Raw genomic sequence first — 114,124 nt, forward strand, 5'->3', positions numbered from 1 at the left:
AAGTAAGTCAGAAAGACAAAGACAAATACCAAATAATATCACTTATATGTGGAATCTAAAACATGGCACAAATGAACATATCTACAAAACAGAAACAGACTCATAGACACAGAGATCAGACTTGTAGCTGCCGGGGGAGAGGGGAGGGAGAGGGATGCACTGGAGTTTGGGCTTGGTAGATGCAAACTATTACATTTAGAAGGGATAAACAACAAGGTCCTACCGTATAGCACAGGGAACTATATCCAATCTCCTGGGATAAACCTAATGGAAAAGAACATAAATATATGTGTAACTGACTCACTTTGCTACACAGCAGAGATCTGCACAGCACTGTAAATCAACATTACTTCAATTTTAAAAATTTATAAAATTTGCATAGCGCAGCCCACTAGTTTGCCACCTCTAAAGCTATACTCACCAGTCTTTGTTCCACAAGAGGCATTTTTTGAGTACTAGCCATATATGCCCAGCCCTGTGCTAAAGGGGTCACGAAACAAGGTAAGGTCCCTGCCCTGAGAAGCCCCCACTCCAGGGCACGTGTAAAACAGCTGTCATGCTGTCACGCCAGGTGCCTGCACATCCACCTCCACTCTCGCCTTCATAACCTGCTAAGGCCAAGGTGTTACAGCCATTTCCCAGATGCAAAACTGAACCCAGAGAGGGAGCGTGCCTTGCCTAAGATTACACAGCTGGAGCTGGTCGGTAGAAGGGTTGGGATTCAAACCTGAGTCTGCCAGCTTCCAAACCAGGGCTCCTTGGCCCAGCCTCACTGTCTTACTGAAATGAGAAAGGCTGCCCCATGGAGCTCCTTCCAGAAGCAGCAGGTCCCAGTGACTGAACCAGTTGTCAGAAGTATACACAACACTGCCTGTCCCTCCGGCCTGGTGCAAACACCAGTGCACCGGGACTGCCAGGCTGAGAAACCCCAAACTCCAAGGAGCCAAGGCAACTCCCCAGAGCTGCTCCATCCCCCAGGCAAAGCCCCCAGAGCAGAGCTGTGGGTGGCCAGGACATGCACAAGTGTGCATGTGTGTGCACGTGTGCGTGCACGCGCACACACACACACACACACACACACACACACACCATGGAGCCTTTCACCCCCAGATGCCAACCTGCCCTTCCAGGCACACAAAGCCGGGCTGAGCCAGGCATGGAGAGAGAGGGATTAGTTGGAAGATTCCGCGAGTCTTGGGAACTCAGGCCTGGTAAACACTCCTCCTGGGGATCTAATTAGGCCACTTCCTGGGCAACGGCAGGCGGGAGAGGAGGCAGACAACGGGCAGTACTGGGCATGGAGACTAGGCCCCCCAGGGACCCCGTCCAGCTCCGGCAGAACGAGGCAGGGCTGGGAGGAAGGGCCGCACTTCTCCCTCCTGCAGACAACCCAGCACCGAGAGGCACCCGCACAGGCCAGCTCCTCTCCAGGAGGAGACCCAGAGGCCCCTCTGTCAGGGCAGCTTTCAAGGCCCCTCTGTCCAATCTCCAGTTCTTCTGCCAGTTGCCAACTCAGCTGATAACTGGGAGGGCCCCTATGAGGCCCTGGATGAGCCCCTCTGCCAGGTCTCCAACAAGTGTTGCCGCAAGCTCAGCTCCCAGGCCTCGGTGATGGGAAGCTCATCCCCTTTCGGGGCAGTCTTCTCCAGCACTGGGCGCTGCTCGGGCTGTAAGGCCGACCTGAGGTCAAGCCAGGCCCTGCCTCCCTGTCACTCCCTCACCCACACCCCGCGGGTCCTCTGTGAACTCCAAAGACACCAAGAGCAGAGACATCGAGGCTGGATTCCCAGGGCTCCCTCACCGTCACTCACACCTCACAATAACTCTGGCAGGGGAGCAGTCCCATCTCACGGAGGAGGGGGACCCCAAGGGTCCAGCTGGGAGGGTGTTTCCCGCTTCTGCTGGACACGGTCCTCTCCCCCTCTCTCAGCCCTGGTTCAGGGGCCACATGACCCAGGTCTGGCTCATCAGCGCAGTCTCTCCGAAGCCGCAGTGACTGGTTGAAAGATGCACGTGTGACCAAAACCATGTCAGTGAGATTACTCTTTGGGATGTTTGCTGGCCCACGAGGAAAAGATGCTCCCTTTGCCCGCGGCCTGGAGCCGCTGGCAGCCACCTGAGCGACCACAGTAGACAGCCCACCTGAGAAGGAAGCCCACCCGGAGAAATGGTGAGAGACAGAGCCCTGAACATACCCGCTGGGGCCGCCAGATGCAGCTCTGTCTGAGGCTCAGGCAACCCCCAGATATTTCCTCCAAGGGACAGTCAATACCCCTCCCAGCTGAAGCCAGGGGAGCTTCCGGCACTTGCAACCAAGAGTCCCAAGGCCCATGTTGGGCCTCCTGCCCAGTCTGCTGTGTCCAGAAAGCCCTCGTGGCCCCTTGATGAGTCCCAGTCGGGAGAAGTTAGCGCAAAGGTGAGAGCGGGCCCCTGCAGACGCAGCCAGTCCTGGCTAAGACCTCCTCTGGAGGGACGCCGGCCAGGGAGGGGAACCCTTCACCATCCCCACCCCAGCTCATACCTCTGTCACCGTGTCCCCAACTAAGCAGGGCAGCAGGGGGCCCAAGGCTGCGGGAGGAATTAGGGAGCGGAGGGATGTACTTCGGTAGAAACTGATACCGGCGGAATCCATCTCTTCCCCCAAGCGATCCTGGTGGACTCAGTTCCCCGCAGCCGCAGGGCCTGTGACTGAGCAGGACAGACCATCACAAAATCTACTGACTGCTTGCTGTGTACCCAGCACTGTAGTCTCTCTAAATCTGCACCCCTGCCCTGTAGGTGAGACTGCTGTGTCTGTTTTATGGATGTGGCAGCTGAGGCAAAGAGAGATTCAGTTACTTGCCTGAGGTCACAAAGCTAGTAAAAGAGAGCTGAGATTTGAATACAGGGCACTCAGGGTCCTGCCCGTCACCCTCCCAATGCTGACATTCAAAGAGCCCATAACATCTCAAAATGTCAGCCCCTTTCTGCCCTCCCCCTTCAAGGCCTCAGACAGAGGGTGGGGGGCAAAGTGGACTCCATCAAGGTACCTCCCTCTGCCTTCCAGGGGCAAGATGAGGCAGTCATGCCAGGGAGCCTTCTTGAAGCCAGCAAGATCCAGGAGGGCCTCTTCCTCCAGGAAGCCCTCTGAACTACCCCATACACACCATCTTCTCCCTTCCCTGCAACAAGACAGGACTGGGGTCTTCTTGCCAAATACTGACAGGCGGGGTCCAGGTTCCTCAGCTAGAAGAGCTGCTGGAGATAGGGCGCTGGGACCTCGAATTATGACTGCAGGACGGGGCCCTCAGGGGTGCTCAGGAAATCCTTCCCCAGCGGAACTGGCTGATCTGGCAGCACCCCCAGCCCTACCACACCCCTGGGGGAGTTCTAGCCCACCCCAGCTTTCACAGACACAGACAGGATACCCACTTCCTCACCCAAGCAATACTGGCAGGAACCCAGCCCGGCTTCCTCTGGCCCTGCCCTGGCAGGCCCCAGAGCTGTACAGGGCCTGGTGGCCCCAGAAAGGGGAAGTGGGGCCTCGGGGTGTGAAGTGGGGCAGGCAGGCAGGCCTGAGGAGAGGAGAGGGCCCACTCGAGCCCCTCAGGCCGGACCCTGTACCCACGCCCTGCCCAGGTGACCGTACAGCTGCAGCCAGGAACCCACCAGCACTGCCTTGCCCCCTAGGCCAGCCCAGTGCCTGGTGGGCTGGGTCACTGGTAGACATTCTGTTTGCTGAGGGACTCATGTTAATGCCACCTCCCTCAGGAGACCCAGAGCTCTGTGAAGGAGAGCCACCAGCCCTGGCCTGGCACCTAGGGGCACCCAGAAAACCTCACGGGACTAAGGGCCTCCCCAAGCCTTAGCTCGTGCCGAGGCCTAACCTCCCTCCCCATACCATTCTCTCCTGGACATCTGCGCCCCTCGGGAGGCCTTCCGAGACGTCTATCAAACATCCCCGCACCTGCCTCACCAAATTGCGGTGGGATTTACGTCTGTGTCCTGCAGCGAGGCCCTGGCAGAGGCTTGTGGGATGACAGATGGATGAGCCAACCAACTCGAGTCCTGAGTCAGGCAGAAAGGTGCAGAGAGCAGGCAGGGCGGCTTTGGTGAGGGGGCTGGGGGGCGGGCATTAGGGCGGAAGATGATGAAAACAGACAAAAGGGTCTCCCCCAGAACCGGAAGTAGCTGCTGCATCACACCTTTCCGCAGGTGAGCTGTACTGGAGGGAGGAGGCCTGGGTTCAAATTCCAGCTCTGCTACCCTTGGCCATAGGAGTGGGCCTCAGTTTTCTCATCAGTGAACTGAGGTGCTGATACCCAAGTTCGGGGGAAAGCGAGGCGCAGGTCCCCACGGCCAACAGGCCAAGTCTGTGAGGACAAAAGAGCAAATGCACCCAGAAGGAAGGCCCAATTCCTAGAGCTGAGGAAGCCCAACCATGAGGCCCAAACAGGAGAGACAGAGGTGCGCAGGGGCAGAGCCCTAACAACCCTCCACTTTATCTCCCCACCTCCTGGCGACAGTCTGCAAAGCCACCAGGCAGGAGCAGAAGCCGAAGCCCCCAGTAGCATGTGCCCCCAGGCAGCCCTGCTGCCCAAGAACTCCCAGGCTGACTCTACCCCAGCCTCCGGGGACCACAAGCTGTCACTCAGTCTTGGGGTCTAGAGACCTGTGTTCCAGTCCCAGCTCTGCCACTAACGTGTTCTGTGACCCCTACCTGATCCGGGCCTCGGTTTTCCCTCTGCCAAAGGAGATGGTTATGTCAAACCTGTGAGGCCCAGCTCTGGGCTGGGCTAGGAACGGAGGTTAAATCATAAAACAAAGAGAACTGAGGAAAAGCTGAAAAGCCTGCAGTGTTGCCATCTGGCCCCAGAGGGCTAATTCCAGGGGTGGGGTAGGGAATTGTTCTTTGCTCCTGAAATCCTCCCTTCCACTCTTCCTCTGGATTAGGCATTACCCTAGTCAATCTCTCCTCTAAAACACAAATACCTTGTCACCCCTCCCCCGCAAGGCTCCAGCCGCCAAGGATAATAAATCCAGTTTGCCATCTCCTGTGCCAATTCTAATGATGGTTAGTAATTGCCTAGGAAGAGTTCATCTATTCATTCACGCATCTTGACAGAGAGTCACGCATTCACTCCTTCAGCAGATGTGCACTAACACCTTCTATGTGTCAAGAGGAAACTCAGCTCCAGGCACAAGTTTTCAGAAGGCAGAGACCTTGGTGCCCCCTTCCCCCAGGTGTCTGCAAATGGCTCTGCACACAGGAGGTGTTCAGGCAACAATGTTTACTAACTGACCAACTAAACAACCAGGTTCCCATATTGGAAAGAACAGCTATATCTTCCCCCAACTCTTGCCTGAAATTCCACCATTAGTTATTCATTCCTTTAAGCACTATCTTCACTAGGCTCCCCCTTTAGAATGAAAACTTTCATGCCCATGTTTCATTCCTGATCCCTTTCCCCTCGATAAAAAAGAACAGAAAGGGGAAGTCTAGCTGGCCTTCAGGGACCTCATGTGGTGCTACTTCTGCCCAAGATGGCAGAACACTGGGCTTCCCACGGCCCACCCAGACAGTGGTTATGCTGGTGACAGAAGATTTAACCCAGAGTAGCCACTGTCCTGGAAAGAGCAAGAAAGATTTAGGTTTAAGTCTTAACTTCTGCACTGCTAAGTTGCCTATTTAAAAAGTCAGCAGAGCCCAGAGGAGGGAGAGAAAGCTGGAGGCATAATTTATACCAGGATGATTTCCAAAGAGCAAGAAACCATGAAAGAATTCTCATGTAATGCTGTAGTGAGTAAGTCCTTTCTAACCTGACACAAAACCTAAAAGCCACAATGAAAAGACTGATAAATTCGATTACAATTAAAAATTCTTTTTCTACATAGTAAAAACTATCAAAAGCAAAATCAAAAGATGAGCAAGAGATTATGGAGACATTTGCAATTTTTATCTCCCTAAAGAGCTAATCTCCCTAATATGTAAAGAGTTCCTACAAATCAAAAAGAACAATAACCCGGTAGAAAAATGGGAGAAGAGGATGAACAGAAAGTTCACAGAAAGACAATACAAATCTCTTAAATATTTGGAAAGAAGCTGACCTCACCCATAACAAGAGAAATGCAAATTAAAACTACTATGGAAAACCATTTCTACCTACCCAATTGGCAAAGATCAGAGCATTTCATAAATATGTGTTGGCTAGGCTGGGGGGGAAACAGACACTCACGCTCACCCCTGGTGGGCGTGTGATTCAGCACAACGTCTGGGGCAGGCAGTTTCATCATATCTAACAGACTCACTAATACACACACACACCTTTTGACCTAGCAAACCTACATCAAGTAATTTATCCTATAAACACTTTCACATGTGTGAAATTTGACATATGTACAAAATTATTCATTGCAGCACTATTTGTAACTGCAAAACACTGAAAACAATATGTGTATCAGTCTGGGGAAGATAAATCACAATACATTCTTACACTGGAATACAACGCAGCTATCAAAAAGATGCAGCAGCCTGAACCATACTGTGGAAGGGCATCCTGTGAAAAATCCACGTGGTGAAGGTCACGCCTAGGATGGATTAGGACTGAACCAGGACACAGAAACACCAAAACTGCTGCTTTGTCAGAGTGAACGAATCTTACTCCTCCTCATTTTCAGTTTCTATTTCTATTGTTATAATGTAGCTTATGCAATTTTTTTTAAGTTTTCAGTAGAAAAAACAAGATCGACCATATACATAGTGCCTATCTTTAACAACACTGTATTGTATACTTAAAATTTTTTCAAGAGACTTCCCTGGTGGCGCAGTGGTTGAGAATCCGCCTGCCAATGCAGGGGACATGGGTTCAATCCCTGGTCCGGGAAGATCCCACATGCTGCAGTGCAACTAAGCCCGTGCGCCACAACTACTGAGCCTGCAAGCCACAACTACTGAAGCCCACGTGCCACAACTACTGAAGCCCATGCGCCTAGAGCCTGTGCTCTGCAACAAGAGAAGCCACTGCGATGAAAAGCCCACTCACCGCAACAAAGAGTAGCCCCAGCTCGCCGCAACTAGAGAAAGCCCACATGCAGCAACAAAAACCCAAGGCAACCAAAACTAAATAAAAATATATTTAAAAAAATTTTTTTCAAGACGGTAGATTTTATGTGTTCTTATCTTAAAAATAATAATGATAAACTAAAAGGGGGGAGGAAAATTTAGGCTGTGAGGGACAGGTTTATGGCATGGATTGCGGTGATGGTTTCACGGGTGTATACTTACCTCCACACTTATGAAGTTGTATACAATAAAAATGCACAGCTTTTTGTATGTCACTCATACCTCAATAAAGGGTTTTTTAAATAAATACATAAAGTAAAAAATAACGACCCTAACAGAAAAACTCAAAGGGCAATATAAAGCGACTGATCATTGAAGTGACGCTCTAAGTTTATTAACATGGAAAGATGTGTTCCTGGCATGTTTGTCGGTGTGTGTGTGTGTGTGTGTGTGTGTGTGTGTACATATATAAATAGGTATGTGGGGACTTCCCTGGTGGCACAGTGGTTAAGAATCCAACTGCCAATGCAGGGGACACGAGTTCGAGCCCTGGTCCGGGAAGATCCCACATGCCACAGAGCAACTAAGCCTGTGAGCCACAACTACTGAGCCTGCGCTCTAGAGCCCGCGTGCCTAGAGCCCGTGCTCTGCAACAAGAGAGGCCACCGCAATGGGACGCCCGCGCACCTCAAGCAGCCCCCGCTCGCCACAACTAGAGAAAGCCCACGCACAGCAACAAACACCCACCGCAGCCAAAAATAAATAAATAATCTTTTTTTAAAAAACTTATAAAATATGTATGTGAACACACAAAAAATAAATAGAGCCTATAAACGAAAGAAGAAGAAAAGGAAAACGAGCCCCAGGTCCATCAGGTCTAAGACGCATGACCCTGAAAAAGTTACTTATCCTCCTTGAGCCGCACTTTCCTCATTTGAAAGAAAGGGAGAATAACGTTCAGACCACCCAGGGCTTTGAGGGGATTCAGTGGAGGTGATGCAAGCAGAGCACGGTGGCGGGGGGCGGGGAGGGGGCTGCACCTGGCACAACACGCCAGGTCAAGACGACAAGTACTACCAAGTTGGCAGAAAGGGCCTCAAGGGCTGTGGGTGGGCCCAGAACCTGCCCCTTCCCCTTCAGCCCACTCTGGCATGAGCCTCAGCACCGAGGTCAAGGCACCCCGGCCCCCTCCCTGCTCTGGAAGTGGCCTCGCCTCTGGGGTGGATACAGCAGTGTCAGCACCTTGGGACTGCTTTCTGGGGTACAAGCAGCATCAGCATCGCGTGGGCTCACACGCCCACGCAGAGCCTAGCTGGACCTCAAGGGAGCAGCTGTCCACCGGGTCAAGGAAAGCGGGAAGGTGGGCCTGAGCCAGAGAGAGCTTCCAGGCAGCACGGGGTCCTCACCCCAAGGCCTCTAGGGTTGTGGTGAGGAGAGGAGAGGAAACACAACGCCCGGCCCTCCAGACACGCTCTGCACACCCTGAACCCAACTGGGAGACAGAGGGCAGGAAACCCGACGGGAGGCGCCCCTGCCATCAGCCTCCAAGCACCTGCAGGGAAGAGGCAAGGTCCTTGCATCCAGACCCCCAGGGCGGGTTAGGGGTGCTCTCCCTCTGTTTCCAGCCAGGAGAACCAACTCTGGGATCCTAAGCTCCTCGTCCAAAGCCTCCTGGCTGGAATTCAAACTCAGAGCTGCCCACTCCAAGGCCCAGACTCCTTCCTAACCCTGCGTCTGCATTTCCTGAGGTGTGCCCTGCCCAACAGCAGGGCTGTGAAAAGCCACACGCACGCCAGTTTCTGGTCACAGGCAGTGCTGGGCTTCGCATTCTCTTCCTCCTTCTCTAAAGATACCCTGTGCACATTAGCAAATTCAAGGTTCTGAGAAGTCCTGCAGGAAAGCAAGCTGCTGAATTAGTGAACACAGCTAAGCATTTCCCAGTCTTTTTGGCTCACGAGGCCCTTTTTGCATTAAATCTCTAAGGGATCCTCTTGGGGAAATGCTGACTTTGGCATCTCCAAGACTCGGCTCAGGGATCCTCCCCCAAGAAGACTCCCTGGGCAACTGTGGCCCACAGAGGCCACGATCTGCCCCTTTTCTGAGAGCCTGGCAGCTCCCTCAAGCTGGGCCCCGACTCCCCCGCCTCCACCTTCCCCTGGGCTGGGCTGCGTGGGCGCACAGGGACCAGCCCTGACCTTGGCCTTCAGGGTAGCATTCGGGGAAGACTGGAGGAGGCCCTGCCCTAGGGCAGTTTTCAGCTGGGGAAGCAATCTGCCCTGGGGAAGAGAAAGTGGGAAAAGGCACTGAATACCAACCAGGAAAGACCCTCCTGTTGTACTTCCTGCCTCTCCCACGCAGGGCTGCGAAGCGCCCCCTGCCTCAGTCTCCCCACCTGCCATAAGCAAAGCAGCGCGGGGGACAGAGACCTAAGGTCCAGCCCCGCTCCGCCTCTCGCCCTCTCTGGGCCTGATTCCCCCAGGGGCAGGGAAGGCCCCCAGGGTGTGCGAGGTCCCTTCTCACTGAGACTACCAGAGAAGCTAGCCACAGAGAGGGCAGCGGGAAAGGCACGTGGAGAGGCACCTCCACGCAGAGCTCAGCCGGCCCTGTTGGGGCCGTGGCCTCCCCAGCACCCGTGAGGCATCACCGTCTATCTAGTCTGGCTCCCAAAGCCAGTGCCTCCCCAAGAGGTCCTCCCTCGGACTCCCGCCACACCAGCCACCAAGAGTGCCCGGCCCTAACCCAAGATGCTAAGACCCCCCTTCCCCAAGGCTTCCTGGGGACTGTGCGAGGTCAAAGGGGCACATGGGGGACAGGGGCGGGAGGGCTGCCTGGTAAAGCCCAGCCCAGAGCCCGGAAGAGCCCTTCTGCGGGGGAAGCAGCCCCAGCTGACCTCCCCTGCACCCCTAGAAGCCCGGCTTCCGGAGCCACAAACACAGGGGCTCGGGAGCCCCTCCCCATGGCTGTGCTTGGGCTCCCCTTCCTTCCAGGCTCCGCCGGGCACAGGAAGTCGCCGTGATGGAGGCGCAGTCTCCGGCAGCCACATGCCCCCCAAACCCAAGCCTCCCCTGGGATTTTCCACCAGGGCTCCCCACGCCTGTCCGCGACCCCAAAGACAATGAGCCCCGTCCTGCTCACCGCCAGCCAACCAACTCCTCCAGGGCTTCCTGAGACCTTCTTCTCGGCTGTGTGATTTGACTTATTTCGGTTCCCCAAACAAGCCCCACCCTTTTGTCTCCAGGCTCAGACAGTCTAAAAGCACTGCCTACCTCCCCACCCCCAAACCCCCTCTGCCTGGCAAACTCCTACCGGCCCTTGAGAGCCAGGCTGAGCTGCCACCTCCTCCAGGAGGGCTGCCCAGCCTTGACTCAGTGCCTGCACTTCCCACCACAGAACAGGGCCCCTGGCCTGTCGCTGCCCGATCACGTGATGCCTCTACCAAGGCCGATGTCTGGCCTCGCGCCGCCCTGCTTTCAGGACCCAACAGTGCCTGGCACATAGCGGACACTCAAACCCCAAATTCACGAAATGAGTCAAATACAGCCCGCCCTGAACTGCAGGGTCTGGCCCCCAACCCTGGGGTCCCTAGTCCCATCCGCTTTGGCACGTCACCTGCCTCTCAGGCCTCGATTTCTCACCTGAGCGATGGGGACGAAAACACTCCCCCACTCCCCGGCCTGTTCTGGCAGTGAAATGACCTCGTGGCTAAAAAACTCCTTACAAATCCAGGAACTTCGCACATGGAAGGGGGCCAACCTTGCTGTGTTGTTTCTACCACAGGAAAACAGGCCCCAGCCTAAGGCTCCCGCGCTGCCATCCAACAGGTGCCCACTGGGCTCCTGCCCGTGCCAGGTACCAGGTGAAGTGCTGAAGCAAACAAGATGGACGCAGGGTCCCTTGGGAGCCCATGTTGCGGGGAGGGAAGACACGTGTGCCAAAGAAGCCACACGAGGCAAAGAAATGCCAGGGTGGGAGAGGGCCCAGCCTCTGGCCGGGCAGCCTAGTGGTTGTGAGCACAGGCTCTGAGAACAAACAGGCGAGAACCCCAGCTCCACATCAGAGGAGCTGTGTGACCTGAGGCACGTTAATTAACCTCTCTGGGCCTCGGTTTTCTCATTTGTAGAATGGACTGGTGATGGTACCGAATGCCCAAGGGCCTCACACAGAGGCTGGCACACAGAGAGTGCTGTTACGTGGGTCCGCCCCAACTGGCTCCAAACAGGAGGGGTGGGCCTGGGAAACTCTGACATCACTCCCACCCCATCATCTCCAGCCGGGCCCAGGAGAGACAGAGAGAGAGGAGGTGGGCCTTGGGGGGCAGGAACACGGCCGAGGACTAGGGCACCCACAACAAAGACCTCAACAACAAAGACCTGAGGGACACACTGCGAGTCCCAGGGGCCTCAGCCTCACTTCCTGTCAGCCCCCAAAAGGCAGCTCTTCTCTTCTCTTGGTCCCCTGCTCAGAAAGCGGGGTCTGACAAAGGGATGCCGGGGTGCCAGCCCCTGTCCCAGGCCTTGCCTGGCACTAAGGCACCCCTTCCAGGGAGTCTGAATATTTCAAAAGAGGACACTTCCCCATTAGCCCAGGACCCCATTAAAGCAACGCCTCCAGACGACTTATTCAAAGGGCACCTCCTCCCCCAGGCGGATGGGGCCCGAAGGAGAGGCCAGGGAGTAGGGCTTGGGCAGCAGGGGTGGGCGGGCCCGGGAGGTCCCTGGCCCGCACAGCAGGGAGGTGCGCAGGGATAGGGTCAGCCTGACTACTGCAGAGATGAGGAGAGAGGCCAGGAGGAGAGGACGACCACCCCAAATCCACGTCCCCCACTGAGCGAGGCCAGGGAAATGTGCCTCCAAACAGCCCTGACCAGGAAAACACACTCGCCCCGGGGCTGTGGAGCCCTCTGGGCCTCAGTTTCCCCATCTGTGCAGAGAAAGGCGCAGCCCTGGATCCTGGGCCTCCCCCTGCTCGGCCAGTGACGCCAGGAACCGTCGACCCAAGTCAGCGGCACCTGAGGTAGTGAACTAAGCCACTTCCAAGGGCAAGAAGGCCTGGATTCCTGGAAGACAAAGAGGCCTCCGGCAGGTACTCTGGGTCCTGAAGGCGGGTAGTGGCACCACTGACGGTGTCACCCCCGGGGGCCTCACGACGCCCCAAAGCCAGGCCTCCCACGCTGCCACCCCCAAGTGGGCACGAGTCCCCCCTGGGTCATCCACCCCATCACCTCCAGCCCAGCTCAGAAGAAAGCAAGAGAAGGTGGGCCTTGAGGGCCAGGATCACGCCTGAGGACCAGGGCACCCACAACAAAGGCCTCAGTTTGTTTCTTTTTCCTCAGGCACAGCTGCAGGGTAACTCCTTTCAGAGCTCAAGGCGGGTGGGCTGACAGAGACACAAAGAGGAGGGTGTTCCTGGTGCCCCCAGCAGAGACCAGGGGGAAGGGGGAGGCTGCCGAGTAGAGCAGACACACTTGCACCCCGTCTTCTCCTGAGCCCGAGGACCCCTGAGGGGGTGACACGAGGCAAAAGGGGGCTCGAGGTGGGGAAGCACTCTAAGCAGAGGGGATGCATGGCAAAGGGCAGAGGGGGCAAGCCGACCTGCTGCCCAAGCCTGGGGGTGGGCCCAGAGTGCCTGAGACATAGAATTGGGGCGGGCGGGTGGTTCGCCAACACGGCGAGGGGGGCAAAAGCCAGGAGAAGGGGTTCAAACGTGACACCAGACAGGAGGAACTCACTGACATGTGTGTAAGAGGAACCCAGGAACCCCACGGGCCTCCTCTCCAGGGCTGTCCCACCCCATCTTCACAACAGGGTGGGCTCAGGTCTATCCCCCAGCACAGCATTTAGTGCCCCAGAGAACGCCTGTGAAATACACTCATCAGAGATCAGCACTTGCAGGGAGAAACGACCATCCCAGGCATCACGGCGAGAAGGGTAACCGAAGAGGGAATGAGGCCACCTCTGCCCAGGGCTCACGCCCCGCCCCATCCCGACACCTTGTCCTCCTCCGAAGGCTTGGGGTGGGTGTGAGCATGGGGAAAGGGGAGCCCAGGGAACAGAGGTGCTTCAGCCCAGCAGGTCTGCGCCCGGGACTGGGCAATGCCCCAGCCATGACGCAGCCCCTTGTGAAATGCGTGGGCAGCGGCAGGTTGAGCCAGATGCCAGCGGCTGTCAGGTGGGCACCGTGCCACCCTCCTTGGGGGGTGTTGGCAGGAGCCACAGGTGGGCAAGTGGAGACTCCGCAAGCAGGCTCAGCTGCGAGGGTGGGGGCAGAGCTGGAGGACCCCTGGAGGGCCTGGCAGGATTCCACACACACAGGCTCGGGGGCTCGCCACTGCCAGGGACCTCTAGGCCTCGGCTTGCTGGTCTCAGATGCCTGGGAAGCATTTTTCACGCATTTAACTTTCCCAGCAACCTGCCTGGGCACCGCCATTGTACAGATGAGGAAACTGAGGAATAGAGAGTCAGTGATTACCCCCAGGGCCACCGCTACCAGGGAGGCCTCTCAGTGACACCCCTCAGCTGGCCCTGCCCATCCTCACCTCCGAGGCGCCCTTCCCTAGGGAGGTCCACCCTCCCACCCAAGGCAGGACGGGGCAGTAATGACAAACACCTCCACTTGGGTAGTGGCTTCTCTGTGCCAGCCGTACCACGTACGTCCCTTCGTTTAATCCTACAACTACCTGGCACGCTGGGTGGCACGAGCAGCCCATTTTATAGATGCAAGAAACTAGCTCAGCCCCTTGCTCATCTCGCACGCTGCTGGGAAGAGGCACAGTGCGGCTGAACCCAGGCCATCACCCAGCTCTACCTGGAGACGGGCTGGACGTGGTGACCTCCGGAAGACCCAGCTCCTCTGGCGACTGTTCAGATGCCAAGGCCTCATTCACTGAGCCAAACTAACTCCCAGCTCCTTATACATAGGCCTTTTTAAAGACAGTAAACGCCCCAAAGGTCCACCATCAGCACTTCCCTCTCATCCCTAAGACCCGACCCCACAAAAGGCTGGAATCGGCCACTCAGACTCAGGTGCCCAGTGTGACCCACTCTGCCTGCTCCCTCAGGGGGCCCTGGAACTTTCCCGGGCGAGTTAAGCACTGCCCTTGGCCTGGGCAATGGGATGTGGAAAGCTGCCTTCTGCTCAGTGCAATGTGCCCAGGACAGGAGGAGAGAGGTGAGGGACAGGCCACCGGCCACCCCTTCATGACCCCTGGTAATGGTGGGATGGCAAGTCATGGAAAATGCAAAGGGCTGGGTCATCCACCTCCCCGCTGAGGCAGGACTCGAGCACGGGTCCAAGAACACACGGCCCAGCTGGGGTGCGAGCCCTGACTCAGCCCAGCCACCCCGCAGCGGGGACAGGCAAGACCCTCCGCCAGGAAGGCTCCCCCACACCAGCCCTCCCGAGCCACCCAGAGCCCCTGTTCAGCTGTGCTGCCCCCCACCAGCCTCCCCAAAGGCAAAGTGTCCCTACCCAGCCCCAGGCCTCGAACGCGGCGGCTCTCCGTGAGAGGTGGTGTGTGCAAGTGGACGCCCCCAGGGACCGACTCCCTGTGTGGCCCAGGACGAGACGGTGCCCTGCTGGCCTTGGGCTTCTCCTCTGTCAACTGGGGACAGACGACACTACCACACAGGGTGGCGGGGAGGCAGGGAATGGGTTAGACCAATAGTTACAAACTGTAAAGGAGGGTGCACATGCCCAGAGTGATGTCAAGTTGGGCCTCTATCTCCTCTTGAGAAGCACCTCTGGCTTGTGTGGAAGCCCCACTCCTGCCCCGTTCCCCACCCCCTACCCCCGGCTCACTGCGCCAGCCCCCAGCCCCATAGGGCCCATAGGAAGACTGCCTCTCCCCAGACCCACTCCTGGCAAAGAGGCCCCGTGAGACCACCCTCACCCCCGACCCCTGGGAAAACGGCCGCCAGTAAACAGTCACTTCTTTTCGATGAATGACCATTGGCGACTTCCCCGCCAAAGCTCACACCTTCCCCACTGAGGGCAGAGAATGTGCACAACCTGAGCGTCCCCTCCCCTACACCAGGAGCCACAGGAAAACTCCAGGGAGCCCAGGGCCCACCTGGAGCGGGGAGGCCCGCAGCCTGGTCAGAACGGAGGGCGCTCGGACGGGCCTTCCAGACTCCGCGCCCCGCTGGACGCCCACACTTCCTGTGGAGCCAGTCCCACTATACTTCCTCTTAAGTCTACCCGTTTCATTTCTGTGTCTTCTTCGGCCTTGTCCAAGGCAAAAATACGTGCATGAAGTCACAGATCCAATGTCCTATTTCCAAATTTTTTTTCTGAAATGTATGAAAACGAATACCTACATGTGAAGCATGTTCACCCACGTCCAGGCTAAACCGTCCGAGGAGCAGGGTCCCCACCCCGAGAAACGCTGGTCTGGTCACCCCCTCACATCGTCCACCTGCACGTCTGTGGCAGAGAGCCGGTGACAGCCCACAGTCACACAGCCATTCCAGGCATCCGTCCAGGCCTTGCGGACCGGGGTTCTGTCTCCCAGAGGCCCAGCCCAGGCCTCTGCTTTCCCAACCCCCTCCCCTCCCCCTCCCCTCAGGGCTGGCCAGGAAGGAAGCCCCCAGGGCCAGCTGTCCTGAACCCCATGTGATGACACGGACAGGAGATGCCTGCTTCGCCCTGTGTCTGTGCACGTGTGTCTGGATGAGTGGGCAGAAAGATCCAGAAAGACCCACTCCCCATGGTCCACACTGGTGGTCCCGGGGCCTCGGGCTAGGAGGACTTGGAGGGAAAGAGAGGCGGTTCCATTTTCTCGAGGCATCTTGGTTCTTTGCCTCATGGGCACGCATCACTTTCAGGGTTTGGTTTTTGCTTATTCTTTTTCAATCTAACAACATAAATTCAGTTGCACTTCCCCAGTGAACTTTTACTTTCATTGAGAAAAGCAGTGTACTTGTAAATGTAAAATTACAACCCTGTAAAGAAACTCGGGCACCTGAGAGACAGTCACGGCAGTCTAGGTGGACCAAGCCAAACAAACACCACCACAGTCATAACAGCACCTTCCGGTCAAGCCGGGAAAAGCCGGTGACAAGGCATCTCCTTCTCGTCCAGAAGCCCCCCCACCTTGCCGTCTGCCCAGCAGCCTCCAAAGCCTCCCCTACCTCCAGTCCCGACCCTGTCCATCCGCTCCCAGGCTAGGCCCGCCTGGGAAGGAGGGGCGCTGCCCAGCGGTCCCCTCAGGCCCAGGCCACTAGGACACATGGTGCCCCAGCTCCCCTCCCCACATTACCTGGCTCTCCTCCAGGGCCCCTCGGCAGCTGGGCCAGGGGCAGAGCCAGCGTGGAAGTGGCCGCCGCCTGCCCCTCCTAGGCCAGTGTCCAAGGCTCACACGTGTGAAGGTTCGTTCCACCAGCTACCTAATGAGAATGAGTCACATCTGGGACCCACAGCTTCCTGCTCTGGCGGTGGGAGCAGCAGAAACCCTCACGTTCAGCCCTCAGCTCAGGGCCTCTCGGGTGTGCAGTGGGGCTCTCCCAGCCACACAGAGCCCTCAACAGGAGGGGCAGAGCTGTCAGGCCAGGCTCCTGACTCCAGTGACTTCATGGAAATTGGAAGCTTTAAGCTGGAACCATTTTCAAGAAGTAACAAACAAAACAAGGACCAAAAGCCTGCATGAGAAGCCCGGCGACAGCTTATGAAGGCAGGGAGTAAACGCCTCCCTAATGAGCAATTAGAAGCAAGAGCGGCCGGGCAGGGAGCCGTATCCTGGCTCCGCCACTCACACGAGGCTCTGAGCCTCAGTTTCCCCACTGGGATCATGGGGTGCTCAGTGGTGAGGCAGGAGACTAGGAGGGACTGGGAAGCAGGGCGCACAGACCTCCCAAAACAGAGGGGGAGAGCACCTCCTGGTCCTCAGGGAGCCCTCTGAGCACGAGACACGGGGACCTGGGATCATCTTCTACCTTTTATCCTGACAGTAAACCCTACTGTTCAGTAACAAAGTAGGGAACGGTGTCCAATTTTCCCAGCTGACACGTGCTGCCCTCCCCAGGTCTCCCTTCCAGCTCTTTCCTCAGAGGAAGCAGACTCTTCTCTGCTGACCTGCTGCACCCCGAGGCCCAGCCCCCCGGCACTTGACACCTCACCCCCATAACAACTGCGAGGTCCCAGCAGGCAGGACCTGTGCACACAGGCTAACCACCCAGGATCACTAGTTAAACACTGACTGTGTGCTGGGCACCATGCACAGCCTCACGAGGAGGTCCTGCTATTGTGCCCATTCTACAGAAGAGGAAACTGAGACTCAGGCTACTCACTTGCCCAAGCACACACAGCTTAAAAAAAAAAAAGGCAGAGCCAGAATTCAAACTCAGGTCTGTCTGACTCTACGGCCTAGGCTCTCTCAACCACTCACAGCACGACCCTCCCCAGGAGCAAAGAAGGGCTTCCCTGGAGACAGGCTGATCCAGATCCCACTACGCCCTCCTTGGCAGGTGCCCTCGCCCAAGGTCTCCAAGCCCTGGCACTCGGTGCTCCCAAACCTGCCAGCGAAACTTCCCCAAAGGAGGGGCAACCGCGGGCTTTCTCAGCACCAGGCAGGGAAGACTGGTTTCTGTTCGCTAAGGTGCCAGGCGCAAAGCACAGCCCCACCCTCTCCTGTCCCACTCAGCAGCACCCGCCCTCCTCCCCGTGGGCAGGACTCCTCTCTGGGCTGGGGACACAAGCGTGGCGTGGACACAGCGTGCCCACCACCCATGACATGGCACAAAGATCTGGGAGAAGCGTCCGTGAAGGCAAGATATGTGGTCCAGAGCTCAGGGGAGAAAGACCTCACCCACCTGGGGGAGGTTCAGGGCCTCCCTGAAGAAGGGGACCCAAGAGAGGGTGCCCCAGGCCCGGGAGATGGCCCAGCCAATCCCTGACTGGTGCGTGGGAGCAATGGGCTGTAGAGAGTGGCAAGGCCGCCAAATAGTGGGCAAGAAAGAATAAAACTGCAGCAAAAACAAGGCAGACACAGTTGGCAGTCGACCAAGAGACAAATAACACGGAGCTCTGAGCACACAGTTTGGCCCCATTTGACAAACCCGATGTCAATCCCTTTCCCCTTGGGGAGAGACCCCACAGCACCCCAGCGCGTTTCAAACTCCAGGCAGATTTACGAGCGGGAGTGTGGGCGCAGAAACCATCAACACTACAGGCGCCACACCCCAGAGAGGGGTCTGAGCAAGCAGGTCTGGCGATTCACCCCCAGCCCAGTCCCTTGCCCCATGAATGTGGGATGAAGAGGCTGAGAGCTCTGCAATCAGAGTCCCCACCAAGTGGCCTTGGCCAAGTTACACGATCTTGGCCGCTCAAGGAGCCCATCTGTAAAGTCAGGACGTCATCCAGCTCCTTGGGAGGCCGTGAGGGTTAGTGAGAAATGTGTATAAGGCACACGGTAAGCGCTCAGTTACAGCTGAAGACAAGGGAGGCTGGACAGAGGGTGCTCTCTCAGTTTTAAACCCTAGATCCTGGGCTTCCCTGGTGGCGCAGTGGTTGGGAGTCCACCTGCCGACTCAGGGGACACAGGTTCGTGCCCCGGTCCGGGAAGACCCCACGTGCCGCAGAGCGGCTAGGCCCGTGAGCCATGGCCACTGAGTCTGCAAGTCCGGAGCCTGTGCTCCGCAACGGGAGAGGCCACAGCAGTGAGAGGCCCGCGTACCGCAACAAAAAAACAAACAACAAAAAAGTAATAAACCCTAGATCCTGGCTCTACTGTACACCTGTCCTGTTCAAAGAACTTCCATGGCTTCACAGTACCTCCTGAGTCAAGTCCTGGCTCCTCCTCTCGGGCCTCCACACCTGGCCCAATTTGTCTTTCCATCCTGATCTCCTTTGACCCCATGATCCAGCTGCCTCACCCTGCTATACCTTGGCTCAAGCCTTTCTGCAACCAGGAATGGTCAAAATGCTACTCAACCTGCCAAGACAAGTACAAACGCCACCTCTTTCAGGAAGCAACGCCCCATCGTCACCTCCGCTGGGCCACAGTGCCACAGGCCTCTCCTTAGAGGACATACACCGTTCCCTTCCTCCTGTAGCATCCATTTTCACTTCTAGTAACAGCTCCCTATTCCTATGGAGAACCAGCCCTTCAGGGGTGGGCTCCTGATCAGTGTTCACTGAGGAACGGGCATGTGACTCAAAATGTTGAATTCTGGGACTTTTGTTGGAACTAACTGGAAAAAGAAGATGCTCTCATTTCACTAGGCTGGGAGGATATGAACTGGAAGCTGCTGGGCTCATCTATGCCACAGTGGTAGTCAGCCTCCAGTGACCCTTGCCTCCTGGTGTTCACGCCCTTGTATGGTGTCCTCCCACATTACCTGGGCGACCAACAAAATACTGCAGAAATCACATGTTTGACTTCTGAAGTCATGAAAAATACTTTGGCTTCCACCTTGCTGCCTCTTGGATTACTTCCTCTGGGGAGAAGCTAGCCAACGTGTCGTGAGACACTCAAGTAGCCCTGTGGTGAGGAACTGAGGCCTCCTGCCCACAGCCAGCACCAACCTGCCATCCATGTGACCGAGTCACCTCGGAAGCAGATCCTCCAGTCCCCGTCAAGACTGGACTGATACACTCTCACTGTAGCATCCCAACCTGATCAGGAGAGACAGGGGGGCACCTCTGCTCTTCCAGCAGACCCACCCATCCCCAGTACCAGGCACTTAGGAGGCCTTCACGACATCTCTGCCAAACTGATCTGCACCCAGAATGTCCTAACAAGAACATAAAGCAGAAACACAGAACCCACTCTGTGCAGACAGCAGCACTCCCCCTGCCTGGGAGGACAGAGCAGTCTGGCTCAGTAGCGGTGTCAGGTCTGCTGGCCCCACTCCTCCAGGCCCCCAGTTCTTCCACGCTCTGGGCCAGGAGATCCCCAAGGAGACAGCCTCACCGAGGCAGGCACAGCCTTGTGGTCCCATCACTCACCCTCCTCCCAGAATGATTTTTCACACTGGGGGGGTGGGGTGCATTCCAATGCAGTGACTCACCTCTGGCCCCTCTGTCATCATCTCTTCCCAGTCGACTGCAAACTCAGGGATGTGCTAGGATCCCTTCCTTCCCCAGGCTGGGAACATATGGAGATGCTCTGGCTCCCTCCTTCAGTCCAGAGAAGGGGCCGACTGAGGTCATGCAACCAGTTACAAGTTATAGGATGGAACAAAGGCCTTCACTCCTAATCAGTGGTGGTCCTAAGGGGTGAGATACAAAGCCACTCCAAAGAAACACATGTGTTAATAAGTAAACAGCACCTTTGCAACCAAACTCAGCTCCCTTAGCCACTGCCCCTCCTATGCAGAAATCTAAATAGCTGCTGCTTGTCTCAGTTAGAATGCCAAACAAGGAAAAATGAACCACCCTGCATCATGTTGGTGGTACAGCCTGCCAGAGGGCAGGGGGCTGGCTCCCATGACCCCCATGGCCCCAGCCTCTGCCAGGCCTCGGGGACAGGGCTTTGGAGAAGGAAAGGGGCAGCCCAGGTCACAGTGTGTTGAGTAACTGCAGAGAATCCTAAAAGAACAGATGTGAAAGCAACTGCCCTGCCAACCAAAAGTCCTTATTTCCTTTGAAAAACTTGGCAGCTGGGCTACACCAGCGGCCGCCTGTCTTCCCCACACCCCGTCTGGTGTGAACTACTGATGGACAGGGAGGAAGACCATGACCCTCCCTACAGATCCTGGGAAGGAGGTTATGGAGGTGCCACGAGGTGAAAACAGACCTTTCATTCAACAATATCACAGATTTACGTATATTTTTTAACACAGAGGAAAATCCAGAAAAATATACTCCAAATCTTAGGAGTTATCGCTAGGTGATAAAATTTAGCACAGTTTTAATTGCATATTTTCTTATTTATGCCTGTTTTCCAATTTTCTCTAATGAAAATATACCTCCCATGTAATTAAAAGATAACAGGGAAAAGCAACTACTATGAAGAAAAAGCAGGAATAAGGAAAAACAATGGCCTGAGACTGGAAGGTCTCCACCCAATGCCAAACTCAGCACCACCTGTAACCAAGTGAAAATGGAAAGTTTTTATGATAATTTAAAATATTACTACCTTAGGGACTTCCCTGGTGATCCAGTGGTAAAGAATCCGCCTTCCAGTGCAGGGGACACAGGTTCGATCCCTGGTCAGGGAACTAAGATTCCACATGCCGGAGGGCAACTAAGCCAGCATGCCACAACTAGAGAGAGAAAACCCGCATGCCACAACTAGAGAGAAGCCCGCATGCCACAACGAAGAGCCCGTGCCGCAACGGAAACATCCTGCATGCCGCAACTAAAAATCCGACGCAGACAAAAAAAATAAAGAAAATAAATTTTAAAAAAAGCCACTGAAGATCACAAAAAGAGATTGAACCAGACAATGTGAGCCTCCCAGTAGAAGTTTGCAACCCCATTTCCAATGTGCTCTTGTGTGGAGAAAAAGTCAAAAGTAAATTAGATCAAGGCTCCAGATACAACTACCAATCTATAGGAGGTTCGGTGGATAAAAAACACATTAAGCATTATAGGAAGCAAAAAAAAAAAAACATGGCATGAGAGAGAGTGAATGAATATCAATCATACAGATGAAAGAAGACTTGAGAAATATATCAACCAATCTCATTACATAGACCTCATTTGGACGCTGATTTTAAAAAACTAAAATAATATATATATTTGTTTGACATTTACGAAACAATTGGAAATTTGAACACAATACACTGCATGGATAGCTATGATCTTAAAGAATATTGCTAAGTTTTAGGTGTGGTAATAATACTCTGGGGTTTTTTTGTTTTGTTTTGTCTTTCTACTCCTTCTCCTTTAGGAATAGTTCCTCGGTATTGCAGGTTCAGTTCCAGATCACTGCAATAAAGCAAATATTGCAATAAAGTGAGTCACACGAATTTTTTTGGTTTCCTAATGCATATAAATGTTATGTTGACACTGTCCTGCAGTCTGTTAAGTGTGCAATACCATTATGTCTAAACAATGTACATATCTTAATTTTAAAAGACTTTATTGCTAAAAAATGCTAAAGATCATCTGACAAGGCAAGGTGGCCACAAGCCTCCAATTTATAATAAAAAAGAAACACGATACCTGCAAAGCACAATAAAACGACGTATGCCTGTACTACAATTTTTACAGATGAAGTGATACGAGGTCTGAAGGAGGGAAGTGTGTGGGAGGAGAGATGACTACAGGTTAGCCAAGAGGTGGAAACCGTGGCATCTAGGGGATGAGTATATGGGGGTGGACATGCTATTCTGTCTTCCTTTGTGGGTGTTTAATCTTTCTATAATGGAATGTTGAAACACTGTCACTGTAAGAGCTCTGGCGTCTGTTGTCTCATTTGAGTCTCACTTGGTGAAGGCGACATGTTCAGCCCCTTCCTACAGATGAGGAATGCCCCCCACCCTGCCCCCAGGGAGTCTCAGAGCCAGTAACACAGAATCAGCCTCAGCCCTGCTCCCGACTGGGAGGGGTGGATGCACTCTCAGCCTGAAGCCTGAGCAGGGCAGAGACGCCCCCAGGCCCCTCTGCGGAAGCACAGGAGGCTGCAGGGCTGCAGGCTCCACCGTCATGTACTAGCCTGGAGCAGTGGCCACCTTCTCCTTCGCCTCCACCTCCACCCAACTCCCCGCACAGGAGCTTAAAGGCTTCCAGTACCAGCCTGGACGGCGGCATCTTAACCCCTTTTCTGGCAAAGCCCTCCGGTGGGAGCCCCTCCCCGTCGCATCCTCTGACCACAAAGCAGTTTACCGGGGGAGTGGGGCGCCCAGGACCTCCACGCCTGCAGACACGGCGCAACCACAAACCTGCATCCAGTCTGCAGTGCCACAAACCCTACAGAAAATAATCCCCAGTGTGTACGAAGACTTAACTTACGGACTACTTAGCGCAGTGAGCTAACTGCAAAAATACTGGAAAAAACCCTAAATGTCCAGCAATAGGGTACAGAGAAAATCAACCAGGGTTCCTAGTATACCAAATGTTGGAGCGGACCTGATATGTGTCTGAGAACTCCAGCAACTCCACTCCCAAAGCCTGGGGGCAAGCAGGACAGACACAGTAAAAAATGTTGTAATGCTTTTTTTTTTCTTGTCACATGCTTAAAAAAAAAAAAAAAACCCAAAACAAGAAATCGTCTGGAAAGACGTACACCAATACACTAATAGGTTACATTAATGGGTACAGATTCTGGCTTTGCTCCCCACTTTTTTTTTTTTTGCAGTACGCGGGCCTCTCACTGTTGTGGCCTCTCCCGTTGCGGAGCACAGGCTCCGGACGCGCAGGCTCAGCGGCCATGACTCACGGGCCCAGCCGCTCTGCGGCATGTGGGATCTTCCCGGACCGGGGTACGAACCCGTGTCCCCTGCCTCGGCAGGCGGACTCCCAACCACTGCGCCACCAGGGAAGCCCATCCCCACTTTACTGCTTAGGTTTTATGATTTTTTAGTAATAAGTGTGAATTATTTGGGTAATTAACACAAAATTCAAGCCATTTGAAAATAAAAAATGAGCTGACCTTCTCCTCCTCCCCAGGAATGCTGCTCAGTCTTGGCCCAGGAGGCAGAAGTTGCCTGGCTGTGGGACTTCTCAAGGCCACACGGCCTCTCTGAGCCTCAGCTTCCCCATCTGTCAGACACCAAATCCACCAAGTGAGCTCTTCCCACCTCCTCACAGAGCCTGTTCCCTCCTGTGTGAGATGGGTACAGTAAGGCACACCCACAAGGCCACATAAACACCACCTGCCTAGCCTCCCCTCCCCCACTGCCCATGGACTGGTGCCCTCATTTCCAGCCTTTGCTCATTCCTCTGCCTCTTGGGCACCTGCTGACTCTACACCCAGCGTGGTGGGGAACCAGGGGCATCAGAGGCCGAACGTGGAATGAAACAATCCCCACGACCACACCCCCAGATCTCCAGCTGCTCGAGGCTGACAGGCTAGCCCCTCCAGCCCTCTGACCACCCTCCAGGAAGGCGGTATAGCCCCGATTTACAGAGAAAGAACCAGAAACTCAGAGAAAAGGAATAACCACCCATCTACATATACCAAACCAAGATGAAGACTGCAGCCTGGGGGCCCTTCTGTGAGCTCCTCCTACACCCTCCTCATGGGGTATCAGCAAACCACCCTGTACCCTTTCTGAAGAGCCAGGCGCACTGCTTAGGGCCACGGGCAGGACCGAGGGAAGACGAGGAACGTCGTAGGACACACCAGGCTGGAGCCACAAAACTTCCGGCACCTCCTCCTATCCGGCCCCCTAGCCCCTCTCCACACAGCTGATAGGCGCTCAAGTGTAGGTTGAGCAAAGGACGTACAATGCTGCACCCTCTGGCTGGAGGAGCAGGTGGGCGGAGGGGAGAACCCAAGGTGGGGCATCAGGAGGGAAGGGAAGAACCCAAGCCTTGGCCTGGCGCCCTGGGATCAGGTGTACAATGGCACTCTCCCAGAGGCGCAAACTCAGAGCCCCCAGAGATCAGACGGGACATCAACCAGTGATGCCGGCTGGCTGGCTGGCTGGCTGGGGACTAGGGTAAACTGGAGGCCCAAGCTCTGTGTAAAGAGAAGCTGTGTAAAGAGCTTGAGCCAGTAGCTGCCACAAAGGAATGTGGCCAGTGTTGCAAGCCTTCTGAGTTATCAAAGGAAATCAGAAATCTGGGTTTTTACAGAAACAGACTCACAGACATAGAAAACAAACTCACTGGTTACCAAAGAGGAAAGGGTGGGGTGGGGGGGTGGATAAACTAGGGGTATGCGACTAACAGATACACACTACTGTACATAAAATAAACAACAAGGATTTACTGCATAGCACAAGGAACTATATTCAATACTTTATAATCATCTATAATGAAAATAATCTGAAAAATATGTATTTTTAAAAATTATATATATATAATTACATATATATAACAATATATATACATTACATATATATAACTGAAAAAAAAGAAATTGGGTTTTTTTTTACATAAAATCTCATGGTTGCAGATGCTGGCAATGAATCCAAAATAAATTTTAAGCAGTTCTCCTACCAGTGCTCTGGACTCACTGCTGTGTGGCCCTGAGCAAACCACTTAACCTCTTTGGGCTTCAACTGTCATCTGTAAAGTGGAAAAACAACACAGGGTATATTGTGACAATGAAGTAAGACAAAGACAAAGATGTATACTTTGTCCATATTAATGAAACAAAAAGCAACACTAACAATGACAGCTAATGTTCAGGGAGTGCGAGGCACTGTTCTAAGTAACATCAGTTAATGTCATTTCATTCATACTATTAGATAGGCATTTTTTTGACTGTGTATTTTGAAACAGTTTCAAACTTTCAGAAAAGTTAGATGAAAACTGCAAAGAACTCTCCTATACTTTAATTCATATTTGCCTATTTGTACCATTTTGTCTCACTTTCTTTACTATCTGTCTATACATATGTTTCTCTTTAATATTTGAGAGTGGTTTGCCTATACCATGAGCCTCTACCCCTAAATACTTCAGTGCATGTTTCTTAAGAACAAGGACCAATATAGTTATCAGGTCATTTAATATTGACACACTACTTTAGTCTACAGTCCATATCCAGTTTCATCAGCTGTCCTAATAATGTCCTTTATGTAATTCTTTTCAGCCCAGGTTCACATAACTGCATTTGGTTGTCACATCACTTTGGTCTCTTTTAATCTGGAACTGTTCCTGGCTTTGGAGATAAATAGTCTTATTCTGTCTCCATGTTATACATAAGAAACTGAAGCTCAGAGAGGTTGAAGCCCCTGCCCAAAGTCACACAGCTAGGAAATGTTGAGCTTGGACTCAAGCCCAAGAGGTTCCCTCCAGAGCCTGTGTTCTTGTCCTCCAAGCATAAACGCTTGCAAATAGTAGCCTTTGTTGTTAATAACTGAAAACAGTGGTTCCCTCTGCAAACAGGTGAGTGGCTGATCACAGCCACCTCACTCAGCAGGTGGTCATTAACTGAAGGGGTGGCCTCCTGTGCACACACTGGCTGGACCTCCTGCTGCCAGCTCCCCACACTTGGCAATGGCCCTGGCCCAAGGCCCACCACCCCACCCTGTGGGGCCCCATTTAGCTCCCTCTACACAAGCTGGGCGGTGGAGAGCTGGAGGGGCCCACAGCTCCTACCTTGCCTTTTCCCCCTCTTAAAGTGACAGTCCAGGTACAAATGCCCATGTCCCAAAATCAGAGCAAGGCAAATACCCCAGGGACAGAGCCTGAAGTCAAAAGGGCCCTCAGGCCATGTCCCTGACCCACAGAGCACCAGACTGAAGGGGACCCCTGAGGTCAGTTGTCCAAGAGGGGGCTGAGCACATCCTAAGACACATGACGGAGTTGCACTGGAGAGGAGGGTTTATAGGAAGAAGGAACAGCAAAAGAAGGGCTGGAGGTGGGAGCGGAGCTCTCGCAGCAAGGACTCAGGACTCCAGGGCATCACGCAGCCTGTGTTGTGTGCAAAGAGGACCAGGAGGCTGTGGGCTGATCCCACAAACTCAGCTTCCTCAGGGAGGACCCACGTGGATGTGGACTTGTCCACTCTTCTCTGGCCAAAGTCCCCACCCCCAATTCCAACCTAGGCCGGGCAGCATCAGCTTAAAAAACCACTCTCTTTGGTTCCCAGATGGGTGTGGCTCAGGGCCTGGAAGCTGCCACCAACCTTGCCTCCATCACCTCTAGCTCTTGCCCACCCACCAGCTAGGCCCCATCAGATAGCTCTCCAACAGTTGGTCGTGAGCCACAAATACCAGCAGACTCGCAGTGGGAGAGGCAACACTGTCAACAAGAAGTTTGCAACTTCTGCCTGAGCTCCAGGCCATTCTGTAGACTAATTTGTGATGAAATATCTCAAAATCCTGGGACCTTCCCTTTGGATGCCCTATTAAATTCGGAAGTTTACCGACCTCACCTGCAAACCCAATTCCAAGTTTCAGAAGCAGAACAGCTCTTGAAAATTTTCCAGAACAAACAAAAAACGGAATAGTTTTGCTTTTCTTCTTCATTGTAGACAATTTTGAAAATACAGAAGGCATGAAGAAATAAGAAAATGACCTATCGACAAACTCTCCCAAAGATATCACAATGAAGACCCCTCCGCCCATCCTTCTAGTGCACAGACCGGCCTGCCTGCTCTGTGAGCCTCTCTCTACAGAGGTGTTTGGGGTCAAGGTGTCGCCCCTATTGGCAGGGGGCAGGGACCACGCCTAACTCGCTTTTCTGCCTCCTACCAGGGCAGGCCAGTCGAGGCTCCCTTGCTGGAGTTAGCCACAGAGGCAACATAAGCCGTTAACCCCCCATTATCAGTCCCTTTGAGCCCAGCTGCAGAGGAAGGGGATCCAAGAGGTGAGGTCAGCAGCGAAGTCCAGAGCATCTCCTGGTAAGCAGTAGGAACAGGAGGAAGAGAGGTGGGCAGGTAGGTGGGCAGGCAATGTGCTCTACCCTTGAGGGAGATTTAATGGGTTCACTTAAGACTGCCTGCTGGGATGGGATCAGGCTCCCAATGGGTACTTAGTCAGACTCCACCAGAACCAGGCCAAAACAGGATGGGAAGACCAGAAGGCCAGGCCCTAGTCCCCACTCCAGGCCTAACTTGCTACAAGACCTTCAAGGACTTCAGCTTTCCCACCCATAAATGGTGCTCGTCATTCTGTTCCGAACAGGATCAAACGGTACAAGGGACATGCCATGGCTTTGTAAGCCATCTGGCCTGAGAAATTGGGACTCCCCCACCTCTTTCAGCCTTCCTCCATAAAAGGCCCAAGAGCAACCGCTCTCGAAAGCCCAAGGGCATCGAGGGCTGAGGAAGAAGACCCAGCCTCTGAGGACCCCAAACATTCAGCACTGGGGGAGGCAGCTCCAAAGGCCACCCTGTGCACCCAACTCCATGCCCCAGACCCAGCTGGCCACCCCTGTGGGGCTTCCTCACTACACTGGGGATCTGCCCCTATAGCTCCAGGTCCACAGCGGGACACGCTCACCTCTCCTAGGAGGGCACCTGCCCACATGTGAGAGTGGTGACTGATTGAATGCCAGAGGCCCTCATCTCTGAGCCCAAAGCCCCAACCTGCCAAGTGCCCTCAGCCTCACGCCCGGAGACCATTGCAGTCCTGCTGGTCATTCATTCGTTCATTCATTCATTCATGCTTCTGTTGACCATCATCCTGGACCAGGTCTGAGGAGGCTTCAGCAAGCAATGAGGGCCCTGAACCTAAGGCCAGTCCAGATCTGGCCATTCCAGGCACAGCCTAACCACCAAGGGCACCAGTGGTCCTCACCTTAAAGGCTCCACTTCTAGTGAAAGGGCCCAAACTCTCATTTTCCAGCTCTGGCTCTGGGACTCAGAAAGAACACGAATTCTTCGCCTTTGAGGAAGGGGACCCAAGATATACACCAGGAGAGAGAACAACTCCAGCCCACACTGAGAAAGGCTCCATCATCTCACCCCCAAGCAGGGATGGTTACCATGCCGTTCGCGTAAAAGGGTAGGTTTCGGGAGTGTCCCAGTGGGGACGCAAGCCAGAGCAAATACCTCACCAGTTCTCCCATCTACACACCGCCCCCCTTAACTGGTGAGGCGTCCTGCTCACTGTGGCTGTGACTGGGCTGCTTCCAACCCCAGGCCGTAGTCTTGCCCTTACCTGAGCCTTCTCCCTTTGAGTTATTTTTTACTTTAAACAGACCATATTGACCCTCCTGGGGCCCCTGCCTTGCCTGAGTCTGAGAAACCTGAAAAACCAGCCCCTCTTTTTACCATCACAAGCCAATAGGCGTTCCAACAGAGTGGTCGGAGCGTGCCAGACCCAGGGGGGACGCAGAGCCATGTCCCTCAGTGAGGTCTCAGTCTTGTCATCCGGAAAGTGGGGTTGGACCCCAGTTCCTGCGCTGAGGTCCTATGTAGGAAACGTCTCCCCGCAGTGCCTGAGCGAGGGGGCATCTGAGGAGACCCACCCCAAGCTTGGGCCAGAGAAAGAGCAAGGCCGGAGAACGGGGCGGGGGCGGTTCCGCGGGGCGGGGGAAGGGGGCAGTCGGCCGACCCCGTGCCTCTCCCCGGCTCCCGAGGCCCGGGAAGGCAGGCCGAGCGAGGGGCCCGGCTGCAGCCGCCCACGCCCACCCCTCCGCTCGGGTGCTGCCTGGCGGGCGAGCAACGAAACAGCCGCAGACGCCCCCACGCCGAGGCCCTGCCACGCGGGGGTCCAAGGACCTGGCCGGCGGGCGCCTCCCCAGGCCCCGAGCCGCGGCGCGCGCCCCCTCGGTCCGGCCCGCCCGCCGCGCCTTTCCCCGCCACGGCCGTCCGGACCGCGCTCACCTGCCGCCGTCGTCGCCGCCGCCGCCGCCGCCGCCGCCGCCGCCGCCCCGCTCCTGCGCCGGCCGCCGCCGCCGCCGCCGCCGCCGCCGCCCGAGTGGGCGCGCCGCCGCGGGCGGGATCGGGCTGTGCGGGCGGGGGCGGCGGAGAGGCCGCAGGCGCCCCCCGCTGGCCGCCCGGCCCAGCCCGGAGCTCCGGGCCCCGGGCCCCGCAGCCGGGAGGGAGGGCGGCCACAACGCCCCGGCCCCCATTCGGGCGCCGCGTGCCGCCACCCTACTCGGTTTTCACCAGAAACGCGGAAAACGCACAAGCATCCCACAGCCGCCGCCCGCCTTCCCACGCGGGTGTGGGAGCGAGCGGCCAGGCACCCTCGGAACGTGAGCAGAAAACAAAACCTTTTCAAAACACATTCTCTAACTCAAGGCCACGCACGTGTTTGGACGCGCCAGGTGCAGCCCCAGCCCCAGAGGAAAACACTTTCTAGCAAATTCTTTCAGCTGTTTCTGCTCCAGATTACCATCCCACCCCCACCAGTAACGCCGTTTCTAGAAGGACCCATGGACTGTGTCCTCCTGCCAAGATGAGGGAAACTAGTCGAAACCTACTGTCTTACTCAGGCCTTAAACTCCTAGGGGTCCGGAGGCGGGAGCTGCCCCAGCACCCGCGAGATTCAGCCCTTTATTGACCTTCTTCTTGGGCACCAGGAAGACCAAGCTCGCTTCAGAAAGTAGTTGTCCTCAGAAAGCAGGTACCGAACCTCGTCGTGATCCCACTCACCGCTGCCTACAACCCGGGTGAGGCCCCAGAGCTGGCAGCAAAAAAATCTGTCCTGTTTCCGAGGAACCCAGGCTGGGAGAACAAGAAATCCCTCCTCTGAGTCACCACTGGGAGGGACAAAGGAGGCTGACTGAAGGGGTAATCAAGAGGAGGAGGCATTTAACTCATACACCTGCATGAGTTTCTCCCTTCCCACTTGTCCAGAGCGCCCTTATGCCCACCGTGGAATCCCGAGGCTCCCACTTTGCTGAGAGGAATCACGTGAGCATCTGTTATACCCATTTCTCAGGTCCAACCTCAGAGGCCAGAGCCCCACAGGAAAGATTACTGGGAATCTGCAGTTTAACGAGCCCCCAGGTGATCCTATGAGAAGCAGGTTCATGAACTCTGGTCTACTTGGGACCCTGTGGTGGAATCCTGGAGCAAGGTACCACAGCTTACTCCAGGGGGAAGAGACCCTGGATGTGTCACAGCCTTGACCCTGCAGTGGGCCTAGAACCCAGCCCAGAGCCCACCTACTTTGGAACTATTATGAGGAATCAGATGATGGGATGCTGGAAGGTGAACATCTGATTTCCATTCCAGATGGCAGGTGGGAAGATCCCAGCTGAAACGTCTGTCCGCAGCAGCAAGCCCTCCCTGGTTCCCTGGAGACTGGTCAGGCACCTCCTTGGGCTCCCACAGCCTCTGGGTGTCCAGACAGTGGCCCTTGGCCCTCTAGGCTGGAGCCCTGGTGCGGTCACTGCTGCTTCCCGAGGGCTCACAGGGGAAGGGCTTCCCAGCTGCTGGGACTTCCCCCCGCAGGAAATGGAAAGCCCTGCAGTGTGCAAGATGGTGGGCACATCTCATGCTCAGCAGAGCTGACTTGGGAGCTGTGCCTGCCTACCTGCAGCCCTTCCTCCTCAACCACCCAGGAAGTCAGGGAACCCACCTGTTTAACCCCAAGGCCTCAAGAACAGTGCGTGTCTCAGCCCCGCAGCAGTGCGTTCTGCTGCATGAGGTCAGCCCTGGAGAGTGAGGTGGAGCCTTGGGCATGGGATGGCCCAGTTGGGGCTTGCTCTCAGCTGTCTCCCTCCATTGGCCTCTCCATGCAGAGTGCTAGAAGCCTTCTGCCCCTCGTGATGTTGCGGGGTGGGGGGGCGGGGAGCTATGCTATGATTTCCCACCCTGTTGTGTGTGTCATCTTTATGCGACTCTGTGACCAACTCTCTTGACAGCGAACAGAAAAGCAGAGCCAGAGAAAGTGAGTTAAGCATGATGCCTGCAAAAGCGTTCGCCATGAACTGCCAGGATAGCTCCATCACCCCATCAGTGCTGTGGTCACCTCAGTGGCAGTCACCTCCTTGCATACTCAGTCCTCAGTCAGTGATTCTCAAACTATAGCCAGCATGAGAATCGCCCAGAGGCCTGGTGAAAACACACCCTGCCGGGCCCCGCTTCGAGTTTCTGATGCAGCAGGTCTGGCAATGGCTACCAAGAGTTTTACCTTCTACCCAGCTCCCAGGTGATTCCAATGCTGCTGGCCCTCAGGCCAGCCTGTGTAGCAAGGTTCTAAGGCACTGGTCTCCAAATACGGTTGGATCCTATTCCCAGAGATTCTGATCCTGGGGTAGGTCTGCAAATATGCATTATTGAAAAGCCCAGAGTGAGTTTAGTTCATGACGAAGACAGCACTTGAAATCAGAAAGGGAAGGAAGAGCTCCTTCAATCCAGTGCTGAATTGGCTACCGTGGAGGCAAAACTATTAGAAAGCACCTCAGTAACAACAACGGTCAACCAATAGAATCAGATCTTTGTGTATGAAAACAAACCTTATAAAAGAAGATATTTTAGTAACTTTGGAGTGGACAAGTCTGCACAGGAAATCAAATGCACACTGAAGGGCTGCAGTTAAAAGTTGAACGTCTCTCTCCAGGTGAGGGGTCTCCAAATGTCCACATCGAGTATGTTTGTGATTTTAATTATCCACTGTGTTGAAAACCTCCAGAGCACGTTTGTCTGAAGAGTCCCTCATTAACTGCCCCAGGGACAGAGTCCCCCGTGGAGGGCCAGCATCTGCCGCTAGAAAACCGTCAGCATTTGTTGCCTGAATGAATTTCTGTGGTAGGCAACAGTTCAGGGGCCTTGATTCACTTGTGTAGGGAGAAGATTCAAAAACCTAAAATCACTACAATGGAAGCTATGATTTGCTTGTCTCAGTAAACTCAACCCTTCTCTTTATCAGGCCAAACAGGAGAGCATGCCAAGTTGGTGCTTTTGTCATTGCAGTCCTGGTACAACTTCTTCACTCGTCACTACGTGAAGCCGCGTTAGCCTTCCCAGCCGGATGGTCCTTGTCACTTACCGCTAAGGAAGAAGGAGCTTTCTTCTTGCCCTCACTCCCCCGAGTAGTACTTGTCGTGGACAGGTGTTCTTTGAGTACCTGTGGAATGGGCTATGCAGCTATCGATTTTTAATTAGAAAGGGGATATGTACTTCACAGTAGAAAAATGAAACAATCCAAAGGTATGAAGGATTGGAAATCTGTCCTCTCCTTCATGCCACTCCCTGAGAGAATTGACTCTCAAGGCTTGGGATATATTCTTTCTACACCCTTCTCCTTGGCAACCCAATTTTACGTTAGAAAACTCACCAGATTAAATCATTAGGCTGTATACCTTAAACTTATACAGTGCTGTAGGTCAGTTGTATCTCAATAAAATTGGGGGGGAACAATGGTCAGAAAAGATGGTGGACTGAACCCGTTATCTACTCCTGCTGCCTCCTTACACCTACTAAAACAGCAATGAAAGGATTTTTTAAGGCCCATAAAAATGAAGAGAATGAGAGGGGAAGTAAAGAGTACAAATTTGGAGGGTGGAAAGCAGATGGACCAGTGGTACTGACTTGGCAGACACAAGAAACTGAATCACCCACTGGCAGTTGGGAAAGACTCAATCCCAGTTATACTGGAGTAAGCTCCAAAGTCTCAGAAAGTGGAAGTGCTGGGTATCTCAGGAAGCAAGGTAGAGCTCAAGTAAAGAAGGTAGGTTGAAAACCTAAGAAGCAATTAAGAGTGCCAGTCTCTCCCCCACCCCTGACTACCACCACCCAGCTGAGTACCCCTCCCCAGGCAAGCAGAAATCTGCAGGGTTTTTCTCTAGAAAAGCTAAAATAGTCTCTGGATTGGACCACACTAAGCCCAGCTGTGGAAAAAGAGAAATTTAAAGGGCACATTTATACGGGAAGCTGAGACATACCCCGCCCCAAACCAGCCCTCTTCTCCACTCAGCTAGTCCCAGGGTGTTGGCAGCCAGACCATTACCCCCAGGCTGGAGGGATTCCCTGGGGAACCCCTGAAGATCCTCTCCTCACCCCCATCAAGCCTGATCACCCTGAGAGAAGCACACAGCTGGCTGCCACACTGAGTGCAGAGCTTCCCACGAGCTTGTTAGGCCCCATTCTTACACATGTGCAGGCAAGCAGAAGACATCAGGAATCCAAGGAAAGCCTCTAACCCAAGAAAACAGAGTCCAAGACAGCAAGAGGGGGAGAAACGTTCACAGAGACTATACAGGCAAACCATAACTGTATCATTAATATCTTCAGAGATTCAAAAAATACATTGTAACCATGAAAACAAATAGGGTACTATTTTTTGACAAGGAACATATGAGGAAAAAAAAAGAATCCTCAAATGAAAACATGATAGCAGAAATGAAAAGCCAACAGAAGCGTTGGAAGATAAGGTTGAATAAAAAGTCAGAGATGGAAAATAGGGAAGAATAGATAAGAAAATGAGAGATCGATCCAGGAGACACAATAGCAGAATAATTGTGGAGTTCCTGAGAAAACAGAAGAAAGGAAGATAAGCATTCAAGATTTCCCAGTACTAAAGGTCATGCGGTGTCAGATCAGAAGGGCCCGTACTATCTAACGCCCCAGTACAAGCGACAAAAATAGAACCACCAAATCTCCATAGTAGTGACATTTCAGACCACTGGGAACCAAAGAGAAGTTCTTAAACGTTTCAAGAGAAAAAAACAAACAAACAAAAGGTTACAACCAGCTTTTCTCACAACAGTGGGAGTGATGAAGGAATGCTTTCAAATCCTGAAGGAAAAATGTTTTCTAACCTAGAATTCCATACCCAGCCAAACTATCAGTTGAGCATAAATGAAGAACAAAGACATTTTCAGATGTTTACTGTCTGTGCACCCTTTTCCAGGGTACTGGAATGTGTGCTAAGGAAAGGAGAGAGTTTATCAAAAAGAGGGAAACGAGATACAGAGAACAGGAGCTGCAACACAGGATACGTGATAGGAATGTCCAGGTGGAGGTTGGACAGACCAGGGTGACGTGTGCACAGGTACAGCAGGCCATAAGCTCCAGGAGAGATGCCTCTGATGCACCTGAGCATTTAGAGAGGCTTAGAAAATTGGCAGAGTTTAGGGTGAATTAATGTGGAAAGCTGAAAACAAAAAACTCCAGGAAAAACAAAAAAACTTGTGCAGAAAAGGGAGTCATATTATCATCCAGCTCAACGGATAAGCACAGCATCTACACAGTCATGATAATGCAACCACTGTCTATTGTGCTAAGCAAAATTCAATACAACTGTGTTGGGAGGTTGGGGCACAGAAGTTTGGGGTTGGTGGGAAGTCAACACACAATTTCAAGAACAAAAAATCAAGAAGTGTATTAAAGGTATATTATTTAGAGACAAGGAGGTAAACACTCCACCCCCCAAAAAAGCGGGGAGGGAGAAAGCAGAAGGAGGGAACGGGAGACAAACTTTTAGAACTATTGGCTTTAAACTATAACACAACTCCTGCTCTGTCCCTATCCACCTGCTTTTCACTTCCTTGGCAGGGCCCCTCATGCCAGCCTGGCTGCCTTACGCACCCCTATCTCCATAGGCTGTTCTGTGTCGCCGTTTCCCCTTCACTTGGGTCTTCCTGTGGAGATGTCTTGCCTACTTATGTGAAAGCACTGTTTTCCTGAATTGGATTTTAGAAAACAAAGATGCATGATGTAATCACCTTTCAACTATTTTGAGTGCTTGCACAAAACCACATTCCTAAAGATACCTGCTGAGTGATTTAAGTACAAAAGTGGTTTGCAACCCACATTGAGCAATAGCTCTTTTGAATATTGACTGACACACCATTTGATTTGGCCACTTGATACTTTTAACCCTCTCCTTTCCCTTCAATTTCATCTTGGCATTAAACACTGACATTTTTATCTCTGTTGGGTTTCTCTTCAATGTTTTAATCCTGTGTTTTCAAATTGGAGTTAGTTACTCGCTTTAGAAACACACATATAACACAAATTTATACTATTTACACCCAAATAGATTATTTCACATATTAATTTGGGTTGTTGATGAAAAAATTTAAGTCAATCTAAGAAAGAAATGGTAAATTTTACTTGGGCCAAACAGGATTATAACCCAGGAGACAGGCTCTCAGAGAGCTCTGAGAACTGTTCTGACGAGGTAAGTGGCGGAGTCCAGTAGAGATGTGACTTTGGCAAAGGGCGTACGTGCGACCAAGCACACATCTTGGTAGACGGTCGCTGCTAGCCACAAGGAACAAACATCTTAGCTAACGGTTTTCTAAGTATGGGAAGATGCAAGAAACTGGGTTCGTAAAACCTTCTCCTGAAAATATCTGAGGGCCAGTCTCTCAGTCTTCTCAGAGCACAAAGTGCTTCATCTGCTCTTCACGTTGAACTCCTTTCAGGGTGTACTGGGGGTCAGCAGCTGGATGGTGGGCAACATTCTTCACTTCACAATCCCTTGCCTTTTAGTCTTAATTTTGACCAAGTTTGGGGAGGCATTTCGTGACCAATTTGTCCCGTGATGCCAAGAATGTTCGTTCCCTGGTCAGGCAAGGATTTCACTGATAGGCCACTCAATTTGCTATTACTGGACTAGGCCCTGTTAACAGTAGCCAAAAGCTTCTGGACCACCGGTCTTACTAGTGTGTTACGGTCCAGGAAAGTTCCCTCTTCCCGCATCTAGAGTTACACTATTACAATCATTATCTTGCATATTTGATCAACTGTTTCAAGTTGCCTAATCATCATTAATTTTATCTGAGGCTAGTCACACACTGGTAATGCAAGAAACAGTAATCTTGTAAAATAGGCAGAATACAAGTAACATTAGCTAGTAACATTAATAAGGTCATAAGTAAGTATTTAAGAACTTCTATTAGGTGCAGCCCAGTATACCCCCAGGTCATCTGACCAGTCTGTTCTGCACCAATTGCTATCTTTCAGGGAAATGATATATTGGCATTGTACAGAAAGTTCACCAAAGATGTCTGCATGTACAAGGTTATTATGACCCCTTACAGGATAGAGAAAGGAATGTTATCTTCTAAGGAGTTACATGGCTGGTACCAGAAGGAGAAAAATTGATCTTTATGGTTGAGTAGGTGTTTCTGCCCTTGGGGAGGTCTCATTAATGCATAATGCAGATGCACAATGCACACCAGAGGGGAGGCAGGAGGCCCAAACAGGCAGAGAAAATTTTTATTTTTAAATTGTCTTGCCATAAAACATGAATTTTTATTGCATCGGCGTTTCTAAGTGGTTTTCTTAGACAAGCAAGAAGTATAAAGCATTCTCCTTATAAAGTGAAAAATGGTCCCAATTTAAAAGTCAAAGTTGGTGCGTTCCTAAGCTAACCTGGTAAATATAGAACATCTCATCACAGACTTAACTGAATGATAATGAACACAGATTACAGCAAAAATTCTACAATTGGGCTTCCCTGGTGGCGCAGTGGTTGAGAGTCCGCCTGCCGATGCAGGGGACACGGGTTCGTGCCCCGGTCCGGGAAGATCCCACATGCCGCAGAGCGGCTGGGCCCGTGAGCCATGGCCGCTGAGCCTGCGCGTCCGGAGCCTGTGCTCCGCAACAGGAGAGGCCACAACAGTGAGAGGCCCGCGTACCGCAAAAACAAACAAAAAAAAACACAAAAATTCTACAATTGCAGCCTAAGAAAGTGATTTCAAGGAAAGTATCTCCTTAGAAAATGACAGCTCCTAAAGAGCAGGGAGACCACCATCTGGAATTTCCAACAGCTACTGTTCATCCTTTTCCCAACAAATTTTTCCAGCAGATTTTCCCAATAAAATCCAAGGCAGTTTTCTGCCTACTCTTGACCCAAATAGCTGGATCCCTTTTCTTGCCAGAGTTCCCTCTCTTGGCTCACTGTATGATTCATTCTACTCTAAGACAGATAACTTATTTTTAGAGAAAATTTTACGGTTGTTGCTGCTACAGTCACTGAATGGTCTTAAAAGATTAAGTTAGGGGACAGGTGGGGGGAAAATGATCAATAAAACTAATATTTTTTTTTATCAGTTTTGCCAAGGGCAATTTTTTACGTGGAAGTACAGAAAAAAAGTAGCAGGGTGTAGTTTCAGACGACCATGTTGCATTTATAACATTTAAATCCTAGTAAAGGGCTTCCCTGGTGGCGCAGTGGTTGAGAGTCCGCCTGCCGATGCAGGGGACACGGGTTCGTGCCCCGGTCCGGGAGGATCCCACATGCCCAGGAGCGGCTGGGCCCGTGAGCCATGGCCGCCGAGCCTGCGCGTCCGGAGCCTGAGCTCCGCAGCAGGAGAGGCCACAACAGTGAGAGGCCCGTGTACCAAAAAAAAAGAAAAAAAATCCTAGTAAAAATATCAAAAAGCAACTCATGAAAATTCACCTAAAAGATAAAACTAGGGGAATCTTTTTTGTTTCTCAGTAAAAGTTCAGAAGAAAAAAGCCATCAAACAGCAACGCTTTATAAAACGCCTATTCAAGTCAAGCTGCAAAGTACTGGACATTTCATAAACGCTTATTAGCTTATAAGAGCCTTGGGGTATCTGACATGTGAATTTACCAAAGCTACTTGCAAGCAAACGTCAGCATATAAAAAGGAACGAAGTAGATCTGTATGTGCGCTGACATGGAAAGATCTCTCTATATGGTAGGAGATTTGCAGAATACTATAGAATGATACCACTTATGTAAAAGGGGAAATGACCCCTCTGAAATTATATTTGTGCAGATATGTTTATGTGTGAAAATGCATTTCTTTTTAAATCTTAAAAGTATACATCCCGAAATATTAAAGAAGCTGGCTCTAACATGAAGGGATTAAGAGGGTGAAGGGTAACTAACTCCTTTTATGTAGCTATTTACAAATTACATTTCTTCACAAAGAACATACATTCACGTATTTGTTGAGAAATTAAGTAAATTCACTGTGTCTGGGTGTCTGGACAAAAATCATCCTGTATATTCAATTTATTTTCTAATTTACTTTGAGAAATTTCTGGGGTGCTATTTAACAGGATTATACGTTATTGCTTTTCAAAAGAGAACATTTCCAGTAACTGGAGTGGGCAGTCCGGATTTACCAGCCAGTGGCCTACAGACTGCTGAGCTACTCTTCACCCAGAACCAAGCTTTGTAGTCATCCTGTAGCGAACTATTCAGGATTTTCCCCGCCACCACTCAGTTGCGTTCCAGGCAAGCACCACTGGTCCATGCCGTAGGACTGCCAGTTCTGCTCCCTGGGTGAGCATAATTCTGAACACATGCTTTAGTTGCACTTGATTATTAACCCTGCTTCTCTCTGTTCCTTGGAGAAACTAACATTTTCATTACTCTATTGTAAGAGTCTGTGTAATCTGCTCCACCGAACAAATGGTATCTCAATGTCTTAGTACAGCAAGCGCAACCCCTTACATTAAAGCAAAGAGTAAAACTTGGTTGGTGCTTGCAAATATCCAGATTTGAGGGAGTCCGTCCCCACAGTCTTGCAATGGCTATGGGGAGGCCAAAAGGATATCTTTGGCTAGAACATGGGCAAAAGAAAAAAAAAAAAGCATCTTCGAGCATCTTCCTCTCCACTGCTGGCATTTATAAAAATGAAAACCCACAGAAATGCTATCTGTACAGATACAAGAAAACCTCTTACCAGTCTAAATTGGGCCGTCCTCAGAATTACAAGATAATTTCTTTTTAAAGTAGCTATTCCAGTCTTACATAAAGGCTCATACCAGAGGTTATGAAGATAAATCAAAGTACAAAGCCTTTATTGAATTGCAGATTATGAATAATAAACCCGATGGTGAGCACTGGGGGCAGAAGTGCAATTTATAAAATTTTTAAGGCAAACAGTTGACATCTTTGAAGAAATCATTGGTAGCTTAAAAAAAAAAAAGGCTTCCAGATGTGCAATTCATTCAGAGCATTCAGGGTAACTGGTGCCCAGTGATATGACCTCAGGAAATGTCGAGATTTCATAAATCATTTGTATCAAATCTCTTTTTCTGGTAAATTCCTTTCTGCCTCTGCAGCGGTAACTAGACAAGATTGCAAAGCTTTCAAGATGATTCAAGCCTCCAGCACCTCACAGGAGTCCGCATTTCTTAGCACAGAAGGCAATGCTAATCAAAGAAGGAAATAAATAAAAGGTTATTAAAAACAAACACAGGTTCATCAAACTGCTAAATACATGTATCTATGTATATTCCACTCAAAAAAAAATGTTCATCTCAATAGTCCTTCACATTTCATATCTAGAAGCTACACTGGCTGCCACCTATCCTCTAATCTTTAACACCATGCGATAAGACGGTGCTTCTTAGTAGTGAGTACGGTGCGAAGACTCTGATACTTGTAACAAGTCTTTGAATTGTTTTAGGATTACAGGACTTTCAAAAGACTTCTTTAAAAAAAAGTGACTGGAAGTTTCAGTACGTAAAAATCAGAGGGAGGGGATCTTAAATTTCAGAGATTATGTTTAGGGACAAAGAGACATGCTGTGAAAAGCCGCAACCAAATATAAAAGGTAATATGGAGTGATTTAGGGAACAGCTATGAATTGCACAGAACCCAAGCGGAAAGCGGAAGATAAATTTAAACCCAAAGAAAGTGGCTGACAACCAAAAATCTCATTCTCTTCGCAAAGTACGGCTGACTAATCCATACGCGACAAGGACTACATTTCACCAGTTACTGGCTTTACGGAATGCTTCTCCTGCGCCCCTTTCTTCTCCCCTCCCCACCCACCCCACCAGTGGGTAACGACCAGCTTGTTTTACTTCATAATCTCTCGTTACCACAGCATCTTTAAGATAAAACAACACTCCTAACAAATTCATCCAGACTGTTTCCTTAGTGGAGACCTTCCCTGTAATCGGGACACGTAGAAGCTGCTGCAATGAAAAGAAGCCATGGCTGTGTGGAACCAAAAGGACTTAAATTAAAATGCAAAATTAAGATGATGTGCAAATACCAATCAACACGTTCGCTGAAATAAACAAAATAAGAGAACACCTGACTTCCCTGTTAGCATCTGTTCTTATTGGCATGGCTAACATGTCTCTCAGTAAATCCAGGCGATACCTCAAGTGTTTAGTCATCAAAGGGGATGCACTATCTATCTCCATTTCTCTGGTTCAGCCTCTTTCTAAAGTGTTACCTCCTTCAGGCTAGTAGACTATGGACTAGGCTAAACTTAAACTTAATAAGGCACATACTCAAGCAGAAAATATAAAGGCCAAATACTCAGAAAAAACAAAAAAAAACCCAACCTGACATGAGGAAAACGAACATTAGCACATTAGCAGTTTATGAGCTAAAAGCTGTCCTTAAGTAAATATTTAACTCTGGATATAAAACAGATCAGCAGACTTTATAAGCAATTCCTTTGGTTAATAATTTTGTCAGCATTCAATGTATACAGACATTTAGTTCATTCTCTTTGAAGAAAAAATGTTGCTTAAGGTGTAAAGTCAAGACAGCTCACAAGAAGATGGTCGAGAAAAAGGCTCCTGGATGATGTAGGGTTTTCAAGTCATGCAAGTACTCTCCGGGGTAAAATCTGGCTTGTTTCTTAGTTATGGTAACTACCAAGTAGCATATTAAAATTCATTCTTTAACATCATTCCACCCATAAATGTTCTGACAAAATTGCAGGCAGTTAAGAGTCTTGAGGTTTAGAAACTGAGACAAGGTAAAGACACCACTTCCAAAGAATTACTTACACGTATCTTTGATCCCACTTCAATGCTACATCATCCTCTCTCTACACATTTCACTAGATGTCACTGATGAAAATTAGGATAAAGAGCAACTGTTAACTATAACTTTCCTATCAGGTTTAATAGAGTCATTTATTGAATACTCCGCTCACAAAATACTTTACGAGAATGTTGCTTTCCACTAATTCAAACAGTTTAATGAGAGTAAGAACTGATGGATAAGCATAAACTCTTCTGATTATTAATTTTGACATTTTAATATTTATCACAGCAAAATTGGGAATATTTTTTATACTTTACCATTTAATGCCTGAAAAGTTCATTGAGAAGCAACCAACTTCCTATCAACATTCCAAGTTAGTGACTGAAACACTGAGAAATCAACAGCGTCTGATAACTGAGGGAACTGATTGGTTTCAAACTCTAGATGGATATTAAAGTTGAGAAGATACGTCATGAACAATAAAAATAGCAGCAAAACTTATCAATAATACCCAGGGTGATTCCTAGGGATTTCTACAGGGCAACTTAAAAAACTACGTCCTAGTCATCGGGGAGGTCTTTGCAATGGATACACGTCACAGCAATAGGGTCCTGCAGCTCAGAGCAGCCATACTCTCTCGTGACCCACCTACAGTTCAGAACCCCCAAACACTAGGCCATAGCTTAAGGCAATGAAAAGAAAACACAAGGAGATTTAAGACTCCAGAGGAAAAAAGGCTATTAAAAATGCTCTCCCTACCGCACGTGTTTTGCTCTGTGAAGACTTTATCCAGGAATATCTGGAGCCAAAGCAAATGACCTAAATATTAAACCTAAATATTAATGAGAGGCTCAAAATGCAAGGAAATGCAAAACACTCGAAACAGGACAAAAATTTAATATGATCAACTGGTGAAGACTGGAGGGCGACTACACGTAAAACCAGCGGATCCCACAGATCAAAGCTAGACTTGCAAGCCACGCGCAACATCTCCAAACAAATCAAAGACGCTAAAAACTGGGCACCTTCACGGACACCTTCAAAATGGAAGAAAAAATGCATTAACCTTTATCATCAAAGCATAACCACTCTGGTTTTGTGCTGACACCTCTTTGACCCATCAGCACCTCTAAAAACCAGTATTTTGAAAAGTTTATTATGACTTTTTAAGGAGCTTCCACACCAGCCAGGTACACATACGCCACTGCCAGAGAAATGTCACCACAGTGAGGCTGGATTTGTAAAACCCCATTCTACGAGTACTAGCAAAGGCAGGTTATGACTCATGGATATGGATGGACTACAATATTTAAATGGCATGTTTCTGACATAGTCACAAAATCTTTATAGAAACTATTTAAACTCAGAAAAGAAAAAAGACAGGAGTCAAATACAGAGATGAAATGTACAAAACAAATGAGCAGGCAAACTAAAAGTTCTTGAAAGTATTTTACTTCAGGTTGAAAAATGAACAGCTTCCACACCGTTCATTGCAAGATACACAGTATTCACGAATACAATGCTGGTCATTTGAGGAAATGTACACACCTCAATTTCTCCTTCATGCTTTTCTTTTAGAAAGATACTGTTTACCAAAAAGAAACGTCAGCAGTACAGGAAAAACTATTTTCCCAATAAATTTACGAAAACCTAAGATTCCCAATGGAATCAAGATTATCTTCCCGCTACCACCACCTTAATATAATCACATGCTTATTGAAACACTAATATCTGCACCCTAAGAGTACATTTACTTTCAACAATGAGGGTGATTCTTTAAAAAAAAAACTTCAGTGTGGTAAATGTAACATGGATCTCTGCAAGTATTAAGTGTCTGAAATAGGCAGCTAATACTGGATTTAATATTATTTTATAAATAATTGTTCCCTTAGCAGTAAACATAAGTCTACACATTCACAATAGTCCTAGAAAATAAATACTGTGATTATGCACAATGTTATGACAAACTAGTTTCAAAAAACAGAAGCTCAACATCTTGATAAAAATTCTGATCAGAATAAAATGTGACTCTAAAATTTAAAACATTGTCAAAATAACATCACATTTAAAATCTTCCACGGTTTACACAAGTATCATGAACTTCCAGTTTTGGAACACATTTTTTTGTTGTGAATTAAAATACGAACTCATTGAAAACTGTTAATTTCAGTGATGACATCAGTTTTGGTCTTATTTTAGCATTATTTTCTTTATAAAAAGTTGCACTAAATGTCCATTAATGGTCTGATTGGTCTTCAATATTTCATAAACATACATAAAAGAAATTCCTAAAAGCCAATAGTACTTTATATGTATATATTTATAAAAGAATCTCATCTCAGAAATGGCTGTAATTAACAGAGCCAGACATAGTGATGCTGAACATAAAGAGTGTTCACCTTGAAAGAAAGCATTTTCAGAAATATCACTTACATTCTATTAAATACTTCCAACCGAGTTTCAAACTCAACATGTGATGAATAACAGAATTACACATCTCATTTGCACTCAAAACTGACCATAACCAAAATTTACAGCATGATTGAAACAAGCCAATGTTTAAAAAAGTTTTAATTAAAGATAACAATTCCATGAAAGGAGAGGATAAAGAATGGGATGACAAGAAGTATTTGGTCTTAATAAGGCAATACAAAATAGATCCATTATCAAAGACCATTTAATTTTTAAAGATCAACAATACCAAAAGCATAAAGTGGAGTATAAGAAAATAGTTTTTTATAAGTATGATTTAATTAAAGCTGTTTACAGTTATTCTCTCCCACAGTAGTTAAGCATGAATTTAAAAAAGAATAAGAGATGAGAAAAACAAGCACACGCAGCACACAGGGTTAGAGGAGCCAGCATGCAACGTCTGTGGAACTCGAGGTTTCCCTGCAACAGGAATGGGACCAGACGTGGGTGGCCTTTTTTTTTTTTCCTATTAGGAAGAAAAGAAAAAAAAAAAAAGACTGCAAAGGAAACAAACACAAAGTCATGTAATTGCCCATTGCCCAAGACGACAGCACTATAGAAAACAGTTGCAAGTCAATTCTTAGAGATGACTAGAGATTTTTCAGTGTTTACACAAAAGTACATAGTACGTATTTTTTTTTTTGTTTTTTGTTTTTTTACAAAATAAAGTAAACGTCATTTGCCACCATAACCTTTTCTTTAGAGAGGAAAATTTTTGCAGCAGGTCACAAGGGTTCTATTAAGTCATTTCAATGTTGAGGAAACAAATTGAGTAATAGAACTAATCACTTCCCTATAGATGGATGTTAAGATGACAATTCAGATTATTTTTCAAACTAATCCTGAGAAAAATCTGTTTACAATTTAAACAGTAATGTTATGTAAAAAGTATTAACAAATCCACTATTACAAATATCAATTTCCTATATGGTCATCTATATATACACACAATAAAATGGTAAATATATGCAAAAATATTAAAAAAAAAAAAACATGCACAGATCACTTTCCCCTTTGAAATCTGGACTTCCTATAAGATACCTGTGTTTTCCTTCCCCACCCCATCCTCTGAAATTGTTTCTTGTTTCTATCACCCTACCCACACTGAATACTATTCCCTATAACTCTGCATAAAGCCAATGAGAAATAGATTTATTTTACATTCAAGCTTTAAATCTTAAAATGACCCTGTTATAGCATATGACTTATCAAATGAGCAGCCTTTTTTTCCCCCCTTTTTTGCGTGCTTTTTGTTTTTGCAGTTGTCAGTCTTCATGATCCATTCCGTGGCGAGCTGGGAAAAAACGCAGTTGCTAAATCAACGTCTGAACAGTGTAAGGCTCCCGAATGTTTCCCAGGAGTCCCTATCCAACTGTCCTGAGCATGAGATCATTGCACACAGAAGACAGTCCATCGTACAACGCCGACTATCTACAAAGGTCTGAGAGGGGGGCGTCCCTCTTGTGTTTCCTCTTTTTGCCATGGTAATACTGATTATTTGATTTGCCTTGATGTTGTTTGTTTGTCATCAAGGAACCATGGCTTGTTTGGGTTGTACCTTGGAAGCCTTTGCTGGAAGAACGAAAGAGCCTTGCTGATCCATGCTGCAGAGAAGGAAAGCGGTCAAAAAGACATCAGTATTGCAGATTCAACAGAGCACTGGCTAAGACCTACCTCGGGGAGCTTTCATAACTAGGAACACGCTGACTTATCTAACAGGCAGAAAACGATGCTACAGGGGTTAACTCTCTCGGGCTCTAAAACTTTTAAATATCAAAAAACATAGACCACTTCTTCTGTTAAGAAGAAGCCCTGTCTTCTTAACAGAGTATATGCAATGTAAGGCTTTTCTTAAGGAGCCTATCAACCGATACACCACGTAACAAATGGCATTACTGGAAGAAGCTGTCAGACATGCAGGTGTGTTGCCAGGTCAGGGGTCATCACAGCCGGCCACTCCTTTCCTGCTATCACGTGTCACTTTAATTGCCATTTCTAAACGAGTCTGTGTTTGGTGCACATGACTACAGGTAAAGTGGATTCTGCGAGTCAAGTCACACATGAGGTGACTGACATTAACAGTCAATCTGTACTGCCAAGGGGCCTTCCCCAGGGTCCCTGATGTACTGGGAGAGGGTGTGATGGCCTTAGGCCAGAGTCTAGTACGAAATGACTTCTTCCCCTCATTTTGATTCATTATTCACGATGAATAAAATTTCAGGCAACTGAAAAACTTCCAATAGAGTGTCTCTGTGGCCTTTTTAAGTCAAAGCTAAAGCTAGTCAGCTGACCATGGCTGACTGCTGTCTGATCATTTCAACACAGGCAACCAGGTATTGAATTTTAAAATAAAAAAGGATACATTATTCCCAGATGTGCACAACACTGCAATGAGGTCATGCAAAAACTTCACGTGAGTTTACTTCAAGTACAGCTGAAACTTTGTATAACTTGAAGCAATTTTTTTTTATGCTGAATCTGTAATAAGGTGGGTTGGCCGGGACATCTTATAAGGACCAGGTGCTAGATTCCCACAAAGGTTTATGTTACAATGGTGTCTCACAAAGATCCTCAGGACATCCTGTTACTAGAAGCACTGTCATGCTTTGGCACCTCTTAGAACAAAATATGTTTGTTTTTTAACCTAGAGCTTTCTTTAAACCCATAATGTGTATGAATACATATGTATATATGTACATGCACGTACAAAACTCTAAATATTCTATACGCAATATTAACAATCAAAAACACAAATTCCACACACCTGGGATTTGTTGGTGCTGTTGGATATGTTAGTGGTCTGGGTGCTCTGCATTTTCCCGCCTGCCTGAGAGGATTCCAAGGACACATCCTGCGACCCTACCCGGTTCCCAGTGGACGGGCGGCAGAGCAGCTGTTTCGGGGTTTTGCACGGTGTCGCGTCGGAATCCTAACACAAGTCACATGAATTATAATGTGACAGAGTAATAATTTAGACATTCAATATTAAGAAAGGAAAAAAACTTCAGCTAAGCACTCTCTGGACTAAGTCTAATAAATATTTGGGAGTTAAAGGAAGCACACTGAGGAATTTATAAAATTAACTGCTTAAGTTTTCTTCCAAACATTTAAAGTGGCTTATTCTATCAGAGGGTTTCTGTTCATTGTTAAATCCACTGCCCACGCCTGACCTTGTTAATCGGCCTTGAAGGAGCTCATAGAGGTCCAAGTTTATTTGCATTTTTATTTACAGAAAATGAACCATGGTAGAGTGGAAAGAGCATGGTAAAGAGTGAGGACCTAGGTCCCGGTCCCTGATTCAATGTCTTCAACCAAATACAAAACAGTCACTTTACGAAGCTCGGTCTCTCAAGAGTCTGCGATGACAAATCAGCGCTCCCTGCACCGAACACACCGAGTGGACCAGACTTCCCAGAGACACCGGTCTGAGCCCACCTGTTTCGGGGCTGCTGGGGCCATGACTGCTACTCTTTCCTCAGCTCTACCTTTCCCCTCACACTCTGCCCAGCATTTCAGAGACACGTACTCTCAGTCCCTAAGGCGCCCTCTCGAGGCTGTGTCTGCTTTCGCCCCTCTGTGTCTGTGACATCTAGCTCGGCATTCTGTCCTCCACAGCTCTGCTCTAGGAACCACAACTGCCCTCAGGTAGATCCTGCATGTGAGCGTTTACGACTCCATTATGATAAACGGTCATCGTCGACAACGAAAAACTACGCCTCTTCCATATTTACAATTTTTTTTTTTTTTTTGCAGTACGCGGGCCTCTCAGAGCGTTGTGGCCTCTCCCGTTGTGGAGCACAGGCTCCGGACGTGTAGGCTCAGCGGCCATGGCTCACGGGCCCAACCGCTCCGCGGCATGTGGGATCTTCCGGGACCGGGGCACGAACCCGTGTCCCCTGCATCGGCAGGCGGACTCTCAACCACTGCGCCACCAGGGAAGCCCTCCTCTTCCATATTTAGATTATTTTATGTTATACACTTAATGAAGCCAATAAAGCCCATTTTATTAATAGATCTTGATTTTAAGTAAACTCAGGATAAGACAGAAAGTAGATTAGGGATTTCCAGGGCACAGGGGGAGAGAATAAATTAGGGACTGCTAATAGGTTTGTTTTTGGGGTGATGGAAATGTCCTGGAATTAGATAGTGGTATAGCTGCACAATATTATAAATATGCTAAAAGAAAACCACTTAAGTTGTACATTTCTAAATGGTGAACAAGAGAGTATATATCCCATTTATATAAAATTTTGAAACAGACAAAACTAATCTATGGTATTAGAAAATCGTAGTGGTGGTTACCTCTGAGGGTAAGATTGGGAATTTACTTGAAAACATCATGAGGGAACTCTTTGGGGTGATGGTAATAGTCTGTATCTTGTTAGGATTTGGTGTTACACATGTGTATGCATTTGTTAAAATTTAGTAAATGTATAATTAAGATTTCCTTATATGTTAATTTTATATCAAAAGAGAAAACTGGACAAACACTGAACTGTGGTTAATGACAAGCACACAACAGTACTTTGTGGGAAGTGTGCTAATGTCTGCAATACTTTGAAATGTATCAAAGAATAAGATGAACTGGTGAATGAATGGACAGCTATGTGATAAGCCAGTAAAATGTCAATGGTAGAATCTAGTGGTGTATATGGATGTTCACTAAAATCCTTTCACTTTTGGCTGTATGCTTGAAAATTTGAACACAATGTTGAGAAAAAGTATAATCATAGGGCTTCCCTGGTGGCGCAGTGGTTGAGAGTCCGCCTGCCGATGCAGGGGACGCGGGTTCGTGCCCCGGTCCGGGAGGATCCCACATGCCGCAGAGCGGCTGGGCCCGTGGGCCATGGCCACTGAGCCTGCGCGTCCGGAGCCTGTGCTCCGCAACGGGAGAGGCGACAACAGTGAGAGGCCCGCATACTGCAAGGAAAAAAAAAAAAAGTACAATCATAAAGTTATTAAAATTTCCCAGGAACAAATAAGAAAATGAGCTAGCCTTGTCTCTCTAGATAGAGTTACCCCCAACAGAACTCCTAAGGGTCTAGGTTTAGAAAACAACGTCTTCATACTTACGACGTCACTAGAGCTGGACTGTGTAGCGGAAGAGGAAGACACTGGACCTGATGAAGAGTTTGAAGAGTGTTTACTAACAGATTCCGAAGTTTTACTTCTACATTTTCCAAGGGCTTCATTTTCTTCAGATAGATTATTATTACATTTATCTAACTGCTGAGTATCTACTATCAAGGTAACACCATTTCCTGAAAGAGTGGCAAAAGATTGGAAAACGTTTCTTCCCATTAAGCACACACAACACAGAAAAGCCTCTAATACTCAATCGATGAAAAACTCTTACCATTGCATGAAGGCTCAGGCCTATTCTGCAAGCCCCACTGCTTTGATATCCAGTCTCTATATGTGGCAACTTCATCTGTTACTCTAATTATTCTACCTAATATGCTGCAAGTGTTTAAAAAAAAAAGAGGGGAGGTACATTAATTTGAAGATAAGAAGCCCCAACCGATTTTGACCCAATGGGCTGATTTTAGTTAAACTTTTACCTCTCCGTTTCGTTGTTGGGATAGTACTTTGCTATTGGCGATACAGCATGACTCAGAACAACGTAGGCGTAATCAAAGGCCTGTTTCACTTGCATGGCCCCATATGAACTCCTTCCAACATCATTACCTTTAGAAGAAATATATACAAAAGATATTAAAACTTACCGTGGCTTAAAATGAACTAAATGTTTGTGAGCCCTCTTCTGGGAGAGCAAGGGCACTCACTATCCTGCTAGAGCGGCACTCAGAATCTGAGCTGTCAGTCGGTCCCACAGCTCCCCAGACTCTATAAACGCGTGCATCACGCATAAATATGTTCTTATGTCATATAAATTGCCTAGATGTCTTCTGGCCCAACAGGACTATCCCATACACAGTCATGCAAATAAAAGAAGTAACTGCCTGGTTTTCCCTAAGAGGGAAACCAAGCTAAATTATAAATACTTATTTTTTGCTTGGTAGGTATACAGACATCTCCTTCACTAAATTATGAGTTTCTAAAAAGCAAGGACCATCTTGCTGAAAAAACCTTTGTGTCCTTTTTGTAGGGTAGGCTCCCAGTAAACATTTCCTCAATGAATAAACACAGAACTTTCTTTTTTTTATTGGCCGCACTGCGCGGCATATGGAATCCTAGTTCCCTGACCAGGGATCGAACCTGAGCCCCCTACATTGGAAGGGCAGAGTCTTAACCACTGGACCGCCAGGGAAGTCACCACACAGAACTACTAATGTTTATAAGATGGCTCATCAAGCCAGAAAAGGGCTCCTAGGTAACTACTCTATCTCTTAACTCCCTTTCCTTACTCATTTTCAAGGCCAATACTTTAAAAGCAAATGACTAAAAGCATTTCCATTGAAGTCCGATAACACGGAATCTAAATATTTTACAATTATATCAGGAAAAAATATTGCCCAGAAAAACTAGGATACAAGCAAGCAAACACAGCATCATGAAAGCACAGGAGGAATTCATTTTCTGCTCACTTTTAAGCCAACATAAAGCTGGAAAAAGCACAGGGAGACTATGCAAAATTAAAAAGAAGGGGTCCAAAGGGAAACTAAACTATCTCTTGGTACCCTTTCCCTCATGAATTCTGAGACATATGAGCGAGCTCACTCCCTCTAAGGACCTCAAAATCCTCACTTAAAGTGCTGTTTGACACCTGGTTAGAATCAGAAGCAGTGAGGACGCAAGAAAGAAGAAAAATGGCACCAAACTGGAGATGCACAAACCCACCCATATAGTTAATACCCATTCTCCTTTGCCTTTAAGAGTCGAATGGATTCCACTCCCAACTCAACTCATTTGGAAGTATGCAGTGTGTTTTCCTGCTGTGTGTGTGTGTTGATGTTCATGTGTTTGCTTATAAAATATTTTGAGGGCTTCCCTGGTGGCGCAGTGGTTGAGAGTCCGCCTGCCGATGCACGGGACACGGGTTCGTGCCCCGGTCCGGGAAGATCTCACATGCCGCGGAGCGGCTGGGCCCGTGAGCCACGGCCGCTGAGCCTGTGCGTCCGGAGCCTGTGCTCCGCAACGGGAGAGGCCACAACAGTGAGAGGCCCGCGTACTGCAAAAATATATATATATATATTTTGAGGAAAAAAAAAAATGACTACTACAAGTTAATGCTTAATTTTTCATCTGAAGAGAGTTTAAAGTACAATATGATGACTGACAATGCCCTTTTCTTTCTTTTTCTTTTTTTGGCCGCACTGCGAGGCCTGCGGGATCTCAGTTCCCCCGACCAGGGATTGAACCCAGGCCCTCAGCAGTGAAAGCGTGGAGTGAGTCCTAACCACTGGACTGCCAGGGAATTCCCAATGCCTTTTTCTTTGAATGTCCATAAATTTACCTAAATTCAATACCTGGTTGTAAAGGATCTTCAATATAAAGCATGGATGGCCTGTAGCCATCTAGCATATTTTTCTGTACTTCATCTTTGGCCACATAGGAACCACCATCCTTTATCCGGATGCCAGTCTTTAAATAATTGAAGTGTCGTCCATATAATTCAAAAAATTCTATTAAGAGAACACCATAGTTTGTATTGGGGATGCAAGCATCTTCCCTGGGATGTAACTAAAATGAGAAGAAAAAGAATTATATTGGACTTTCTCTAAATTCAAGGTGAGGATAATAAATGACATTCTAACTTCTATAAACAGTATTATTATAATTTTGCTTTAGCATAGCAGCCAATAGGTCATGGAGTTAGAGCAGGCTAATCATAATAGTACTTCTGTTACAGACAACCTAAATTAAAGCCCCATGGGTGTGGGGGGACCTGGTGGGGAACAATTTGTAAGGCTGAATTTTACAGCTGCCCCAGGATGCTGAGAGCGCGGGCTTGGCCCAACATCAGGGAAGTCATTCTGACTCACCAGCGAGTCACGCAGTTGGCAACACTGCGCCACATAAATACTAAATACACTCACTGACGAGATTAAGACTTCTAACTCATCTTAACCAGACAGCAAATCTCAATTCCAGCTAAACTTACAAGAGTAGTTGCTTAGAAGACATTCTTAATTTTGGCATTTGTGTTACTATTTACACCTATGGAAACCACACCATACTTCTGCATGCTAAAATTTGCAGTGAAAAGTCTCAAAAATACTAGAGTACACGGGATTAAAAATAAAAACAAATATTCTTCCCTAGGGATTTTAAAGTACTTATTTGCTAAATTATAAAAAGGTACCTAGTTTAAAGGGAAAAGTCGTAAGTAATCAAGGGAAACACTCTAATTAGAGCTTGATTTAAATTTTTTCCAAAATGATCCCCAACTGATATATTTTAAAAAATGTTTAGTGTACACTAGTATGGTATAACTTACCTGAAGGAAACTCACTGCCATTAAAAAGAGACTATAAGAACCAATTCCACCTGTAAATACTTCATTAAGGTCCCTCTGTAATAAGAACTGTTTCAATACTAAAACCAAGTATGGTAATACAGGATATTTCTGGAAAAGAAAATTGTATTTTCAATGAATTCCTACATCAATAATAGCTCTAAGCATTAACAGCATATATGGTCTCTAAGTATAAACTGGTCCTTACATTACAAACTTTGGTGGACATATGTAATATACTTAATTTTCTATTTTTAAAACAAGCTATAAAAAAGTAAGCTGTAAGTAATTAAGGATTGTCTCCTCACATCTAAAATCTAAAACATGTAGACGTAAATGACAGCAGCCAAGCACTCACTACAGGACAGAAACGCTAGCAATACATATTTTGTGACACTCATTTATGACCATTACCGAATAATATTCAACTGTAAATAGGTAACAGAAACAGTACAGGACAGTGTCTCAATTCTTTCTTTTTTTTTTTTTTTTTTTTGGCCACACCTCCCAGCTTGTAGGATCTTAGTTCCCCGACCAGGGATCGAATCCAGGCCCCATGTAGTGAAAGTGCAGAGTCCTAACCACTGGGCCGCCAGGGAATTCCCGTCTCTTAAAGCAGTAAATCAGTGGGATTTTAAAGAATCACTTCTTGCAGGTGGCACTCCATAGGCAGACCAGGGTCCTTCAGATGATTCTGCAGAGCCCAGAAGCAGGAGCCATCCTGCCTGCTGTTCTCCATGCGGGCAGGTGAACACACAGGCCCACCTTCTGTGCTTTACAAAGAAGGGTGAGAACGTCCATGCTGGCCAATAGGGAGAGTGTGAGTCTGTCTGTCACTCAGGCACACACTCATTAAGTTCTCTCCACAAGCCAGGCCCTGGGCTAGGGACGCCGAGGGGAACAAAGCAAGCACAAACATCGAGAAAGAAGTCAACAGCCATCACCTAGGGCGGCAGAATTACTAGTGATTTCCACTCTTTTCTTGACACTTACAATGGAAACAAACTGCTTCCATAAGAAAGAAAAAAGTTTAAACTTTTGCAAATCATGTCAAAGTAAGCAAGCACGAGAAACAACAAAAATATGGAGAAATAATCATTTTTAAACACTACAGTTGAACTCAGAAATATAGTCTCTTTAAAGACCAATTAGGCAAATTTCCAACAGAATTTTTTCTGCATATATCCTCTGACCCAGAAATTCCACTTCCGGGAATCTTCCTACAGTTTATTAGTGTAAAGAAAGATGTAGGCATGGAAGGATGTCCACCAAGCACTTTCTGTAACAGAAAAAACCACTGGAAGCAACACCGGGGAAGTGCTACACAAAGCACAATAATCCTGACGAGGGACAACCATGTAGTCAGTGAAAAGAATGAAGGAACCCTGACTGTGCTGATACAGAAGAACCCACCAAAATATTAAGTTAGAAAAGAAGTATTAGACATCTTGTATATAGCGTGCTATATTCCTTTTGTTAAAAATGTCAAGAAGAGGATAAAAAGCAAAGAAAAAAGGCGATGAAGGCACATCCTATGAAGCTGGTCTAAGCATGTAAGGTGTAAGGGTGACTCACTTTTCACTACCCTTTTATACTGGTAAGATTTTTTATCATACGTATTATTCTCAATTTTTTAAAAACTTTCTTTCTGGTAAAAAGAAACTTTACACACACCCAGTACCTCCAAAAGAGTGGGATTACAGATAGTATTTCTTTTCTTTTTCTGCTTGTCTATACTCTGCTCATTTATACAAGAATATAATGTTTACCACAGGAGGGTTAAAATATTTTCTGACATAAAAAGAAAAAGGTGAACCTGAAGAGCTGCTAAAAAAAAAAACATCCTGGGGGCTTCCCTGGTGGCACAGTGGTTAAGAATCTGCCTGCCAATGCAGGGTTCGAGCCCTGGTCCGGGAAGATCCCACATGCCGTGGAGCAACTAAGCCCGTGCGCCACAACTACTGAGCCTGTGCTCCAGAGCCCGCGTGCTGCCACTACTGAGCCCATGCGACACAACTACTGAAGCCCGCATGCTCTAGGGCCTGTGCTCCGCAACAAGAGAAGCCACTGCAGTGAGAAGCCCGCGTACTGCAACGAAGAGTAGCCCCCGCTCTCAGCAGCTAGAGAAAACCGTGTGCAGCAGAGAAGACCCAATGCAGCCAAAAATTAAATAAATGAATAAAATAAATAAATTTATTTTAAAAAAAACATTGTGAATGGAGAGAAATGATATTCTACATAAGCCAAAGCAGTTCACAGTTTTAGTTTTGGGAGAAGAAAGCTGATGGGTTTAAGCATGTGAAATGTTCTGAAGATGATGTTGACAAATTCTGCACTATCTGGGAAGAGAACAGAATAAGCAGAAACAGACTTAAACCACTTCAAGATAAGATAAGGACACCTGCAGGACCTATCTTACAGGTGACTTGGGGATTAAAATCTAGAAAAGGCTCCCTAGAGAGGGTCTTAATCTGAACTCTTGGAGAGAAGTTCTTCAAAAGCTTCCTCAACCCTTAATTCTTACTTGAGGTCACATTATAAATTACTGATTATTACAAGCAGATTCAAGGAACGTAAAACCACTGCACAGAAAAGAAGCATTTGTCAGCGATACACATATAAAGATAGTTTAGCCAAGTATATCCGAACACCACCACAACAGCATCTCAAAACACAACTCCATTTCTAACATTTTCACTGAATAAACACTATAAATTCTCTGACCTTGGTAAAATCTTTGATGAGGTCAGCTGCTCTCACACCATTCTGTACATTAAAGCTGATATCAACTTTCACTTCGGTAAAAGAATCTGTTAATTTAATAATAGGTACCTAGAAAGAGAAGACAGGTAAAATTTAAATACTTTAACCAAATTAAATGACAAGATCAGGGGATGGAAGGTTATCAGACCTGAGGTCTTCACCTCCTCATGAGGACATAAAAACACTGAGTACTCTGAACCCTCCGCACCATAGCTGACTTGGCCTTCTAGATATTTTACATATTTAGCACTAACCTCATGCAATATATTTGTAGTTTCTACTAACTGAGAGTTTTGAAATCAGGTAACAAAAACTTTCTCAACATTAATATACTTTGGAGAACAGTTTCCAACTCAAGAAAATCAAGAATTATGAACGTCAGTCCACAGCGCCAAACCGTTTCCAATAAGAAAACTGCTAGATTCTTAAGTCACACGCAGTAAGTCGCTGGCCTTTTTGGTCAGTTTTGCAAACAGCCCAAAAAACAACCTAACAAGAGAACTTAAAATGTAAGAATGATTCTCAAATGAAAAATGATAGGATGATTTATATGCGATATCAGGAATTCTTTAAAAAAAAAAAAAAAGCTCTATTTCTACCATGCATTAGAAAACTCAGGCCAGCAAACTTTGTGTACAGAACTGGATTTCCAAATTAACAGCTTTTAATAAAAAACAATACAAGTTGTTTTGCTCTAATAAAACCTAAGATGCAAAAATCCAAACTTCTAAAATAGACATATTTATTTCTAAAATGAGCTTCTGTGAAAATTCTTTAATGTCCATTCCGTTAGTTAAAATATGACTTGATTTACAAAATTTCAATTAATACAATTCTTCAAGGATACAAAATATGATAGAAAAGCAACAGCTGTACAACTATAAACTTTATCAGATATCCACATTTTTACTTATGTTTTTATATTAAAAAATCTCTACAGTATTATGTATGATAAATTGAATAGTATTTTTTAAAGAAATGTACAACCAGAATAATTCATTTGTCTCACAAACACAACTTTTTATGTACAAGCACTGTGATCATGAACAAAAGGAAGGAATAATTCACTCCCAATCCGACGGTGCTCACCAAAATTAAATTTTAATTTTACAAGTTTCATGTATAAGTAACCTAGAGAGTTTAAGATGAAATGTGGAAGAACTTACAGTTGCTTTGTCTAGAACTTTCACCGAATCCTCATCTGCAACCTTATGCTTCCGAAGAGCTTCTTCCAGGGTCCAGAGGGGTAGGTTCTCCCACTTCCCAAACACCACAAGATCGATGTCACTGAACACAGAGCACACACAAGACTTGTTTCAAGAAGTGAGAAACTGTACTTACTTTAACTCATTCAAGCTACAGACAGCAGGTTAGTACAATGGAACTCTATTTCTCACCCTGCCCAATGAAGACTAAATGTGTTGGTGAGGACTGTTTTTAGAGAGGAAGCGGAAACTGGTGATTTTAACAACCTCCTCCTTCTCCTGGTCATTTCCCGGGGTGATTTTAAAAGAAGTAACACCTCAAAAACACCAGTTAACGTTTCCTGTTCATAAAGGCTTCTGGTACTAAAAAACTTAAGACCTTCCAAGTGAATGAGGTTAACTGATTGTGACTTACATTATTAAGTATAAAAAGCAAGATGCAGGCAGTGTATCTAGTATGCTACCATTTGTGTACAAAAGGAAGAAACACACATTTCCTTTTATATGCATAGAATATCTCTGGAAGGATATGCAAAGAACTGGTAATAGCAGCTCCTCCAAGGAGAGAAACTGGGGGAGAGAGGTGGGATCCAGACTTTGCATTGTAATTATGTGCGTGCTCTTTTCAAATCTGAACTAGGTAAATGTAGTACTGTTCATAACATTTAATTAAATTATTAGAAAGAGTGACTCAGGTTTTGCTGAGGCTCAGAATCTAAATAAGGAAAAATATTAATGGACTCAAAGTGGAATATTTTATGGCTTTTGTAGGCCTAAGACAGCAATGGGAAGAATGGAAATTGCTAGGATCCATCCACTTTAACATATTTTAAGTTTGGGTAAAGCAGACTGAATCAAACTCAAACGAAAAACATGATGGGTGCCTATAGTGCACTTGAACATTTGTTAAAAGGGTAAATCTCAGGTTGAGTGCTCTTACCACAATAAAAACAAAAACATCATAAATGTTTTTGCTTCGTAAAGACCACAGCATTTCAATTCTTCGAGGACGGGTACTCACTCCTCAAGGAAGTCTTACTAACCCCCAAAATCACCCCCAACACACACCCCACCCCCAGCTATGGGCCAAGACAGCCCTCATTTGAGAAGACCGAAACAAACAAGAGGCCTGAAAAGACCAAGACTTCCCTCAGAGGAGAGTCTGTACCCTGATTTTCTGAATCAGAACACTGGAACAGGAGCTAATAGTATGAGTTCTCAATAAAAAATGAGAGACCTGGCATTCCAGAGAATACAAAGTTCTAGAGCATAATCAGGTGTTTTACCATAATATGACATTAACATCTGTGTTAGTGGGTTAAGTTACAGGGTTGAGCAGTTATCTGCAGTGATATTCTACTTCAAGATAATTCAAATAAAATACAGGTAAGTGAATTTTTGTTTCATAAACCTGCTTTGTTTCAACTCTTACACATTCAACAGTCAAAGCACATACCCTTAAAAAAATGTACAATCCCTTATAAGAGCCATAAACGTACTAACCTAGTAGGTAAATACAGGCCAGTTTTAAAACTTCCAAATATCTGGACCTAAAAGAGAAAAAATTGTTATATTAAAATATCAGATGAAAAGCCACCAAGTTATGGAGAAATGCAGGGTTTTGCCACCCTCTACTGGTAATTTTTAGTACTACAAGAGCATTTTTTTCCTAACACCATGCTTTCATGAAGCGGGATCCCGTGGCTTATAGGCAGACATTCGGAATATAGCTTAAACTTATTAGGTTCAAATATGTAGACTTAAATAGAAACCTCTCAAAAGTAATGTTCAGGTCACTAATGTTCCCTGATAATCTAGAGATATAATCACAAATCCTTAACTTTTGTTCTCTCAAAAGGAATCTTCGCATAGATTACTGAAGGGTCAGACTACTTCAGTTCCAGGACAAGTGCCAGCCTGTAGGCCATCTCCACAGAGAACACCAGGCACTGTCATTATAACATCATGCTGTGGCATAAAATCAGGACGTATCCTATCTCAAATCACAGAGAACAGTGGAAGACTCAGGCAAATATGCGTTTGCAAGTAATTGCAATAAGGGATGAACAATGAAAACAGTTCAACTTTTGAGGTGAGATGGACCCAGGAACCTAATCACAGCCTTGTGCGCCTCATCTGCAAAAAAATTGTGGATAAAATCCCCCACCTCAGAAGGAGGAGGACTGATTTAGATCAGGGTTTCTCAACTTCAGCACTGCTGGCTTCTGGAGCAGATAATTCTTTGTGTTGAGGAGCTGTCCTGTGCATCATGTGATGTTTAGCAACCTCCCTGGCCTCTACTCATTATATGCCAGGAGCACCTCACCAGTCACGATAATAAAAAATGTCTCTGACATTGCCAGATGTCTCCTGGGGGAGAAACTTGTCCCCAGTTGAAAGCTGTCAATCTAGATCACATGGGAGGAACAACGTGGCATACAGTGGCTGCTCAATAAAATATTGCTAGTGTCCTCCCCTCTTCCCTGTACCTACAGTATCTTATTTGAAGCTTCTTTGTTTTGCCAACTGGACCAGAAAAACTTCCCTGGCTTCACCTTTACCAGCCCATGACGGAGTCTAAAGAAAAGCTATACAACACAATGTACAATGTAATGGATTCTAATAAGTTACTTCTTCGAATGCACAAAATTGTACAACAGACCCTCAAAGGAGCCCTAAAAAGTGAGCGTCCACGATAAGAACCACAAATAAGCAGAGGAAATCTTGGGCACAAGTTTTGTTCACTGGGTGGGAGCTATACTGGGAGGCAAGGAGTGATTAGAAAAAGAGAAGAAAACAGCAGTTTCAGGAAAGTAGAACACACGCCTGCATTAGCTTAGGAAAACGAATTTCAAATGACATAAGAAATTCCTACTTGACATCTTCATTCAGCTGTACACAATTATGTAATGTTCATACTGACAGGCTGGAACAAAATAGTAACAGCGTTTTGATACATCACATCCAAATAACCCACTACTACAAGGAGGCTTTATTTGTCTTTCTTCTCTTTATAGTAATGATTCCCAAAAATAGTTTGCAGTTAGTAGCTGCTATTCAGTACTGCAAAGAAACAGTTTTAAGTAAGTCATCCAATTCAATGCAAATAATTAGGAAGCCCAAAATTCTAAAAGCTGAAAAAAATTCTTTGCTTTTAAAATTTCATTAGATCACAACTTTACAAATGCACATACACAGGGATATTACCACCTAAGCACCCTTCTACCCAGACAGGTACTCACGTCAGCACTGGGCCAGAGTTCCTTAATCACACTCTCGATCCTGTTCACCACCTCCATCCGCATCTTCTCCTCCTCTGGTCTTGGAGACATGTATTCATAAAAATCACTTATTTCTTCATGCAGACTGAAAAAAAAAAAGCAGAAAAGTTAATATGAGCGGGGCCGGACTAATGAGGAATCACTAGCTTAAATAATCTTCCCTAATTAAGTCTATAAGATAACTCAGCTGATGATTTTACATTCATAGATTTCTCACCTTAATTTTAAAGTTACAATTCATGCTAAAATGGGAACGTACAAAATTTAATCCAAATGCCAAAATAAATAAAACAAGAAATTCCAAATTCCAAGAAGCCTTAATAGAAGTGTACCAGCAGCCCTCACAGCACGTATTTATCTGCCTGTGCAGAATATTCGCTGGGTGCTGGTGATTTTTAAATTTCTTGAATTTCAAGTGTAAGGCCTGGCCTCTGCCTTTACACTTCTGATCCAGTAGCTATGAACACAAGAAGATACAGAATCTAGGTGACAAAGACAAGCTTCCTGGCAGTGCGGATGACCCTCTAACCCCTCTGTAATCCATTCCTCACAGGAGCAAAACAGCGTGTCTTTCATAATGTTTGCTTAGTGAATTAAGTGTCAAATGAATAGGTCAGCCAGTGAATATCAGCAAAGACCTGAAAAGAATGGCTGGCAGACAAGGCTCCACGAAGGAGCTAAGAAGACTTCCAGAGACCGAGAGGTACGAGGCACACTCAGGGAGCACCGAGCAAAGGGCACAGCCTGTGGCGGAGGGAGGAGTAAAGGGAGGAACAGCAGCTGAGAGGAAGGCAGCACCTGATGACAGCAGGCTTTGAACGAAAAGCTAAGAAGTTCAGACCTTCCCCGGTGGTAACGGAACTATTTAAATGCTTCTGAGAGGGACCCGGGAAAGACTGACTTAAAAAATGGAGCATTTTAAGAAGATTCATCTGGCAGTGGTGCAAACAATGGATTGGGAAAGAGACGAGACTGGAGGCGGAGGAATGGCTCATAAATTACTGCAACTGTAGAAGAACTAACTAGCTGAAGGCCTGGAGGATGGTGGAAGGAAAGAAATGGGCTCCAGAAGCGCCACACACACGGACACAATGGCTGGGCCGCAGGGCATGACCAGCAATGGAAAGACAGGAGCGGGGACACCTGCAAGGGCTGAGGCCTGAGCGGCTGGGGGCATCAATGAACAAGATGAAAGGAAAAACTAGGCTGGCTAAGGGGCTGGGTGTAGTCAATTACTACTGCAGAATAGAAGAAGACGAAAATAGCATTCCTTAACAAGCTGGCGCAACTGTGAAGAGCTACCTCTAGGAGGGAAAACTGAATATAAAACAGGAGGAAATCTGCTAAACTTGTGTTGGACACAGACAAGGTGGGAGGCCGGGCTCCAGGTAGCTGGAGGTAAGCCAGAGTGAGGTTGTGCTCATGGTGTCTCAGTCTAGCACAGCTGTGATGGACCAGGAAGCCAGGAGACGGGCACTAGTTAAATAGCAATGGGTGCCAAGTGCCAGAGGGGAGCATGCTGGGGGGCAGTGGGAGGCAGTGCAGCCTCGAAGTAACAGAATCTGGAAGGAGGGGTGTGCCCGCAGCGGCAAGCCCATCTAGGTCCAGAGCGGGTCCGGGATTCACAGGAAGCTAGAAACACCAGGAGATCCAAAATGGTTCTAAAGAAAGGAAAGAAAAATGTCTAAGTCCCAACCTCCGCCGGCTATAACATTTAAAATGTGGCTGAGTAAGCAATCAACAGTTTCTGCCTCTTCTGATGTTTTATTTTTAGAGTCAAAAAACTTGAGTTCCAGCCTCAGGCTCTGCCTGAGGGCAGCTATGTTCTTTTTGAAAAGCAACTGACACTTTCTGGCCTTGGTGTCCTCAGGCACGACCAAGGGGTTGGCAACAGGGAGCCTTCTCAGCCCCTTAGTTTCAAATCCTGGGCCATTTGGTAAGGAATGATTTATAGCAGCGTTCTGCCTGTTCACTGTGCAATACCACAGAGAACTGGATTTTAAAACTCCAGGGAGTTCTGCAGGTGGAATCAAGTCTTCCTTGGTATGCTTCTAGGTACCCTAGGATCTTCTGATTTACTTTTAAGCTTCCCAGGTTTTAATATATTCTCTAAGGTTATCCCCTTTGGCTTCTTAAAGACAACAGCTAAAATGACTAGTCATTACAGAGTTTACAGCTTGCTTTACTCTTCTGCACTTTTGGCAGGGATGAGGGCCACAAATAAACAACAAAATAAATGGAGTTCTTATCTAACTGGATCATTTGCTATGTATCAGAGTTTATTTGTGGTTCGAAAGCATATCACTGTAGAATACTTCCATTTTAACCAATGGAAAAAACCTCCTAAATTTGACTGTTATCTATTCTACAAAGGCCCACTTACACATTTTCTAACTCAAATACAGGCAAAAAATATTTAGCCTGTCTTCCAGTTAATCTTCAAGTCATATGAAACTAAGTAAGAACACTACCGAGTGCCTATGTTCAGGGCATTACAAGGAAAAAGGCTAGTCACACATGAACCTTGCACTGGGTAGTTTCCATCTAATGATGAAAAGAAATACTCATTTGAAGTAGTTTTGTGATGTGTAATATATATATTCCGCACTGTTCCACCACAGGCAGGTTGCAGATGAACAGGAGTGCTTTCCAATGATGATAGCTTCGGGAAATGGAAAGGGGTTGCCTTGCAAGGTAGTAAGGTCCCCGTCACTACAAGTATAAATAAAAAAAACTAGATGACCATGAAGTAAACAAAGGTCTTATAAGAGATTTCTGAACTTGGTAAAAAGTGGAGAAGATTCTAAAATTCCTATTTATCACTAGGCTTTTAGGTTTCTAATTAGCACATTAATTTGGAGACAAGATTATTACAGTTTTACGTGACAAATCCTTAAATCAAGACTACCCTAAACTTTAAAAATCCATGGAACCATCTTCCCATTTAGGAAAATATGGTTCTACAGCTTATCTGTAGATTTGCATTTGCCATATTGGAAGGGGGAAAGAGGAATAAAGGAAAAAGGGAGGGCTTTTAAAACAAAAACGTACTGGAACAGTAAGAACAAGAGAACCCATCTCAAGCCTGCCAGGGTCATCTCTTTACCCACACCAAACACAAACATCACTACCAATATCTCGTCTATATTTAACTAGCTACTTATAAAATGCTTAAAGGACTAAGTGAGAAATGTTGGTATATTTAGGAAATAAATTTCCAGTAAAGATTTTTAAATAATTCTGAGGGGCTCTATCCCTGTGGACTGCATAATTTTACTGGCATGGTGCCATGTATATCTAGGGGCTTCAAAAATCCTGAAGGAACTGAATCCCATTTTTGGAGTAACTACTGCATGCCTGGCACATTTCTGAGTGACATGATGACCTAATAAAGGCTGGAAACTAGAGAAACTTTGCAAGTTTGCTTTCACATATTAATGCAACTTTATGCCTCTGAAATCAATGACTCAGAGAAAACTTTAGTTTCTCCCACATCTGGGTCAAAAGTCAATATGATTAATTAGTAAATATTGCTGTATGCTACATACGCAGCCTTACGGTTTCTCATCTTAAATTAATAAGATACAACTCTCCTGTGATCAAAATTCCTGAGTGATCAAAACACAGTGCCCTCTATCAGGATATCAATGTTTTCTTTTTATAAGATAAAGTGAGCATGAAAGCACACCCACTCCCTGTTTTTAAAGGAAAAGTACATAATATAAAGGCAATATGATAAAGCAGGTGCTGCTATACAACTGGAGAGGATACCACCCCCCAAAAAACAGAATCAAAATTAATTTGCTGGGGTAAATTTACATTAATCTCAAAATTAATCATAATACAAAAATTTAAAGTGACAAGGAAGTAATATCAACAAAAATAGCTTCTGTATTTTAAAAAGTACAACCCCACAGATAATTTAGGTCAAAACAGAGACATGAAAAAAAAAAAATTGCTTCTGCTCTGAGAAAAGTTCCACCAGGGAGAAATGTTAGCCTTTCAAAATGGCCCTCAAAGGCTCCGTTTCTCTGGCTATCAAAGGGAAGAACTGCTTCACACCCTTTCAGCTGGGTTGCCCAGGGTGGCAGTGTGGGTCTCTTAGGAGCTTCTGTACCCTCAAAACCAGAGGCAACATGGCAGTCTCCCTGATGCCTCCAGGCCAAGGCAGGCAGATCACCCACTGCTGGCCCCGCTGCTCAACACTGCCCCCTGCAGTTCAGCCAAAATCTGTTCAGGGGCTAACCCTGCTTCCTGAGGGACACCTGTCCAGCTTGCAATGTGCCTGAAAACACTGCCACATCAAGGGCAAGCTTTCCAGTTTCCACAACTGAAGTCCTCATTAATTATAACTTCAAATTTACATGAAGGCATTGACAAAGTTCTATTCAATTACTTCCCCCCCCAAATTTTAAGATTAATAATAACCAATTTTAACAAGGACATATGGAAAAGGCACTCACATGCTGTATGTAAAAATATAAATTACTACAACCTCTTCAGAGGTTGTTGTATTAATTAGTGATAAATAACGCTTATATAAATAATTTTTAAAATCCCATTATTTCATTAAAATCAGGATCTGGGAGAGTATCTTATCTGCAGTCCCATGTTTACTGCAGCATTATTCACAATAGCCAAGATATGGAAACAACCGAAATGTACATTGACAGATGAACAGATAAAGAAAACATGGTCTACATCTATAATGACATGTTATTCAGCCTTAAAAAAGGAAATCTTGCCATTTGCAACATAGACAAACCTGAAGGACATTATGTTAAGTAAAATAAGCCAATCAGAGAAAGACACATACTGCATGATTCCACTTATAGGCAATATTTAAAACAAACTCACAGAAGCAGAGAACAGAATGGTGGATGCCAGGGGCTGGCATGGGGGTGTGGGTGGGGAGTTGTTCAATGGGTATAAAGTTTCAGTTAAACAAGATGAATAAGTTCCATAGATATGCTGTACAACACAGTGTCTATAGTTAACAATACTGTGTTATGCACTTAAAAATTTGTTAAGAGGGTAGATTTCATGTTGTATTCGTACCACAAAACAAATGAGGGACACAAGGAAACTTTTGCAGGTGCTGGATATCTATTACCTTGACTGCAGTAATGGTTTCATGGGGGATGCATGTGTCCAAACTCATCCAGTTGAATATCTGCATGAAATTCGTGCAGGTTTTTGTAAAGCTGTTTAAAAACAAATCCCCTTCTTTTCACCCTTCAGAAATATTTCCATGAGGGAACAAGGATATTCACCACAGCATGATTTAGGATACTAAATAATTGAGAAACAGCTTCGATGTCCATCAATGGGATCCAATTAAATAATCATAGGAGTACTCATTGACCTTCCCTTGAACTATAGCCAATAACCCATTAAAAAGAATGATGAAGAGCTAAATGAGCCGAGAGAGAAAGATCTAAGATTTGTTATGTTTAAAAGAAAGGATCCCTTTCATGTACGTTAAAAAGACACACACAGGGACTTCCCCGGTGGTCCAGTGGGTAAGACTCCATGCTCCCAATGCAGGGGGCCCAGGTTCGATCCCTGGTCAGGGAAAGAGATCCCACATGCCGCAGCGAAGATCCCGCGCGCCACAGCTAAGACCCGGCGCAGCCAAATAAATAAATAAAATAAATTTTAAAAAATAAAATAAAGTAATAAAAACACACACACAAAGAGAGAGAGTCACCATATGTTTCTATTTGCATTACAAGTTTTCTGGAAGGAGAACTGTTAACAGTGATGGCTGTGGGGACAGGGCATGGCAGGAGAGGTAGGGACACTTTAGTTTTTTATTTCATGCCACTCTGTATAATCTTGTAATTTTTTTAAAACCACTAGTGCCTATTTGTTTGTCTGCTTTTCTAACAGGAATCATCATTATCTGTTGGGAGAGATCACAGGTCACTTGTCATCTTCTTTATATTTTCCATGTGAAAAATACACACGTGTGTGTATTTCCCCAAAGCTTCGCCCCACAGAACATGGTCTATATACCATACTGTTTATGGTGACTAAACCTGGTGAGTGAATTTGGGGGTGGGAAGAGACTCACTTTTTTTAAAGTATACACTGATATATATATAGTCTATCATTTAAAATGCATACACGTTAATTACCATTTTATATTTTTATAACAAGGAAAAATATCATTAAAGAAAATTAACACTTAAAGGAAAAAGACTCAGCTTACTCTAATAATCGAGCTTTGCAGACCAAAAGGCTACACACCAGGCAGCTGGAAGACTTGAGCAGAGAGGGACCCCAAACCCGGGCACGCAGCAACTGACACATGACACAGTTGGGAAGTTACGGCATGCATGATGCAGTGAGTATAGTAGTAAGTTTCCGCTGCTGTCTGACTCACCCCTTCTAGGGACTTAAATGTGTGTGTATATGCAAGACAAATTTCTGGAAGAATACATAAAAACTGCTCGCAGTGGTTTCCTCTGGGGGGAGGGGGTGGGACTGAGGTCTGAGGTATAGGGATTTATACAGCCTTTTGTACTGTTTGATGTTTTTCAAATGCAAGTAGGCACCACGAGAAGTGAATAACAGCAAGCCCTGGGGCAATCCCTAGAGCAGTCTGAGTGACATCTTCAGGAGGCTCTAGAATTTGATTTTTACAAAGAAATTGTCCCCCCCCCCCCACACACACACACACGTCCTATATTTCCGGCTGCCGGCTAGACTCCTCTACCTATATGTCACCTCAAACTCATTCAAAATGAAATTCCTTGTCTTCTTCCAAAACCTAGCCTTCCTGCTTGCATTTTCTTCCCTGAGTTATTGTTTCCCCAAAATGGAAACCAAACTGGTCTCCCTGCCCCTAGCTTTTCCCTTCTCTGGGCCATCTTCCACGTGATCACCCTTCCTCAAGCTATCTGTGTCATTTCCTGATGCCTCTTCCCCCCCAGTACAGCCACAAAGAACTGTGCTGGTACACGCCAGGCCTCCTCAAGAGCCCCGCCCTTGTACAGGCAGGCCCTGTGCCTGGAACACCTTTTTACTCAGCCTTTGCGAGCTCCACTAGCACCTCCTCAGTCAAGTTCCCAGAAGCAGTGTCACTCCAGCTCCTCCGCAGCGCTCCTGCCCCTCTAGTCTTAGTCCTACCTCCTGCCCAGCAGTCAATCCAAGCGAGTTCACAGCAGATGCCCTGCTCACAGGCCTCCCTGCTCCGACTCGACTCTCCGAGGCAGCTCTGTGTCCCCGGACCCAGGACACAGTACAGAAAAGCACTTCTTGAGGAAGGGACCCTCAGCTGACATATGTACATCTACCCACACCCACGTCCACATGTCATAAAACTTCATGTCAGGCATAGAAGATAAGAATTTTGATTTTAGGCGCTAAATATAGGCGTTCACACAAATAGGAAACACACTTACATACTAGAACACTTGAGAGAGAGTGTGAAAGGGATTTCCTGTCAGGAGACAGCACAGGGCTTTAGTTCATGTCTCTTAGCCATTTGCCCCCAGACCTATCTGAAGAGGTGAGACGTTCTTCTCTCAAAGAAGCATTAGGAAAAAGTTGTCTTCAAGTAGAAACAAATGCCAAAGGCATTTATAACCAGGGGAACATGAAGCTTCTTTCTTCACAGCTCTATCTCACCATAATTCACTTCCAATATTTTAAAATCAAATTGGCAGTCTTACACTTCAAATAGGGACAGCTCAGTTGAGAATTTAACAGTGAGAAGACATGGTATTTGAGGGTCATGTTATCCACAAAAAACAAAACTAACGTAATAAAAACCAAATTTGACAGATTTTTGGCAGTAAAATTATATTTAAACACATACATCAGGATCTGAGATTAAGAATACCAGCTTTTATTTTGGTTGTAATCAAGAGAAAAAACAATGATACATAAAAGCACTAAAGAGAAGCAATTTTAAAAACCCTGATGTTATAATAAAAATAACTGAACCTGGGGCTTCCCTGGCGGTCCAGTGGTTAAGACTCCCCTGCCTCCAGTGCAGGGGGCGCAGGTTTGATCCCTGGTTGGGGAACTAAGATCCCACGTGCCACGCACGTGGCATGGGAAGGAAAGAAAGGAAAGAAAGGGAGGGAGAGGGAGAGGGAGAGGGAGAGGGAGAGGGAGAGGGAGAGGGAGAGGGAGAGGGAGAGGGAGAGGGAGAGGGAGAGAAGGAGAGAAGGAGAGAAGGGGAGAAGGAGAGAAGGAGAGAAAGAGAGAAAGAGAGAAAAAGAGAAAGAGAGAAAGAAAGAAAGAAAGAAAGGAAGAAAGGAGAAAGAGAGAAAGGAAGAAAGAGAAATGTGTCTCAAACTGGCCCTGTAGATACTTCTTCTAAGTCCATACGTTCTCTATGAGAATTTTTAAATTGTGTGTTTTCACTCCAATATTACTCTAATAACATTAGCATGAGCTTGTTCTGGATCATTCAGATGCTTCTCTGGAAACAGAGAGCTGCCCAGGGATTCTCCAGCCCACATGTGCTGTAGTGTTTACCATCAAGCTAAGGCCAAAGAAGAGGATTTTAATTGGTCTGTACTAACAGTCAAGAACAGGGTAAGACCTGATACATGTATCACACACATATGCCAAGTAAAGGTCAAATGGCACCCCTGAACATTTCTACAGTTTTCAGAATAGAGAAAAATGATGAGAGGACTGAGTTGTCACATGGCAAGTTACCAAAGGCATTTCCAGTGCATTCCCAACACCACAGCAGGCAATATCATATTTACATTGAGAGTAGCAATATGATCTGCGTAAAACATCATCTGTCCCATAAATTAATTTTAATTTTATTGATTCTGTCATTTTATCTGTATTTACCTGGTTGTTTTGTTTTTGTAACCTTTTTTAAGCATAAGAAATTTATCCTTGTGTGCATTCTTACATTATAATAAAAATAACTCAAGCTAGGGTGCCAAGAGCAGTCGATGGAGAAAGGACAGTCTTTTCAAAAAACGGTGCTGGGGGGCCTCCCTGGCGGCGCAATGGTTGAGAGTCCGCCTGCCGATGCAGGGGACACGGGTTCGTGCCCCGGTCCGGGAAGATCCCACATGCCGCAGAGCGGCTGGGCCCGTGAGCCATGGCCACTTAGCCTGTGCGTCTGGAGCCTGTGCTCCGCAACAGGAGAGGCCACAACAGTGAGAGGCCCGCGTACCGAAAAAAAAAAAAAAAAAAAAAAAGAGTGAAAAGACAACCAACAGAATGGGAGAAAATATTTTCAAATCATCTATCTGATAAGGGATTAATATACAAAATATACAAAGAACTCCTACAATTCAACAACAAAATCAAATCCCAATTCAAAAATGGACAAAGGACTTGAATGGACATTTCTCCAAAGAAGAACTATGGATGACCAATAAGCACATGAAAAGATACTCAACATCGGGCTTCCCTGGTGGCACAGTGGTTGAGAGTCCGCCTGCCGATGCAGGGGATGCGGGTTTGTGCCCCGGTCCAGGAAGATCCCACATGCCGCGGAACGGCTGGGCCCGTGAGCCATGGCCGCTAAGCCTGTGCGTCCGGAGCCTGTGCTCCGCAACGGGAGAGGCCACAACAGTGAGAGGCCCGCGTACAGCAAAAAAAAAAAAAAAAAAAAAAAAAAAAAAAAGATACTCAACATCAATAGTCATTAGAGAAATGCAAATCAGTACCATCAGATTACTTCAACCCATTAGGATGGCTATTATCAAATAAACAGAAATTAACAAGTGTTGGTGAAATGTGGAAAAATCGGAACCCTCCTGCATTGCGGGTGGGAATATAAAATGATTAGCTCAGGTGGAAAACTGTGGCAGTTCCTTAAAAAGTAGAATTACCATATGATGCAGCAATTCCACTCCTAGGTATAAACCCAGAAGAACTGAAAGCAGAAACTCAAAATACTTATACACCAATGTTCATAGCATTATTCACAATAGCCAAAAGGTGGAAACAAACCAAATGTCCATCAACAGATGAATGGATAAACAAAATGTGGAATATTAGTTGGCATTAAGAACGAAGGATAGGGCTTCCCTGGTGGCGCAGTGGTTGAGAGTCCGCCTGCCGATGCAGGGGACACAGGTTCGTGCCCCGGTCTGGGAAGATCCCACATGCCGCGGAGCGGCTGGGCCCGTGAGCCATGGCCACTGAGCCTGCGCATCGGGAGCCTGTGCTCCACAAACGGGAGAGGCCACAACAGTGAGAGGCCCACGTACCGACAAAAATAAATAAATAAATAAATAAAAACGAAGGATATTTTGATATATGTCATAATGTGCATGTTAAGAACATTATGCTAAGTGAAACAATAAGTCAGACACAAAAGGAAAAATATTGTATGTTTCCATTTATATGAAGTACCTAGAATAGGCAAATTCAGCGGGAAAGCAGAACAGAGGTTAGTTACCAGGGGCTGGAGGGGAGGGGGGAATGGGGAGTGACAGTTTAATGGGTAGATAGTTTCTGCTTGGAATGACGAAAAATTCTGGAAACTGATAGTGGTGACGGTTGGACAGTGATGTGAATGTACTTAATGCCACTGAACTGTATACTTAACAATGGTAAATTTAATGTTATGTATATTTTATCACAATAAGAAAAACTTAAGCTAACACTGGATATCTGCCAAAAATATTTTATGAAGATCTTAATCTGAGAAACACTACTACAGAGTTAGAATTAAAAATTAAACCATTTATGTAATGTTTAAAAATACAGACACCAGTGGTACATATTGCTATGGATGTAAACACAGAAGCATAAAAACATCAGCGTTGCAAGAGTGGTTATCTCTGGGAAAGGAGGGAGGTACGTGGGAGGTATGCCAAACAGTGTTCAAGTGTACCTGAAAAGTTATATTCCTTATGTAAAGGAAAAAAAAGAAGAAAAAATGGAAGAAAAGAAGGGAGGGAGGGAGGGAAAAAAAGTCAAATTTATTAAATCCAGATGGTGGGTACTCAGGGGTTCATTGCTATTCTGTATCCTCTCCATATGTTTAAAATAGTTAATAATAAAAATGTGAAATGACTAAGAATCAAAAGTTTACATAATAAGGAATTAAAACTTCCTTTAGCCATTCTACACAATGAATGAGCCGACAGCCCAGACACAGGCCACGTTCCCAATTTACCATCAAGAGCACCTTCTACTTCCCATCTTCCCCTCTCCCCATGGATCTAAGCTGCCACCAACACGCAGTCAGAGTTGTCAATCAGCATTCACTAGCCAGACTTTTCTATCTCTCACTCTGAGACCATAATTGGTCTTACAATTTTTGCTTGCCTCCAAAATTGCAAGTTAAAAAAACACTAATTCCCATTAGAATTAATGTAAAAACTGCAGCATTTCTACATACAATTAGATTCATACCAGGCTAGTAGTAATACAGTTACGATTGGTTCATAATTACTTACTGCAGGTAACTGAAAATTGTCAATAAAAGGCAAAAATTCCCAAATAAGCCAGAACTTGGAAGCAACTGCAACTTGGAGCTTTGCTACTTTGCCAGTTATATCAAAAGTGTACAAATAAGATCAGGGTAGAAATAACCCTAGAGCCATTCATAGTCATTCTTTCTCTCTCTCTCCCTCTCCCTCTCCCTCTCTCTCTCTCTCTCTCTCACACACACACACACACACAACACACAATTAGATCTTTTTTTTTTCTTTTAGCCAAAACACTATTTCCATCTAAGTATGGGAGATGTAAAAGTACACCAGGCTCAAAATGACACTAAGAACCAAAAGAGGGAACACTCCTAGGTATCTATCCAAGGGAAATGAAAACGTCTACCCACGCAAAAGCTGTTCGTAACAGCATTATTCACAATAACCAAAAAGTGGAAACAATCCAAGTGTCCATCAATTGATGAATGGATAAACAAAATGTGGACACACTGAAATGTTATTCAGCCACATAAAGACATGATACATACTACAACATGGATGAACCTTAAAAACACGCTAAGTGAAAGAAGGCACATACAAAAGGACACCTAAGCTATATAATTCCATTTATATGAAATGCCCAAAATAAGCAAATCCGTAGAGATAGAAAGTAACTGCTAGTGGATATGAGGCTTGTTTTGGGGGTGATGAAAATATTCTAAAACTTATTCTGATGATAGCTGCACAACTCTGTGAATATACTAAAAGACATCTGAACTGTACATATCTCAGTGAGGCTATTATTAGGGAAAAAAGAAAAAACAAGGACAAGCTGCATTACAGACCCCAAAAGATTCTGCCTCAACTTGTATGTTACCACAAAGCAAAATAAGAGGAATAGGAGAGTCTATAAGTCAATAGAAAGAAGACTTGTATATCCAGGTAGTAAATGACTTAACACAAACCCAAAACAAAACAACTTGACATTTTACTTAGCACATGAACCAAGGTAACAGGCAAATTGTTACGCTTTTTGAAATACTGAAAGACCCAAAAAGGACCTAGGGATCCCAGGGTCAACATGTATCTAAAGCATTCAGAACTTTTTTTTTTTTTTTTTTTTGCGGTACGCGGGCCTCCCACCGCTGCGGCCTCTCCCGCTGCGGAGCACAGGCTCCGGACGCGCAGGCTCGGCGGCCACGGCTCACGCGCCCAGCCGCTCCACGGCACGTGGGATCCTCCCGGACCAGGACACGAACCCGTGTGCCCTGCATCGGCAGGCGGACTCTCAACCACTGCGCCACCAGGGAAGCCCGGCATTCAGAACTTTTAACGCAACATCAATCTAATCCGAGAGTCCCAGTAGCTTCTCCACATGTCATTAGAGAGTCCATGAATCTGCGCCTGCCCTCCTCAGCTCCCTCCTGGGCACTGCTGGTTTCACAGGATAATCCTCAAGCATCCACAGAAAGTCAAAAACAGAAAAACAAAAACAAAAACTCTTTTCACCATTAACTTCCCTAACAATGAGCATATATTATATGTCCTTAAGTTTACCATTACTTAGGGAGTCTTGTCTCATTTTATGGAAAGTTATATAAATCTTAATAACTCTTTGACATTCTCCATTGGAAGACACAACCACCCATTTCTGGAACTGCTGAATCCCTCATGTAATTACCTCTTTCCTGGGCATATGATCTTCTGGTCAAGGACAAACTGCCAATGTTCTAATTCAGTGGTGCCAAGTTCATTATTACCTCACTTTCAGATAAGAAAGTGATACGCGTGAGAAAAATCAGAACATTAACACACTAGAAACTTCAAAGTAGAATAATAATACAGCCAACACATTTACACATACCTCAACAAACACACACACCAACAAACCCATGGGGCAAAAATCTCACAACCACTATTCCATGACAAAAATAAGTAAACGGATAAAGCCCAAATCTACTTGGGGGTAGGGGGGTGCAGGGTAGGAGCCTGGGAGCCTTCAGAAAAGCGGTAACAGTTTCCCTCATGCACCGTTAACCTTCACAGTCTTTCTAACACATAATGAGACCAGCAATTTTACTTTGAGGAACACAGATGGAGAAACTGGCTCAAAAGTAAACAACACTTATAAGTATGTTTCTCGTGCTTTATTCACAACAGAAAATGAAAAGCAACTTAGATGTCCAATAACAAGGGCGTGCTTTAGTAAACCCTGGTATATATAGTTATGTAGGAAAATATGGTCTACCCTCTCCAAAAAACACTGCATCGTAGACTATGTAAATACACGGAAAAGACCATGCAAAATGTAAATTAGGAGAAGCAATAAGATCTTTCAAGTAGAAGAAAATTGTATATTTTTAAATGGATCTTTTACAATGACACTTAAATAAGAGTTTACGGAGACTAATATTAGTTGATAATTTTTAATGAAGAGCTTCTTTGAAGTGGCATATTTGTTGTTATTGTACAGTCAAGTTGATTGAATATACAACGTAAATTTTCTAACACGATTATGAAAGGCAAGCACCAAAGAAAATGCGGAACTCATCAAATTCTCTTGATATTTCTTGCTGTTTTGACACAATTATTCTGGCTACCATTATCTGTTAATCATCTTCACATCACTAACCTAATTCAGCGTTTTTTATAAACTATTTCCAAGTCAGCAGCCAGCACAATGGCACTGGGCATGAAGACATTCAGGGTATGCGGAGCAAACCCAAAACACTCCTCAAATTTTTGACAATTATAAACAAAAAAATTGCTCTGCTACTCTTGTGTCTTCACTGAAATATTTGCAAATTCAATGAAGTCCAGAAAATTCTCCTGAGTTCCCCTCCTCAACACTTCTGCAGCATGACCTGGCTGGAGGACAATTTAGCATTTTGCCCCAGCAATCACAGCACATGTGCACACAGAGGCAGCCACAAGAATGTTCACTGCAGCACTGGAACAGGAAACAGTGGAAACAACGTTTGTGCTCACCACGAGGAAAATGGCTTTAAAAATTATGGTACAACTACACAGTTGAATTCTACACAGCATGTGAACTGACACGAAAAAATTTCCAAGATACATTATTTGGAAAAAACCAAAATTTACAAAATAAAGTCCACCCAGTAGGAAAAGTTCTGGGAGGATCCACAGGACACTGGAAACAATCACTACCTCTGAAGAAGAGGCTGGAGCTAAGAATAAGAATGGTGGTCAAAGGAGACTCCTGACTTTTCTGTAACGTTCTGAGTTTTTACAAGGAGAATAAATTCATGCCTTATTTCCATAATTATAATTTAAGAAAAATCTCTGGATCATAAATTGCATATGATTTATCTAATATTCCATTAAGGGAATTCAAATCTATATGAACACAGGTGGTATGGGTCTAACTGATAAAGCGCATTGAAGGTGCCCTGTCTTCACATTTAAATACAAAAACACACTTCCCTCTGTACCTCTCCAACAATGTAAATATGTTTCCTTCCTTAAAAACAACCCCAGACACCCTCCTCGCCAAAAAAAAAAAAAAAAGGAAAAAAGCACTTTTAGTACAAGACCAAATTTTTTAAAAATCTTACACATAATCTCAAACTCCTTAATAAGCATTTTTACTTTTCATCCAAAAAACGATAGTGTTACAAAGCCTTAGCCAAACTTCACCTCATTAAGATGATGTCTGTTGCCCACATAACTATTTTGAAGTTGTTTCATTCACTTGGTCTGGTTTTAATCAATACAGAAAAGTTAGTGGGAAGGCAAAGCTATTCCATTTTGAGCATAATTTCGGAGGACTTCCAGCATCTCATCTCCCGCCTCAACAAGGAACCCCTCTTATAGCAAGGGGGTCCAAGGGATTCTGATAATTAGCCGGATTTGGGAACCCACGCTCTAAAAGTGGGTTTTAAGCAGTACTTCTCAATCCATGCTGCATACAATTATTATTTTTTAAATATGACGTGAGAGCCACCACCCACTGCAGACCTATTAAATCAGAATCTCTGAGGAGTGGGTTCCCGTCATCAATTCTCTTTTTTAACTTCCTCAGATTGAGAACCCTGTGTTGAAGTAACTGGTTTAGGCGTTGCTCTTATCCAGCTCAGGAAGCAGAACACCATTATCTGCATGGGCCATAGGAAACACAGTGGCAGCCAGCAGAGGAGCTGAAACACCAACCCCCAGTTTAATTTGAAATCACAGAGTTAGGCTAACAGGACCAGATTCTCTATAACTAAGATCCATTATAGACTAGGGCTAGTAAGAAGCCCTGGTTTCAACTAAAGATAAAGTCACTCCACTAACTTGAAACTTGGTAAAGTCATTTAACCTCTCTGAGGTTCAAATTATCAATTTTTTAAAGGACTGGAATAAATGACCACCGAAGATCCTCTGATCTCAAACCCCATGATGATTCTACCGTGTGGCCACAAATCAATCAAGTCCATAAGCAGAGTGTCCTTAAATAAATGCATGAATATCTTCTGCGAGTATCAGATTCATCATACATATAATTTTATGCTAATCTACATAAAAATTCTATTCATCATCACACCATAAGAAATCCTAACTGAACCTAATTAGATTCTATCAGCTAAATCACAAGTGAAAATTAAACTAGTCACATAAGTCTCAAAATAAATACAGGGATTTCCCTGGTGGCGCAGTGGATAAGACTCCACGCTCCCAATGCAGGGGGCCCAGGTTCAATCCCTGGTTGGGGAACTAGATCCCACATGCATGCTGCAACTAAGAGTTTGCATGCCACAACTAAGGAGCCCGCGAGCCACAACTAAGGAGCCCTGGAGCTGCAAGTAAGGAGCCTGCGAGCCGCAACTAAGACCCAATGCAACCAAATAAATATTTCTTTAAAAATTAAACAAACAAATAAATAAAACTATCAAAATGAACAATCTAATCCTACACCTAAAGCAACTAGAGAAAGAAGAACAAAAAGAACCCCAAGTCAGTAGAAGGAAAGAAATCATAAAGATCAGAGCAGAAATATATGAAATAGAAATGAAGAAAACAATAGCAAAGATCAATAAAACTAAAAGCTGGTTCTTTGAGAAGATAAACAAAATTGATAAACCCTTAGCCAGACTCATCAAGAAAAAAAGGGAGAGGACGCAAATAAGTAAAATTAGAAATGAAAAAGGAGAAATCACAACTGACACTGCAGAATTACAAAGGATTATAAGAGACTACTACAAACAACTATATGCCAATAAAATGGACAACCACGAAGAAATGGACAACTTCTTGGAAAGGTACAAATTTCCAAGACTAAACCAGAAAGAAATAGAAAATATAAACAGACCCATCACAAACAATGAAATTGAAACTGTAATTAAAAATCTTCCAACAGCTTTTCGGCCGGAACCACCATCTTCCAGTAATTCGCCAAAATGATCAACACAAAGGGAAAGAGGAGGGGCACCCGCTACATGTTCTCCAGGCCCTTTAGAAAATATGGAGTTGTTCCTTTGGCCACATACATGCGAATCTACAAGAAAGGTGATACTGTAGATATTTGGACACTGTTCAAAAAGGAATACCCCAGGCTTCCCTGGTGGCACAGTGGTTGAGAGTCCGCCTGCCGATGCAGGGGACACGGGTTCGTGCCCCGGTTCGGGAGGATCCCACGTGCCGCGGAGCAGCTGGGCCCGTGAGCCATGGCCGCTGAGCCTGCGTGTCCGGAGCCTGTGCTCCGCAACGAGAGACGCCACAGCAGTGAAAGGCCCGCATACCGCAAAAAAAAAAAAAAAAAAAAGGAATACCCCAGAAATGTTACCATGGCAAAACTGGGAGAGTCTACAATGTTACCCAGCATGCTGTTGGCATCATTGTAAACAAACAAGTTAAGGGCAAGATTCTTGCCAAGAGAATTAATGTGCGTATCGAGCATATTAAGCACTCTAAGAGCCGAGACAGCTTCCTGAAACGGGTGAAGGAAAATGATCAGAAAAAGAAGGAAGACAAAGAGAAAGGTACTTGGGGTCAACTGAAGCGCCAGCCTGCTCCACCCAGAGAAGCACACTTTGTGAGAACCAACGGAAAGGATCCTGAACTGTTAGAGCCCATTCCCTATGAATTCATGGCATGATGGGTGTAAAGAAAATAGAAGACCTGGACTGTATAAATGTTTCTCTTAATTGAGTAGAAGCGTGTGACCCCCCTCCTCCAAACAAATATTTAAAGCACATTTTAACTGTGTCCAAATTCAGTGGGTGACATCTTTTTACTTTTCAAATTTAGTGGTTTTTCTTCCTGAAAGATGTGAGGTAGTTTGTTGTGCAGTATACTCCACTAGTTAATAAACTGCTAGATATTATTTATAAAATATTTGTACTAGTTTGAAAATAGTCTCTAAATTCCTATGAACAAAGGATTTAAAATAAATGAATTAAAGGTTAAAAAAAAAATCTTCCAACAAACAAAAGTCCAGGACCAGATGGCTTCACAGGTGAATTTTATCAAACATTTAGAGAAGATCTAACACTGATCCTTCTCAAACTCTTCCAAAAGATTGCTGAGGGGGGAACACTCCCAAATTCATTCTACAAAAACACCATCACCCTGATACCAAAACCAGAAAAAGATACCACAAAAAAAGAAAACTACAGGCCAATATCACTGATGAACATAGATGCAAAAATCCTCAACAAAAATACTAGCAAACAGAATCCAACAGCACATTAAAAGGATCACATACCACGATCAAGTGGGATTTATCCCAGGGATGCAAAGGTTCTTCAATATACACAAATCAATCAATGTGATACACCATATTAATAAATTAAGGAATAAAAACCATATGATCAGCTCAATAGACACAGAAAAAGCTTTTGACAAAATTCAACACCCATTTATGATTAAAAACTCTCCAGAAAATGGGCATAGAGGGAACCTACCTCAACATAATAAAGGCCTTATACGACAAACCCACAGCAAACATCATTCTCAATGGTGAAAAACTGAAAGCATTTCCTCTAAGATCAGGAACAAGACAAGGATGTCCACTCTCACCACTATTATTCAACATAGTTTTGGAAGTCCTAGCCATGGCAATCAGAGAAGAAAAAGATATAAAAGGAATATAAATTGGAAAAGAAGTAGTAAAACTGTCACTGTTTGCAGATGACATGATACTATACACGGAAAATCCTAAAGATGCCACCAGAAAACTACTAGAGTTAATCAATGAATTTGGTAAAGTTGCAGGATACAAAATTAATGCACAGAAATCTCTGGCATTCCTATATACTAACAACACAAAATCAGAAAGAGAAATTAAGGAAACAATCCCATTTACCATCGCAACAAAAAGAATAATATACCTAGGAATAAACCTATCTAAGGAGGCGAAAGACTTGTACTCAGAAAACTAAAACACTGATGAAAGAAATCAAAGATGACATAAACAGATGGAGAAATATACCATGTTCTTGGATTGGAAGAATCAACATTGTGAAAATGACTCTACTACCCAAAGAAATTTACAGATTCAATGCAATCCCTATCAAACTACCAATCACATTCTTCACAGAATTAGAACAAAAAATTTTACAATTCGTATGGAAACACAAAAGACCCAAAGCAATCTTGAGAAAGAAAAACGGAGCTGGAGGAATCAGACTCCCCGACTTCAAACTATACTACAAAGCTACAGTAATCAAGACAGTAGGGTACTGGCACAAAAACAGAAATATAGGTCAATGGAATAGGGTAGAAAGTCCAGAGATAAACCCACACACATATGGTCACCTAATTTATGACAAAAAAGGCAAGAACATACAATGGAGAAAAGACAACCTCTTCAATATGTGGTGCTGGGAAAACTGGACAGCTACGTGTAAAAGAATGAAATTAGAACACTACCTAACACCATACACAAAAATAAACTCCAAATGGATTAAAGACCTAAGTATAAGACCAGACACTATAAAACTCTTAGAGGAAAACATAGGAAAAACAATCTTTGACATAAATCACAGCAAGATTTTTTTTGACCCACCTCCTAGAGTAATGAAAATAAAAACAAACAAATGAGACCTAATTAAACTTAAAAGCTTTTGCACAGCAAAGGAAACCATAAACAAGACAAAAAGACAACCCTCAGAATGGGAGAAAATATTTGCAAAGGAAACAGACAAAGAATTAATCTCCAAAATATACAAACAGCTCATGGAGCTCAATATCTGTCATACAGAGTGAAGTCAGAAACAGAAAAACAAATACCATATGCTAATGCATATATATGGAATCTAAAGAAAAAAAAAAATGGTACTGGGCTTCCCTGGTGGCGCAGTGGTTGAGAATCCGCCTGCCGATGCAGGGGACACGGGTTCGTGCCCCGGTCCGGGAAGATCCCACATGCCGCGGAGCGGCTAGGCCCGTGAGCCATGGCCGCTGAGCCTGCGCGTCCGGAGCCTGTGCTCCGCAACGGGAGAGGCCACAGCAGTGAGAGGCCCGCGTACCGTAAAAAAAAAAACAAAAACAAAAAAACGGTACTGATGAACCTAGTGGCAGGGCAGGAATAAAGACACAGACATAAAGAATGGACTTGAGCACACGGGGCGGGGTGTGGCGGTAGGCTGGGGTGAAGTGAGAGTAGCATCGACGTATATATACACTACCGAATGTAAAATAGTTAGCTAGTGGGAAGCAGCCGCATAGCACAGGGAGATCAGCTCGGTGCTTTGCAACAACCTAGAGGGGTGGGATAGGGAGGGTGGGGAGGAGGCTCAAGAGGGAGGGGATAGGGGGATATATGTATGCATATGGCTGATTCATTTTGTTGTACAACAGAAACTGACACAGTATTGTGAAGCAATTATACTCCAATAAAGATCTATTTAAAAAAATAATAAAAAGATATAAATAAATAAAACTATAAAAATAAATACATACATTTGGAATAAAGAAATTTTTTAAATAATTCAACCTTTTCTTTGTCAATGTTCTGATTAAAGGAAATTTTTTCCCATTTTTAAAAACTGTGGTAAAATATGTGTAAAATTTACCATTTTAAACATTTTTAAGTGTGCAGTTCTATGGCATTAAGACATACACATCTACTCAGCCATAAAAAGAAACATTGATTTATTTGTAGTGAGGTGGATGGACTGAGAGACTGTCATACAGAGTGAAGCACGTCAGAAAGAGAAAAACAAATACCATATACTAACACATATATATGGAATCTAAAAAAAAAAAAAAAAATGGTCATGAAGAACCTAGAGGCAGGACGGGAATAAAGACGCAGACCTACTAGAGAATGGACTTGAGAACACGGGGAGGGGGAAGGGTACGCTGGGACAAAGTGAGCGAGTGGCATGTACATATTTACACGACCAAACGTAAAATAGATAGCTAGTGGGAAGCAGCGGCATAGCAAAGGGAGATCAGCTCAGTGCTTTGTGACCCCTTAGAGGGGCGGGATAGGGAGGGCGGGAGGGAGGGAGATGCAAGAAGGAAGAGTTATGGGGATATATGTATAGCTGATTCACTTTGTTATAGAGCAGAAACTAACACACCACTGTAAAACAATTATACTCCAATAAAGACGTTAAAAAAACAAAAAGAAGACATACACATCTTGTGAAACTATCACTACTATCCATCTATAGAACTTTTTTTTTAACCACTTTACTGAAGTATGACTGACACATAAAATATTTAATGTATATAACCATACTTGTAAAACTATCACCAACCATCAAGGCCAAAAACATATCCAACACCTCCCAAAAGTTTCCTCCTGCCCCCTTTATTTACTTTTTTTTTTTTGCGGTACGCGGGCCTCTCACTGTTGTGGCCTCTCCCATTGTGGAGCACAGGCTCCGGACGCGCAGGCTCGGCGGCCATGGCTCACGGGCCCAGCCGCTACACGGCATGTGGGATCTTCCCGGACCGGGGCACGAACCCGTGTCCCCTGCATCGGCAGACGGACTCTCAACCACTGAGCCACCAGGGAAGCCCTCCACAACTTTTTAATCTTCCCCAAATGAAACTCTGTACCCATTAAACCCTAACTCCCCATTCTCTTCTCCCCCCGCCCCCAAACCCCTAGCAGTCACTGTTCTACTTTCTGTCTCTATGAATTTAACTACTCCCTAGGTATCTCATAGAAGTAGAATCTCATTCAATTCTGTCCTTTGTGACCAGCTTTTTTTTCACCTAGCACGTCCTTAAGTTTCACCCATGTCGTAGCATGTGTCAATTTCCTTCCCTTATAAAGCTGAATGATATTACATTGTGTGTATATTACAACATTTTGTTTACCCATTCATCCATCAATGAACACTTGGGTTGCTTCATTCTGATTTTTTTTTTTTTAACTGTATGTGACTTTGAAGTCACATACAATAAAAATGAGAGAACCTTACATCATCACATTTCTTGGGGGGAAAAAAAAAAGACCTGTAAGCAGATCACATTCTGGGCCATAAAACACACCTTAAAAACTTTTAAATCATACAAAGTATACTCTCAGACCTCAATGGAATTAAACGAGAAATCAGTAATTTAAAAATAGCTGGAAAATCCCAAATATAATATTTGAAGATTAAATATGCAATACTTGGAGACTAAATAATTGGGAAATTAAAACTTGGGTCAAAGAAGTTGTCTCAAGAGATGGTCCTAACTAAATGAAAGTGAAAATATAACTTATCAAAACTTGTGACATGCAGGGAAAGCAGTACATAGAGTAAAATTTATATCACTGAATGCAATTATTAAAAAAGAAGAAAGGGATTCCCTGGTGGCGCAGTGACTGAGAGCCCACCTGCCAATGCAGGGGACATGGGTTCGAGCCCTGGTCCAGGAAGATCCCACATGCCGCGGAGCAGCTGGGCCTGTGCGCCACAGCTGCTGAGCCTGCGCTCTGGAGCCTACAAGCCACAACTACTGAGCCCACATGCCACAACTACGGAAGCCTGCATGCTTAGAGCCTGTGCTCTGCAACAAGAGAAGCCACCGCAATGAGAAGCCCACACACCACAACGAAGAGTAGCCCCTGCTTGCTGCAACTAGAGAAAGCCTGCGAGCACCAATGAAGACCCAGTGCAGCCAAAAATAAATAAATAAATAAAATAAATTTATTTTAAAAAAAAGAAAGAAAAGAAGAGAGATCTAAAATTCAATTATCTAAGTTTCTACCTTAGGAAACTAGAAAAAGGTGAACAAATTATGTTCAAAGTAAGGACGAGAAAAATAATTAAAATTTGAGCAGAAATCAGTGAAAAAAGAAATCTATAGAGAAAAATCAGTGAAACAAAAGCTGACTCTTTGGAAAGATCAATGAAATGGATAAACCTCTAGCCAAATTGAGAAAAAAGAGAGAAGACACTAATTACTAACATCAGAAATGAATGAAGGGCCATCACTACCGATCCTATGGATATTAACAGGAAGATAAAGAAATATTATGAACCCACAAATTGATAACCTAGATAAAATACACCAATGCCTTGAAAGAGACAATCTACCAGGATTTATACGAGAAGAAAAGAACAATCTGAATAGGCCTATGTCTATTAAGGAAACTGAATCAATAACTAATAACGCTCTTAAAATAAAAAGCAACAACCCCAGATGGGTTCACTAGGGAAATCTACCAAAGATCTAAGGAAGAAATTATCTGAATTTTCTACAATCTCTTCCAGAAAATAGAAGCAGAGGAAATCGTTTGTAATGCATTCTCTGAGACGATTACCCTAATCCCCAAACCAAAGACATTTTAAGAAAGAAAAACTACAAACCAATATCTCTGATATATCTCTGAACACAGATGTAAAAATCTTGAACAAAATATTAGCAAACCAAATACAACAATGTACAAAAAGAATTATACACCATGACCAAGTGGGATTTATTCCAGGTATGCAAGACTGAGTCAACATTCAAAAATAAATTTATGTAATCCATCACATCAACAGGCTAAAGAAGAAAAATCCTATAATCATATCAAATAGACAGAAAAAGCATTTGAAAAAATCTAACACCCAATCAAAAACACTCAGGAAGGGAATTCCATGGTGGTCCAATGGTTACGACTGCAGGGGGCACGGGTTCAGTCCCTAGTTGGAGAACTAATATTCCCCCATGCCTCGTGGTGCGCCGCCCCGCCTCCCCCCCAAAAAAAAACAACTCAGGAAACCGGAAATAGAGGGGAAGTTACTCAACTTGATAAAGAACATATTACAAATACCTTACAGCTACTTAATGATGTAAATTAGATGCTTTCCCACTAAGATTAGGGACAAGGCAAGATGTCCACTCTCACCACTCCTAATCAGCAACATATTGGAAGTCCTAATGCAATAGAACAAAACAAGGAAATAAAAAGTGTACATATTGGAAAGGAAGAATAAAATTGCCTTGGTTTGCTACTGACATGATTATCTATGTAGAAAATCCCAAAGAAGTAACAAAAAAATTCCTGGAACTAATAAGCCATTATAGCAAGGTTACAGGATACAAAGTTAATAAACAAAAGTCAATTGCTTCCTTATATACCAGCAATAAACAAATGAAATATGAAATTTAAAATGCAATACCATTTAAAAAAAACCCAAAACAGAAATACTTAGGTATAAATGTAACAACATATGACCAAGATCTATATGAAGAAAACTACAAAACTCTGATGAAAGAAATCAAAGATCTATTCCATTTCTTTGCAACTTGATCTACAGATACGATGAAATCCCAATCAAAATTCAGCAAGACATTTTGTACATATCAACAAACTGATTCTAAAATTTATATGGAAAGGCAAAAGATCCAGAAAAGCCAAAATAATATAGAAGGAGAAGAATAAAGTCAGAGGAATGACAATACCTGACTTCAAGACTTACTATGATGCTAAAGTAATCAAGACAGTGTGGTACTGGCGAAAGGCTAGACATGGAACAGAATAGAAAGCCCAGGGCTTCCCTGGTGGCGCAGTGGCTGGGAGTCCGCCTGCCGATGCAGGGAACACGGGTTCGTGCCCCGGTCCGGGAGGAGCCCACGTGCCGCGGAGCGGCTGGGCCCGTGAGCCATGGCCGCTGAGCCTGCGTGTGCGGAGCCTGTGCTCCGCAACGGGAGAGGCAGCAACAGTGAGAGGCCCACGTACCGCAAAAGAAAAACAAACAAACAAACAAAAAAACGCACAAAACTATAAAATTCCTAGAAGATAACCTAAGAAAAAATTTAGGTGACCTTGAGTTTGGCCATGACTTTTCAGACACAATACCAAAAGCACAGTCCATAAAAGAAAATTGCTAAATTGGACTTCACTAAAAGTAAAAACTTCTGCTCTACAAAAGACACTGTCAAGAGAAGGAAAAGGCAAGCCATCGACTGGGAAAAAATTTTTTACAAAACACATATTTAAGGGACTTCCCTGGTGGTCTAGTGTTAAAGAATCCACCTTGCAATGCAGGGGATGCGGGTTCAATCCCTGGTCGGGGAACTAAGATCCCACATGCTGCAGGGCAACAAAGACCGCGCACCACAATTAATAAGCTCACGCGCCTCAACTAGAGAGCCTGCGGGTCGCAAACTACAGAGTCCGCGCGCCCTGGAGCCTGCCTGCGCACCACAACTAGAGAAGAGGAAACCCATACACCACAACTAGAGAGAAGCCCGAGTGTCACAACAAAGAGCCCGCGTACCACAACAAAAGATCCCATATGCTTCAATGAAGATTCCGCACGCCGCAACTAAGACCCGATGCAGCCAAAAATAAATAAAATAAATAAATAATTTTTAAAAAATACATATTTAATAAAGGACTGGTATCCAAAATATTTAAAACTCAACAATAAGAAAATAACCTAACTGGGCTTCCCTGGTGGCGCAGTGGTTGAGATTCTGCCTGCCAACGCAGGGGACACGGGTTCGAGCCCTGGTCTGGGAAGATCCCACATGCCGCAGAGCAACTAAGCCCGTGAGCCACAACTACTGAGCCTGCGCGTCTGGAGCCCGTGCTCCGCAACAAGAGAAGTCGCGATAGTGAGAGGCCTGCGCACCGCGATGAAGAGTGGCCCCTGCTTGCCCCAACTGGAGAAGGCCCTCACGCAGAAATGAAGACCCAACACAGCAAAAATAAATTAATTAATTTTAAAAAAAAGAAAGAAAGAAAATAACCTAACTTACAAATGAGCAAAACATGGAGTATCATCTATAAAAATATCAAATTCTATGCAGTACACCTGAAATTAATACAATACTGTAAGTCACCTATACTTCACTTAAAAAAAAAAAAAGCATAATATCTGAGGAGACACCTCACCAAAGAAAATACAGATGACAAGTATAAGAAAAGATACCTGACATCATATGTCATTAGGGAACTGCAAATTAAAACAATGATATACCACTATACACCTATTAGAATGGCCAAAATCCAAAACACTGACAACACCAAATGCTGGAGAGGTTGTGGAGCAACAAGAACTCTCATTCATTGCTGGTGGGAATGCAAAATAGCCACTTTTGAAGACAGTTTGGTAGTTTCTTACAGAACTTAATATACTCTTACCATCCATCCAGGAATCTCACACTCCTTGGTATTAAACCCAAAGGAGCTGAAAACTTATGTTCACACAAAAACCTGCACACAGATGCTTATAACAGCTTTATTCATAACTGCCCAAACCTGGAATAACCAAGATGTCCTTCAACAGGTAATTGGATACATAAGCTGTGGTACATCCATACAATGGAGTACTATTCAGCAATAAAAATGAGCTATCAAGCCAGGAAAAGATACAGAGGAACCTTAAATGCATACTGCTAAGTGAAAGCAGACAATCTGAAATGGTCACATACTGTATGATTCCAACTATATAACATTCTGGAAAACACAAAACAATGGAGACAATAAAAAGATCAGTGGTTGCCAGGGGCTCAGGGGGAGAGAGAGATGAACAGGTAGAACACAGGATTTTTAGGGCAGTGAAACTATTCTACGTGATATCATTCTGTATAATGACGGATACAAGTTATTATATACATTTGCCAAATCCACAGAATGTACAACACAAAGAGTGAAACCTAACAGTAAACTATGGACTTTAATTAGTCGTAATGTATCAACATATGGCCCATCAATTGTAATAAATACAATAAATACAATACATTAATTATAGAGGAACTGGGGTGGGAGTGGGGAAGTGAGGGAGTATATGAGAACTCTGTACTTTCTGTTCAATTTTTCTGTAAACGTAAAACTGCTCAAGAAAAAATCATATACACACAAATATACACATAAAACACACACACACACACACACACACACACACACACACACACACACACACACACACACACACACACACGGCTCTTGGGGAAGGAAAGAAGAACCAGCTACTTCAGAACAGAAATGTCCATGAATATCTCCACTTTGCCCAGGTCTCACAGTTTTCCCTGCCTACTGACTCCCCAGAAGGGGTGACCACAGACTCCTAAGGAAGCTGAAGCCAAACCATGATCTTGAGGCTCGATTCACGTCATCATCTTGGAGCCTTCCTTTACAGAGGTCATACTGCCCTTCCTTCACACACCTTGCTACATAGTTTTTATACGTAAATAGTAACCTTTAAAATAAGTATTTGATTGGAGGTAAAGTGTTAAACATTTACTCCCGGTAGGAATCCTTCCGATAATGCTGTATGGGTTACAGCATTCTTTAGCCTAAGGTTAAAGAATATTAGCACAAGATGAAGAAACATAATCCAAGTTCAATTTAAAGGAAAAATAAATGTATTACTCTGGTTGTCAAGTTAAGGCTGTGAGAATTCTGTCTCCTGAGCAGAGGCTCACAGGCCACTACATCCATCATGGTTTTCTTCAGCTACCACAAGCTGAAAGCAAAGGTCAGGTGTGCCTGTGGGCCAAGGGCTCCCCTGACAGTCCCAGCCACCGACCAAAGGTCACGTACAGTTCACTACTTCCTCTTCCACACACCAGGCACTAGTCGGCCCAAAGCCCACTTCAGCTTCCTGCAGCCCACCTTGCTTCTCTTTCCTGAGGGATGACAGCTCATTAACAGAGCTAGTTAAAAGTTATATCCCCTTTCTCACTCTTATCCTGTTTTCCCTATGGGAACCGTACCCTCAGGACAACCAAATGGTTGAGGAGGAAAAGTTTCTCCTTTTAGGAGCTAATAAATGATAAAGGATCAAGAGAATAAGAAGATCCCAAGTTTACAACTCTAATAATGAACTAATATTTATAGGCAATGATCATTAATGGCTACTAATATCACAAAAATAAAGACATTCAGATACTATATGTGTCCTGGGAAAAGTACACACCACCCTCTATGAAGTATTCTTGCAGAAAACAACAACAAATCTAAACAAGCCTCTAGATCTAATTACAAATTTATAGAAAATACAGGGGTACACAGAACATATTAAACTGACACCACAGGAGTGCAATTAGCAAAACTCAGAAAGTAGAAAAATCTATAGGAAAAACACCCCAGCTTCTTCAACAAATAAATTAATGGGGGGAAAACAGACAGCAGACAAAGCTGTTGATTAAAAGATTAAAAAGGCATTTCAACCAACAGCAATGCGAGAAACTCATTTGGATTCTGATTTGAACAAACTGTTAAAAAAAAAATTAAGGCACAATTGGGGAAATATAAACATTGGGTATTTGAGGTAACTAACAAATTATTGTTAACTTATTCAGGTGTAATAATAGTATCACGCTTATGGTTTCTTTTTAAGTCCTTATCTAGAGACGCATGCATATAGAAAGGTTTATATAAAATGATGTGACATCTGGAATTTGCTTCAAAATAATGTGGGGTGGAAATGGACTGGCATGCAAGTGAAATGAGTTTGGCCATGGGTTGATGACTCTTGAAGTTGTGTGATGAGTACATGGAAGTTCATTATCTATTCTGTGTACTTTCATACCGTTTGTGATTCTCCATAATAAAAATGTTTTAAAAAATGAAGTAGAGGGCTTCCCTGGTGGCGCAGTGGTTGAGAGTCCGCCTGCCGATGCAGGGGACACGGGTTCGTGCCCCGGTCCGGGAAGATCCCACATGCCGCGGAGTGGCTGGGCCCGTGAGCCATGGCCACTGAGCCTGCGCGTCTGGAGCCTGTGGTCCGCAATGGGAGAGGCCACAGCAGTGAGAGGCCCGTGTACCGCAAAAAAAAAAGAAATGAAGTAGAGTAATTTCAGATCTCAAATTTCTCTAAGAAAGATAAACCATTATAGCCCATCACAGTAGCTGCTGCTCCCCATCTATCTCGATTATGCTAAATACTACACAGTCAGCCCTCCGTACCCGTGGGTTTCACATCCAAACAATCAACCAACCACAGATCAAAATCTCAATCCGAGGTTGGTTGATTCCTCAGATGCAAACCCCACAGATACGGAGGGCCAACTGTATTCATTGCACTACACCATTTTATGTAAGGGATTTGAGCATCCCCGTGTTTTGGTATCCATCCTGGAACCAATCCCCTATGGATACCCAGGGACCACTGTATATCCAACCTATCCTTTTAGGGATTGTCATATGAAACCTGTATAACCAATTTTTCCTTTCCAACCCTCCACAACCTAACCAATCTTTCAAAACATTAGCAAAAAATCTCTACTCTTCTCAAAGTTTGCCCTTACCTCACTAGTCAAAAGCAACCTCTCCACCTTATCCAGTTTATCCAACCAGACCATAATTTCTTAGAAGGCAGAGAATGTTTTACTGTCTTTACTTCCCACAAAAAGCCTAGTGCAGTGGCTTGCATACAGCAGTAGATTATCCAACCAAAAAACCGTGTGGATCATCCTGGTCTGTTTGGAGATGAGTTGCAAAATCAACAAGGAATAAAGAACCAAAAGCAGAGGACATGGTTACAAAATCTATACGTCATAAACAATGGATGAACATATTGTGATAGATCCATACAATAAAAACGCTACTCGGCATTAAAAAGTAACAAAGAACTATATTACACACAACATGCATGAACCTCCAAAACATCATGCTAAGAGGAGTCAGGCACAAAAGACTACCCAGCATATATAATTCCATTTAATCAAAATCCTAGAAAAGGCAAAAGTGGTTGCTCAGGGGAAGCGATGGGGTAAAGCAACTGACTGTAACGGGCATGAGGGTACTTTCTGAGTGATGGAAATGTTCTATATCTTCTTCCTACATTTTGATTGTTGTGGTCACACAACTGTATATATTTCCAAAAGTCACCTATCTGTACAATTTAAATGGGTGAATTTATTATATATAAATTATATCCTAATAAAAGCTATTTATAAATCATAAAATTAGAATTAAAAATTACATGTATTTGTAATAGGACAGAACAAGGGCTCTTATAAATAAGATCAACATCTCCAAGAAAAAGGAATGAAACTGGGTCATTTGTAGAGATGTGGATGGACCTAGAGTCTGTCATACAGAGTGAAGTAGCCAGAAAGAGAAAAACAAATATCGTATATTAACGCATATATGTGGCATCTAGAAAAATGGTACAAACACCCTATTTGTAGGGCAGGAATAGAGACATAGAGAACAGATATGTGGACAGAGGGGAAAAGGGGTGGATGGAATGAATTGGGAGATTAGGTTTGACATAAAAACACTACCACATGTAAAACAGATAGCTAGTGGGAACCTGCTGTATAGCACAGGGAGCTCAGCTTGGTGCTCCGTGACAGCCTAGATGGGTGGGATGGAGCGGGGGGTGGGAGGGAGGTCCAAGAGGGAGAGGATATAGGTATACATATAGCTGATTCACTTCATTGTACAGCAGAAACTAACACAACATTGTAAAGCAATTATACTCCAATTAAAAAAAGATAGGCAAGGGAAATAAGAAATTGCAAAGAAAAATAGCCAATTAATGTGAAGGCATGTGCAAATGAAGTCAGTAAAATACTATTTTTTACCTATAAAATTGGCAAAAAATGTTTCCTTTTGTATTGGTATTTGCTTTTATTTGTAACATGTAGCATTGGTGAAGGTTTAGGGAAAATTCGGACTCTTGCACACTGCTAATGTAAGGGTAAACTGATCCAATCTTTCCACAGGAAAATTTGGCAAAAGCCTTAAAAGATATAAACATTCTCCAGTCTAAAACTTTATCCTCAAGAAATAACCATGTGGCAAGACAATTTATGGAGAAAGAATGGTCTTTAACCAATGGTGCTGGGACAACCTCATATCCACAGGCAAAAGAATGAACTTAGACCTCTACCTCACACCATATGCAAAAGTGAATTCAAAATGGATCAAAGACCTAAATTTAAGAGCTAAAACTGTAAGACTCTTAAAAGGCAAAATAGGGGTCAATTTTTGTGATCTTGGCAATGATTTCTTAGATATGACACATAAAGCACAAGAAACAGAAAAAAAATAGACAAATTGGAATTTATAAAATAGAACAAACAAATAAAACTTTGTGCCTCAAAGGACAATATCAAGATAATATAAAGACAATCCACAAAATGGGAGAAAATATCTGCAAATCATCTATCTGATAAGGGTCTACAATCCAGAATATATAAAGAACTCTTACCATAAACAATAAAAAGTCCACTAGAAAAAACTGGGCAAGCAACTTAAATAGACATTTCTCCAAAGAAGGTATACACGCAGCCTACAAGCACATGAAAAGATGCTCAACACCCTTAGTCGTTAGGGAAATGCAATCAAAACCACAATGAGGGCTTCTCTGGTGGTGCAATGGCTGGGAATACGCCTGCCAGTGCAGGGGACATGGGTTCGAGCCCTGGTCGGAGAGGATCCTACATGCTGCGGAGCAACTAAGACTGTGCGCCACAACTACTGAGCCTGTGCTCTGGAGCCCACGAGCCACAAGTACTGAGCCCGCACGCCTAGAGACCGTGCTCCGCAACGAGAGGGCACTGCGATGAGAAGCCCACACGCACCGCAACGAAGAGTAGCCCCCACTTGCGCCAACTAGAGAAAGCTCGCGCGCAGCAACAAATACCAAACGCAGCCAAAAATAAAATGAATTAAATAAATTTTAAAAAACAAAAAAACACAATGAGATACTACTTCACACTCCCTAGGATGGCTATAATCAAAAGGACAGATAATGAAAAGTATTGACAAGAACATGGAGAAACTGGAAACCTCAGACATTGCTGGTGGGAATGAAAAATATTATAGCCACTTTATATGACCCAGCAATTCCACTCCAAGTTATTTACCCAAGAAAAATGAAAACACATGTCCACAAAAAAAATCTGTACATGAATGTTCATTATTTATAATAGCCAAAAAGTGGAAACAACCCAAATGTCCATCAACTAATGAATGGATAAACAAAATGTGGTATATTCATACACTGGAATATTTAGGCATAAAAAGGAATGAAGTACTGATACATGCTACAACACAAATGAACTCTGAAAACATGCTAAGTGAAAGAAGCCAGACACAAAAGGCCACATATTATATGATTCCATTCTTATGAAATTTCCAGAATCATAAATCCACAGAGACAAAAAGTCTGTATGAGGCTTCCAGGATCTGAAGGGGAAGGGGATAGTGGAGTGATAATGGGTACAGGGTTTCTTTCTGTGGTGATGAAAACGTTCTGGAATTAGATAGCTGTGATGGTTGCACAATCTTGTAATGGTCTAAAACCACTGAATTGTACACTTTAAAAGGGTGAATATGATAGCATATGAATTTTATCTCAGTAAAAATAAGTAGAAAAATAGAAGAAATAATCCTCACTGTGGCACAGGCTCGGCTAAAAACATGTCTTTTAAAAAACAAAAGACTGGGGCTTCCCTGGTGGCGCAGTGGTTGAAAGTCTGCCTGCCGATGCAGAAGACACGGGTTCGTGCCCCGGTCCGGGAAGATACCGGGAAGATCCCACATGCCACGGAGCAGCTGGGCCCGTGAGCCATGGCCGCTGACCGTGCACTCCGTAACAGGAGAGGCCACAACAGTGAGAGGCCCGCGTAACGCAAAAAAAAAAAAAAAAAGATTGGAAGCAAACTAAATGTTCAACTGGGGATTGGTGAAATAAATTAAGGTGCATTCAATCACTGGAATACCATGTCCACACACAGTAGGTACACAGAGTCATACTAAAGGTAGTGGGGTATTTTTAAATGCTGTAGAAATGTATTTCATATGCAAGATATTTGTCACATTAATACATTTTTTTAAGTCAAAAAAGTATGCCCACAATAGTCTGATACCCTTCTCCCAAAGTAGAAAACAATCTTAAGATAAAAAACAGTTCTAAGTTCTGGCCTCCAGATTGTGAGAGAATAAATTTCTATTATTCAAAAATTTTTTTTCTAGGGGCTTCCATGGTGGCGCAGTGGTTGAGAGTCCGCCTGCCGATGCAGGGGACACGGGTTCGTGCCCCGGTCCGGGAAGATCCCACATGCCGCGGAGCGGCTGGGCCCGTGAGCCATGGCTGCTGAGCCTGCGTGTCCGGAGCCTGTGCTCCGCAACAGAAGAGGCCACAACACTGAGAGGCCTGTGTACTGCAAAAACAAACAAACAAAAAAATTTTTCTTTAAATTGGAAAAAAATTTTAAGTATACCCATAGTGGAGTCCATATTGATAGACAGAAAAAATGAAATATAGTAAGTGTATTAAATATATTTAACATTATAAACTTATAAAAAATATCTACACCAAAATATGCTAACAATAGTTATGTTCTGGTACTAGTATTATAGGGGCTATTTTTTCTTCCTTTGGTTTAGCTGTATTTTCTAATTTTTTGACAATTAGCACTTATTAGTAGTATATAAAACATATGTTGATTTTAAAAACAAGTATTCTGGGACTTCCCGGGTGGCGCAGTGGTTAAGAATCCTCCTGCCAATGCAGGGGACACGGGATCAATCCCTGGTTGGGGAAGATCCCACATGCCACACAGAGCAACTGAGCCCACATACCACAACTACTGAGCCTGTGTACTGCAACTACTGAAGCCCGCGCAACTAGAGCCCAAGCTTCACAACAAGAGAAGCCACTGTATTTCTCTAATGATTAATGATGTTGAGCATTCTTCATGTGTTTGTTGGCAATCTGTATACCTTCTTTGGAGAAATGTCTATTTAGGTCTTCTGCCCATTTTTGGATTGGGTTGTTTGTTTTTTTTGTTATTGAGCTGCATGAGCTGCTTGTAAATTTTGGAGATTAATCCTTTGTCAGTTGCTTCATTTGCAAATATTTTCTCCCATTCTGAGGGTTGGCCTTTGGTCTTGTTTATGGTTTCCTTTGCTGTGCAAAAGCTTTGAAGTTTCATTAGGTCCCATTTGTTTATTTTTGTTTTTATCTCCATTTCTCTAGGAGGTGGGTCAAAAAGGATCTTGCTGTGATTTATGTCATAGAGTGTTCTGCCTATGTTTTCCTCAAAGAGTTTGATAGTGTCTGGCCTTACATTTAGGTCTTTAATCCATTATTTTTGTGTATGGTGTTAGGGAGTGTTCTAATTTCATACTTTTACATGTACCTGTCCAGTTTTCCCAGCACCACTTATTGAAGAGGCTGTCTTTTCTCCACTGTATATTCTTGCCTCCTTTATCAAAGATAAGGAGACCATACGTGCGTGGGTTTACCCCTGGGCTTTCTATTCTGTTCCATTGATCTATATTTCTGTGTTTGTGCCAGTACCATACTGTCTCGATTACTGTAGCTTTGTAGTATAGTCTGAAGTCAAGGAGCCTGATTCCTCCAGCTCCATTTTTCATTCTCAAGATTGCTTTGGCTATTCGGGGTCTTTTGTGTTTCCATACAAACTGTGAAATTTTTTGTACTAGTTCTGTGAAAAATGCCAGTGGTAGTTGATAGGGATTGCATTGAATCTGTAGATTGCTTTAGGTAGTGGAGTCATTTTCACAATGCTGATTCTTCAAATCCAAGAACATGGTATATCTCTCCATCTATCTGTATCATCTTTAATTTCTTTCATCAGTGTCTTATAATTTTTTGCATACAGGTCTTTTGTCTTCTTAGGTAGGTTTATTCCTAGATATTTTATTCTTTTTGTTGCAATGGTAAATGGGAACACTCTTGCACTGTTGGTGGGAATGTAAATTGATACAGCCACTATGGAGAACAGTATGGAGATTCCTTAAAATACTAAAAATAGAACAACCATACGACCCAGCAATCCCACTACTGGGCATATACCCTGAGAAAACCATAATTCAAAAAGAGTCATGTACCAAAATGTTCATTGCAGCTCTATTTACAATAGCCAGGACATGGAAGCAACCTAAGTGTCCATCAACAGATAAATGGATAAAGAAGATGTGGCACGTATATACAATGGAATATTGCTCAGCCATAGAAAGAAAAGAAATTGAGTTATCTGTAGTGAGGTGGATGGACCTAGAGTCTGTCATACAGAGTGAAATAAGTCAGAAAGAGAAAAACAAATACCGTATGCTAACACATATATATGGAATCTAAGAAAGAAAAAAAAAAAGGTCATGAAGAACCTAGCGGTAAGATAGGAATAAAGACACAGACCTACTAGAGCATGGACTTGAGAATATGGGGAGGGGGAAGGGTAAGCTGTGACAAAGTGAGAGAGTGGCATGGACACATATACACTACCAAAGGTAAAATAGATAGCTAGTGGGAAGCAGCCGAATAGCACAGGGAGATCAGCTAGGTGGTTTGTGACCACCTAGAGGGGTGGGATAGGGAGGCTGGGAGGGAGGGAGATGCAAGAGAGAAGAGATATGGGAACATATGTATATGTATAACTGATTCACTTCATTATAAATCAGAAACTAACACACCACTGTAATGCAATTATACTCCAATAAAGATGTTAAAAAAAAAAAACAAAAAGAGAAGCCACCGTAATGAGAAGCCCTCGCACCGCAAAGAAGAGTAGCCCCCGCTCCCTGCAACTAGAGAAAGCCCGCGCACAGCAACGAAGACCCAACACGGCCAAAAAAAAAAAACACCAGAAAACAAGTATTCTAAGGAACAGTGGTATTAACACCTCAAACAAAGAAGAAAACCAAGGGTGAATAACTAAATTTAAGAATAAAGACATCAAATTTAAAACCTCATCACAGACCTAACACTTTATTAAATCCAAATTACTAGAAGATAACTTTTAAAACTCCACAACCGGGCTTCCCGGGTGGCGCAGTGGTTGAGAGTCCGCCTGCCGATGCAGGGGACACGGATTCGTGCCCCGGTCCGGGAAGATCCCACATGCCGCGGAGTGGCTGGGCCCGTAAGCCATGGCTGCTGAGCCTGCGCGTCCGGAGCCTGTGCTCCGCAGCGGGAGAGGCCACAACAGTGAGAGACCCGCATACCGCAAAAAAAATAAATAAATAATAACGGAAGAATCCGCCTGCCAATGCAGGGGACATGGGTTCGAGCCCTGGTCCGGGAAGAGCCCACATGCCGCGGAGCAACTAAGCCCGTGTGCCACAACTACTGAGCCTGCGTACTAGAGCCCACAAGCCACAACTACTGGGCCCACGTGCCACAACTACTGGAGCCTGCGCGCCTAGGTCCCATGCTCCGCAACAAGAGAAGCCACCGTAGTGAGAAGCCTGTGCACTGCAACGAAGAGTAGCCCCCGCTCGCCACAACTAGAGAAAGCCCGCACACAACAACAAAGACCCAACGCAGCCAAAAATAAATAAAAAAAAACAAACAAAAAAAAAACTCCACAACCACAATCCTAATGCATCCTTACTCCTGCTTTGGCAGAAATTTACAATACAATAAATTTACAATTTATAGGGCTTCCCTGGTGGCGCAGTGGTTGAGAGTCCGCCTGCCGATGCAGGGGACATGGGTTCGTGCCCCGGTCCGGGAAGATCCCACATGCCATGGAGCGGCTGGGCCCGTGAGCCATGGCCGCTGAGTCTGCGCGTCCGGAGCCTGTGCTCCGCAGCGGGAGAGGCCACAACAGTGAGAGATCCGCATACCGCAAAAAAAAAAAAAAAAAAAGTACAATTTATAATACAAACTTGACAGTGCTAAAAGTTATGTTATTTTGACAAAATCAAAACAGTGACTAAAGGGGCTGGTAAGGGAAAGATAAGAGACCAGGTCCTAATTCTCAGTCCAGAAAATGGTTCCAATGAAACATGGTTTATTCTAGCATAGATATGAAGAAAATATATTTATTCTACACAGTCTGAAGGCACTGTTCAGATGTAAAAATACTTTAAAAAAGAACAAAAAAACCTTACTACCACCACCAACAAAAAAAGTCACCACTAGGGACTTCCCTGGTGGCGCAGTAGTTAAGAATCCACCTGCCAATGCAGGGGACATGGGTTCGAGCCCTGGTCCAGGAAGATCCCACATGCCGCAGAGCAACTAACCCCGTGCACCACAACTACTGAGCTCGCGCGCCACAACTACCAAAGCCCTCGCGCCTAGAGCCCATGTCCTGCAACAAAGAGAAGCTACTGCAGTGAGGAGCCCGCACACTGCAACAGAGTAGCCCCTCTCGCTGCTAGAGAAAGCTTGAGTGCAGCAACAAACACCCAAAACAGCCAAAAAATAAATTAATTTAAAAAAAAATCACCACTAACCACGGGGTTTACTCCCCAAAATATAACCAAGCCAACAGAAAATAAAGTTTATTCATAGCATATGAAAGGAAGGACTCTAAATTTTGAAATCAACTCTGAAGTTATCCTTTTATATGTTTTTAGAAAATGAAAATAAAGCTCTACTTCATACTAGTTTCTAAGAAAAAGCAACACGTAAAGGAAACACTGTAAAGTAATTCAATGATAAAAGAGTTAAAGTGATATTGCTAAGCATAAAATCAAAGCAAATCGAAAAGTAAGGCCCTTTTAAGTCAATTTTACTTACAGATTTTTAATTGCAGACATTCTCAATACTGCCAAGAAGTTTTTAAAATAAAACTTAAAGTTAGGTGGAGTTATTTATGAGGTGGTTAATATGATAAAAGCATAATAAACTATTGCTATTCATATGAGAACAGCTAAAATAAAAAACAGTAATAATACCAAATGCTGGCGAGGATGCAGAGAAACCAGATCTCACATACATTGCTGGTAGGAATGTAATGTGATACAGCGACTCTAGAAGAGAGTTTAGCAGTTTCATGTGCTTACCAAATGACTCAGCACCTTTGGGCATTTATTCCCCCCAAAGTGAAAACTTACATTCACATAAAAATGTGTACTACATGAATGTTTATAGCAGCTTTATTTGCAATAGCCAAAAACCATATAAACTCTTCCGGAATGTCCTTCGCCAGGTAAACTGTTAAACAAACTGTGGTACATCCAAATTTTGGAACACTACTCAGCATTAAAAAGGAAGGAACTATTAAACATGCAACAATTTGGAAAGAACTCAAAGGAGTTATGGTAAATGGAAAAAAGTCAAAGTAAAGTACTATATGATTCCATTTATATAACATTTTCGAAATGAAAAAATTATAAACATGGAGAGCAGATCAGTGGTTGTTCGAGGTTAGAGATGAGGATGTGTGTGCGTGAAAATAAAGCGACGGCATGAGGGATCTTTGAGGTGATGGTATAGTTCTGCATCTTAAAGACGGCGGTGGTGGTTACACAAATCTACACATGTAAAATTGCACAGAACTAAACACACACATACTACACAAATGAGTGCACGTAAGACTGGTGAAATCTGAATAAGGCTATGGATTATAACAATGTTGATTGCCTGGTTTTGATATTAAACTATAGTTATGTAAGATGTTACCACTGCACGAAACTAGGTGAAGGGAACATGGGATCTTTCTGTACTATTTTTTGCAACTTTCTGTGAATCTATATTTCAAAATAAAAAGTTTTAAAAAATTAGATGGGGCTATGCATGAGAAGGTTAATATAAGAAATACAAAAGGTTTAACACAGCATATAGAACATGGTAAAAAGGCTCCATGAGCACTTTTATTTTATAGAGCACTTTTAATAAAGCAATTAATTTGAAAACACAGGTTTCTGTATACTATTCAAACTATTTCAGCAGAAAGCATGACTTGAGCTAGAATTCCAGAGTTCAGTTACCAGATACTACATGAAATCTCTTATGCACATGGCAAGATTTTTTTCCATACTCTGAAACCCTTCAAGTGATTAAGGAGCCAGTACACAACAAAAACAGCTCCACATTCAGCTTTTTCCCAAAATCTTTAACTCAAATTTCCACATAACCCAAAGCCCTTAGTATTAAAAAAAAAGTCTCTAATATCATTAAGTAACTTATAGGATGGAAATAAATTAACACCTGCTGTTTGGGTTCAAATTAATGAAAAGCCTAGTTCAAGGGCATCCTCAACTTCGATAAATATTCTCTTAGAAAAAAATAATTTCCTGTCATGGTAAAAATGGTAAAAATGAATTTAAAGTCTTTTTGGTGTTCTGTAGCAGCTGAGTCCCTAACAAATATTCAGAGGGTTAGGCCATCCTCTGAATCCCTGAAGTAGGCTGAGCTGTCCAGCCAGTTCTGTAGGAAAGAGTCAAAATAGCAGTCTCAGACCAGCTGCTGGGAACTGGACCCTAATTCTTCAAATGAGCATCCTCTTAGGCCTACAGCCCCTTCAAGACTACTCCACACCTATGTGTGTATAAATGATTAATATATACAGTCTCCAGTGCAGTGGGTGTGATCCTAAAATAGTTTCCTCCACTAAATTTTACTCTAAAGGACAAAAAGAAAGCTGAGTAAAATCATACAACACCTTGCTTTTCTACTTTCCATAGAAAAGTGGCTTAAATTTTTCTCAGGTATAAGAATACCTAACCACAACTGTCTGACCAGTCCAATACCAGCAACGGAGCCCTTGAAATTTTCTCCCCATGGACCCTTCTGGACTCCTAACACTAGGATTTACTGGTAGCAGTTTCACGGAGGAAATTGTGATGTAAGGCCATCTACCACCCCAGGACCAGAACTGCTGTAACACACACTCCCTCCTCCTCCCTACCTTAGACTTTCCTAGTATCCCTTTCCCATGCTTCCTTTCCAGAAAAAAACTAAACTTTCTGTGTGACCCCACGGTAGATTCCTAAAAGCTCTAGTAATGGTTTCTTTCTGCCTTTCGGCACCGAAAAACTTAATGGGTGTTGAAGAAAATTCCACACGCTAAAATGCCAATGATTCTGACGGTGTGACAGTGTTCACTGTCACAGATTTTAGACAGAAGATGAGTTGTGGCATGGAAGCAGCTTAGTTGAACACAGTATACTAGATTTGAAATTCTCAAAAGTGAATTACGTTGTTAGTGTAGAATCGACACTGCAGAAAACCTAATGTCTTCTTGAAAGCACATTTAAGCACCCAAATGCAGTAAAATTCAATAACCTGAAGGTCCTAGTTCAGTGAAGAATTACTGTGGGCTACATTTGCAAATGCACAGAAATTATACTTAGAGCAAACCCTTGGAATAAGGCCTCTAAATTCTTTCATGTTAATCTGCCTGATCGCTTCTGGAGCCCAGCACTAACACCAATCCCACTGATCATGTTGTGTAGAAACAGTCAGAAAGAGGCCATAAGGCCAGGGCCAAAGAATAGCGTTAACATCTCGGACTTACTACGATACAGTGTACAACACACATAAGAAAGGACACTGCCCCACTGCAGTAAAGATGACTGTATCTCAGCCCCAAAATTTCATCTCCCTGCTAGACAGTTCTATCTAAACAGCACCATACCTTTTGCTCCAAACCACCAGTCATAACCCTTATTTTCAACAATAACACGAACATTACCCTAGTCACTCAAATTCAAAGCTGTTATTAAATCCATGAAGGGAGTCAGAATCTTTTCCCTTCTTACCTTGTGGTACCTTTCACATTCACTCCTTCCCATTCCCATACGCATCATCCCAGTTCAAGAAATTATTCCTTCAACCCAAGTTTCCCACCAGGGACTTCTTGATGTCCCACAGTCAAATTCATACTCTAAAACGTTGTTTTGAACAAGTCATCCAAGCCTTGAAAAAATATCTACAGAGTTGGCAGGACAAGCGCCAAGCACCTTCCACAAGAAGTTTCTGGACACCTGGACGCAGGACCAAGGACTCTGAATCTGCCAAAGTTTCCCATGTTTGCTACCTTTTGGCATCTCCTCTTTCTCCATTATGATCAACAATTAAATCTCTGAAAAGCAAAGGGCTTAAAGTTCATTTTCACGGACAACCAGAAGCGGCAGGCGGACTCGTCCTACATCATAGCCAGCGCTGAAAGGGGATGAATTCCAAGAAACAGAATAAGTGAAAGCAACTTTATAAAGAAAAAAAGAAGGCTTCCCTGGTGGCGCAGTGGTTGAGAGTCCGCCTGCCGATGCAGGGGACACGGATTCGTGCCCCGGTTCGGGAAGATCCCACATGCCGCGGATCGGCTGGGCCCGTGAGCCATGGCCGCTGAGCCTGCACGTCCGGAGCCTGTGCTCCGCAACGGGAGAGGCCACAACAATGAGAGGTCTGCGTACCGCAAAAAAAAAAAAAAGATTCTAACCTAAATAATCCAAACTATAGAGAAACTCATAGTCACAAAGAATATTGAACAATGTATTGAAATATAAAATGCTTAAAATAGGGACGAGTTTAAGTAAAATATGATGTAACCACTAGACAGAATAATACACAGCTATTAAAATCATTAAGTAAAAAAGAATAAGTCTGTGGGCTTCCCTGGTGGCGCAGTGGTCGAGAGTCTGCCTGCCGATGCAGGGACATGGGTTCGTGCCCCGGTCCGGGAAGATCCCACGTGCCGCGGAGCAGCTGGGCCCGTGAGCCATGGCCGCTGAGCCTGCGCGTCCGGAGCCTGTGCTCCACAACGGGAGAGGCCACAACAGTGAGAGGCCCGCGTACCGCAAAAAAAAAAAGAAAGAAAAGAAAAGCAAACAAACTCCCTGGATCTGGGGTACACAGAGCAGGCTGAGATGGTAAGCCCAGGTGAGTTTTAATTTTGAAAGAGGACCAGGAAAACTTCGGGATGAAATCCAAACATCTTACTCTACATTTAAGAAATTTCCATCTTACCTCAATTTAAAAAAAAGAAAGAAAGAAATCTCATCTTAACTAGTGACCTAGTGGGTAAGAGAAAACATATACATAAAAGGAAAATCAAACATAAGCAAGCTATACCAAGAGCATGAAACAAGTACTACAAGATTTCAGAGGAAGAACCAAAAAAACCATGAACCTGGGCAACAAAGTCAGGATTTTGAACTGGATCTTGGAGTGTTCAGGGAATATGTCAACCAGTCTGGCCAAAACAAAGAACACAGAGAGATCAAACATGTGAGACAGAGTGTGTATACAGCTGTCCCACAGTTCCAGTCCACTGTTCATGTGCTTTTTCTTCCTCTCCCTATCTGGACAGTCATGTCAGTTCAGAGGCCAGGGACCACCACGATTTGTTAATCTGTTAGCTAAATGTCAGTCATCCCAAGAACTCAGAATAGTTTTACTGTATTTAATCTCAGAATAGCGTAACATTGAGATGCACTCTGAAATCAGATTTTTTAAAATACCTGTATTAAAAAAAAGCAAAACTTTTGTAAAAGTCAAGGAATAAGGATCCATAAATCACCACAAGAATTTTTAAGCACCCAGACACTTTTACAAAAACACTCTTAGGAACCGCTTAATAAAATTTAAAAAATTTAACTGCTGACATCCTCTAAAGAAGGAGGCAAAAGAATGGAAAGTCTGATGAAGCGATAAGCAGTTTTAAGACAGGTTTACAATCAGTTTTTAAACAGTAATCCCTCTGGGAAATGGAAATTCCTCTCCTTAATCCCTTTGAGGACAATATAATATTTGAATCAGGACCAAGAACATCTTGCTTCTACCTAAGTTCAAATGTGAGCCTTTTACAGTATCCTCAACATTAAATAGCAAGTGAAAGAGAGGAGAATTTCTAATCTATCAAAAAGAGAGGCAAGCCAGCATTTTGGATTTATAATGTATCATTGCTACATACATATGCAGAAGCTTCAGTAAAATGAAACTAGGGAACTTCAAGATTTTAGTTTACAGTGATTACTTAACTGGAGCTTATTCCTGTGAAATGAAACTATCAGAATCCCTCAATATCAATTTGCTTGTCACTAAACCACAGGTTTATGCTTCATCTTGGAAATGCTAACAGGATGGAACCATGAGCCTTTTATTAAAACGAGATGACCATGGAGAGCGCCCTTGAAGCTTAGCAACAGAGGACTAAACCCAAAAAGGTTCCCCTCTGGAAAGTGAGGACAGGTTTGATATGTACCCCAATGCCAGTCCTAAAATGCTTGACTACATCTTCCATAAAAGGTGGGAGTTGTAATAGTAGCATACAGCAGACACCAGCCCACTAGAAGCAGATGGAACCCACCAACTCATTTTACCCAGACCTTCAAAAAGGTACACAGAACTCTCTCTGCTTGCCAAAGCAGGGCAGATCTGAATGGATGAATCTAAGAAAAGGTTTCACAAAGGGCTACTAATGGTGATTTCATTTGCCTACTGTAGCCCACAATGTAAAACAGGATCTGAAAAATGAAAAGCAATTTTAAAGCTCATTCTCCATACTCAAGGTAAACACACACACACACATACACACACACACACACATACACACACACACACACACACACACACACACACACATACACACGGCCCAAAAGCTTTATTTTACAAAAATTTTTAAAAAGGACTCTATAATCTATTCCAGCACAGGGGCTCTTCCAGAAGGGAAATCTAGCTGGAAACAGTCCCTGTTTATGTACATAATTCACTAGGGGTCAGGTAAGATTCCATTTTGTAACAGCTGAACTTTAAACAGAAAGTCATTAGTGGTGCAACATTCATTCATTAGCATAAAGTTACCCCCTAGAATGAAAAGCACTGGCTGTCTCTGCCAGGATGACAACTTTACAGGGAGAAACTGGGGCCAAGGACCATGAACTCCTAGAAAGTTCTATCCGCCTGAGAAGAAGAGCTCACCATCTCCATCAGCCTAAACTTAACTGTCACCCCATTCCTCACTCCCCACAAAGCAAGGCATCGCTAATATAAGAAAGTTTTAAAAATAAAAAATAAAGAGATGGGCCAAGGGTCAATAGCAGGCAAAGCCTTTCAGGGCTGACACGGATTCCTGTTTGGGATTGGGGGAGGGGGAGGAGCTTTCTGGATGTTTCTATTCTTGGCAAGAAAAGCACCTCCAAGTCCTGTACCGTCAAAAGGCACTAACACAGGAACGTTCTCAGGGAATGAATGATTTGCCTGTGCTAAGCGACTTCATTTTGGGGTGTGATGATGGGGAGCAGGGTGGGGAGGGCTAGAGGGCTGGAGAGGGAATAGAGGGAAGGTGTCTTTGACTAGGGGGGATGGGAGGAAAGACTGGATGGATAACGGGGGGGTCCAGGGAAGGTGTGGAGGGTTAAAAAGGAGGATGTGGATGACTAAGGGAGGTGAGGGGAGGGTGTGGATGGCTGAGGGGATGTCCAGAAAAGGCGTGGAGCTGAGGGGGAGGGGGGAAAGCTGTGGACCGCTAATCAAGGTTGGGAGAAGGTATGGACGGCGGAGGGATGGAGCGATGGCCATCAGCCCCCTGAGGACCAGTAACGAAGGTAGGCAGAGGGGGGTGGCCTCACCCAGGCTCCCCCCCAATCCCCCTTCTGTGGGCGTGTGCCCGGCTGCGCGTGTGCAAGGGCCAGGCCGCCAGGCCGCAGGGCCACCACTCACCCCACGACTCCCTGGTTGTAGTTCCTCCGCTTCCACGGGGTCCCGCTGTACAAGCCCCCGCTGCCGTCGGCCCGGCCGCCCCCCGCGGCCCGCCCTCCGCTGGGCTGCAGCAGGCTGTAGTTGAGTCCGTAGGTGCTGGCCTTATTGTCGCGCTTCCTCTTGTTGCTGCTGCCCGAAGCTGGGTCGGCGGGTTCCGCGGCGGGGACGGCGGCCGAGGAGTGCGGGGACGAGGACGCCAAGGGGGACGGGGACGCCGAGGGGCCCGCGGCAGCCCGGCGGGCCCAGGCCGCGGGCTGGTGGTGGTGGTTGTTGTTGTTGGTCGTCTCCAGGGGCAGGAAGTCCCGCTGCTCTGCCGGCAGCGCGTGGCCGCCCAGCAGGCGCTCCCCGGAACGGTACATGCCGGCCGGGGCCGGGGCCGGGGCCGCGCCGCCCGGGCTGCCGGTGCTGCTGCCGCTCCCGCCGGTGGCCGTGCTGCTGCCGCCGCCGCCGCCGCTCGCGCCGCCGCTGCTGTGACAGTGGTGGTTGAAGTAGAGGTTCCTCAGTCCCTGGGTCGTCTCCCAGATCTGCATCCACAGACTGTTGGACGGTCCGAGCTGCTCTGGCTGGAACCAGGCGATCCTCGGATCCATCAAACGGCGGCGGCCGCTGCCCCCGCCCCTCCTGGCTGCCCGCAGGGCCGCCGCCGCCGCCGCCGCGCCTCAGGCGCACGCCCGGCCTCGGCGGCTGCTGCTGCTGTTGCTGTTGCTGCTGCTGCTGCTGCTGTTGCTGCTGCTGCTGCTGCTGCTCCCGGCCCGCCGCGGGCGGCGCGGTCGCGCTGTGAGCCCGGCCGGCGCCGGCGGCGTCGCTCCCGCCCTCGGGGGCTCCGCGGGCCCTCCCCCCCTCCCTCCGCCCCTCTGCCGAGCCCCTGTCACCGGGGTCCCCGTGCAAATGGCGGCTGCAGCGGCGGCTCTGGAGAAGGGTGATCGTCGGCGGCGGCAGCGGCAGCGACGGCGGCGGGACGCGCCTGCTCCGTAGCGTCCTTGCTCCTCCGGCCCCGGGGCGGGGCCGCTGCCGGGTCCGCCCCTCACGCCCCGCCCCCGCCCCGCCCCCACAGCGCGCGCCGCGCCGCCGGTCCAGCCCCAGAGGCCGCGCGGTGCGTCACAGAGGCCGCGGGAAGGTGTGTCTGGGGCTGAAACCGCCCGGCCCAACCGTCCCGGCGCCGGCTAGGGAGAGGGTAGCACGCACCTGGGCGTCCAGGCGCCCCTGATGCGCGTGCCGCCTCCGGTCCCAGTTTCTCGGTCCCTGAGGCTGGATGGGGCCGGACGGAGGTCGCCGCCCCCTCCGCAGGGAATGGATTGTGGGAGGTGCCGCCCCGCCCACTGTCCCCTCCCCCAGTCTGCAGCGCCGGGACCCCCTGGGCTTCTCCGACCCCTCCCGAGATCTCCGCTCTAAGCAGTGTTCCAGAGGGGAGAAAATGTGCCCCCTCGCCACCCGAGCATGTGTCCCGGACCCTGCCTGGATGCAGGCTGCCGGGCCATCCCACTACTCCCTGCGCCCGCTCTGCCGCGCCCTGGCTGGGGTTGGGAGCCGCAGGCCTTGGCGGAGGGTCCCCCCACACGACCCCGAGACTGGAGAAACCTGTGCCCACCTACAGGGCTGGACGCGCTTCTTCGTAGAGTGCGTAAACCATGGGCTCAAAACCACCGTCACACACCCCAAACCGACTTTATGCAGACTTGCGCACAGAAACACGCGCAGACGCACCGGCAGGGAGACAGACACAAGGTGTTCAGCGTGTAAAGAAACTTCACTTGCCCAAAGGTGCACCAGCAGCCATGAAAAACCCTTCTTAGTTCAGAATGAAAGAAAACCCAAAACCTTTTAAGCCTAATTTGAGGACCATATTGTTGGCATCAGCAGAGATTTTCCACAAAGTGGTTATTTGCATATCTTCCCAATTCCTGTGGGGAAAAGACAGGGATTTTAAGTGTTTTAAATCATCAAGAGAAAAACGGAAAATAAGTTAGTACGTTTCATGTGTGCCCTCTAAGGTTGGTCCAAAGTCCAGAATGAGCCCCTAACGCCCGATTTTGGCCTATTTTGGGAGCGCAATTTCCTGGAAAGGTTTTTTTGGCAAAGATGAAAAATTAACAAATTACGAAGCATTGCTCTACCTTTTTTCTTGCTCAGAGAATAACATGGGCATAAATATGGAAAACACACCGAAAACCCTAAAGAATTTTGGTTCGTTCTATGTTTGTTGTTGCTTTACTATAAATCAGTATTAAAAGTTTTCTCAGAATGAAATTTGCTATGTCCTGAGAATTACATAGCCAGGAAAATGAGTAGTGATATTTTTATGCTCTTCACACTGGCAAATTAAAAATAAAGCATTGTATAGAAAAAAGTTTCTTTTCATGACTTCAAATTTGTTTTAAACATTCAAGTGAGAAAAATGCAAAGCCAAAAAAAAGTAATACTAAGATCCCACCATGTAGAAATAACTACCATGAAGACTTTGATAAACACTCTTTGAAAAATCTCTCCATGCATATATATGTTTCAAGACAGTCTTTCTTATTTTTACTTATTTCCTTATTTATTTTAAATCTTATTCAGTCTTTTAAAATAGTTTTTCAGATGTCCAAGAACACATTAAATGATATTTAAACCAAAAAAAAAAAAATAGTATTCAGAATTAGCAATAGTACACGCCGGAAATTAACATTTGTTATTTTTGAATGCTTGTTTCTTCAGGCAAACCTTCAGAACTACTAAAGTATTACCAAAATGATCATATGAGTTAATATACATAAAAGTAATTTGTAAAATGTGGGCTGTAAGGCAAGACATCACTGTTCTTGTTCACCTGCAGGTAACGCTGACTGGTTAGCCGTGTCACATGTCCATGTTTCAAGGCATTCATTCAGTAAATCTTGGTTGAATGTTTAGCATCCTTGCAGAGCTGAGCTAATTGTTTTAGAGAAGATAAATAAGCAACCAGGGCCTTTGGCTGCCTTCCATGAATTTACTGTCTGATTAGGGAGGCAAAAAAAGGTAAATATTTAAAGTCAAATTAAAATTCATTCAGTTAATTCAACAAACATGTCTTGAGCAATTATTATGTGCCAAAGTCTGGGGATATAGCAATGAACAATACTGACGATGTCCCTGCCAAGCATATAAGGTCAGACAGTGGCTAAGTGCTGTGAAGAGAAAGAAAGCAAGCTAAAAGGATAGTGACGGTGTGCTATTTTTAGATGGGCTAATCAGGGAAGGCTGCTCTGAGGAAGTGATATTTGATCAGGGACTTAAGTGAGGGAGTGGACCATGACCATCGAGGGAATGACACATCAGACAGAGGGAATAGCAAGTGCAAATCAGCAAGTGCAAAGGCCCTGAGGCAGGAATTTACTTTGTGTGCAGGATGATAAGGCAATGTAAATGAGTGTTGAATGTGTATAGAATCATAAAGTATCTCTTCTGGAAGTTTCCTCAAAAACCATCCAGTCTAAAACAATAGGGAATTTTAAATACACAAAAATATATTCACTTTCCACAACAAATCTCAATGTTTTGTCTCAAAGTAATCTACTACTGCGACCAAAGAGAAAGACTACACTAATTTCAATAATAAATTTTGATTATTCAACCTTTTCATTTTGCTATTTAGAACATTATATTCTTTAAAACCACCTTCATTAAACTGATGAGCCAAAAAACACAGCTATCAAAAACCCAGACATTGGGGACTTCCCCAGTGGCGCAGTGGTTGGGACTCCACGCTCCCTATGCAGGGGCCCCAGGTTTGATCCCCAGCCAGGGAACTAGATCCCACATGCATGCCACAACTAAGAGTCCACATGCCACAACTAAGGAGCCTGCCTGCTGCAACTAAGACCCTGTGTAACCAAATTAATTAATTAATTAATTTAAAAAAACCCACCAGACATTATCCTGCATAATATAACGTCCTATTCATTCTCAGCATTCTTACTCTTAGGGGGGAAAATACTGAGCTGGTCTCAACTTGCAAGATTTACAGAAACATCAAGATTCTGCAGAGTAAAAATTTAGTAGATAGATGAAAAGCAAGTTGCCCAAGAATCAGGCAAATTTAAGTACAATTTTGTTGATTTATTAACTTGAATAAAACAGAAGGGGAATTGCACATACATACTACTACATGGTGTTATTAATAACTGTCATTGTAATTAAATCTTAGTGTGCGATTATATTACTCCAGAGTTCACAAAACCATGAATAATAGTCACATAGTTATAGTTATTAGTATCTTCTGTGTTTAGCAAATGAAGTATTTGCCCAGGTATTAATAATCTTGGGCTTAGGTACCATTTACGACTTTCCCTTTTTTGCACAGAATATACACCATTGTACCATGTTTGCTTCCTCCTTTGTGAGTACAAAGAGGATTCCAAGTAGGGAACTGCATTTCAATGAGACTTCAAAATAACAGGCAGTGTGGAAGCCTGTATCTTGTTCTGTGCAATGGAAGTTTCTCCCACTCCTAACTTTTAGAAAAAATATTGCTCCAATTGTGTGCATTCTGGGATCTTTGGAGTGAGAGTATCTGTGTGTGTATGCATGTGTGTGTGTGTTTAAAGTCTTTATACTGTAATTTCTATACCATAAAATTCACTCATTTTAAGCGTACAATTTAATAACTTTTACTAAATTTACAGAGTTGTGTAGCCATCACCACAATCCAGTTTTGGAGTCCTACGGGTTCAGGGCCTGAATAGGACAAAAGGCAGAGGAAGGAGGAATTCACCCCGTTTTTCACACCTTGCTGTTTCAGCTGAGACATCTCATCTCATCTCATCGTTTCCAGCTTGGACTGGGATTTATATCATTAGCGACCCTGGTTCTCAGGCATTCAGACTTGGACTGAATTACACCACTGGTTTTCCTGGGTCTCCAGCTTGCAGACAGGAGATCATGAGACTTCTCAGCCTTCACAACTGCATAAGCCAATTCCTCATAATAGATCTCCATAGAAATCTCTATATATGGATATATATTACATAGATAACAAATCCAAATAATAGAAAATATATATATCCTCCCGGTTGTTTCCCTGGAGAACCCTGACTAATATAGGTCATTAGTGCTAGGAAGTGGAGGTGCTGCTCTAACAAATACCTAAAAATGTGGAAGCAGCTTTGGATCTGGGAAATGGGTAGAGACTGGGGAAGTTTGGAGGTGCACGGTAGAAAAGTTTATACTGCCATGAAAGGCCCTTTAAAGGTAATTTTTTTTTTTTGGCCGCATTGCTTGCAGGATCTTAGTTCCCTGACCAGGGATTGAACCCAGGCCCTTGGCAATGAGAGCACAGTGTCCTAACCACTGGACTTGCAGGGAATTCCGCCTTTAAAGGTCATTCTGATGAGAGGTCAAAGAAAAGAGATCTGTAGAGAAAGTCTCAGTTTTCTTTGGGGATACCTAAGTAGTCATGTACGGTATGTTGGTGGAAATATGAATGGTAAATGCCATTCTGGTGAGGTCTCAGATGGAAATGAGGAACATGTTATTGGAAACTGGTGGGAAGGCAATCCTTGTTATAAAGTGGTAAAGAACTTGGCTGAATTGTGTTTGTGTTCCAGTGTTTTGTGGAAGGTAGAACTTGCAAGCAATGAAATTGAGTATTTAACTGAAGCGATTGCTAAAATAAAGTGTCGAAGGTGTGGCTTGGCTCTTCCTGGCTGCTTATAGTAAAATTCAAGAAGAGAAAAATGACTTAAAGACAGACTGTTAAGCAAAAGGGAAGTAAAACTTAATGATTTGGAAAATTCTCAGCCTATCCATATTGCAGAAAACGAGAACACTAAGGATATGGCCAAGTGACCATTTGGGGCATCAGGAAATGAGTAAGGATATGGCTGACACCCCAGGAGGAAAACTGCCAATTTAAACTGAAGGAGAAGGAAATAGGAAGGAATGAAGGAAGGCTGTCAAACTTTGTGGATTTTACAGGATGAGACCGTAGAGCTATTTGGTGAGATCATGTGCTATTCTTCAAGACGAGAGAAGAGTGACCCCAAAGGCGATTCAGAGATCATCAGGGCTGCCTCCTTGGTTTCAGAAAATAAGACCATTGCCTTGCTTCTACCAGGCTAGACAGCCTCTGCCCAGAGCTGGACGGGCAGGGCTGCCCAGAGCTGTGGGGATGGGGCTTCCTAGCAGAGTCCTGGGGGCAGACTCTTGCCTAGTAGGGCTCTGGAGGCAGCACCTCCACCCCAGTGGAGGTGGGGCCACTGCCCCAGTGGGTCAGAAAGGTGGGATTTCTGCCCCAGTGGGCCTGGAGGGGAGAGCATGGAACCAAAGAGGGTTATTCTGGAGCTTTAAGATCTCATGGAGTTTGGCTTGCTGGGTTCTGGACTTGCTTGGAACCCATCACCCCTGCCTTCTTCCCTGTTTCTCCCTTTTAGAATGGGAATGTCTGTCCTATGCTTGTCCCATCATTGTATTTTAGCAACACATAATTAGTTTGGTTTCACAAGTTCACAGCTAGAAAGGAATCAACCTCAGGATGAATCATACCTCAAGTCTCATCCATACCTGATTTGGATAATATTTAGATGAGACTTTGGACTTTAGACTTTAGAGTTGATGCTGGAATGAGTTTAAGACTTTTGAGCAGATGTATTTTGTGTGTGAGAAGGACATGAATGTGGGGGATCCAGGGGAAGAATATTATGGATTGAATGTTTATGTTCTCCCAGACCCTACTCCCTGATGTGATGGTATAGGAGTCTGGGGTTGGGGGGTGGGGGGGAGTTGAGTATACAATTAGGAATAGATGAGGTCATGAGGGTGGAGCCCTCACGAATGGGATTGGTGCCCTTAAAGAGTCATGAGAGAACTAGCTTCCTCCCTCTGTTCTCCACCGTATGAAGATACATCGAGAAATTGGCAGTCTGCAACCTGGAAGAGGGTCCTCACCAGAACCTGACCATGCTGGAACCCCAACCTTAGGCTTTCAGTCTCCAGAACTGCAGGAAATAAATTTCTGTTGCTTATAAGCCACCTTGTGGTTTTCTGTGGCATTCTGTTATAGCAGCCTGGACTAAGACACTTGTTCATGAAAGAAGTTTCCAAAGCCCCTGTGGAGAATCCAGTTTTACTCCTGCTGTTGTTCTACTTTGATAGTCACCTTCTGCTTTATGCCCATCAGATAAGTGTGGTCTTCCCTGCAACAAAACCATTCCTACTACCTTCAGACAACCTCCAGACCTGCCCTATTTTACCTCCAGGACACACTGAAAGTCCATTCAGTTCCGTCTCCTCCCACCCTATTCTGCTGAGCCCGGGCCACCAACACTCGTTGCCTGGGCTGCCACAATACCATTCCAATTGTTGTCTCAGAGCATCCACACTTTAACTTCTCAATCCAACATGTCACAGCAACCAGAGTGAACTTTTAAAAATATGAAGTTGAGGGCTTCCCTGGTGGCGCAGTGGTTGAGAGTCCGCCTGCCGATGCAGGGGACACGGGTTCGTGCCCCGGTCCGGGAAGATCCCATGTGCCGCGGAGCGGCTGGGGCCGTGAGCCATGGCCGCTGGGCCTGCGCGTCTGGAGCCTGTGCTCCGCAACAGGAGAGGCCACAACAGTGAGAGAGGCCCGCTTACGGCAAAAAAAAAAAAAAAAAAAATGAAGTTGAGGGCTTCCCTGGTGGCGCAGTGGTTGAGAGTCCGCCTGCCGATGCAGGGGACATGGGTTTGTGCCCCAGTGTGGGAAGATCCCACAGTCCACGGAGCTGCTGGGCCCGTGAGCCATGGCCGCTGGGCCTGCGCGTCCGGAGCCTGTGCTCCGCAGTGGAAGAGGCCGCAGCGGTGAGAGGCCCGCGTACGGCAAAAAAAAAAAAAAAAAAAAAAAAAAAATGAAGTTAACTATATCCTTCGCCTTCAAGTGTATAATAAAATCAAACTCTAGATTTTTTCTGTCCAAACCCATTCCTCCCACTGTCTTCTGCATCTCAGTAAATGGTGACACCATTCTTCAAGTGGCTCAGGCCCAAATCCTTGCCATCACCCTTAACCTTTCTCTTTCCTTCCCACCGCCCATCAATTCCACCCTCAGTGCTGCAGGCTCCACCTCAGACTAGATCCGCCTACTTTCCAGGAAACACACCAGCGCCACTTCCATCCAAACCATCATTGTTTCCTGCCGAGATGATTAAAACAGCTTGCAAACTGGTCTCCCTGCTTCTGCCGCCGCCTCCCTTCAGTCTGTTCTCACCCCAGGAACCATGTGATCTTTTGCAAAGGTAAGCCAAACAACGTTTCTCCTCTGCCCCCAATTTTCCAATAGCTCTGCATCTTGCTCAGAGATCCTTACACCCACAAGGTCCTATCCCATCTGATCCCATCTCCTCTCTGGGCTTGTGTCCTTCCACCTAAGCGATGGCTTGCAGCAACACCCGTCTGCCGACTTACAGAACTCTCCAGCAAATCCACAAGGTAGGGCCTGTGCACTTGCTGTCTCAGGCTGGAGCCCACTTCTATTAGCTCTCTGCAGCTTCCTCACCTCCTTCAGGTCTCTGCTCCCATGTTGCTGCCCCTGAGAGGCCTGCCCTGACTGCACCCTTCACTTCTGTTCCATTTAGCCAGATTTATTGTTCTGCTTTAGCATTTATTTGCAACCTTTATCTGTCTATTCCTTTGTTGTCTGTCTTCCCCTACTATAATGTAAGCTCCATGACCGCAGGGGCTTGGTTCGTGAGGCGACAGACTCTAAGACGCATGCCCCCACCCACAATCCCCACTTACTGGTGTTTAATTCCTTCCTCTTCCATGCGGGTGGGACCTGTGACTTGTTTCTTTTATATATATATATATATATATATATATATAATATATATATATATATATTTATTTATTTATTTATTTATTTAGGCTGCACCAGGTCTTAGTGGCAACATGCAGGATCTTTGTTGTGGCATGTTTTTTAGTTGAGGCATGTGGGATCTTTAGTTGTGGCATGCTGACTCTTAGTTGCAGTATGCAGGCTTCTTAGTTGCGGCACACGGAGTGTTAGTTGCAGCTTGCGAACTCGTAGTTGCGGCATGCATGTGGGATCTAGTTCCCCAACCAGGGCTCCAACCCGGGCCCCCTGCATTGGGAGCACGGCTTCTTACCCACTGGACAACCAGGGAAGTCCCATGTGACTTGTTTCTAACCAACAGAATGCGACAAAGTGATGGGCTGTCATTCCCGTGATTATGTTCCATAATATAAGACTGTTTTGCTAGTGGATCCACTCTCACTCTCCTGCTGGCCTTGAAGAAGCAAGCTGCCATTTGTGAACTGTTTGAGGCTGGCAACTGGGAACTTAGCACCTCTGACCAAGAGCCAGTTGAAAACCTGAAGCTCTCAGTCCAGGCACCAAAAGGAAAGGATTCTACCAACAACTGGAGTGAGCTTGGAAGCAGATGAAGAATCCAACTGAGCCTTCAGATGAGAACACAGCCTTGCGGACATGTTGACTGCAGCCTGGCCAGAGCCTGAAGCAGAAAACTCAGCTAAGTAGTGCCCAGACTCTTGATGCACTGAAACTGAGAGATAATAAATGTCTGTCATTCTTAGCTACTAAATTTGTGGTAATTTGTTATTCAGCAATAGAAAACCAACATAGTTTTTTTCTTCATTGTTCTATCCTGAGTACTTAGAACAGGATCCAGCATATATTAGGTGCCCAATAAATGTCTGTTGAATTACTATATTATTATGCAAAAACAAAACAGAGAAAACAAAGTGGACAATTGTGTTATAATATGCTATCACTTGTGTGTGTATGTGTGTACCTGCATAAATGTAGAATTTCTCTAGAGGGGTCTACAAGAAACTGACAAAAGTCTGGGGAGGAAAACAAAAGTATTAGAAATCCATGAAGGAGGGAGACTTTCATTTCATTTTATACCCTTTTGAACTGTTTGAAAAATAGTTTTGTGCTATAAATGTATTACTTAAACACATACACAACAGAACAAAATAGCCCCCGTGACTTCAGATTTGAATGTTTTATAAAGTAAAATCACTTCTTCAGCACTTATTCCTTTAGGCAGTGCTCTGCCTGCCCCATCCAAGCAACACCCTAGTCTATTATTCTTCCACCCAGTCCCCCTCCAGGATGTTTCGTGGCAAGCATCTTCAACAAAAGAATTGCTACGGGGACTTCCCTGGTGGTCCAGTGGGCAAGACTCCATGCTACCAATGCAGGGGGCCAGGGTTCGATCCCTGGTCAGGGAACTAAGATCCCACATGCCACAACTAAGAGATCACATGCTGCAATGAAGATCCCGCACGTGGCAATATGCCGCAACTAAGACCCGTCGCAGCCAAATAAATTAATAAATATTTTTTAAAAAGAATTGCTACAGACAGAACTAAATATATTTTGGACTTGCACATCATGCTCTGACTGCCTCACAAAGATGCAGAAAGGCAAATTTTGTTTCCAGACATGTGTAAGCTAAGCCACCAGGGCCTTTTCTACAGTAAAATGCGAGACAAAATGTGCCAAGTTTTTCCCTTATTGTTATCATGTATCCAGTCTAAAAGGCATCTCATTCAAGAAAATTTTGAATAATTTAAGTTATAGAGTTATGCTGGAGTTTGGGGCTGGTCTGATAAGCTTTGAAAAATGTGGCCAAAGTAATGGGAGGGGGGCAATTTCCATATTGGTTTGGCAGAAGGGAAAAAAAGCCAACTGAAATTTGCAGGCTGAGGACAAATGA

General features: G+C 45.2%; 2 protein-coding genes across 3 annotated transcripts; one reads left to right on the forward strand and one right to left on the reverse strand.

Annotated features, from left to right (window-relative positions):
- Nucleotides 1–42,609: 42,609 nt before the first annotated feature.
- TENT4B (terminal nucleotidyltransferase 4B) lies at nucleotides 42,610–104,164 on the reverse strand. 2 transcript variants are annotated; one of them, XM_082863250.1, is made up of 12 exons: nucleotides 103,389–104,164; nucleotides 59,267–59,390; nucleotides 57,528–57,574; nucleotides 55,986–56,106; nucleotides 54,781–54,888; nucleotides 52,039–52,167; nucleotides 51,068–51,281; nucleotides 49,199–49,325; nucleotides 48,994–49,097; nucleotides 48,711–48,757; nucleotides 46,402–46,566; nucleotides 42,610–45,241 (listed from the first exon to the last, which is right to left on the reverse strand). In XM_082863250.1, the coding sequence occupies exons 1-12, from the start codon at nucleotides 104,015–104,017 to the stop codon at nucleotides 45,065–45,067; spliced, it is 1,992 nt and encodes a 663-aa protein (XP_082719376.1). In that variant the 5' UTR covers nucleotides 104,018–104,164; the 3' UTR covers nucleotides 42,610–45,064. The 2 variants fall into 2 exon arrangements, with proteins under 2 accessions (XP_082719376.1, XP_082719375.1); XM_082863249.1 differs by having other exon boundaries at nucleotides 48,711–48,898.
- Nucleotides 76,080–77,372, forward strand: LOC309976822 (large ribosomal subunit protein eL21-like; the record flags this gene model as incomplete). Its single annotated transcript, XM_082862605.1, has 2 exons — nucleotides 76,080–76,196; nucleotides 76,412–77,372. The coding sequence occupies 2 exons, from the start codon at nucleotides 76,080–76,082 to the stop codon at nucleotides 76,775–76,777; spliced, it is 483 nt and encodes a 160-aa protein (XP_082718731.1). The 3' UTR covers nucleotides 76,778–77,372.
- Nucleotides 104,165–114,124: the final 9,960 nt, after the last annotated feature.

Source organism: Leucopleurus acutus, assembly GCF_964270905.1.
Source record: "Leucopleurus acutus genome assembly, chromosome: 20".
Lineage (NCBI taxonomy): Eukaryota > Metazoa > Chordata > Mammalia > Artiodactyla > Delphinidae > Leucopleurus > Leucopleurus acutus.

Bases quoted from the DNA above. Each gene is read 5' to 3' on its own strand.
- TENT4B (XM_082863249.1), bottom strand. From the start codon at position 104,017: ATGGATCCGAGGATCGCCTGGTTCCAGCCAGAGCAGCTCGGACCGTCC. The intron at 49,326-51,067 runs GTATTGAATTTA...TTTCTTCTAAAG, and splicing joins TGAAGATCCTTTACAACCAG to GTAATGATGTTGGAAGGAGT. The intron at 48,899-48,993 runs GTAAGAGTTTTT...CCACTCTTTCAG, and splicing joins GCCTGAGCCTTCATGCAATG to GAAATGGTGTTACCTTGATA.